This window comes from Erithacus rubecula (assembly GCF_903797595.1).
Source record: "Erithacus rubecula genome assembly, chromosome: 2".
NCBI lineage: Eukaryota > Metazoa > Chordata > Aves > Passeriformes > Muscicapidae > Erithacus > Erithacus rubecula.
In genome coordinates this window covers 59,891,778-60,035,956 of record NC_136685.1, presented here as the reverse complement: position 1 = coordinate 60,035,956, position 144,179 = coordinate 59,891,778, and the positions used below count along the sequence as shown (strand labels likewise).

Below are 144,179 nucleotides of genomic sequence, written 5' to 3'. Positions count from 1 at the left end.
AAAAAAAAAAAAATGAAGCACACTTTTGCAGTTATAAATAAAGTATCTGAGGAAAGGGTAATAGTTTGTACTGACTTACAAAGATGTTCCATTGCAAAGCTAACAAGAGAAAAAAGTTAATCTACTATATAAGACAATTGATTGCAATTCCTCCTTATACTTCAAAAGAAGGTCAGACTACACACAGTATTTAAATGTAATGTCATGTATTACTTCAGATAAAGATGAAATGTCTAACATGAATAAAACAGATTTTGCTCTTATGGGCAGTAAGGAGCTATCAGATAGTGTCACTGTAAAAATTCAATGCATAAGAAAAATACTTCATTCAATTTAAACAGACCATAATACAGTGGTTAGATTTCCTTTTCTATTGCCTCAAAGCAAAACACTGTCATTTTTTATCCATATGTCTCCTCTCATTTAGGCCAAGCTACTACATGTAAAGTAACTCTAATTTCACTGGCTGTGTTGTGTTAGCAAGGAAGTTTGACAGCAATTGTAAGCCCTTGTTAAACTCAACATGCATCTCGTATTCTTCACACCTTATCCAGTCTGTCAACTCTTCAGCATTATTTTTTCCTTTGACTTCTTAACTGAAGCTCCAACTGTTGCAGGAGGTTGTCAAAACACAAAATTACTGATCTGTAAGAAGCTTTGCTTTTGCTTTACTATGATTTTTATCTGGATTGGTCTGGAATTGCCTTCTCATCTCTGGGGTTTATAATTTCAAAAACTTAGTACTAAACTACAATATAGCTGGTATGGATTTGTCAGTGAATACTGTGGTTAGCAGCAGTTCCTCAACAGCTCAATGCATCAAAATAAAATAATGTCTTGTCAAGAATAATTGGCCCTGTGATTTGCCCTAACACAGAAGAAAATTGAAACCAGAGAAAGTGTTTTCTTCCTCTCCCTAGAAATAAAACAACATAATTGTGTTTGTTGCCACAGTGCTGCTGAAATGTCTACTTCTCCACTGAACTCATTCTAGGGTCCAAGAACATTCAATCAGTGAAAAAAAAATAATAAAAGAAGAACATCAGACTATTTTGATAGTCTTAAAATAAGAGACACTGTGCCTAAAGATTGAAAGAATTTTTTTTACAACTTGTACCCACCTTTGGCAGGCATATAGGATTGTAAAGTTAGAATCCTTAAAAAACAATATTTCTCAGCTTCATCAAGCCTAGAATTATGCAGTTGAGTCATCTTATTTTAGGAGATCCAACAAAAACTTCAGAACTCTGAGCAAAGATGTCAGCTCTCCCATTCACTAATAAATTTGCGAGGAAAGAGAAAAATCTCTATAACCATTCAACTACAGTTTTCTCCTAAATCTTTCATGCATGTATCTGTGCAAAGGTGGAAAAGAGAGGATAATGAAACAGTCACCAGAGAATGGAGAAGTGCTTTTTCATCTTTTCAAGAGAGTTGTTTCCTTACATTACTGCACCACCATCTTAATGGTCTAATGTCATTATTGAAGTGATAACTTATGTACACAAAAATTGCCAATGGATTCGCACATAAAGAAAGAATTAAAAATTTAGAAAGGCCAGAACTGGGGGGCGTTGAAAAAAATTATGGTCTTATGTGAGTGTTTTGTTGCTTGTAAGGTCATTAGAACTGCTCTTCCTAAGATACATTTTGGATCAGAACAAGATGTACTTGAAGAAATCCAGATTATACCTTTTAAGTGATTCTTAACCATTATCACTTTAGGAACTCAAAAACTGTTCACATTCATGTGCACAATAGTCAGTGCCCACCCACAAACATGAAACACCTTTATGAAACACCTCATCTGATAATTCAATTAATTTTTCTGACTAATCTAAAGGTTTATAATCTTCCAAACATAAATGTCTCTTATATTCTTAAGTATGTTTGCACAATTCGGGATTCAGGGGATTTTATTTGACTTTGAGCAGAGAATTTGTCTTTTGTAACTGTCAGTACAGCTGGATTTCCAATTCTGGGTGCAAAAACTAAACTCTCAATGCCCAAATTATCTTTCAGGCCAAATGTGTTGACTTAACACCACTGCTCAAAAAAGCCCAGTGCAGTGTCTGTCTGCAGGTCAGGACTCTGTCTAATCACCCTTCCCTGCCAGAGACAGACCACTCACACTCTTGATCCTCATACTCTTCAGATATAGGGATTTTAAAAGGTTTTGTACTTCATCAAATCATAGCTGTCTTGAGTCATTAATGACAAAATGAAACAACAATTTAGTTCACTCTGATAATCTCAAAATGTGAGTTGCCTGGATGGATTAGTGACATGCTTTGTTATGTTGCAGTAACATGATGTCATCATTATTTTAGCTTAAAGTGCTGCAACTTCTGGTCATTTTAAGTGTGCTGAATAACTGACATACAGAATAATGTGATCATTTAAAGCAGCTCATATGTTTGCTTCAGATTCTTAATGAAGTAGACCACTTGAAACATTTTGCCAGCTATATATGGACGAGAAAATAATACAAATGAAAAAGTGGACTAATTCATGATGGGTTGCTGTTTATGAAAAGAGCAAACTGAGCAAAACAGTGTGTTTCATGTTTAGCAAAATTGCAAAACTGTTTCTGTGTATTTAAATAATGTTTTTTGAAATCTTTTAATGGCAAACATTAAACAACAAAATCGAATTCAGTCTCCAGAGCATCTGCCAAAATGACCATATAATTTCCCACAACTGTGCAAATGTATTTTGCTGCATGATTAAATCTCAGATCCACCTAATGGAGGTTATTCAAATTTATTATTTCTTCAGCCTATACCTTTTCTAAGAGGAAATATATTAAAAGTTTGGAAATTTGAGTTCTTGTTATGTCTCATCTTACTTATTTTCCTAGTATGATCTTCCTATTATTAAACTGAATTTTAAACAAAAGGCAAATTGAAAAAGGAACCTATGTGTCATTTCAAAGTTAAAAGCAATTTTAGAATCATTTTAATAAGAAGTGTTTTAAATTTTCTTCAAGACAACTGCAATACATTTCATTGCAGTGTGTGCAAAGAGTTTCTAATAAAGTAACAAAATTTTGCTTCTAATTTCTCCACTTTCACCCATTCCCAAGGGAACTTTCAAAGACTTGTTACTTGACAAGGACACCTAAGAAAATAATGTTCCTTAGAATGAGACAGCACCACTGCTTAGTCACCTGAAAATTAATTAGTGTACCCACGCAGAAGACACCTCTGATTTGCAGCTCTGGCTTTTCTAGGCTTAAATTCCACCATCCCAAAGGAAATGCATGGGCAGAGAAAAGGAAACCTCTAGTATTTGTGACTGATGGGGGTTTATTATTCTCTAGATATAAACACAGTTTTTGTGCTGGAGAAATGGGAGAACAGGTCTGATCATATGCATATGAGAAAAACAGTATACATGGCATATTTTCCCAAATCTAAATCTTACAAGATTTTTTTCTTCAAGTTTCAATAATAAAGTGATTTAAAATATTTCTGGATTAAAAAATCCATTTAGCTTGAAAATTACCAATTAATGAAAAACTTGCTAAGATTTTAGTATTTTTGTCTCATGCTACTTAACATCACAGCCATCAGGCTGTGTGGGCACATTAAACAATGTGGCATCTGGAGTTGTGGACACAAAAATGCTTTACATTGATGTCAGGGTTTGCCTTGATTAGCTTTTGTCTAAAACAGATCTCTCTGCTCATGTGCATTTGCTTTTTCTCCCAAGATCTGACTGAATGAATCAAATCATTACTCACTGAATCTGTCAGATTGACTTGGCACAGACACCCACCAAAACCATTCTCAGGGTAGAGATGCACAAGATGTCAAGAAAGCACAAGTGGAAAAACAGACACATCATGTGGAAGGACCCTTAGCTAGTAATTTCAAAAACAGAAATTAGGACTCAGAGGAATAGTAGACATGTTTCAGGAACTCAGCTTCTGTTTAGTAATCAGATTAAATTGCATTTGGAAGCAGACCCACTCTTAACTATGTGCAGCATGTAGGCAGGGTTCCTCTGTCAAAGCTGATTAAAACAATGACTTTCAAACAAAATCACATATAATGGAGCAATTTCATATGAAAATGAAAGCAAGAACTGTGTCAGTAATATTCCTACAATCACGATTCAGAGGATAATATTTATGAAAATGTTGCATACATAGGCTGCATGGCTCAAAATGGAACCAAGTTGAGACATCAAAATAAAAACTAAAAGCAGAATACCAGGTGATGTAAACTGGCATGTGCAGCCATGAAGTCATAAGAATTAATATTTCAACCACTCTGAGTAACATAAATATCTAAAGTACGTACTAACAAGTTTAAAGTTTTTGAACTTTAAAATCAGAAATGTTAAACTTTTTGGATATAGTTGTGGCTATGTAGCTGTAGATAATTTTTCTAAGGAAAAGTTGTGATTATAAATAAGCATTGTCTTAATCATGTCATTTAGTACGAAGCATGATTTTTTGATCAAGTTCCCCTATTGCACAAAGTAATATTAGTACTTTCCTAATGCACTTCAGCTTTGTGTCAATAAAATGTTAGAGGTGATGATACAAACAGATTATGTGAAAACTGGAGGTTAATAAACTGAGACTATTACAGATAGAATTCTGAAAATAGCTTTGTTACACACTTAAAAGAAGATGTCAGAAAGTAATACTGAATTACCACTCAAAAGAAAAGGTAGGGTACTCAATACATGGCATTACTGGATCCATAATACTGCACAGTACAATAAACCAGTATTCATGGGCAATTACTAGTCTGAGTAGCAATGGACATATTCCCCAAAGAAAAAAAACTATCCTGGTCTGTAAAGAACCACCAAAGAAACTGTGATAATGCAAAGATTCATCCACAGAAGAATTTTCCAAGAGAAACCCTCAGCATCAAAAATGTTCCAGGTTACGTTACTACCAGAAGATCCCTGGGGTTAGTGGGAACATAACCTCTTCATTGTCCTCAAAGCACAAACATCAAAAGAAAACAGCACACAAAAGGGAAAGGATGAATTAAGAGAAAAAGAGTGGAGGTAGAAATTTAAAATAGTCAGGTAAAAACAAAGAGGGCTGAATCTGATGCAATTTTCTTATTCTTGTTTGCATTTCCTTTGTAGCTGATACTCAGTGAAAGCTTTTATAGAATGCTATTTTCTGAATTTCGAAGCCATGTGTTGGTACTTTTTTTGTCTGTGTCAAGGAATGGCTAAAATAAAATCAGTATGTTTAAATTTAATTAATTGTTCCTTGTTCTTTTCTCAGAGGTAACTCCAACTATTGTAAAGATAATATAGAGTCCTAGCTTTTTCTAGGAAAAGTTTTTGCAAGTCAAGCTAACATTACAAAAGATATTATTGCTCCTCTTAAGAAAGTGAAAAAGTTTGATTTGGTTTTACCTGATTTTTATAGAAATCCAAACTTTCTCACCTTGCTAAGCTGTATACAGTAAGCAAGGGAAGTTATACCATCACTTGATCCCACTTTGGTTTACCAGGCAATGCAGGTAGAATTTGAGATGAAGCTATATATTGCCAATGCTGTCCTTCTAGAGGCATTAATTTGGAATTTTTTCTTGTAATCTTATTGAAAACTGCTTTAAAAAAAAAAAAAAAAAAAGGGAAAAAAAAAAAAGAGGGAAAGTTTTCTGTACCTGATGAAGAAAGAATGAACATACAACTGCATGAAGATCACTTAAAAGGTATGTTTTCTTTAAGGCCATATCATCATCAATAGCTAGAGAAAACCAAGGCAGCAAAATACTTCTCATGAGGATAATTTCAACCACATCAGTGGCTCAAGAGAGGCTTCCTTTAAACAAGTATAATTCCAGCATTGTCCTCCATATATGAAGCCTTTCTCTGGAAACACATACTTCTACCTTATATAAATTCAGAGAAGCCTTTATTATACACACTTTATTATGAAAGAACAAAACAAATAAAGAAAAGACAAAGTTGTCAATGCCAAGAGAATCCAAATTAGAAATTTGGAGGAAAAAACAAATATAAGAAAGGTATTTCACAGATGTCAAGAATCTGTCCTACATAGTACTTATTTTAATAATGAAAGTAATTTTTTTCCTATCCTTCCCAACACTAAATTTTGTTTATTACATTTTATAATCCTGACATTTCCTTAGAACAAACAGGGCATTTGTTAACTCAAGAAAAATCAAAAACCATGGAACAGCTTGATAGTAACTAAGAATTCATCTACGGAGAGATTTGGCAATAGGGCAGCTGGAAAGCAAGAGAGTCAATATACAGTCAAAAGAACACGAGTTGCTTTTTGTTTTGCAGTTCACCTCACAGAATTCTAGAGGGCAACTTAAAATGGAGTTGCTGGGATGCAGAGATCCAAAACAGTAAGATTTAATAGAAGATTTATCCCGTCCATCTCTAACCTTTTACATTGCAATTTTCTTTCGTAAAATGGGAATGAGGACATTGCATCCTGTCTTTTCTCTTGCTTTTCCATCCACTTCTTCTCTTTGGAGTACATGCTCTTTAGAGCAAGGGTTGTCTTCTATTGTCATTCATTATTGTCATTGTCTTCTATTGTCACTTATGACACCCAGCATACCTGGTGGCTGGTTTGGGTGCTGTGATTTTAGCATTACTGCTGAAAACAGGTGTACTGAACTGCAAGATAATGTCCCTATATTTTAAAATTATCTACATGCTACATAAGGATATTTAGTACACATGCAGATATGCAGTGAATATTATTTTACAGCTTATATTCCACATAAAGTATTTTTTCCTAGAGCATCTGGCACAGCAGAAGAAAAAAAAACATGGACAAGCTTTCCAGCTTACTAACTCTTCTTCAGTTCCAAAACAGGAGTACTGAAAAGCACAAGGAGTTTCTCAGTTGAGTTTCATTTAATCAGGTGTTGAGAGAGATCCTGTCTCAGGAGCCCCAGGTTCATAGAACCTGGAGGTTTTGTGTGTGAAGCCCTTCTCTCCCATTACTAGAGCAGGTTCTGCAGTTCCTTTTCTATTATTTCCTTTTTTTCCCCTTTCCCCCCTCTCTTTTATTAGAAATACAGCTCTTATGCCTTCCCTTGAACATTTTCTAATAATTTTACAAAGCTGTACTTTGGGTCTCATTCCTCATTGCTCCCCTTGAAAAAAAGAAAATTGAGTCATAAATGGGACACAAGCACCTGGTTTCGCTGAGAGAATGCAAATTTTAGATAACTGCCACTAATTTCACATGTCCTAAAATGCAACCCTTATCAGATTCATCAAGGTGCAAACAGACAGGAGGGAATAGCTTTATTTTGAGAGGAACAGGAAGAACCTGGAGTGTGTTTGATCCTGAATAAAGCAAAAGTAGCTATTGGGATCATTCAAATTAAGCACCGGATTTAGATCTTGATGTTCAAATCTCAGCCACAGAAACTTTTCTGAGAGCTTTCATGGAAAGCTGCTTGTATCACTTGCAACTATGCTGTTAGGGCAGCTTTTCTGCTTGTCAGAAGACAGAAACAGCTCAAAAAAACAAATAAAAGCTGTCAAATCTGTGTTTGAAAGACACAAATAGAAGTCATCAATTGTTTCGTTCTTTGTTTGCTTCCAAGAGGGCAAACATCCAATACAAGCCTGGGATAAGGAGAGATTAGTTGGCAGAAAAAGGCAATGAGAGGAAACTGAAAAGGAGAATGTTCAGAGGAAAAGGAATTTGCAACCCTAAAGGAGATATTCTTCAGAGCTGAAATTAATGCAAGATTCCTAAACCTCAGCAGGCCTTTACTGTCTGCATATATTTATTAAACCCAGTAAGAAAAGGCACAGTTCATTTCCCTCAGAGGTCTGGGCTCACATCTGCTGAGCAGTAAAGACAAAATCCAAAGATTCTTACTCCCAGTCTGGAGCTGCTAAATAATTAGAACATCCTTACTAGCCAGCATGCCCTCAAAAGTTATAGATAGAACCTAATTTATATTTCTGACTGTAAAAATGTTTATTTAAATAGATACCATTAGCTGGGATTTTTTTTCTTTCAATGTGGGTTAGAAACCTAATCAAACACACTGTAAATGGCATATTCTCTTTACATACTCTTGCAGTTGTTCCATGATTTGCTGTTCAAAATGCTCCAAATTTCTAAAAGGCTACAGGCACTAGATCTCTGAGACCAGCCTTTGTGAAAAAGTTTTGAAATACTTAGTATTTTCAAATATACTATCTGCTTTTCCCACTCATATTTTTTGCATTCATAGACTGTAAATACCAAGGAACTCTTGCTGCTTTTACCTGTTTCTTCCAAAGCTTTTGTGTGTGGGTTTGACACCTAAAGTTAGATTATAGGTGAAGGAAAAAAGATGTAATTCCTTTTCTGAGGACACAGATCTTTTCAGCGAGTTTCCCTTCTCAGGAATACAAGAGCTGTTTTCACTGTAGAAATTACTGACTTATCCCCTTCAAGTGGCAAGTATCAACTGGAAACAATTACCTTTGGAAAGAGGAAATTTTCAATTTTGGGATGAGTGAGCACCATCTGTAATTTCATGCCTTCAGGCTGCCTTAACTAAAAAGTTCAATAAATTAAAGCCAGGAAAAGGAAAGAGGGGGCAAAAAACCCAAACCAAGAAAAAAAAAAAGAACCCCCAAAACTTTATTTCCAGCCAAATGAGTCTTTTAGCCTTTCGTTTGCACACAGACATTATGCTTGTGGAATGGTTGTAAGTTGTGCTCTTTTTTTTAGTATTTTCTGAGTTTGTTTGAGGTGACAGTGCCACAGCATTGTGAGGATGAAGTGCAGATGTCATCATTCTGAAGTCTAGGGCAGATGATGGATGATCCTCAACACTGTTTATAAACAGCAAACACAGAGCCAGCATAACAGCCTGGCTTGTCTTGCATTTTAAAAATATTTTAAAATTACAACAAATATTGGTTCATTCAGAAGAGAGCTAAAAATGCCATTTTAAAAAAGTATCATTTTATATAAAAAAAACCCAGCCCCAAATATTCACACAGAAATATTTCTCTTTCACACAAAGAAAAGATTTATTTTTGATCTTCATACAAAGCATTTCAGCAACTGGCCAACTGCAAAACCCATCACTTCTGTTAGGACAAATAACTGAAAATAGGCTCTTATTGGAATCTTACCCTAACTCTAGAGTATAAACATTGTTGGTCTGCAAAGAGGCCCTGGCAATATCACAAGAACTGTTTTCTGAGATGGTTTTCAATCCCACTGTTTAGGACAGGAGTGGAATTACCATTTTCATACACAAAGCATGGTTTTGAAGTGTTTTAACACTTCACATCAGCAGAGTTGAAACAATTTTTATTTTCTTTTAAAATAAGTGCAAAGAAGTTAGCTGAATTGTATGCAGTAAGGCAAAGGGTTTTTTAATATATTATATTATTGTGTTATACCTTAAAATTGCCAACCTTATTCAGGCCTTATTTCCACCTTAGAATTGCTGGTTTTATTCAGGTATCAGTGGTATTTTTCCTCATCTATAGTTTGCTTGGTTGTTCTAAGAACTTTTATAATTTCTGGATGTCTTATATACCCTGTTCACCCTCTACTTTCTCCAAATGCAATTCTCAGCTAAGGAACTGCATGAAATTGGTTGACATCAAGGTTTTGATGCTGCATCCAAGCATTGTTTATCTGATCATGCATGAAATTCAACTTGTTTGGATGGGGTTTTTTTTGTTTTATTTTTTGAGGGATTCTGGGATATTTTTAATTTGTTGTGGTGTTTTTTCTGTGGAATTGATCATATTATATCACTCCCAAGGTTTTTTTGTAGCACAGACACAAAGTAGAGTTCCCAGCCCTCAGATATTCAAGGGTGGGTAGGGTGAAACAGCAGGAGGCAAACACAGAAGTGATGTGATCCAAGGGCTGCACAGCCCTGTTCCTTCCTAGGGAAGGGGAAGACCTTGATCCACAATTAGGTACAGAGTCCTTGTAACTTGACAAATAAAACAAGATAAAGAGCTAGGCAGGATTTCTCTCTTCCTTTTGTTTGCATGCCATTGCAGGGCCTGATATATTCCATTTTCTGCTAGTTTTCCCTGTTCTTTGCCTCATCCTATTATCATCACCCTTGAACTTAATGGTGTTCATCCTATAACAGCAGTGCCTCTAAAGGAATAACTCTGCACATCAAGACACGATTTGCTCTTTTGCTGACATCAAAAAGCCTCTTACAGAAGGCAGGAAGAAGTTCTTAAAACAAATACGGAAAGATTATGTGTCTGAATGAAAGGAAACATTCTGAAATTTTCATAAGTTTAGTACACATTTTAATCAGGTTTGGGTGTATAGTAGCTTACTTAATGCAAGAAAATCATCAAAATATTTTTTTAAGTTCTATCCTGCTTACTTTCAGTGAGAAGTGCTTTCTAAACTTGCAAGTCAACTGTGAAAGAATATACTGCTATCATCTGGATAATGCCTTGGGATTCAGCTGCTAAACTCCCTCTGTCTCCACAGCAAGTCTCCCAAAACCCCAACAATGCCCTTTGGGTCCTTCCCAAGAACCCCTTACTCTGTTCCCAGGAATTATTTGGGGTAGTATAGAATAAACTCCAGGTCCTGGCCATGAGCTCTCGAGGCTAATGCAAAAATTAAACCTCTCCTGGCTGGAAACAGGACTCCCTGTTTTATAATTCTGCATTTTTACACCATCCTAAGAGTTTGGAACTGTTCCAAACCCTGTGCCTCCCTCTGAGCCACTCTGTCACCATGCCCTTCCTCATCCATGAAAAGGGGAGACAATAAACTGGACAAAGTTCTGGGCTGAGATTAGGGCAGGGAGATTACCTGTTACCATCACAGGCAAAACAACATGGGAAAATGAAATTTATTGCCAAATAAATTTGTTAAGAATTGTGATGGTAGGGGTTGGATGTACTTCTGATGCCAGTCTAATTAATGATTGAACTGCCTGTTTACAGGCCCTTGTGGGAAATTGCGATGGTGCTGCCTTAATTCTACTGAAATGAGGAAACCTCACAAATCTTATGAGTTTTAAAGGTTAAAAATTATTTACTCAGTGTGTAGGTAGGCCTCAGCAGTGTTCCTGGTCTCTAGCCTTCAAGTACTTATTAGTCCTTAAGTGTTATGATACAGGCACTATTGTCTTATGAGAGAGTTTTGCATAGAGGATTATTTGCATGCAAAATCATAACCAATATTTGCTTTCGTTTCAGTTTTGCTTTCAAATAATTTATATGGTGATGCATTTTCACTGTTCTACTTCATTAATAGCAAAAAAGGAAGATGGCTAAAAAAAAAATCCTATCTCTGCCTAGAAAATAAGTACATAATACAAACTGTTGACAAAGACTGCACAGAAATCCACAGCCTCATTTTTTCCAGTGTAATCACACTTAAGATGCATCTTGTGTTCTCTTGCCTGCAGTGAGATTTGAGTGGATTGGTGATGAATGATATTAAGAAAAATTTTGTGAAGTTCAGACTCACCCTGTAACACGAAAGATATCAAATGCACTTAGTAAGATGACAGCAATAGTGTCTTTTCAGACATACTCGAATAAAACAATCTTCCAATTTTCAAATATGAGGGATCTACAAGTGATTTAAACAAAACCTATTTCCTATGTATATGTATAAAAATATGTGTATGCACATAGAGGGTATGAGAATGTAAGCTTCTAATAAATATTTTACACATTTTGAGCTATAATATTTGAGAGAACATTTTTATTCATAAAAAAAATTTTATTACTAAAAAAAAGGAATAAATTGTCTAATAGATAGGCTATTGGGGTTTTATAGCTGTTTATTTTGTTTTCAGGACAGGAAACCTAGCTTTGATCTAGGATGACATTCAAGCTTGCCTCCAGGCTTCCTGCACCATGCCCTTAATCAGCCATAACTCAGGGCAGTGCCATCACTTTACATAAAAGCAGGGAAAGGGTAAGATTTTCACACTAACGTTGTTAGGAATTTTACAGGTTGACTTCTCAATGAAGATGCTGTCACTTTTCATAGCTTACCTCTTCCAAATACCCATTAGATGTGAGTGGGTCCAGCAGGCCCAGCTGCAGTGTACCAGAACAAAGGCTTGTGAGATTTAACAGTCCCTCAGCTTTTACAACTGCTGGATGATAAACTGCCCAAAAACATCCGTCTGGTCCCTGCACTTGTGTTAACAGAGTTTTGATAGATGTTTTATGATCTAAAAGATAATCCCAGTTTGGAATACAGTAACTTGGGAAATATTTTATTCGTAGAGGAATGACGTTTGCAGACTCATGAAAGTCATAGATCTGGGATTGCTCATGTATCCTGATTTCACTGCCACTGATGAGCCTGATGTCTCACTGCTGCAGTAGGGTAAGTGCCTCCTGAGAAAACAGTAACACCAGTGCTCACACATGTAGGCAAGATTAATGGCTTCTGTGCATCAGTCAGGTAACACAGCTAGGCTTTAGTTTAAAAGTGGGTGGCAACCTTATTTCTGTTCATGTTTCTCATTTACCTGTGGTTACCAGAGTCTTTTTTAGTTTAGATTTGGAAGTGGGGTAACTTCCCCAGTATGCATTGAAAAATATCCAAGATACACAGAACTAAGAACAATATTAACTTACAGTTCAAATGCATTTTAAGGTACTAGAAGATTTTCATCCAGCTCTTGATGGTGGTGTGACTGACTTCAAACCACACACCTGGCAGGAATGTTTAGTCCAGGGCACCACACTAAACTTACTCAGAGGATAAACTTGCAAAAACTATTCAACTATTCTGCTTTGGTATAAGGGCACAAACACTGCTATGATACACTGATCTGTTCCCTCTGTGCCCAATTACTTGCTCATAAATGGATAGCAGGGGACAAACTCCTTCAAGAAATCTTGGTTGCCTACTGCTCACAATATAAATAATAATTTAAAGTATTGGTAGAAATATCTGCTGCCATCACACCTTGGATTCATGAGCTGAAAGCTGGTGGCCATGACATATTCTATGGGAGAAAGCATCTCTCCACTTCCTGGAAAGAAGTGAAATTGGAGCAGAAAGGCCTTGTAGTTTTTCTGGCAAAATATATTGGTGACAAATGTGACCCGGAGTTTTAACCAGCCTGGGTACTGACAGAAAGCTAGATATGGCAGCTGAGAAATTACACTTAAGGTATTCATTCACTAGCACTGGGCCTTCTAAGTAAATATGTATGACCTTAAAGGAATGATGTGAAACATGTGATTATGGACTAGCACTGGGGGCCATAAAAATTATTATCTAGTACAGCAGATGTTTAAGTGAAAGAAATAGGAAATCTCATCCTGGAATAGCCCGCCCAAAGGGAAAATTTCTTTTCTTCTCTTAATAATTTCTGCTAAAGTGTTATGCCTAAAACTAAAGGAGTATCATTACTTTATAATTCCACATTCTTTACACCAGATTGTGTGCTTAGGTGCATATAGAACTGTTAGAGTCATTTATGCAGACTAAAGAGCTGATCACAGGAATGTATGTTGACAATGGATTCCAGAAATAATTCATATACTGTGCAAAAATCAGATGTTCTATGTTCTGGAACACAGATAAAGGCATACTGAGCTCCTTCTTGTACCTCAAAAGAAGCAGAAAGTGCACAGCTAGAAGTGCTTCTCTCTATTTCAGTGTTCACTTCAAAAATCCAAGTAATTACTCTGTCCTGGAAAAGGAACTGATGTGATGGCTGCCAAGACACTTTCTCAAGATACACTTGGTCATCAGGTTTCACTCTTATTCTGGCACCCACAGGATATTACAACAATTATTGATTTATACTGGGAAAAAGTCTTCTGGTTTTGTCACGCTGTAGGATTCAGCGGCTAATCCCTAGGATATAAAATGTACTTGTATTTTTCTTTATTGCTAATCCTACTGTGAAACATAGGTTAGGTTAGTCTGTACCTGCAGTTTGTGCTCTCCAGTGTTCTAAAATAGTTTTAATACCAATTAATCCACACTTTTAAGAAAAATTTAAAATATTCAGAGAGGTTTTAATGAATTTTTAACTCAGCGATCTTCAAATATTTTGTTATCTTTGTGTAACTACAGGAGGGACATGAGAAATCTTCCTGTGACTAGAAATAGTGAGGAAATCATTGAACATTTTCCCCAAATATACGAATAATACATGCAAATCTAATGGAAGTCAAATTTGAGAGGAAAAATCCCAAATCCTTGTGACTGCCTTTAAATTAGATTAAGAAATTTTCCAGTGCTTGATAAGAGACATTTTAAACAGTTCAACTAAAACAACAAGGAATGTAGGTAAAAAACAGGAAAAAGCATTAATGAAGTATATAACTATCAGTAATAGCCTATAATTTATGTATCTATGTGTGTGTCTGTGCATACATGCATCATACATATACAGGATATATATATAATAAATTATATATTTTATATATATGTAATTTATATATATAATTTTTAGATATATATAAATTGCTACTATTTTAGGAAATTGCTACAAAGTTCATTTCTAGGCACAAAGAACCTAGCTTTGATACTACGTGTCAATGAGCTTTGCTTATTATTTTACTTGGAAGTTACTTCCCATTGCCTTTTAATATTCTATTGTAAAATTGCTGACTTTTTGTATCAGTTCATCCAAAGGGGAAAGGTTAACAATGAGGAGTGAGACACTTTGCTCCACGTGACAGGTAGCTGTTAGTAAGTTGTAATTCAACTCAAAGAGATAATTTTTATTCTGTGACATGCTCCTATGACTTATATATTTCTTCTTTGGTTAATAAGTGTTGTCTTGCACATCCTGAAAAAGTCCGTGGGTTCAGACTGTGGGTTCAGCATTTTAATCTTTCCAGCTGCCTATTCTGAATTTTGGATTACACTGTATACTTTTAATCTTGGTAAGGTGCTTTTGACCACAAGTTGGAAAAATGTAGTAGAGAAAACGCAATAACTGGAAACAGTAACAAAGGTTTTTTGCAAAATTCCCTTTACTTACAGAAACTCAAGGTCATTCAAACATACTTTTTTGTCCCAAAGCCTTTAAATATTTTGTCCCAGCTCTTTGGCAGTGCATAAGTACTGCTTATTAGATACTTTATGTGATTAATTATTCTTAAGATAAATTAGAAGTAAAATTTATTTTAAGATCGAATTAAGTAAATTTAATTAGATTAATTAAATAGTTATCGAAATAACAGGTGAAAACTGAATTCAAGACTTTTTATAATACATACTATGAGTATTATTCAATTTTTGTATAAACTATATTTTAAGTTACTACTTTAATTTTATTTAGAAATTGATTAATTTTAAATGGACTCCCTATAAAAAATTTCTTAAGGCTGAAAATTAGTTTCATTTTCACCCATGGTATTTTACTATTTCTTCCTTGAAAATTATTGTCTGGGTTAAAACCTAGCACTGTTACCTAGTGTAGCAGATTTCAAAATTCAGTGTCCTAAATTATCTGCTGTAGCAAATATGTAGAATGGAACCAAAAAACCCCAAAAATACAAAAAAAAGTAATTACAATAAATAATTTCAAATTATTTTTCAAATTATCAAATAAGTTTTCAGATTACATTCTAGAATGGATTCTTTAAAAATTAAGTTTGTTTGATCACTCTTTCTCATTTAACCAATTGATTTTCCTGAGAGTTTCTAAATGCTAAACTTTGTTAGTCATTATGCAAATGTAATGACTCACAGGATTTGTTTAGTCCTCCTTTTTGGGGAGAACAAAATATCTTCAGGACTTGTAATTATTGAGAAATATCAGCAATTGCAATTCACTTCTAAAGCAATATAATCAAATGTCTGCTTACTTTGTAATTATGGTAGCAATCTCTAGGTGCTTTGTTTTATTCATTCAATTCCACCATATTTTAGTGTATGTTTTATTAAAAGACAAAATAATTACTTGCTTTTTCAATAATGAAACATTTTTAATGAATCATTTCAAAATTCATAAAACAAGAAACTCTAAATTTTAATTGCTATTTTTCTTTTTGAGTGCAGTTACAAAGGGAAAATTCTACAAAAGCAGAGAACACGTTCTTCATTGTTGCAACCATCCATTCCTTACAGATATACCAACTTGCATATTCAGAAATGAAATTGCTGGGAAGCATGTCCAAAACATCTTAGAATCTTTCTGGGGTTTGGTTTGGTTTGGGTCTTTTTAAGAGTAGTTTTAATTAACATTTGTTATGAAGTTGCTGACACTGCAGTTTATTGTAATTCTTTCACACCACACTGTAGGTGAGACCATTTGTGTGCCACAGTAGAGAGTGAACCAAATTCTTTACTCAAGAGTTCAGCTGCATGTGTCCCTTACAGAGACTCTGGGGTCCAGCATGCATTCCTCCTGGTATATTTTCATTCTGTGTTTACATTCAGCATGTTTGACCTACTGAGGGACAAGGCCAGGTATCTTTTTATCACTTGATCTCTGATTTTTAGATATGAACAGTGTCTATAAAGAAATCCTTTTGGTCTACATTCTCATGGAGCTATGAGAAGGAAAAGAAAAGCATAAATGAAAAGAGCTGAGATGCTTCAAGTAACTTCAATAATTTATGAGAGAAAAGAAAGCTACATTTTTTGAGTCTAGACACAGCAGGAAGTTTTTTCAGATCCAGATAAGAGGAAAAATAGATTTCATGGCTTTGTACATAAAACTGATTTCATGAGAATTTGTTTTTAACAATGTTCCATTTAAATGGATTTCCAGTTGCTTATTCTTTTTCATATGCAACTCACAATAGCCCTTGAAGCTTGTTGAAAAGCTTCAGAAGTGTGCAGAGGTAATCTTCTCAATGGGAGTTAAGAGAGACACCTAAGCTCAAATATTTGTTAAATTGGAGATGCCTCTGAAAATCTATAAAGCAGTTTCCCTCCCCTTAATGCTAGACATATATCTGTGTGCACACACACATCCTGAATCTCTATGCTTGTGAGTGCATCACTGTTTGACCTATAACTAACATGAATATATTCTATTTTTAAATTAATAAAAACAGGGAAAATGCCTTTATTAAATGGTATCACAAGTGGGTAAAGTTTGTCACATAAAATTACAGAATCTAAAGGTTCTAAAAATGTGTTGTTCTCATCAGAATTATATTACCTGTTCTGAATAGAAAACAACCACATAAATAACACAGCCATATGTTATGACTAGGAAGGGAACTAATGAATATGTACTGATCATGAATTTGAAAAAATCTTAAATCAGGGCTTAAAAAGTGAATTATTATCTATATATTTTATAAATGAGCATAGCTTAACTGTTTATAAATGTTGTGGATTTGTTTAAACAATACTTAGTGCATTTTACTTCTAATAAAAGATCCACAGAATTCTTCTGAACAGGTAGCTTACCAACTGTACAAAACCTGAGAGAGAAGCATCCTCCTTAGCCAACAGGATAACAATGCTTGTGAAACACGTGATGGTGACCCACTTTTTCACACGAGGAAAGGCACCTTAGCTGTGAAGCTCCCAACCCATGGAACTTGCAGGATATGAACCTTGCTTTGGATGTGACAGTGTAATAGACAAAAGATTTTTTTTTTTTTAGAGTACATGTGCCACAGCTCTGACTACACATTATCACAGCATGCTGATCTCATCTCTTAGAGGTTTTTTCACTGCCTCACTGCTTTTCTCTGCCTTCTTCTTTTGGTTCATCCCAACACTTATTTCCACTAGAATAAAATCCATCTTCTAGTTATTCTCAGCTCAATATCACTAACTATTGTCAGAAGATGTACAAAACACTGCTTTTAGGTCAAGTTTTTTCAAAAATATATCCTCAGCCTTAAATCTTCCAGGGCAATCCACCGCCCACATGACATCATTGCTTGCACTACAGGTCATTTTTATCTGCATCCCATGGAAGGGACCCACACTGGAACAGAGTCACTGTCCAGGAGTCCTACCCCAGGAGAGGATGGAATGGCATAAACAATACATGACAAATTGTTTGCATTCCCCCTTCCCCATTGCCCTGCACTGGAGGGGAAGAGGAGGAGAGAAAATAGGGAATGAAGTAAAGTCTAGAAAGAAGGGAGATGTGGATAAAAGGTGTTGTTTAGATTTGGATTTATTTCTCACTATCCTACTCTGATTTGATTTGCAATAAGTTAAATCAAGCTTTCCTCAAGTTGAGTCTGTTGTGCCTGTGATGGTAACTGGGGAGGGATCTCTCCCTGCTCATATCTTGACCAACGAGTTGTTGTGTTTCCTCTCCCCCATGCAGTTGAGGAGGAGAGTGGTAGCACTGCTTTGATGGGCAGATGGCATCCAGCCAGGGTCAATGCAGCACAATCTAAAATCATTAGTATATTTATATAAGTCCTCTCTTCTTCAAAGTGCAACATCTTAACTAACTACAGGAATATTCATGCAAATTTGTCTATTAAATGGGGTTAGAGTCCCTTGGGATGGATTGATGATTCAATGCTCTCTACTTTTTGTATTCAGTGATCGTATTTACTGTTTTCTTCCCCCTTTGTACAAGTCCTCCCTCTTCTCCTTTCTCACCATATTTTCTGTTTTACAGTCTCATGCTTCTTCTGTTCATATTTCTCTTATGTTTCTCCTTATGTTCTACAATTCTTGCCAGCTGTTATTTTTAAAATTTTATTCCCTTACTTTAGAACATCAGCATTCTGAGGGGAGGTAAAGCTGAAAATATATTGTTTTGCTCCTGAGTGCTGTGGCATTAGAAAAGAATTATGAAGGTCTTCTCATTTATGCTATCAGGGAAGTTCTTGAATATTTTGGTACTTCCCCATTTGATTAAGAAAGCAACATTTTAATATATTTTTTCTCTTTCTTTGCAGTTAGATTACTCTTCCTGCCCACTTTTTCTTTATTTTCTTTCTAAGGAAAGAGAATCTTATTTCCCAACTCTTTTTATATCTCCAGTTTTCCTTCTCTGGTCTTAAAAGAAAATTGGAAGTGTAAGATGAACATCTCTCATCCATATCAAAGACCAGCAGTTACACCCTGTACCTAACAATGAAGTTATCTCACAACATATATTATAGAAGAACATTCGTCCTGCTTTAATCTGCATTGCAATAATTTCATTCTTAAAAAAAAAAATTAGTTTTTCTCATTTATTTCTTATTGTTTAGCTTTTTGACATGAAACTAATTAGTGTAAAAATATTTCATTAGAAATATATCTGCCTGTCATTTAAATTGATGTGTACAGGGACATGGTATTTAAAAATAATCCTGTGCTTTGTTCCACACAGTGATCTGATGCCTCATTAGAGTGAGCTGCTCTCTGTGCCTCTGGGAATTCTCTGCAGTCTCATTATGCCAAACTAGGATCCATGAGGCTAAGATGAGGAGGACCCTGACATGCTAGTCCCATTCTACTAGCAGAGAAGAATGCAGCCTTTTCACCAAATATCTCACAGGGTTAAGAGAAGGCCCTGATGAAAATTAAGAAAGAAAAACAACACTGAAAGATTAAGTATTTACAGTATTTAGAGCCTCTTACAGGAATGAGAGATCAAGTTCAGTGCCTGCTGTTCAGACTGGAGAGGTTCAGAACACAGTGCTGAACTTCTCTTGAGAAAAAAAGTCTGCATGGAAAAGAAATGCATGTTTGAGGTTTTTTCACTCATCATCTGCATGAACTGAAAGGGAGATTTATGGGAGAAAAAGTCCTTCACATAAGGTACTGCTCTAATTGGACCTGTGCTGAGCAGGAGGAAGGACTGGATGGCCTCTGAGGGTCCCTTAAAACCCTTCACACCATCCTGTGAACCTATACAAGTGCTGTGTTCTCTGACCAGAAGCTGAAAATATTTACTGGAAACACAGCCTTGTCTATAGTGACATGATTTGTATTGCAATGTTCCTGGTATGCACCTGGTCTGAAGCCATTTATCATCATTATGTTTTCAAATTACCTACTCAGCAGAGTTGGCCTGTGAAGCCAGACTTGCACACCACTAACACTGTGAACCCTGCCTGTCACACAAACTATTTACCTTAGGAATGACTATCTAAAAGGGAAAGCCCTTTTAGATACAGCAAAGCTTCTGTATTAGAAAATTAAATACCTTGTGTTTCACCTCTATTCAGATTAGATGTACATGTAGTCATGCACACTAACTGCAAGTTATATTAAGTTTAGTTCCTTCTCCATATGAGATTCAAAAATTACCAATTTCAACATGCCAAACTTTGCTGTAAAGCTCATCCTTTACATTACAGGTAGATATTCTCCCACTGCAAAGACTGAGACTAACTTGTGTAGAATACTGTCATTCTCTTTTCATACAAGTTTTTGACGTCTGAGCATAATGTCTGCTAGAGATCTACTGGAGGATATTAGCTGCTGTTGGTTTAGATCCTTCCCAAACAGATGTTATTTCTTCATCTTTTTTTCTTTTTCCCAATCAATATTTTTCTGGGTTTTTTTCCTAATTTAGTCGATAGTATCTATAAAGCATTTACTCAGTCTTCAAGCTATCAGATTCAGAACCTGTTTTTACCTCTTCTCTGAAATTCTTTTGGACTTAGTGACAGTGATGTTTTACTTCACATTCAGCAGTGGCTTTAGCTTTAAAAATTATTATAGAAAGATAAAGTGAGTGAAATTGTGCTGCCAGAGGTCTGGAGTGTAACTAAATCTTTCAATCTTAATTGACTATTTTACGGTCATAAGAAATACTGCAATGGGTGAGGAAACAGAATGGTGAAAAAATAAGATTTATCTATAAAATTAAATAGCTGTCCATAGTTTAACCCTATGCTATATATTATGTAGGGAAGCAACGAAGCATGCTGTGTTTAAATATATATTTTGTAAGAAAAAGCTCTGTGGAATGCTGGCATTTCAGAGATAGGGAAAAAATGATTGAAGATCCCTGTCTTAGACAGCTTGATTGGCACACAAGAGACACCAGTGTTCTTGCTCTGTGGAGATGGTTAAAGTTCCACTCCCAGATGTTTTATTCATGACAGGACAGCCGAGCACAAGGGCAGAGATAATGATCAATATTTCTGACATTGGAAGGCATTATATGTTAAATAGAGGCACAATTCCTCACAGATCCCCGCTCACACTTATGGGCAAATCCCAGTGTAAGTTTTACAGATGTTTTCCATTAATGCTAGCACAGAGGAGCACAGATCAGTTTGCCACGCTTGTCTCATTTATTTGGCAGCAAGAAGCTCCTGTGATAAAAGCATCATAACGTTTTCCCTCATGTCTGAGCAATTGCCCAGGATACTTTGTGCAAAACCCCATCTGACAAGACAGCCCTCTCACTGCTTTCTCCAAATGAGAAGACATATATCAGAGCACAATAGCTAGATCTAGCTACGACAACGAGGCATTCTGCAAGGAAAAAACATACATCAGGAGTTGCTGAATATATTAGCATCATGAGACTGTTAGCAATTATATACAGCACTGTAGGTATCAAACAAATGCAACATTTAGTTAATAGGAGTGAGGCAGCACATTAAAATACCGTGGATATCATCTTGTGATAAACATGTTCTGCTTTCCAAGAGCTGCATGGAATTTTAATTAGGCAGCTACTAACACAGTGGGATCATGTGGTGAGGAGACATTTGACAGTCTTTGGGAAGAGGCAAGAATGTTATTAAGTACATTTTTTTACCATGATCATTCTCTCTTTACTGCATCTATTGGGAAGAGAGTGAAGAAATTTTTTACTAACACAGAAAAGAACTCAAGGAATTTGCTAGTCAAGATTATAATGTCATTTTTGGAAAAGTGTTGGGTCTGGAAAGTACTTTGTGGGAACTGATTAAACTCAAAGTCTTCATACTGGGATTACTACAGGTTTGCAACCCTTCCTTTGGACTACTAATTGATAAAATCATATAATTCATTATACAATTATGTTATATCATATTGTGCAATTTTATATTACATTATACATTTCTGGTCTGGCATAAAGGAGTAGCTTTTTTCAGGCTCATAAATGCAGATGAAGTCTTGTGAGACCTGCCAGGCTTTGGTTATAGGCATTCTACTACCACATGGAACATGGAAAAAATGCAACACTTTCACACTTGCAGTATTACAACTTAACAGTAGAACTACATAGGCAAAATACCCTTGCAGATGGATTAATTTGAGGCAGTTTGAATCAATGATATCTTTAAACAAGATAAAACAGCAACTGGATATTAGTGCTGATTCCATAGAGCTGCGACATTTGCTTCAGGAGAAACAAGCTGCCATCAGTCTTGGTTAAGCTACATTACAGGCATTTGCACCATCTTGAAATCACACAACAATTACTCTGTGTCTGGAGCACCCATAATCCAATATCCATTTATTATGTTCTACAAGTAAAACTGAGAAATACATGCAAGCCTCCCCCAGAAAGTCATCCAAGGGACAGACTAAAACATTTTTACAGATACTCCTAGCAAAAACTACAGTGCCTCAATGCCCTAGAAGGGTATTGAAAAGTAGAATACAATATGCAGTGTCCACTCACAAACTTCCTCAAAATAAGCATTGGGAACACTTTAGCTCACTTCCAGGTATTCAGAATCTTATGAATAAGAAAAAGGATTTGTTTCACACTGAATTTATTCAGAACTCTTATACTGCTATGTACATTACCATCACAAACTTTGAAGAATGTTTATCTTAAGCTATTTCATCTCTGCATCTCTGTTCATTTTCAAATTATACAGAGATGATCCAAGTGTAGAGTACAGAAGTACATAACCAGAGTAATATAAGCTATGCAGTGTAAACAACCATTTCCAGATAATACACTTTTCCTTTCCTTCACAGACACAAAACTTCTGCATAAAACATTAAGCACTTTTAAATTATTGCTGTTCTCCTCTGCATAGTTCTAAATCTGAAGAACTGGCTTTCAAGGAGACTGACTGAAATACCTCAGTTTAATCAAAGCTCAAGAAAGCAATTTGTGTTAAGTTCCTTTTCCCATTTTTTGTTCTTCACACTCGCTTATTGCATTTTATTTCAGATTAGATTTTAATGCTTTTGGCAATACACCTTACAAAGCCCAGGAAATGGAAAGTGCTGGAAATAAACCAGCTACAGCTGTGGAATGAGTTTCCTGAGAATTTAGAACATGGAAGGATATGCTGCAAGATCCTGATTTCTATGGAAAATCTCAATGTTCCATTACTTTAAAAACTTTTAGTCAACTTCTCCAGCAGTGAAACATCTAAAATAAACAAACAAAATATAATATTCCTCTGCAGTACCAATCCTCTCAATGCTGCAAAAATTATCAAAATTAAATTCTTTGTGACCAAACCTATTTGACCCAATTGATCTAATCTGAGTCACAGCAAGCTCCATGCTCTCCTCCCTGCCAAGGACACTTCCTTCATTTGTAACAGACATTTGTATCTAAAATAATGCCAAAAAAAACTTTAAAAAGAGATAACTTTGCTTAACCTTTACTCTAAGTCAAGAGTAACACATAATGCAGAAACATAACTCTAGCTAGGAAAATACACAAAAGAACTCTGCTCCTGCATGGTGTGCTCTGGGTCTAATTTGAGATTGCCAGGCTGCTTGCCTCAAGAAGATTTGCTCAGATGAGATACCAGTCTGGCACTGAAATCCAAAACTTCTACCCTCCCACCCGAAAGAGAAAGGTGTAAAACTTATGGGGAATGCAGCTTACCATGTGCCCACCCACACATGGACACATGCTGCCAAAGGAAGGCATTAAGCAGGGATAACACACCTGATACTTCCTTTTCTCACAATGTGACCCAGGAGAAAATCAGGCTTGGTATGCTTTGAGGAAGAAACTCTCCAAAGTTGATACCCTTGATGTTTCAGGATGAAAGTGCTCACTCCTTATCCAGGGAGAATTAAAACAATAATTTTTAATCTGCTATATTTTTCTTACAGACTTGGAAAATAAAGCAGGAATTAAAAATAAGACAAGTTTAACAACAGGACAACCTTTTCAAGTATAAGATGCCTTTTGTGTACACCACAAAACAAAAATATTATAAACTGTTTCAGACCAGTACTATGAATATACAGGCAAACTTTGACTTTTTATAAACCTATAGTGCACTGCAGATTTACTGCTTCAAAGGAGAAAAGAGACTGGGTACCTGAATAAGGAATGAATATCAAAATTCCATTAAATAGAATAGTGTGAACTGTGCAACTAATATTTTTTATTTTTACTTGAAAAGAAGCAAGGAAATATTTTATTACATATTAATGTCAAAATGCTTTTTGTTATACTGATTATTTAAGGAAGGCTTTAATCACCAGTGTAGATGGTAGTGAAATAATGTACACCCAGGAAAGCCCAGACAGTTTGCCCAGATAACAAAGTGTTGGCCAAGGAGATGATTATTTTGCTGATGCTTTTTTCAGTAAAGTTTGGACTAGTGTTCAAGTTCCCATACTCCCCAGCACTCCCCAGAAAAATGCACACCAAACTATGACTGCTGCCATCCACAGGGGGCTTGGTCAGGGGGTGAGCGCTGCTGTATGGGGCTCTACTGAGAAAACCCAGATCCAGCTCTTGGGGCAGCTGAACCTGGAACAGCCAATATTTCTGAGCTCTTCTCATGCATCAGGCAGTTGGTCTGCAGGCATGTTATTGTCAGGACAATATACCTGTAAAAAGATAAAGAATTCAAATTATTTCACAGAGAACTAAAGAGAAAGTAAATAATGAGTATCAGCCAACACAGTCTTATGGAAAAAAGATCTTGTCAAATAAATGTGATATCCTTGGAGGGGATTTCATTTACAGCACATACAGACATAATAGAGATAGACACAATACAGGTAGAACCAAGGCATTCATCTGAGTGCTGCACAACAGTCTGACACAGCATCCATGAAGCATAAGTTTAATAGATTTGAATATATACAAGCAATAATGATAAAATGTCATTCTCAGGGGGAAATAATCATAAAACAGATGTATTTCTAGCATTTACAGTACTATAATAGACTGAAAGCTCTCAGTACCTCAGTGATGAGAAGCACACAGATGACACAGAGCTGACAAACTGGTAACTACTGATAAGGAGAGAGATCAGAGAGACTGCTCTGAACTGTTTGTCAAATGAAATTTGCCTAAGTACATTTCAGTATAGCAAATGCAAAGTAATAGATCTGTGGGAATAACAATATTCTGTGTGCTAAACAGCACCATATTGTTAGAATGTTTTCATAATTTCAGAAGTGTAGAAGAGGTGAGACAATGCTGAGAACAGAATTTTTAAGAAATTAATGAAGGACTGCAAAAAAGTACTTACATCTTTAAAATGGATGATGAAATTATCTATTTACAGAGTATATGTTTCTTTACAGGTAGAAACTATCAGTCATCAAACAGCTCTTTAATCTTTTGAAGAAAAGCATAATAAAACCAGTTGAAGAGAAGAAATTGAAAGTAAAAAATTAGGCATTATATTCCATTGCAGTGATTAAACAACAAAAATCAATTACCAAGAGTTATACTGCTGCTTCTGACTCTTGTTATACTTAGCTAAGACTGCCTGTCCTTTAACAAAAAAGTTCTAGCTAAATATAGTGGGGTCTCAGCATGGGGGTGACTTTGAAGGAGTCAGTCTCATTCACAAAGCAGCAGTTCAGTTGTACCTTCTGCAATAAATGTTGAGCATCTTAAGGTTTTAATTCAGGTAATTCTGCACCACATTGTTTCTTTTTTTTCCCTTTCAGTGTGAAATTTTGCTTTTTTTGTGGTAGATCTCTACTTTCATCCAATTGACATGGCATACAGTGGAGCCTTCTCTTCAATAATGTTTGATTTAGTTTAGCTTAGGTTTTAATGCCTAGTCTGATGCTGAAGCCTCCATCAAGTAATCCATTTTGTTTTCTGTTGAAACAAGAAGTGGTCCTTGAAAACATCTGCACTGAAACATTTGTCTTTCCCAGGACAACCTGGTAATCTTTTGTACTCTATGTTAAATGTTGGTGAGCACTTGTTAAAACCTATCCATGCATTTCTCCTTTTGAGTTGAATTCTTTAGCCAGACCATTATAAGACTAGTAACCCATTGTTATAAGCTCCAGCACTAGTTCATTTTGATCTGTTCCAGTGGGTTTAATAGTATCTGTTATCCTTTCACTGTTCACTCTGACTGCTGCTTGTAGGTCTGGGAGACCTCACCCTCAAAAATGTACAAATAGGTCATGATGTTGAACTGTTCCCTTTTAAAGCCAGAGAGTGAATAAAGTGCCAGATGCCACTCACACACTAAATTTTCCCATCACTCTGCAGTGTTGATCTTAAAAAGATTTCTTGCCTTCTTGCACATAGGTGCAAGCAGAACAATTTCTCATGGTCATCAAAAGATCTGCAAACAGCAAATAGCCTTCAAGTCTTTCAGATAGCAAAAGAAATATGGTATTTTGGTTTATTTTATTTTATTTTATTTTATTTTATTTTATTTTATTTTATTTTATTTTATTTTATTTTTCTAAATGTCCCCAGATGAGATAATTTCCATCTTAAAGCATCTTCCTTGTGAGGAAAGTGGAAGGACAGGTACTGATTTCTTGTCTCTGGTGACAGTGATGGGATACAAGGGAATGGAATGAAGCTGTGTCAGGGGACATTTAGGCTAGTTATAAGGAAAAGATTTGGCACCCAGAAGGTAGTTTGTCCCTGAAACAATGTCTCTAGGGAAGTGGTCACAGCACCAAGACTGAAGGAGCAATTGAACAATGCTCTCAAGCACATGGTGATTTTTGGGTGATTCTCAGGGCTGTCCTGTGCAGGGCCAGGGGTTGGACTTTAGGGAACCTTCAGGGAACTGCTTCCCACTCAGGAGAGTCTATGATTCCCTGATTTTGATATGGTTGTAGCAGCTGTGAAGCATCCACTCCACAATGGCAGGAGTGTCATCCACACTGCAATCTTGCTGACACCACGCAGCCAGCCCAGTGCAATTGGGAGAGGAGCACATGGACACACAGGTGTGAATCCAGGAAACCATCAATCTGCACTGGTCTTCCACTGTGCCTTAAAAACTTCTGATACTGAAGAAGAGGAGCTCACACATTTTAGCTTTCTGCTGTGGCAGAACAACTTAGAATTTTGGTACGGTAATGAAGTTGGTGTCTGGGGGTCTCTGCATCTCAGTGCATTGAACATTAGAGTAGCAACAGCTTCAGTAATTCTGGCAATTCACATGCAGTATTTATATTTCAGTGTGCACATTTTGTAATACTTCATGTGTGCACTGTGTGCTTCTGCTGGAATTTTGTGAACAGTATTTGATTTCACCACCTCATTGAAAAACAGCCATTAAATGGCTATGCTATAAAACACAGCAGAGAAATCCAGCTCTAGTATTGTATGCATATTCCAAAGGGCACAGTTTAACTTGTCAGGTATCTTTATTTACATAGTTCCTTGCCTATATGGTGAACCAAGGTGAAGGGAAAAATGTGAAATAGAAAATATAGAAATATAGGGGATTTTTTTGGACATTCAGAGGACAAAAGATTACTATCACACAAATTGGCCTTTTAAAATTTTATTAACCAGCTCAAATAGCAAAGGATATTTATTTTGCCTTACCTTTCATCATACAAATCCTTCTTTACTAAAATTATATACTTTAGTGCTTTTATCTCAAAGCTTTTGCTTTTCCTGTATATGTATGAACCACCCCAAAATTGTCACATTCTTTTATGAAAGTAAAATAAATATTTTTACTTCAGAGTGGGTTTTTTTTTGGTTTTTTTCTTTTTGCTATGGAACTATTTTCATTGAATTATATTTTAAATGAGCAAAGATAGAAAGATTTCCTGTACTAGCTAATTAAAAGTAACAATTTTAAAAGCTGAATTGATATAAAACAAGAACAAAACTTAAATTTCAGGCTCATAATAGCTTAATTAATTAGCTATTTATTAATCAGCAATGTTGTTACTCAAGAAAAAAAATAAGGAACTTATTAGAATAAATGTACATAGAATGAACTGAAAGCTAACAGTGTCTTCACCAATGTCTTGTGGCATATTATTTATGTCATGTTTATAATGTCCTAGGTTTATTGGAGCAGTATTTTATGCAACCATTGCAACCTGCAAAGACTCAAATATTGATGTTCTGCAATGAAATATCACCTTCCATTTTCTGCCCATGGTTTAGACAGACATATGCCTGTGAAGCTCAGAGAATTGAAAGCTAACGTGGAAAAGTGCTGAAGGGTTTGCCTTACTGTACCTTTTTAAGTTCCAAAGTCATCATCTTGACATCAAAAATTCTGGCTGTGTTTTTTTAGTCAAAACCTAAGCAGATGTTGCTTGCTGTACGATGGCCAAGGATTATATGTTCAGTATATTCCCAGGAAGACACTCGTCAGAGGCAGTTAACAATTAAGTAGAAGTGGAACTTCTTAATCAGATGTTGGACAAATAGAAAATCTGTTGGGAATGAGATGTTGGACCATGTATTTGTTTGCAGTTCATTTTTGAAGTAAATTGTTATATGAATGTAAAATTTACTTAACATCTATTTTTAAAAAATAAGATAGCTAAATGTAGAAAAATCCAATCAGTTTAAAACTACAAAAGGTAGCTATTTCATTAAGTTTTCTGGGTCACTCTGGAAATTCTGAGCTTCACTTGTAATAAAATGAAAGTAAGTGAACTATCAGCAGTTGTATCTGTGTTAATTAAAATATTAGAGCAAGATTGTGTAATTGTGATGACGTGCAAATGAGTCATTCTCTCTGCCTAAAATCTAGACAAGTTAAGGAACTGAAAAATGAAAAGGGTTAGCAATTCTCACGGAGTGTTATATGGATTATTATGCTGTGATTCCTTCAGAGATTTGAATAAATGATGAAGGAAAACAACAAATTGGCTCTGCTTGGAATCACACAGACATATACAAGAGATTTGACTTTTCATACACCCAGTAAATGGAGATGCTGGTGTAGATATCCACTTCAGTAACACCCAAACTATCATGGTCTGAGTACAGTATAAATATATTTGTGAAGTACATGTTATACTGTGATTATTAATCTGCAAGTACATAGCCTATAGCCTGAAGCATACGCATTTCCATAGTGCTGTTCCATGCTACACATTGAGAGGCAAATTTATTTCCTGAGCTGATTTCTACCTGAGAAAATGTGTATCTTCATCGTGATGTATTTCAAGCCATCTTCATAATTCCTGTTCTCTCTTCCAGAAATACCTTTTTGTTTTGCCAGAAACCTGAGCTGATCTGTGCAGCCCTGTGCATTTACGTATTTCATTTCTTGCTCCAGCAGGAGGGATAAAACTGCTTTACGACCTAAGGATGCCCCATGTACTTCTGTCCTAAAAGTAAATTGAACAGGAAGCAGGAGAGGGGCAGGAGGTACACAGCCATTTAAAACTGAAGTCAGTGTTAGCAGTGAACCCAGAATCAAGAGTTCTCATTCTTAGACAGTTACGTGGATCCAAATAATGGAATCATATGTATGGAGAGACTGGATGGCTGGATTTCTAATGTTGTGGAACCACTTCAGCTCTCACTGAATTCACATTCCAAGGAAAGTTTTAAATTAGCTTTTGCTAGAACTAGCACAGAAATTTAATCTTACCTAACAATATCTTACAAAACCTCAAGATGATCTATGCAATCTTGTGTATATTAGGGCACAGTTTTCAATTATATCTTCCCACTTCATTTTTTTCCTTGAGAGTCTTGGCTCATTCAGTAAATACAGTAAAAACTTCTGGAAACCAAAAGCTTTTCCAGTATTAGAAAATCTGGAAAGGAATTATGACAGAGGAAAGAATGTTGGGTATGATCTTTGACACCCACAATATTAATTCTGAAAATTGTACTCACTCAGTTAGAACAGGGTCCTGTACTAAAGGTATTATTGCCATTCAGAATTAGAAATTGCAATATAAAATTTGGGTTCTTTACAAAAGCAAGGCCAGACCAGGCAGAAATATCTTACTACCTTAATATTAATGTAAAAAAATAAATGTCTTATTTGCATTTACTTTTAATGGAAGTAAAATTTCCATCTTAGTTCCATTTAAAATGGAAGCATCTTAAATCCATATGTGTAAGGGGGATCTTAGTAAAGTTCACAGATCTGCTGCTCATTGAACTAGGATCAATTTTTCTAAAATGCATTTCTACCGGCAAAGACAAAATATATATTGTTGCAAGTTATGGAACTAACTCAGGCATACTGAATTGCCAAAGAACCTCTGAAACATTATCAGAAAAATACTACTTTTGTCTCTAGAAAGGTGCCAGGATAAAAACAGATCTGCCACCATAAGCAGCCATCTTTTAAAAGAAAATGAATCCTCAGTGGATTCCATTTTGGAAAAAAGAGAGACTGATACATTGCCCTGTACACTGAAAGGTACAGAATGAGTTTTATAGTGGTGTCTCAGCTGCCTTTAAATTCTAAATGGTGAGAAGGAGTAAACATTATATTCTTATGTCTGAATACCAGGCAAAACATATGACATAAAAGGCCTTAGGAGCTGAAAATGGTCCCTCAGAGAAAGAACTCATAGGGGAGATTTGGTGACATAATGATAAAAGACATTGGGGGAAAATAGAGATCTTTTTGTTGTTTCATAAAAACAGAATGCATCTCCTTCTCTCCCACAGTGCAAGTGAGCCTTTAATTCTGGAGAGGTGTGACAAGAAATCTGCCACACCTTGGCACAGCACTGGGATGCTCTGGCTCTTCTCTGACAGTGTTACAAAGCTGCCTTTCTTTCACCCAGAGAAGTCTGAGCAGCCAGCTGACAGTGCCAGTCTGAACCTGTGCAGGGAGACAAAGCCAGAGCAGTCTCTGCAGTCTCAGTGTGGCTCTGCACTTGGAGATGGTTGGTGCTGCAACTCTGCAGTGTCACCTACCTCTGCAACAACTCTGTGCCATTCATGACTGAACCACCAGGCACTGCATCTTCTCCATGTATTTCATGGCCAGCACCAAAACAGATCAGTCCAAACAACTGACCTTTGGTTGATGCCACTGGTTAAAAGTCATTTCACAAAAGGCTGCCATGGTTGTTTTGGTGCAGGATAGAATCTCTTCATTACAGACAAAAATTGCTACAGATGTTAAATCTCTGGTTTTTGACAAAGCAATTCTGCTAAAAAATTTTGCAAGTGTAACCCAGAAGAAGAAATTTAGTCTTTATAGCTTGTAATAACAGTTGTGGTACAACTAAAAACAAGTTAATAGAAGCTGTCAGGCAGGAGTGCCATGTGTGGCTGGAAAGCCAAGAGGTTTGGAATAGCTCCACTTTTCTCTAGCAGCAATTTGAACCAAAATTTTCTCCTTTAATCTATTTTGGCAATCTAAGTAAGCTTACACATTAAGCAACAATGAATGTTTAAACTGTTTTCAGGATTGTTTTAGTTCGGTTTGGTTTTTTTGTAGAAATCAATAAGCATTGGCCTCTTGGAGAGGAGAAAAAGTGGGAGGAAGAAAGCTTCTACAAATAGTACTATAATGAAAGCTGCTAATGACTGAGATCCAAGGACTATCTGTATGAGGATTAGACATGCAACCCAATGAACACATCAGAACTTTGCTTTTCACTCAGGAGATGGAGCAGTTAGTGCTCCTTAAAATAATAAGGAAGACAAATGAGCAGATCTCTGCAGTGAGTCTGCATGGTATTCCAGAGGTTAGCCATGTAGCTTTATGGATTTGCCAAGCTGCAAATGTGGAAGGATAGATAGAGTGAACAGAGGGAGATGGAGATGAAGGAGACAGAAAGTCTGGAGCAGCAGCTGAAGGTCAGAAAAACTCCAGAGGAAATTAGGCTGTCTAGAGCTGCCAGGTCAGAATCTCCTTCAAGTGTCCTGTGTTTCCATGCTGATGATCTGACTGAAGGTCAGAATTAAAATGTTAACACTATGCTCATGAGGAGGTAGGTGCCAAATAGCTGTTCTGTGGCAAGCCAAGCCAGAAAAAAATCTTTACTGAAGTTTGTGCCAGTCATATGTGCTAATGTGTGAATGACTGGAGAGTCTAGACTTGAGACCAAGATGAAATATGTGCTAAGTGATAAACCTGGAGTTTCCTGGGCACATAATTGAAAAATCTGATGGGTTTCCAACTGCTAGCTTTAATGACTGTGAATTCGTTGTACATTTGTGGGAAACAACAACAAAAATAGAACAAGTCCCAGATAGTTCCCAGAAGCAGCTGTGCAATAATCTTTCTGGTGAAAGGACTGAGTTACACCTAAAAACATTTGAAGATTTTGCCTTTCTATCCAAAATGAAGGTGGACTGCCTTGGAAACTAAACACTTCCTGGTGTTTTGCAATGTAAACTCATTGACTAACACAAATCTTCTGTTATCTTCAGTGGCATGAAGATTGGTGGGTTTGCAAGTCTCACTATATTCAGTTACCATATTTTGCAGCACTATTTTGGATAATTAGAATTTAGTGTCCTGTTTTGTAAAGCAATTTTAGAAGCATTGCAGCTGCACTTTACTGATTATCCATTTTATAATCCCTACAGAAAAAGTCTTGTCATTACCTTTTTCACATGAAGATTTGCACTTTTTCTTGTTTGTTTTCCTGCTGTTTATTAGTCTTTCAGACATTTAAGTTTCTTGTATAACTGACTTTCCTCTTCTCAGGTACCAACATAACTTCCCAACCTCTTATTTTAATAGAACTTCCCTATAATCATGTCAGATTTAAAAATCTATTTTTCCAGTACTCACACAGTCTCTATCTCCCTATGATAGTTCCTACTGTGGACACATTTCAGCTACAAAGACAGAAATCTCCTTCATATTCCTGGTACTTAAACCATTTGATCATTCTTTAGCACCTTCACTGTTTGTTTAGTAACATGAGGTAACTGAATCTCACCTAAATCTCTGAGAATAGCTAGCCAGTATCTAATTAAATAGGAACCTTGAAAAATTTATTGTAAGAATGTTAGGGGGAAAAAGTGATAAAAAGGTAAAAAAGAAAATACTAGTTAGCCCCCTGGTCTGCATACACCTGCCCCCCACCCCTCAAAAAAAAAAATAGTCTGTGAAGCAGAGACCAGGATTCAAGGATATCATATAGCAAGTAGAAAATAAAAGAAAACATTTTGGAAAATGCAAACAAGAGTAAGAACATAAAGAACAGGACTGAAGGTTATTACCAGTGTCAGAATCAGGCAGATTTATGTGAGGAACCATAGGCCTTTTACCAGAGGAAGGACAGGAAGGAAGTATTTCTGCCAGGGACAAGAACACCAATTTCTGAAAAGCAATGAAGAATTCACTCTTTGCAATAAATTTCAAGAGTAATTCTCTTCCAAGGCCCCTATTTAATTAGAATAAGGGTGACAATTCCCAGACAGAATTCAGAGGATATTCAGTGATATCATTAGATTAACCCTTCAAGGAAGTGCTGAGAGAAGTACAAACCAGGATTTTCATGCCCTCCTGACAATGTAACTGGATGACAATTGCTATTCTCAAACTACTCTGTGCAGGAGACATTTAAACCATCATTCCCTTTGTGTGATCTTTATACATAATAATGCTGGCAAAAATGAATCCAGCTTCTACTGAGTGCTAATTTGCACTGTGAAGAATGCAGTTTTATTTTCTCTCCTTAATGTAATATCCCCCTCTTCCTCAGATAGCAGTCTCTCCAGAAGTCAAATTACATTCATTTTTTACTAATTACATTTTAAAGTTTGGCACCCTAGTATGACCATTATAAATATTATTTTATTGGCTCTTAACTCTGCCAAAAACAACAAGTATCAGTTCCTGTAAAGTGCGACATGAACTACTAATTAAGACTCAGATGTTCATCTTTAGTTTCCCATTTTGAAGCTAGTAGAACATGCTAATTGTAACACAGCAGGTAAATAATAATCTGAAACTCTATTTCATAGCAATTACAAAGAAGCCAAGAAAAATGTGCAAGTTAAAAACTGATTTAAAAAGCATAGTGTGCTTAATGACTGCTTACACTTATTACAAAACTTGACTGCTCTAATAGTCAAACATTTATACAAGTGGTGCAACAGAAGAGTGCATTTTGATGAGAAGGCATGGAGATCTGTAGTGATACTGCATCTCCCAGCTCCACATATACAGGACAGGATAAGCAAATGTCATCCTTGGTGCAGAAGATGGAAGTACCTTGCTCCTGCTAGTCACTGCTCCCTGGTGCTATGTGAGCACAAGTGTGACAAGAACTGACAGGGGCCAATCCTTCTCACAGGTGTGACCAACCTGATGACATGACAGTTCTAGAAATGTGCTAGGAAATACAAGATGGCTCAATATTTCCACCTATTGGAGTTCTAACAGCTTTGTGGCAAAGTACTGCATTGAGTGTGACTTTGATGTGGAGTAGCACTGCTTGCCACTGGCTCCAGTAAATTCAGTAAGGAGAGCATTCAGAAACAGCTCTGTCCTTCTTAAGACCGAGTATTAAAGTTCACTTTTTAATTACTTATAAACTGAACTTTTTCAGGCTTTGGGTTGTTTGTTTGTTTTTCACCTTGCCATCACACTTTTGCCCAAGCTCAAGAGATGTTTTAAGGGAAGGAGACGCAGCTGGGTAACCAAAATAAGCTGAACAACCTTTTATTACAAAGCAACCTTGAACATGAACTTACATCCTTACAAGATAAGCTGGTATCACTACAGATGAGAATATTTGTAATTCACCATTACAGAACACTATTTCCTGCAGCAAAAGAGGCAGATCTGTAGCATGCAAACATTCCTTCAGCTTCATTAAAAAAGTGGTAAAGCAGTAGAAACATTAAATACAAACACACACACACACACACACACACACACACACAAAGAAATTTTTCATAAGAGGCCTTATGTGAACTAAGTATCAGCTTTTTCTGAAGGACTACATTTTGATTGACCTGGATTTTCTGTGCTATCTTATGATTGTTTACGATACATTTATTGAGTCTTTCCTGTATCTACCAAATTTTCATAATTCCCACTACATTTTATGATGCCTTTGGTGAACATAAATTTCAGTGGATAGAGGTTCCAGGCATGATAAGAAAAATACCTCAGTGTTAGAACTTCTTTCAATATATAGAGGGGTGGCTAAGGCCTTACAGGACCAGGAGTGAAATGTTCAGAAAGATGTGACCAAGGAGTTTAAAGCTCTTTGGGAGGGGTCACCTCCAGATACACAAGTTAAGAGCAACATCTCTGACATTCCCCATGCATGAAATATCATTCAATGGCATTTAGAAAACTTACATTTCTTTTGTGGTTTCTGAACTTTGAAACTGGAGTTAGAGCAGATTTTGAAGGAGTTTCTTTGAATTTTAGTGTTACTTTTGAAAATGTTACTCAGTTGTTCCCTTTTTATTCTTCTCTACAAAGTCAGTGTTTACATATTTTCCCTAATTATCTATATTTACATGTGCTATTGAATTCCTCTGAAAGAGATTCTCAGTTTTCCTTGGGATATGGATCTTCCATGGACAGCTCCTCTGAGCCCATATCCTCAATATGCCTCCTGCCTCATAATACCCAGCAAAACAAAACTTCCCTTGTGTACTCATTATTTTTTCTCTGCTAACAGATACAAAGTGAAAGGTAATTTCTTTCTGCTTCTTGAAAAGGTTTTGTGGTAAATCAAGAGCTGTGATTCACATAACTACAATGCAGAGAAGTACACAAACTAGTCACAGTCACACAGGATTTTCAGCATTATCAAAGGCTGTTGACAAGATTGAACTGAAAACAAGACACGCTGACCTCATTCTCAATGGCTTGACACATTTTCCCATGTGTAGTCATTTAAAATCCAACCAGAACCCTTTCCAAGTCTGCTCAGTGTCATCCAGTGCTTTGCACATTGGTGCACTTCATTTAGGATTCCTGACTAAATTTATCTCCCATTCCCACCACTTTTCAGAAAATCAGCTCCTTGCACCTCTATATAGAAACTGGGAATGTGTAAATGGAAATATATTAAATTATCCCCATTTCCCCTTTGTTTTGGAATAGTATTGGTAGTAAGATGCAAGTGTAAGTCAGTGTTACAGCTTTCCCCAGATTGTGTTGCCCTCAGTGTAGTAAGATGTATGAAAATCAGATGCTATTGGTTAAATTGGTTTCTACCCCAGTGAAATTAGAAAAATGTAACAAATCTGTGTCATAAATTTAAAAAATACTCTTAAAATTCATATAATTCATTCAATGGAATTCTGAAAATAGCATGAAAAACGAAAGACAGGACTTGCACAAATGCAACAGGGGAGGGAAAATGGAAGAGAAGCAAAAAATAAAAATGGGCAGTGTTTTTCCCCTCTCCCCTGCAAATGGTAGAGCAACTGAAGGAAGCAACAGAGCCTGAAAATCACAGAGCAAGCATATAAAAAATGGAAACAGACAGAGGAAATTAATAATTTCCTGTAGAACAGAACAAGCTTTTCAAGATAAACAATACGCTTACAAATGAAAACAACAAAAGGAGAAAAAAGTTTCTAGAGAACATTCTTTTTAAAATGCTAATCAGCCCAGATTACATGTACGTTCTGAAAGAAACCTTTTTAAAAAAAAGCTTTGCAATTGGGCTAAATTTATTTTGGGTTTTTTTATTCAATCAAGTAGATCTGAAATGTATAAAAAAAATTTAGCCCTGAACATAAAGTGATGGCTTTTCATGTGGATTCCAGGAATAGACAGCTACTATGCTCCTTGCATAAAATTATGTGTGCTTCTTTATGATAGTTGTGTTGCTAGCATTAAACAGCAAGTTAAGGATACATTATATTAAATTATCTAGGACATTATTAACACATGAATAAAACATGTTTTGGGTAATGTGAAGTAATACTTTAGGTCTTTGAGAGTCCCTAACATTTAATGGAGAAGAAAATACACTTCAAGGAGCAAAACACAGCATGGGCCAGCATACAGTGCTATCACTCTGCTCACATGGGCCATACTGATTTGCTTCCAGTGAGGATTTGGAATGAAACACCCCCCCTTTCCCACTGACAGTCACCAAGTAAAGGAGATGCAGATATGATTTAGGGACACCAAGTGATGTGGTGCAAGACAGCTGAGCTGTGGCCCTAAGGTCTCCTGCAGTTTGTGAGCAACTCCAGGACAGCTAACACTCCCGGGCACAGTCACACAAATGCAATGTGGTTTTGATGTGTAAAGATTGCCAAGCAGTTCAAATTCCCAGCTTTGGGAGCAGCTGAGCCAAGCACAGGCTGCATCTGTTATTAGTGGCTGTTGAGATGTCCAAAGGATTCTCCAAGCATATGCTGCAGACCTCATGAGGAACACACATCTTACACATATGCATTTGATTTTAGGGTCACAGTAAATGGCCAGCACTGGGTAATAGACAGAGAGTCAGGTCAGTGATGCAAGGCTCCAAGCAGAAAATCTGTTTAGCCTTCAGATTTTAATTCTCTTGCACTGCTGGAAAACATACACAAGTAGCTTCAAGCTTGTTATTAGAGAACTAAGCAGTCAGTATCAGCTAAAATCTCTATTTTTCCTTCTAGCTAGGACTAGAGATAAGACTGCAGCACATAGGAAGATAAGCGTAGAGTTTCTTTTTCTATATTGCTGTACTTCAGTACTTCTCAATGTTAACTCATTTTGATGATCACTAGAAGTTTTTAAAACAGCTGCAAATTAATTTCCTGGCCAGAGGAAAATGGCACATAATTTATATAGCCTGTAGAGCCTCCTACTTGTTATGCTTGACAAGGAAGACATGATGAGTTTCTTTTGCTTCATTTCCCCTACTATTTTGACATGAAAATTAGGGGAGGATGTGATGTGATTGCAATGCACATGTGAGAAAAGGACAGGAGGCACTGAAATTTTCCTACTTAATTACAAATCATAGGCTTATGTAATACTGAATTTTTGTCTACTGTGGATTTTTTTTTTCATTAAAAATAATTTGTTTAAAATTATATTCTTCATAGAAATGAAGAATATATAGGCAATTTTCTGTTTGCTTAAGATTAAGGGATGTCATCTATTGCTTATACTGATTACACTGTAATTACACTGATCTCTCATCTTCAAAGTATGTGTTTGCCCTAAACTCATCCTGTCAGGAGTCCTTTATTCCTAACAAAAAGTAGAAGATGATTATAGGACCAAACAAACTGTCCCAAAGAATTTTTTTGATTTTCAGCTAGACCACTAGCAAGTACCAGCAGCTGTCTGAATTTACTTCATGCAGAAAGGAGTTCAAACCTGTAGAATACTTTATCCACTAAAGGTTTTTATTGATGCAGCTGCAAAAAAATTCTTGATTTTTGCATTATTTATTTAATATTCAGCTCTGTGGGTGTATGGACAACATCAGTGGTGTAAGTCATTGGAAGTCAGTGAGATACTTTGGGGGTTCATTAACATAACAATTCTGTTTAGCTTAATTATGTAGTGGATAGATGACACAAAGACTTTGCACAAACACAGCAATGTGGAGGGATTACAAATATTTGTCTTACTAATTAAACCACCCATTTGGCCTCTTTGTTACAATCTTGATTTTATAAACTCACCATGCATGTCATTCCATGAGTCATAGAGTAGTTAAATTTCATCTCCTACTGGAGAATTCACCAGGATTCTCCTGTGTGTTTGGGTGTTTGTTTTGTTTGCTGAAAATGCTCTGAATCAGTGGAAATCAATCAAAATTAAAAGCAAGTAAAACACTGGGAGTTTGATTCAAAGGTCATTAAAATCAGTAGGAAGTTTTAATGTCATAGTTTAAGGCATCACAAGAGTAATGCAGGTGACACCAGGCTGGGTGGGAGTGCTGATCTGCTGGAGGGCAGGAAGGCTCTGCAGAGGGATCTGGACAGGCTGGATTAGCATGGCAAGGCCAAGAGTATGAGGTTCAACAAGACAGTGTTGGTCATTAGCCTCGAGTGACAATAACTCCATGCAGCACTTGAAGCACAGTGGCTGAAAAGCTGCCTGGCAGAAAAGGACCTGAGGATACTGGTCAGCAGCTAAACACGATCCAGTGTGTGCCCAGGTGGCCAAGAGGCCAATGGCACCCTGACCTGTAACAAAACAGTGCAGCCAGCAGGGCCAGGGCAGAGATTTTCCCCCTGTACTTGGCACTAGTGGGAACACAACTATGTGTCCAGATCCAGGCTCTTCACTAAAAGACATTGAGGTGATGGAGCAACTCCAGAGAAGGACAACAGAACTGGTGAAGGGTCTAGAGCCAGTCCCATGAGAAGAGCCTGAGGGAGCTGGGACTGCTCAGCCTGGAGACAAGGAGGCTCAGGGGAGACCTTACCACTCTACAGCTCCCTGAAGGCAGTCTGCAGCCAGGCAGGGATCAGCCTCTTCTCAGCCTCAAGCTATGAACCACCAGAGGAGGTTCAGGTTGGGCACCAGGCAGGATTTTTTCACTGAAAGGGTGGTTGAGAATTGGAACAAGCTGCCCAGGGTAGATATGGAGTGAACATCCCCAGAAACGTTGAAGCAGCAATTGGACACAGCACTCAGTGCTGTTTCAGTTGGCATGGTGGTGTTTGTTCAAAGGCTGGACTCTGTGACATTTGAGGTCTTTTCCAGCCCTAATGAGTCATTTCCTGTATGATTCTGTGATAAATACAAAAGGGTTTTATAACTTCATTTTAATGGCAAAAAAAAAAAAAGTTTTATAGAACTGTATTTATAGTTCCACATTATATTCCTGTGTAATAGTCCTTGAGCATGAAAAAAATTAAAACTCTTTTTTCTCTTTGAATAATTTTGGTGAGATGAATACTCTTCAAGAAAAATTAGAGTTCATATTATTTTCCTTACAAAAAGTGAATGCACACCACTCAGATAGAAACCTGATAAAAGCAGAGGATGCCATAAGAGGGGTCCATAATTAAGGCATGACCTGTTACTACAATTGCCAAGGATGAATGACTCTTTGCACACAAGCACAAAATTATTTTAATTTTGTTTTTATTTTCAGTCTTACTGTCTCTATACTTTTTAGGCACTAAAAAGATTAGGCACTAGTGAAAATGAGTGCTATGAATGCACCAGAAAACCCAATTCTCTGGAGTGAGGAAGTTGTATCACTATCTCACAGCACTAGGACAGATGTTAGACCTCACTGACAGAAAAATGCTATAGGAAAATTAGCACCACGAAAGTTACCTTTTACCAAAAGGGATACTTTTTTTTTCCCAAGCATATTATATTTGCACTCCTCAGTAAATACATTTTTTGATACACAAAAGAATTTGAAGAGGTCATGGAGTGGCTGTGACTATGTATTTTACACCTTTTGTAGAAACAGCATTTTCATTGGTGAATCTGAAAAAAGTTAGGAAAGGACAGAATTAGAAGGAAAGCAGTCAATAGGTAGCATAAAAATAATCAGGGTCTCATGCTTTGTCCACAGTATTATATATGGTTATATACATGTATTTGTATGCTACATGTATATTATATTTTACACCTAATGACTCACCTCTGTAAAAAAATCCCTACTTGTGGGGATTTTATAGTGTTGGGAAGACCTTTATAGTTTCAAAACAGGTATGCGTATTTTCTTTCCCAAATGAGGAACATTTTGGCCTAGTTTCAGGCAATTTTTATTATCATTATAACTAGTAATTAGTATCTTGGCACATAAGCAGGAATTAAACCAGTGTGCAGTGAAATTTAAAACTGCCAAGACTGAAGTAGGAAACAGTAGGCAGATTACTGGCATCAAAATGTTTCAAAATTAAGAACACTTAGAGTAATTTCAACTATTTCCAAGAGGCTAAAACTCTAGTATCTGAATCCAAAATAACAACTTTCCTCTGAACCTTAATGCCTTGGCTTCAGAGAGCTTTCATTAATTAAAATGCACACAAAATAAACAGGGTGGAAATAAAGGAAATTTTAACAATATTTCAATATTCCAAATCTTTGCTGTGTGCCTGTATGTTTTGCTCATGAGTCTCTATGCTAAATTTTTACCAGCAGCAGCTTTTTGCTATAAGAAGAGCACCACAGACAAGAAGACAGTGAACCAGGTAACAGAGTGAGCCATGTCCATCTGTCTGTCTCAGGAGACTGTGTCGCCTGTATCAACTGGGGACAAATGAAGCCAAATATAGCTACCCAATGTTACTGTCTGCCAAAACCCAGCACAATTTGGCTAATTCTTTCCTCCTGATATAATTATCTGTTAAGCTGAAGAGTTACCATATTCATTATAATTCTGAACATCTCCTCAATCTATATTAATTATATGGATAATATTATTTAAAACACAGAGCTCACGGAGTCACATCACCAGTCAAGGAAGCACATTAGCCTCAGGCTAATTGCTCAAGTAAATTGTTGGGCTTCTGTACGTACAACTTAGATCATAATTCTGTTCACAATATAAATAATCACTAACTTTGCCTAAGTTGTCCTTCAGTATAAGTTCCTATTCATGCATAAAAGAGTGAATTTTCTCCCAAGTGAATTAAAAAATAAAAATAAAACAGATTTTATTTATCTTCAGGTATCTGTAATTACAAAGTAATTTGCTGAGCAGTGTCTGTGCTTGTTTATCATGAAATGGAGACATGGTAAGAATTAAAAAAGAAACCAGTATGGACACAGATTTAATGGGATCTTGCTTTATGAACCTTTCTAAATCCAAGCAGCAAATGCGTCCTATTGCCTAAGACACAATAAATGGTGAGTGATAAGCCAATTGCAGTGCAAAAATCACAAAGCAAATTATATCAGTTATAATTGATAGAACAATAAACACAGAAAATTGCAGATACATTTAGTTGATTTTGTTGACAATCAACCAAAACCACTAAGTACACGAATTTTAGCCTTGCAGAGAAGATTAATCTAGATTTTTTTTTTTCAAAGCAGACTGAGAGCATTTTCCTCTGGACAAGAAAAAAAACCAGCTGATATATCTGGATACACTAGGAAATCATATAGCACATGGATATAAGTGGCCATCATTCTTGGAACAGTAATTAAAAAAACAAACCCAAAAAACAACAAACTGGTTTGGCAATAATTACTGCCATTCAAGATGAGGCAATTAGAACCTCAGTAAAAAATTTCATATTGTTTAAGACATCACAACTAAGTCAAGCTGGCTTATAAAGGGGGTCAGGGGTTAAGAGAAATGCATTGTGTCTGCTTTAAAATAAACCAGGCTCTGTGGAGGGAAGCATGGGACTGCAGAATAGAAACATTAACTAGCAGATTCACTGAAATCAAATCAGATTTAATTCAGGATACATCTTCAGTGCAAAGATGTGTTAGAAACAAGATGTATAGCTACTTCCACCAGCAAACTGTTTTAGTCTAAAAACTCATCTTGTCACCAGTCACAAATTAAAATGGTTTCTGCCTTCTTAGACTGCACAATGCAACCCTAAACCTACCTCCCCAAACATAACAGGTAATCTGCACAAATATCTTCTCTGCTCAGAAGAATTACGCTTTTCTGTGGGAAATGACAGAGCCTGGTGCTGTCTCTGCTTGCACTTCACATTCCCTGGGCTAATTGATCCTCCAGCACAGGAGGCATGTTCTGATCTGTTCTTGAAAACACATTCAGGTTCCTTTGAAGTCTCTAGTAGTGCTTCTGCTGACTTCAAACAGCTTGGAAATAGCTCTGTTGTGGGTATACAGGAAGAAAAATAAGGTAAGCTAGGAAAATTAGCTTGGAAAAAAATACTGTTGGTATTGATCTAAAAAAATATACATGACACAGCAGGTGATAACAAGGCATTCTCACGTAAAAGCTGCATTGAAAACGATTGATTTTATATCCACAGGGATTTAGGAGGAAAGTTTCAGCAAGATTATCAAGATTTCAAGTGGTACATTGCTGAAGGTAATGCTTCAACACAGTTCACTGCTGAGGTAACATTTCCCAGGTGAGTTTCATGGCAGCAGACCCCTCAGACTATTGCTACCAGTACTCAACCCACGCAGGCTGAGAGCCTGGAAGCTGTGTGCACCCAGGAGTGCCTCTGAACTAGCACACCCTGCCTCCAGACAGCACCTCCTGCTGTGGATGTCACCTCCCACACCTGCCAGGCACTGCTGCTGCCCCGTGTGAGCTTGTGTCCAATGATAAATTAGGGACACCCTGCCTTGGTCTCCATTTGTACCACAAGCATGCTTTCAGGCATCTGGAGCATTAATAATCCATGGTATCTGCTGCTTCTGAAGATATTAAATTAATCAAGAGGTTTCATCACAACTGCACAAACGTTCCAGGTATCTCTGGCTGCTCCCAATCTGCTCAGATTTGCCCACTGCAAAATGAATTCCCTATAAAAAGTCTTCAATAACTAAAAAAATTAGGTAATCTTTTGCATGAAGAAGCATTTGCTTGACTAGGACAGTCTTCTAATCCTAGGCTGCTGTTTTGATAATCAGAAACTTAGAATTCTGCAACTGTGCTTTTAAAAATATTTTTTTAAAAGCATAAGGGAATACAGACTAACTCAATCATGCAAATATTTTGCTTACCAAGTCACAGTCACCATTCCAGTGCTATTAGCAAAATCCTGATGTCAACTACAGTGCTGTTCTGACTGTCCATCTGCTCAGGCTTTGCATTTTGGAGCAGAAATTAGTGGGGTGTTTTACTACTGTCCAGATTATATAGCTGGAAAACATTTATATACATTTTTGTATATAGAAGCAGCCTTGCTCCATGTCTTTCAATATGCTTTATGAATTGAACAATTAAACTGGCAAGGGCTATTGGTAATTCAGACATAAATCCATTTTGCTAAGTATTACCTCCATCAAGCTTTCTTATCCTTCTAAGATAAATCCTTCTCAGTTGGTAAGCTGACTGTTAGGAAATGACCATGAGAGTTTTTGGAGGAAGAGAGGGAAGAAGAGAGAAGTGCATTGCAGGAGATGTACAAAAACCTATTTCCCCTTTTCACCACTCCTTATTTACAAACACACACACCCTTTAGATCTCTTCCATGTATTGCTACTGAATACAAAGCACACTGGCTTAAAAAGGTTGATTTGGAAATGCTTATGGATAAATCTGAACGCTAGGAAGAACTAGCCATTTCTTTGACTTCTAATGTATTTTGAATTTCTCTCAGTTATTTCCATATTAACCTCAGTAATTTGAATTCAGCCAACATGTATGCCCAGAAATAATTCAAACTTAATTTGAAGATCTCAAGAATAAGTGTGATAACAAAAATACTGTTCTTGTTAATATTTACTGCTTATCTTGGTGGTTCAGATAATTGAGTAATCATGGCTTTTGTAAAAATGTACTTAATTTTTCTCTTCTAAATTACACAGTTTTAAGTCCAGAACATTTACTTTCATTACATTTTTTTTTTTTTTTTTTACTGAACTGGAAAAGTCCTAAAATACCTACCATTTTCTCTTCCTGAAGATACCTTTACAACTGAATCACACTGCCTCTCTTACTTCCCTTACATATACTAGAGAAGAGTGAAGCCTTCAATTCTTTGGAATAAAGCTGTATTTTACAGATCATTCCTCACTTCTAGTCTTAGACCCACCCTATGTGGAAATTCTCACAATCCTAAAAATGTAGATAGCCATGGGATTCAGTATGTTCCTTCCATAGGAAAAAAAAAGCCATTTACAGAGGTAAAGCCATGTATTTGCTAATTCTCTCCCTCTATAAACAAGGATAACACTAGACACTTTGTCTAATGTGCACACTGGCTTTTTTTTATAAATCTGGTTCTTGGTTAATGAGGAGTTTATTGAGTCATGCTGCACTGGAAACCACTCCTTGAAAATCTCCAATGGAAATTCCCACACTAAGTTCTTCAGTCACCTGCTGTTTCTTAATAATTACAAGGTTTGAGAGCTTCAGGTCAGTTCTCATCTAATTATCATGTGCATAAATGCCAGATTTTAATCTGAAGGTCATAAAGTACAAATCAAACTGCTTACTCAAAGGCTTTGTGTCTTACAGAGCCTTTATCAACCAAAGTCATTATCTCAATTCAAATTGATGCTATATACTGTAAAATAGATATGCTCTGGGTGGATTTTTTAGCTTCTGGGATTTTTTTTTTCTGTTGTTCTTTTTCCACATAGCAAACTACAGTGGCTGCTATTGAATCCAGTCTGAACTTTTCTGTTACTATTCCCAAGCAGACTGTGACTCTCCAAGCAAAATAATGTCCAGTCTGCAGGAGAAGTAAAACAGCATTTGATGCTGGTGTCATGACAGGCCATCTACAGAAAAAGATCAGGATTGTTAATCAGTGTAATATATGCAGTAGCATCCAGCAGAGTAGATTATCTTTCTAATTCACTGAATCTCCAGGAACTGGAAGCTATCACCAAACACCCTACACACTGCACAAAGACTTGCATTTCACAAGGCACTCTTCCAGTTACTAGAATTTGTCAATAGAAATGCAACCCAGAGGTTTTAAATTTACTTATCTGTGACTTCTATACCTGATTTTGTATGAGCTCTGAATGCAAATGCAAAATTTGAATGATGATCACATCTTTGCTTGCAAACTTCGAACATTATTGATTTTTCTCTTTAATTTTTGTCTCAGTTGTATCAGCCAACAACTGCTATTGAATGTATATGCTTGCTTATGTTGCTATGGTTCCCTTTGCTGTGCAGAGCAAAACCCTGTGAAATTAATTTGCATTTTGCTCAGAGAAATTTATCTTTTGGTTCTTCTCACCAGGAGATCATTCTTTGTGATATTTCAGTCTCTTGATGAGAATATTGTCTTAAAATTGCAGAGAATCAGGCTTTTCATGAGGTGATAACGAAAATTATACATAGGTATTCTTAAAGCAAATACTATTTTTCATCAAAATACTGTGTTGAAATGTCACTAAAATTATTTTATCAGGATAAAACAAGAGGAATCAAACTAAACACAGGACCCTGTTCCTTATATTTTGTTATAAAGAAATGAGAAGGACACCTCAAACTTTTTTTTTTCTTCACATATAGAAATAGGAAGAAATTAACTATGGTATTGAAATAGGTGCAAGAAAGTAAAGAAAATTGAAACTACTTTTATGTTCATAACTCTCTCCCAAAGGCCAGTCATATATCAAAACCATCTAACACTTTAAATTTTAACCCCAGAATTGAGCAAAAAATAGAACTAGGCTATTGCTTCTATATAACTTTTGTAAGCCAAGATTTTGTGTTGCTGTGGGATATACTTAATAGTGATATAATCTAACTAAAGTGCTGAGATCATGGATTAGGAAATAAAGTTCACAAAATATCTACATCTCCTGAATTGATGGGATTTTTGAATTTTTGAAAAAAAATGTATTGCAACTGAAAAGTGATGCAGTGGGTTGGCAAGTTACTGAAAATGCAGGGGTGTGATTTTGTTACTGCATCAGTCTAGAATGAAAAGGCTGCCCCCCAGAAATCTAAATTATGCTCACTGCCAGGAACTATGTGAATATGCAAAGGCACCTGAATATCGTGAGGTGAGATGACTTGCTCCTCTTAGTTAGCAGGCAAACAGCTGACAAAATCTGGAACTGGAGCCCTCAGGACACTGTAGGCTTTCTGCTCATGTAGCCACATATATGGGAGTGCTGTTGCTAGTGTAATTTAGGGAAAAATAAATGCTTTTTGAAGTAGAAAGGACTTTGGAATGATAGGAGCCCACATTCATTACATTGCTTTCCCCTCATCCTTCCTCTCCTGGGGCTAGGGAAGCAAGAAATGGGTATTCACAAGGTAAAGTGGTAGCACTTCTGGTGGCTTTGGAATTATTTTCCAATGCTAGGCTTAGACTCATAACAGCTGCAAGCCCTACAGTATCAGAAAACATTGCTACAGTGTTCATGACTAATACAAATTTTCTTCTCAGAAAGAAATCTCAGAGCACATTATGAGCTGAACTTTGCCTAAGCGTAACTAAGAGCAAACATCCTCTTTAGCTTAATCCTGCTGTTATAAATGAGAAACAAAATCTTGATATTTAACAAAATTTAGATTGGTTTATTTTATATGGATAGAGCAAGCAGTGCACTGGGGAAGACAGGAGGGGTCACCGCCCACTCCACGCTTCCATTAAACTTGGTTTGCAGTTCCCTTTTTATAGTATGGTTTTCCTTGTAGTAATCATTAATTGTTATTGTTTTGTTGTAGTAATTCTGCAAGGTAAGCAGTGGTGGTCAAAGAAATTTCCCAAGTTCCATGGGACAGCTCTCCAGACAATTGGTCATGTAACCATCTGGTCTTGGTAGATAAAAACAGGCAAAGTAGAAAGCCTGATCTTTAGCAGCCAGGAAAGGCAGGAATCTGATTCTGCAAACTCTTTCAGGTTGTAATTGATTACACAAAGACAGGAAACCTCATTCTGCAAAAAAACTTTCAGATTGTGGAAAACACTTTATTTTTTTCTTTTACAAACTGGTATACAATATTCAATGTACAAAATTCCTAACAGGGGGATTTAAACAGAATGGCTTTAATCATGTATTTCCCTTTATCTACGTGCATGTTCTTTTTTTTGTTGTAAGTATTCTGGTTTATAAAAACTGCAAAACTTCTATGACTAACACGAATCATTCATCAATTATCACACTGCCATGAGCCACAGCTGCCCCTGGGAAATGTTGGACTCTACTGGGAAGTAAGCAAAGCCAAAGCCTGCAGTGAGATAGAGGGTTAACTAGGAGAAGCTGCTAACTATAAGAAAAGGTGTCAAAGGAAGCCTGCAGTGAGCCAGAGCTGACTCTGGGAAATGCTGCTATCTACTGGGAAGTTTTCTAATGGAATTCCTGCGGTGAGCTATAGCTGACTCTGGGAAATGCTGCTATCTACTAGGAAGTTTCCCAAGGGGAAGCCTGCAGTGAGCTACAGCTGTCCCTGGAAAATGCTGCTATCTACTGGGAAGTTTCCCAAGGGGAAACCTGCAGTGAGCCAGAGCTGTCCCTGGGAAATGCTGCTATCTACTGAGAAGTTTCCCAAGGGCAATCCTCAAAGTGAGTGAGTGCTGTCCCTGGGAAAAGCTGGGAGCTACCAAGAAATTTCCCAACAGGAAGCCAACAGTAAGGAAGAGCTGACTCCAAAGAATGAAAGAAACCAGGAAGACTCCTAAGGAGAAGCCTGCAGTGAGCAAGAGCTGACTCTGGGAAATTCTGCTATCTACTGGCAAGTTTCCTAGGGAGAATCCTACAGTGAGCCACAGCTGCCCCTGGAAAATGAGATGCAATCTATTGGCAAGTTTCATAAGGCAAAGCCTGCACTGAGGCACAGCTGCCCCTGGAAAATGTTGGACTCTACTGGGAAGTATCCAAAGCCAAAACCTGCAGTGAGACACACATTTAACCGGGAGAAGCTGGTAACTACAAGGAAGGGTCCCAAAGGGAAGCCTGCAGTGAGTCACAGCTATCCCTAGGAAATGCTGCTATCTACTGAGAAGTTTCCAAAGGGCAATCCTCAAAGTGAGTGAGTGCTGTCCCTGGAAAAGCTAGGAGCTACCAAGAAGTTTCCCAATGGGAAGCCTGCACTAAGGAAGAGCTGACTCCAAAGAAGAAACCAGGAAGAGTCCTAAGGAGAAGCCTGCAGTGAGCAAGAGCTGACTCTGAGAAATTCTGCTATCTACTGGCAAGTTTCCTAGGGGAAATCCTGCCATTAGCCAGAGCTGTCCCTGGGAAATGCTGCTATCTATTGGGAAGTTTCCTAGGGGGAAGCCCGCAGCGAGCCACAGCTGCCCCTGGAAAATGAGATGCTATCTATTGGGAAGTATCATAAGGCGAAGCCTGCATTGAGGCACAGCTGCCCCTAGCAAAGACTGGTATCTACTGGGAAGTTTCCTAAAGGAAAGCCTGCAGTGAGCCAGACCTGTCCCTGGAATATGTTGGAATCTACTGGAAGTATCCAAAGGCAAAGCCTGCAGTGAGACACACATTTAACCAGGAGAAGCTGGTTACTGCAAGGAAGGGTCCCAAAGGGAAGCCTGCAGTGAGCCAGAGCTATCCCTAGGAAATGCTGCTATCTACTGGAAGTTTCCCAAGGGCAATCCTCAAAGTGATTGAGTGCTGTCCCTGGGTAAAGCTGGGAGCTACCAAGAAGTTTCCCAACAGGAAGCCAACAGTAAGGAAGAACTGACTCCAAAGAATGAAAGAAACCAGGAAGAGTCCTTCCAGTGGAATGACAGCAGAAACCAGGAAAGGAAGTGTTGTAAGGAGAAGCCTGCAGTGAGCCACAGCTGACCCTGGAGATGCTGCTAGCTGCTGGGATATTTCCCAAGGGGAAGCCTGTAGTGAGCCAGAGCTGATCCCAAGGCATGACAATAGGTATTTAGAACTATCCCTATGGGAAGCCTGCAGTGAGCTAGACAGGACCCCTGGACATGCTTGTAGCTGCTGGGAAGTTTCCCAAGAGGAAGCCTGTGATACCAAAATAACGAGAAAAAGAACTAATGTAGATATAGCAATAGCAGTAGTTATGCTAAGGCTTAGAAAGCAGCAGTTCACAAGCAGGCCCTAGGAAACAGGCCTGGGAAACAGGCCTGGGAATGTACTAAGAACTACAAACTAATAACTAAAGGATCTAGTTGAGCATGCAGAACACAATGAAATAATAAACTATAAAGGTTAATGTGTAATCAATGATAAAGGGTTCTGGTGGTGGGAAGACAAGCAAGGGGGATTAAAGGGTGGTAGCCTACAGTTTTGAGTAGACAAGCATGTAGAATTTATGACTTTTAGGAATAATATCTACAAGATTTATGTAGCTGTATTGTCTTGAAGAATGTGTACTTCTGTATGTAGACCACTTTGTAAAAGGATATAAAAACCTGATGAAAAAGGGGAACTGTGGGCTCTGACTTTGGACGCTAGTCCTCAGACCCCAGGGCCCTCAATAAAGCACCGCACTAAACAACCTAGTTGTTTCTTGTCTCTCTGTCGGGCAACACCTGCACAGTTGCTTTCAGGAGCAGTCCAACTGGGATGAACGCATTGACCAAGAGCTCTCCCAAGAAGTTGGTAGCTACCATGAACTCTCTGATTGGGATGAATGCAACAAGGAAGAGGTATCCCACAGAGAAGTCAGTAGCCACCAAGAACTGTCTGATTGGGAAGAATGCATTGGCCAAGAGTTTTCTAAAGAGGAAGACTCCACTGGCCAGGAGCTGCATAAAGGCAATGGTAACCAACCATTCATGCAGTCTAGCTGGGAAAATGACAGTGACAAAGAGCTCATGCAGGACAACTGGGAATATGTGAGGCTCCACAGCATAGGGCCAAGGTCTTGCTGCCAGAGAAGAATAAGTGGGACAAGTTAGTGTCCTCAAGCTGCGCAAAGAAGACAGAGAGCAAAGACTGTGAGGTTTTGCAGGAGACGGAACTCCCAGTGCCTGTCACTTGTCACTTGGGAGTCTTGAGTTGAGTGCCAGGCATGTGAGTCGTGCCCCCATCAGTCAGTCTGTGCCTCACCCTCCCCTCCCAAGCCCCCAGAGGACATGCAGCTTCTCCCACCTCCAAGGAGCTGGTGCCAGAGGTAGGGTCAGAGAGCCTGGTTCCTGCCCTGCAGAGCTGCCCCAGGCCCTCAGCCAGCAGCCAGCTTCCCCTCGGAACAACCTTCCCGCCTCAGGCAGCCACTGTGCAGCCTCTACTGCTGCCCCTTCCTGGCACAGCCGAAAATCAGTGTCCTGCAGGGCCAGGCTGGGCCCCACAGAGGGTAGCTGGCCCACAGCCTGTCCAGAGTCCTGAGGGAGCCACATGGGCTGCCTTTACCTGGACATGTCCTTGCCTCTTCAGCTATCACCAGCTGCTTTGGATCACCCCAAGTGGGTCTCCTCCAGACCTAGGGTTGCTATGGCCAGCCCCAAACCAGCACCCATAGGTTGGTGGGTCACCAATGAACCATGGAGAGTCATGAGAGAGGAAAGAGACCCTGAGAGTCACACAGCCCCCGCCCACCCCCCCCACCCCCCCAACCCTGGCACCACCAGCATCACCCCTAAACCACCCAGAGGGATCTTGGACACTGCCAGAGGCAGTGACTCCAACACCTCCCCAAGCCATTTATTTCAATGCCTGACCACTCCAACAGGAGAAAATTGTTTCTGGTATTTAATCAGAACTTCTCCTGGTGCAATCTAAGACCACTTGCTGTGGAGGCCCATACGCTTGACAGGGCTCTGTCCATAACCTTGCCCTGGAGGGATGTCCCTTGAATGGAATGTCCCTTAAATGGGCAGTGATTAGCTTATTTGAACCCTTCTGAAAGGATGCTCCTTAGCTTGGCACATCTCTTACCATGCTGAGCTATCCCTAAAGGTTCCAGTGATTCCACCATGCTCTACTACTCATGCTCAGAGTGCCTCAGTCCCTCTGTCAATGTCACTGACAAAGACGTCAAACAGCACCAGCCCCAACACTGACTCCTGAGGATGCCTTTGAACACTGCTGTCCAATTGGACATCAAACTACTGACCACAAACCTTTGTGTGCAACCATTCAGCCAATTCCTTATTCACCAAGTAGTCCATCCATCAAATCCATCTCTCCAGTTTAGAGGAAAGGACATCATGCTGACAAACACTTGCCAGAAACCCAAGCAAATGATATCAGTTACTCTTCCCTTATCCACCAACACCGTTACCCACTTTGTTCTCTCAGTCTGTCTTTTCCTTTTGTCACTTGGGTGGTGTAGCTGGAGCATTCGCCAGTGAACAGAGGCAAAATAGTCACTGAGTGTATCAGCCTTCTTCATAGACGAGGCCATCAGTTCTCCCACTTCCTTCCAGAGAAGTCCAACATGTTCCCTGGTCTCCCTTTCATCTCCAACATATTCCTTCTGATGCATTTTATTTACAGCCTGTTAAAAGGCAGAAGGTGGGAAACTGATTTAGAGGCAGTGAATGTTTCAGAAAGCACAGCTCTCGCATTGAGTCACATTACCAAGCATATGATGAAGCTCAGAGACTGCCACACCAGTAACCATTACATCTCCAGATGCCCGTTCTTCCGGAAGTATCTAATTAAGCCTGAGCTTTCTGAGGCAAGCCTGTGAATGTGACACAGATCTTGCACTATTTCACTACTGCCACCCAGCCCTCTGACTGCACAAGTCCTCCTGAACAACAATTGTGTGCCCAAAGCAGCAGCCACCCACCACTTGTCCTGAAGTAAGGAAATTTAATGAGGCACTTGCTACCCGCTCTCCTCAAAGAGCAGGTAGTGTCAGTTTAGAAACTTTTTCAGAGAAAACAGCTTTTTAAAAAACAGGGTTTAACTCTCTCGAGAGGTATCATAATATTTCTAAAGAATGTGAAAGGGAAATAAAATAATTCTGTAGGGAATTTTCTTCATTATCACGCCACCCGGACAAGTGAGCATACAATGAGTAAAGGTCCACACATATTGATTTTAGAGCTGGGGACTTGTGTAGCTGAAACAATCTCTGTTTTCAGTTATTCCAACAAAACTACCAGTAAACAAAATGAAAGTAATTGTAGGAAATTGCAAACTAAAACGGTAATTTAGGTTGTGAAATGTTTCTTTTCATTCAAAGTAGAGGGCTTTCAAAAGCATGAGTTACTGTGGGCATTTGGCAGCGTTGTCTTCACCTGGCACTTCCCAAATCACCATCCGTCCCTCTTTCAGGACCATGATCTAACCCGGCTTTGTTGAACGGTTATTTTTAAACCCGAGGAGCTCCTGCTCGGGGCATGCTGATTTGGAAGGCCAGGACCGGGCTCTGAAGGACGGCGAGCCCCGCACGGCGCTGAGGAACCGAGCCGGGCCAACCCAGAGCAACCACGGCTCCAGCCCGGCATGTTCCTGCGCCGGTCAGGGGGAGCCGAGCCCCGGGAATGCGAGCACCGGGCAGAGCGCCCCGAGAGCCCCCGAGGGAAACGGCCCGGCACTCCCGTCTCCAGAGTGCTGCCGAGGGCACCGAGGGACAGCGCATGGAGCAGCGCCCAACGCCGCCTTCCCGCCGCGCACGGAGCCTGCACGGGGAGCAGGGGGGCGGCCGCAGCGGCCTCTCCTGCAGCCTGGCTCCCTCTCCTGCAGCCTGGCTCCCTCTCCTGCCCCTGGTTATCGCCCTCTCCTGCCCCTGGCTCCCTCTCCCGCCCCGGCGTCCCAGAGGGGCCGTGTCTGTGCCCGCCGTGCCCTTGCTCTCTGCCACCCTTTGCCCTCAGCGAGGAGCTGGACGGCTCTGTGGGGACAATTCAGTGGTTCCCCTCTGCCCCAGGCAAGGACTGCGTTGGTTCTGTATTTATGCCAGCGGCACTTGGAAAAGGCACCAAGAACGTGTCCGCGGCAGCCGGGCTTCTTGTTTTCTGCTGGCTGCTTGTCTGGACCTCAGAAACCAAAGCAGTGGACGGTGGATGTCCCCGTAAGAAAACTGCTCAGCAGGGATGGCTCTGGGGCCAGCAGCGCCAAGGGACTGAGTGCTGCTCACACTGCAGCTGCTCATGGAAGGCAAATGGGCGTCACCGGGAGGGCCGAGAATCAGACCCATCTTATCTGTTCCCACTTGGCAAAACATTGCTCAGAGTAATCCTAATGAAACCTTAATTAGTGTCAATACTGGAGTTGCCAATACTACAATAGAAAAATTATTTCTAATGTGGTACGTTTAATGCTTGATAAGAGAGTGGCTGTGGAATTGACGTACTTTGTTCCACCTTACATAGTTTTCCATCTCTGACTGTTTTACCATCATTAGTGGAAGGGACTAGAACTGCTAACATTTCTTGCTGGCTGGCATGCTCCCCTTTGCAGCTCTTAACATTTCGTAGGTTTGCCCTTTGGTAAATCGTGTATCTTAGTTTGTTGACTCTGTGATACCAGAAAATACTGAAACTAGGAGGGAGGTATGTAGTAAACCTCAGGTAGTAATTTCATCCTTTTTATAAACCAATATTGGTGTTTATTAACTACACACAGATATATCAGGTTATGGTATTTCATCAGGCCCATTGCAGATGACATTGAAAGAACAAAGAGAACTCTGCCTAGCAGAAGGCTTGGTTTCCAATTTTCTCCAAGCTTGCTGGAACATATAAATCATAGAATATGCTGAGTCAGAAAGGACTCATAATGTGTTTGTTCAGTGGTGGACTTGATTGAAGCATATTTTGTGGAATGAAAACTGCTTTGTTTGGAAAACTTATAACTGAGTTCTTTCTCGTTCATTTAAGGCTAACTACTTGTCTAAATGTACAAAAGCTCCAGTAAATACGCAAATTAGTTGGAACGAAGTTCTTGATGGAGTTGCTTGGCTAACATTTGGAGTAGAAATATGCTGTACAATTAAAAAACATAAAGAGGAATGAGCCTTTTCCTATTTTATTTATTTTACTAGAACAATTATCAGGAAGAGGTACTGTACTGTTTTTTTCACACTCCAACAAACATTTTATTTAACATTTTTATGATGAGAAATAAATCCCCGTGATTCAAGTGACTATTGTGACCAGGGAAAAAAAAGGTGTCATGCAAAGTTAGACAATGGCAGCAACTATGAAAACTTATTTTTCCATTAATTAGGCAGTATTTTTTGAGTGGGATTTCATAGAGTATCTTAGTGTAAATTTTTTTTCAGTCTCAATGATCATCTAAGTTTTCCTTACACCCTATATTAATTTTGTGAGCTCACTTTCATTTTCTGTTTTTAATTTTTACATTTTTACGTTTCTCAGCATGCCAATCAGAAAAATACAGCTGAAAACAAAGGTGAAAGTACTTCTTTTGCCCAAAACTCATAAACTGCTGTGAGTGGTATGAAAGGCAGTTATACCCACTAAATACCTACAACACAGTATTTAACCTAATGTTTCTAGTTACACCTTCTGTAGACTAACACTTAATTATTTATAATAACATTATCAAAACCTATAAGTCTTTACTACTAAATCTGGCCCTTTATCTCGCGAGAGGCAAGAGCAGGCAAGGAGAAACACCCCTCTGTTATGGTGAGCAGTGCCTCCCATTGACCTTTTCAGCCTCATGTTAATCCCTTGAGTCCTATTGGTTTAGTTGTTCCACCCCTGCTCCTCCTGTTCACCTTATGTGTGCTTCCTAGAATGTTCTTCCCTCTCCTGATCCCGATTAGTCCTGGCTTGCTGCAGTGCTCCACCCCTGTTATCCCATTGGTTTCCCTGCTGGCTGCCCCTCCTCTGCACCACTTTCCCCTGTTCCCCTTGGACCCTCTGATCCCCCCTTCTTCCCTGTGTTGAGCCATGTGCCCTCAACCTGTCTTTGTTCCTGAACCCTCTTTGGGACCTCAGATTTCCATACGAAGACCCATCTTTTGCCTTTTCCAAGTTTTCAGCCAGTTTTTATTTAAGCGAGCATGCTCTGGGCTCTGAAAGCACAGGTTGCTCACAGAGGAGCCCATTGAAGCACACTGCATCAAGATGTCCTTAGGCATGAATGCTGATAAATCATGGTACAACAGGCTACCAACAGCTGCAACAAAAGGTTTCCTAATGACTATCATATAGGTCTTTTCAATATAGTCCTTAAAAACTGTATTTTTCATGTTTTGTTAGCTTTCAAGGGTAAAGTTTTAATGAATGTTGGTGCAGAATTCTAATACCAGTAACATTAAATTAAGTAAAAATATGATTTAAAAGAAAAACCATAAAGATTTAAGTTATAAAAACATATGTTAATATAGAATCATAAATCAGTGTATTAAAGGTGGGTCAAGGAATTGTGTTACACAACAATAGATTAGAACATTGTTTTGTACAAGCAGATGATAAATATGAATAGTTGGTTGATACACCATACAAAACAACAAAACTTGCAACAAATTCCCAGGAAAGCTTAAGTATTTGGAAATAAGTTGGTTTAAAATGAAATTGTGACACTGGAAGGGAGTACAGAGCAAGAAGGATGGGTGAGACAGGTGAGATCAACCCTCTTTTTTTCTTTAGCCATGCGTTGCATGTGTCTGCACAAGATGCCTACATTAGGACTGTGATTTTCACTTTGTGTGCTGGTGACCTGAACAAATAGTTGAGCCCAATTTTTCTTTTTGATCTTTCTTTAACTTTCTCAAATTATCCCCCAGAGCTATTAATGAGATAACTCATTAACAATATAGAAATTTTGAAAGTTAACAAAATTCTTTAAACGTGTTTATGCAAAACATCCTTTCTTGTGATTTAATCTTGTGCTTGAATTCCTGTGAAATTATACAAAATTATTACCTGTGAAAAAACTATGACTACATAAAATAGGTTTTTAAAATTGATTTTATTTTTCTTTCACTATGATGATTCTGTATTTTTTTTTCTCTATTCTCTTTCTACCATTCTGTCCCTTCCTTTTTTTTTTTTTTTTTCATTCACTCTTGGCTACAGTAATTGTAATAATAGTAACTCATGCTCTCAAAACCCACATGGTGTCCCTGTAATGAATCAGGAGATTAGGAAAGTGTTTGCAGCAACCTGTTTTGAACCTAAAATAATCTACCTCCTGGAGAGCTGTTCTGTCACATGTTGGCAATGCACAGAAAGAAATGAAATGCATAGAACTATTGTATTAATACCTGAAAAATAAAGCAGAGAAAGGAATTAGACCAGTATTTACAGTGCCTGTGATTAGGAGTGGCTTTCTTCCCAGTCAAAGAAATCAAATGCCTTTAATATTATTAACAACTAATACTGTGTTGAAAAGGCAGTAGATTTTGTTAACTCGTCAAAGTGGATCTGCGTATTCAGATCTGCATGAAAGATAATTTCATTTATATTCATCCTCTCTTTTCTATAACTGCGTATCCATTCGTTTAGCTCTTTCTTATCACATTACTGAAAATGAGTTCACTCATGTTTCTGTCTTAATTTGCAAGCAATTCTGTAAGAAAAGAATGTTTAAACTCTCTTTTCAAGTTCAGGTTCCTTGGTCCTTGAAAAAGGCATTTCCATGGTGTGGCATCTGAAATAGAGCAGCTAATCCCAGTGAAGGAAGAGCATCCTTGTAGCTCTCATATGAATTAGCAGACTGTGGTAAAAAATGGTCAGGAACCAAGCACATACCCTGATCTGGTGTCCTGGTAAGAGATACTGACATTTCATCTCTGCTGTTCCATGCTATTCAGTGACCGTCATTAACAGGTTCTGCCCTGGGGCACAACTGAGTGTCCAACATAAAAAATAAATAAATTAATAAAATAGCTAGAGTAAAACAGAGCAAGAAAATGTGGATTTCTGTTTCTAAAAGATGAAGTCCATCTTCCATGGAGGCAGAAAGTTCTCCTTGCAATATCATCAGTATGCCTCTGGGATAAGTGTACACTGCGCTTCTGTGCCAGACTGCTTCCTGCGCTGCAACTGGCAGTGCCAGGGACATTACCTAGAGCAGCTTTAAACTAGATTTTCATTTGAAGCAGCTTTCTCTTAGTTTGTAATGCCTCAAAAAATGATCTGACATCTAAGAGACCCTGCAACACCCTGTCCAAAGATTATTGGCTGGCAATTAGCTAATTGTCTGGCAGGTGGATTTTAGGCAGACATATGTAGAAGAACAACCAATTTGTTCTGCAAATAATAAAAAGCTTGCAGTGATAGTGAGCAGCTGCCAATGAACTAGCATCTGGATTTTCCAGTAGACACACAAGGCTTCTATCCAATTCATTGTTTGAGCCTGCCTCTTCAAAAGATTGTCTCAGAAGTACTTTCTCTGCCTATGTCATGGAAGCTGTAGAGAAAATACCTGGATGTTCCCTGAAGGATGAATCCTGGAGGATTTGGGCTGACTGGCTTTCATTGACTGTGTACTGAGAGATGACAGTATCCACCATCCCCTGCTACAATCAACATATTACATCACTTTTAGAAAATTAAGTTATCAGGTGATTTGTGCACAGTGTGCAGGTTTCCTCCCTTGCCAGTTTCTACTAGGGGATGAAGACTCAGAGAGTGCTGCATGTGTCAGGCAGCATCACCTAGAAATAAGCAACTTTCCTCCTTGCTTCCCAGCTAGATCTTTTTCACAGGAAACAATATACAGTAAATTGAAAACAGATCAAGCTGATACAGCAGCTACCAGAAGTCCCACAGGTGCTGCAGAATTTTATGATGGAGTCATTATCTATTAGTGCAGCTGTCTTCCTTGAAGCTATGAGAGCCTCTGCATGGCCAAAAGATGTATGTGACAGCAGCCTACTGACACACTCACCAGGTAGCTCCTGCTTCCCATAACCCAACTTCCTGCTTCCAAGGTCACTGCTGCCTGTTCTGTGTCTTCAGGCTAACCAATCCTTAGTCATTGGTTGGTTTCATCTGCCTATCCCAGCCTTTCCTGTGTGTCCTCTCACACACCCGTGACTGTAGGACAGCCTCTTGGCATCTCCCTGTTCTGCACAGCTGGTCTATCTTTCGACACCTACTTCACTCTAAGTAATGCTGGCAAGCAAATTAATCATTCTTTCTTTCCTCTCCCATTCACTTTTGTCATTTACTCAAGCCAAGCTGGTCACAAGCAGATTGCTGTCTTTTTTCTAGCAGGTCTAGCTGTCTTTTTTCTTTTTTCAGATTTAGGATCTACAGTTCAGTACAATGTGTGGAAACTGATTGTGGTCCACACTCTGCTAGGATTATTGGCTTCCCTGACAGGTTTAATGGAATACATGCTTTATAAATGCAAAACCAAAGGGTGGAAGGTAAGATGGGAGCATATCCCATGCATGTTAATCAGAAATCTAATTGGAGAATTTTCAGACTTAAATTCATTGTGAATCCCCAGAGAAGGTGGTAGGTTGGAAGACTACACTACTGAAAAGCATTTAGGTGTTGAAACTCACTGCATAGGTTTCAACTCCTTGTCTACTTACCACATTAGTGCCCATTGTGACGCTTTCCTAATTTTTAAAATCCCAAAAATGGCATTCAGGGAATGCTTCCTCTTAAAGATGACCATTATGTCTGTCTTAGTTGCAGTCACTTCAGTCATGAGTGATGAACTAAACCACTGCTACTTTTGGTCATCACGTTGCTGCTGACACATCAAAAGAGCACCATCAGAGAATATTACTGTTTTTGTGGGGTTGACTCTTCATTTCTTCCTCCCAAGAAAAATCTTTTCATTGTTTATATTGATGAAAAATCATGAGCATTACAAAAGAGTTGGCTTTAGGTAAACAGCTAGAGGATTAATTATTTGAGAGAAACATATATTTGGACACCTTTTTGGTCACTTCTGAGTACATTAATACTTTGGAAATTCTGCATCAAAATAGATTAATTTTCTGCAGAGCCAGAATATCTTCCAAAAACAAGTAAAAAGCAACAATTCTACTTAAAAGTACTACATCAAAAACTTCTAAAAAATTAGGTTTGAGGTTGATTATGAAATACTGTTCTGGGGAAGTGAACTGGCAAAAAGTTTGAGAGGCCAGTTTTTAGGGATTAAGTAACTTCAAATCCCATTCAACTGTGTCGACTAAAAGTTTAATCCTTGGTGGATAGCTATCAAAATGTGAAACTCTTGGAAAAAAAACCTTAATTTGAAAAGCTACCACAGTATGAATTAATCAGCCCTTTCTTGAGAGTCATTACAGATATGCCAAAAGCTGAATGAGCATGAAGTCTGGGAACAAGGAAACTGCTGACAGTTTTTGTAAATACAAGATCCACCTGAGAAAAAATATTTATTATATGTTCTGGCTAATGAATATTGTACTTAGAGGAGAGGACTAAGGCTAATATATGCAAACTAGGGACTAGGCTTCTCATTTTCCCCCTTCTTTTTTTTAAAAAAAAACACTTTTCTGGGTATTATTCTTTCCCTTTTTAACAGCTGAATAGAATAGTTTTATAGATAGAGAATGACAAATCAAGCAACACACTTTTTGTCCATTTATCAAAGATACTTTTCAAGTGAAAGTTAAGGCATATTTCATAGCCACATTTTTCTGTTCTAAGATTTCATTTATCATGCCAAGAAAGGGGGGGGGAAAGAAAATATTTCATGAGTTAATGCTTATATGATTTAATGGTACATCTACTTGTCAGCTCAGTGCAGGAGACAGTAAGTCTAAGTTTATAAAATGTTCTTACAGAAATAAACCGTAAGATGGGTAAAATTCAGGCTCTCAAACCTCACAGTGTTATTTCCTGAATGGTAGATCACTGAGAGTCATACACAAAAAGTAACCAATTTATTTGTCAGCATTTAGAGAAATGTGTAAGAGTTATGTAAGAGATTTTTTTTTTTAGGCAAATATTTGCCTAACGTTATACTCAGACTTCAGAAATAGATAACATGACATTATTTTTATTAGCACAACTTTCACTCTGCTAATGCTTAGAACACCAAGAAAGAGTGGGAACCTTCAAAGGTGCTTCATGTACACGTATTTACAGGACAAATAGATAAGCTGGTGAAAGAAAAGGAAATAACATGGATGACAGTTATCTTAAAACACATCATTCATAGGAGAAGACTGCACCCTTCCAGCGCTATTTAAGATCTTTGTAAGCAGCAAGGACAGTGGGATTGAGTGCACCCTTAGCAAGTTTGGCAACACCAAGCTACATGATGTAGTCAACATGCTGGAGGCAAAGGATGCAATCCAGAGGGACTTTGAGAGGCTTGTCAGGTGGACCTGTGTACACCTCATGAAGTTCAACAAGGGCAAGTGCAAGTTCCTGTATCTGGGTAATGGCAACCCCGACACCTGTACAGACTTGGAGATGAACTGGTCGAGAGCAGTGTTCACTTGCAGCTCAGAAAGTCGCCCAGATCCTGGGCTGCATCAAAAGCAGCATGGCCAGCAGGTCAAGGGAAGAGATGTTGCCCTCTGCTCTTGTGGAATTCCACCAGGAGTACTGTGTCCACCTCTGGAGGCCCAACTTAAAAAAAATGTTAACCTCCTGTATTGAGTCCGGAGGAGAGCCACAAGGTTGACCAGCAGGCTGGAGCAGTTCTCCTACAAAAAAAAAAAAAAAAAAAAGAAAGAGTTGGAGTTATTCAATCTGGAGAGTTAAGACTCTGGAGAAAATTTATAGCAATTTTCCAGTATTAAAGGGGTTCTACAAGAGAGCTGGAGAGGGACTTTTCACAAGGGCATGTAGTGACAAGACAAGAGGAGAATCGACTTAAACTGAAGTAGGATAGGTTTAGATTAGCTATTTGGGAGAAATTATTTCCTATGAAGGTGGTGAGGTACTGGAAGAAGTTGCTCAGAGAGGTTGCGTACTCCCCATACGTGGAGTTCAAGACCAGGTTGGACCTTGTTTTGAGCAACCTGGTCTACTGAGAGGTTCCCTGCCCTTGGAAGGGTTGGAACTAGATGATCTGTAAGGTTTCTTTCAACCCATTCTACAGTTCTGTGAGATTATCGTGTCTGTGTTCATCATACTGGACAAGTGGAACGTCTCAGCAGTGACATGCACTGTAAGACATCTAAAACTAACGCAGACTGGATGTGAGACTGAAAGTGAAGAATACAAGCACTCAGAGCGAACACAGAACTATTTTAAATTAACGATTCCAGTTAGATTTATTGCTGATCATAATTTCATAATCAGGTCAATACACTTAGCATTAATTCTTACCAGTATTTTGTGTGTGTGTGTGTGTGTGTGTGTGTGTGTGTGTGTGTTAAGGGAGTGTTTGGACTCTTGTCACAGGCCATGATTCTGTTCTGCTGAACTGTGCCCAGAGACAGAGCCTGTGACTGTCAGGTGTACATGTAAAGGATTTAGTGGAGGTGTGGTGTATCCATCAGCAGTTTCCAATCTGTGCATAAGATAAGCTATAGACAATATTTAGGGAGTGTAAGGTCTACTCAGCCTAACCACCCAGCCCCAGGAGGGACCAGAGCACCAGCACATTGCTGCCTTCATATCTTGCATGCCTGAGAGCCCTGAGCACAGGCTGTCCTCATGTCAGACTACTCAGCTGGTGTCCGTGATGGGACATGCACTGTGCTTGCCAATTCTCCAAAGGCTGGTTTTGTGCAGCAAGGTCAGGCTGGCTCAGTCAGCACAAAAGGCACATTCATGCACTGAGAGCCTGATGCTTCTCAATCTTCTTTGGTGCCACAATAGTTTGAGAATTTTTCCAGATATGATCTGCCCTTGAAATTTCCTTTATCTGCTCTCAGTAAAATAACAGTGTCCTATTTCAGTAAGGCTTTTAAAACAAATATAGGACCTCTTCAGTCAATACAGGGTGCTGGGATTTACTTTTAAAAGTAAATAATAGCATTTTAAGATCCTTTTGCCTCCCTTCTCAGCTACTTTCCTCTCTCTATGTCATACTTCTAATAAAATGCTCATCCAGATCACAGTAAGGGTCCTATTACAAAGATCTACTGTTCTTTTTTTTAAAAAAATCACTAAAAAGAGAAGTTTCCTTTTTACTAAAATCCCTTCTGAGTGGTAAGTTTTCAAGACCAGCCTTAACATTATTGTATTTTTTCTTCCTGAAGACATACCAGTGCAGTAAGAATGTCTTGTATTTTTAGATATTTTCCAACTTTCAGGTTTTAGTGAATGTCCTACCTATATCTCATCTTCATATCAACACAAGACTCTGGTGCTTTCTACATCCTCTAGTCCATCACACATAGTAGGCTGTAGGCAGTTTCAGGAATTTTCCTTCCTAAAATGTAAACATCTTGAAGTTAGTTCTGCATGGCCTGTGAAGTCTCATATATTACCTCTTAAGACTTGAAGGTTGGTCTCAGATGCCTTCTTTCCCCATCCATGAAACTATAATTTTATGAGGACCATTAATTTTTCAAATTTGTGTTCTGTCTTCAATTCCCACTGCAGTGAAAGTAAGTTTGTCCTGTTATTTGCATCATGGAATTTTTTCCAGAAAGAACAACACTAACTTTGCCACTGGAATGGCAAAAGAGGAAAAGCCTGGGGGTGTAAAAAAGACTGAGAATATCATATTAATCTTTTTAAAAGCATTTTTATCGTGACATTAATGTATGAAAGATTCATTTCTGGCTTTGGGGTTTTTCTTTCTCTTATAGAGTTGAAAAACTTACCAAATTTAAATAGGAAGAGAAAAATATAGTTCTCTTAACTGCTACAGCACAAACTGCAGCACATGAAATTGTCCAGATGTTTCTCATGGTCAGAAATGATCAGAATGCCTGACAGAATAGAAAGTCTTTGTGTGTGCATTGCATTGCAATACACAGTTAGAAATGCCTGCTGAAAGGAAGCAGAAGGATCTCCATCTCTGTCCAAAATCCCCAATGATGTATTGCTAGATTCTTCCTGTTTGTTCATGGCACCCTTTACCCAATCATCTTCCTAGTAAAAGGACTCCCCTACCAGGAAGATATGCAGATACAGCATCAACTTGTTCTAGTTCCCCATAATCTAAGAAAATATAATGGGATCCCTGAAGTATGCTTCCACTTGGACTCTTAAGTCCAGAATGAAATCAAATCAGTTTTTCAGAGTAATGTCTCCTATTTCGAGGAACTTTAGGGGCTTCTTCTCTGGTACCTACCCATTGTCTTCTTTCATTATTTCCTCACCCCGTGACAGAATTCCTCCTTCTGGGTGAGCATGCCACTGTAGCACCCTCATAAGAGCACGTGTAATGCCCAGCTTGTTGGGCTTGCTGAACAGCTATTGAACTGCACAGGAAAGGCTGCAGGACTGACTGAACAAACACTTACCCAGACATGGAAGGAAGCATTTTTTTGGCTTATTAGTGAAGCATGCACTATGGTAGTGGTACAGTGTTCTCTGAGATACTCAACCACTTCTGCTTTCAGCACTGGTCTTACAGAGGTTATGCCTTTCTGTCATGGTAGAACACCATGATTAACACATTGTGGGATTGTGGGATTCTTGTTAACGTGTCTTCAAAAGCAAGAAGGATTTTTCACCTTTTCTCCAACAGTTCTGATCATTACAGCAAGAAAGGACTGTGTACAGAAAACAAAGTGAGCTCATTTATGACTGCCCAGCAAACACCTTTCTTTTAATGGACTATATAAATGTCCAGGCATTCAGGCTGTTCATAACTCTGGATGAGGGCATAGACATGCACAGAGCAACACACTCTGTAGAAGGTGAATTGCACATCTATGTTAGGTGGAGTGGGTTGCAAATAAAATGAGCACCAATCCTGGAAGACATGTCTAGACTACATTTAGATGAATAATTACAGCCAGATGAAGCACTCTATTAATTTTTACATTAACTTTGTTATGTTAAATTAACATGATTAATATTTAATATCTTAATTGATATTACAGAAGACTGATAGTGATCTGGGTTTTTGGGGTTTTGTCAAGGGCATTTTCATGGTGAGTCTGGTGCTGTTATCCATTTCCACTTCTGACCAATGCCATAAGTCAACACCCTCCCTGAAGGGTGCAGAAAACCACAGCAGTCCTATGGGAGTGTCTACTCAGCAGGATTAGGTATGTGATTTATTCTGGTTCTCTGTATTTATGGATTGTGACAATTTTGTATCTTTTCAAACATATTTGTCACTTGGCAAAAAATTAAAAACAGATGCATTACAAAGTGAATATTTTCCCATGGATTACAGCCCCACAGTATTTTCTGCTCACTTATCAGACATTATTTGCTGCATTTTTGAAAACACAAGAGAATGTAGAAGTCACGGAATTGACATTTTCTCCTATTCTTTATCAGTACTGCACACAGCCATTGATCCAACAGGATTACATGAAAGACAGCTACAAAAAAAAAGTTTTTAATCTGTCTGACATATCTGAAGGATGTACACCAGGACTATGCCTGCTGTGTATATTCTTGCTTCAGTAAGAAGAGGAACTGCTTTTGCATTGAAATGTTCTCTTGGTTCTGCCATTGTGCAAAATCTGGGGAAACACTGAAGTGCTCTGATATGCCATGGCTTCACTTGTTCAGTGCCTGATATTAGACTGTGTCAGAAAATATCTTTATTTTTATGATGGAATGAGCATTTTTGCTTTCTGCCTTTCAGTCAAATTACTGCGTAGTGCTTGTTCATATCAATATTTTTCACATTAAATAAAAACAACACGTAATGTTGTTAAATATAAAGGTAATTCTCTAGTAAAAATTCTCAGTATACATGACAGATTCTTTAAAACTTGACCTTTTATACATATCACTTCTTCATGGGGACTATCAAGCAGTTCCCTATATTTAAGATTTATATCAGAGCATTTGAACTGGGTAGTTTGGGTTCACAGAATCACAAAATAGTCTTAGTTAGAAGGGACTCACAAAGATCTCAAGTCCAGCTCTTAAGTGAATGGTCCATATGGGGATCAGACCCACAACCATCACATTGTTAGCAGCATGCTCTGACCGACTGAACTAAATGGAAATGTTGTTCTCAAAACCACAAAATCTCAGTCATAAAGTAAAAAAATCTGATTTTTCTCTGCTTTTTTGCTTGGATTGAAGAAGTACTGTAATTTTTCTTAGAAGATTTATAACTTGTTTTTTTACACAAACTGTGACATTTTCAAGAAAAATTGTGAATATTTTTGCATGATTTTTTTCTTGAGAATAATTTTCATTTTTAAGACAATCTTAGTGGAAATGTAAACGTAGGACACTTTGGTTTTTAGTTGTTCTTTGTTGGTTTTGTGCTTCTGTGGGAATTATAGAAGCTAAATGAGATGAATAAATGGATTTTTAACAGGCTTATTACAATGAACACTTGCCAACATGTTCTCAGCTTGAAAAATAAAGCTCTTAAGATTTAATTTTTAGCTGCCTTTCTCCAAAAGTAAAATTTAATTAGAACCCAATTATACTGAAATTGAGGTAACTGCTGAGGTAGTGCAATGGATACTCAGTCCCATATGGGCTGATTTATAATCCACAAGCACTTTGAAGAACTACCTTATTGATTTCTCTATATTTATATGCATTTCCTAATAATATAAATTATAATTGCATGGCTGCTTTGAATGTAATTGAGCAAAATTTAAAAATAAAGTTATATAAGAATGTCTATTGAATATCTATTTTGCTGTATATTTACAATGGCTTTACACTGCTAAGAATAAACATGCATAAATTGATGTTTTCTTTCAGGGCCTGAGAGTTTATTTTGGAAAGATAAAGAGGAGAGTAAGAAAATCTTTCAGAAACACCACTATCACCTTAATTCCTTCACACAAAAAAACCTAAAAAACTTTCCTAGAAAATACAAAATAAGGTTTCCTATTTTGTACTCACACCAATGTAAGCCCAAAATAATATTTCTAAACTCATTATTTCTAATTATTCCAGACTTGAGGTTTTAACAAATATCTCTAAGCTGTATGCAAATCCATTAAAATAAAATTTATTTTAAAATTCCCAACAGCAACAAAATAACACAGAGATCCAAACTATATTTTACCTCCACCTTTTTCTTCGAGGGAATTCCTGATGCTTTTAAGGGATTTTATCAGATTTCTAATTAATTACATGACTAGAACTTAGAGCAGAAAGCATCTTCATGCTCCCTCTCCATAAGTCTTGACATAAGGTACTAGATAATGGAGGATCAGAAGAGTCAAAAAAAGTAAAGAAAGAGAGTCCTGAACAAATGCCCCTTCTTGACTCATGCTCTATTAATTTTTGGTCAAATTTTGAGTCACAAAATGCTGCCATTCCTTATGTTTTAATGTTACAGGAATGTTAACAATTAAGTGTAATTATTTACCTCCCTGATTAGCATTTCCTACAAGGTAATTTGATGTGGACTTAGGTTAGTTTGTTAAGGTCAAGCTATTTTCTCCAAAAATCATTTCTTGTTTTCAAAGTGGTTTCTGTAAGATAATAATCTATATTTTAAGAACCATTTTCTGGATGATCAATACGACTACAAGGTTTGTCAGGTTAGCTAAATGGCAGTAAGGTAACAGTACTAAGTTTTGTGTTATGACCTAAAAATCCTTAGGTTTTTTTTTCTTTTTGTAATGGAAAGCTCCTCTGACTTTCTCTCATTCTCTTACATACAAGAAGCTCAAAATTATATTTATTGTATCTGTTTTCCCCAGTTACATGTCTGATTGCAGATCTAATGTGTCATGGGAATTGCCAACAGCTCTGCTTGTTGGCAGCTGAATGTCACTGAATGTTGGTACATAACTGGTACATCACCACGTAACTTCTCAGATCACAGCTGGCATCTACATTGCAAGCAACTGCCACAGAAAGCTGGTAAGTGTTCCTAAAGAGGAGGAAAGACTCTACAACCCACCATGTAAATAATAATTGATCTGCAGCTCATAGAATTGCTAAGGTTGGAAAAGACCACCATGTTCACCACCAAACCATATCCTGGAATGCTGTAGCCACTTCCAGGTATGGTGACTCCACCACTTCCCTGGGAAGTCTGTTTTAATACTTTACAACCCTTCTGTGATTTTTTTCGTAATATCCAATGTAAACCCTTCGTGGCACAACTTGAGGTCATTTCTTCTCATGCTGTCACATGTTACCAGGCAGAAGAGACCAACACCCACCTGGCTACAACCTCCTTTCACCTATCTTTGGAGATTGGTAAGGTCCTCCTTGAGGATCTCCTTGTCCTTTGCTCCAGGCTAAACAGCCCCAGTTCTCTCAGCTACTTCTCATAAGATATGTGCTCTGGGCCCTTCACCAGCTCTGCTGCCCTTCCCTGGACCTTGTTCCATCATCTTAAAGTCTTCAATTCACTGCTTGATTACATACTGTTAAAAACTATCAAAAACTCCTTAGCAATGTGCTCCAGTTTTTTTCAGCCCAATTCAGGCTGCTGCTGTCATAAAATAATCATAAAACATCTTTAAAGAGGTATTTGGAAGTTGGTTAAATTCCTAGCATGTTCTTGCCCATTTGGGAGTCTCACAGGGTGTGATCATCAGCATGCTGGTTCTCCCATGCATATTGTGTAAAAGGATCATTTCCTCCTCTCTGCACGTACTCTCTCTTCTCTATTGCACTTGTGGGCAAAAGAGTCAAACTGGGAGTTTGCATCTGCTCAGGTTTTAATAATATTATTCAGACATACATCTTGATTAGTTGATTTTCTGGTCAGCTGCTGCTAAATCCTTTTCAGGTATAAGCTGATTTGAAGCTTTGATGTTTAATTGAAATGCATTTTTGAGCCTGTTGTTAGTACTGGTCAGTAGGCTGGAAAATGCAGCCTGACTTCTTGTGATATGAAGTGCTAGACTGATGCACTTTTTTTCAATAAAGGCTAAACCCACAAAACCTCTCTTCTCTGTAAACAGCACACAGAGCATTCAAGAAAAACGTAGTAAAAGATAATTTTTAAAGTAGCAAAGCAAAGATCTCCAAAATAAATGAATACTGCATTTGCAGTGATCCTTACTATGTTTATCTCCTTCTCCCTGCAGTGCATAATGAGAAGTCCTGTGTAATAGTTTGTAGTCCTAGAAGTCATGATATCAATTATGTCTCACTCAAAAGTTAAAATAGACACACCACTGATTTTAGCCTTTTCTTCTTTGCCTGTGCTCTGGTCTGCAGCTGAGCCAGACTGCTAGAACATATATAATAAAAGCATATATAATAAAATCATGGAAGAGACCTTAAAGATCAGCTAGTTCCAATCACCCTGCCATGGAGAGGGACACTTTTCACTAAACCAGTTTGCACAGAGCTCCATCCAGCCTGGTCTTGAACAGTTCCAGGGATGGGGCATCCACAACCTCTCTGGGAAACCTTTTCTGGTGCCTCAGCCCTTTCTTTCAGTTTGATCCCATTTTTCTTTGTCCTGACACTATATGATCTTGTAAATAGTCTCTCTCCATCTTTCTTACAGGCTGTCTTTTTGCCTTTTACTCCTGGGACTTTACCTAACTATGACTTTTCAAACATCTTAGGAAACAAGAACTCTTCCTGTTATTTTTGTGTCCCTTGCCAAGTTCAGTTACAGCTTCACCTTTGCCTTCTTCATCCCCTCCCTACACAACCAAGCTTCATCTCTACACTATTCACAGGTTACCTGTTGCTACTTACAGTATCTATGTATGTGCTTCTTTCCCTGTAGTTTGATAAGCAGTTCCCAACTCAGCCATGCTGTTCCCTTACCTTCCTTGCCCTATTTCTTACTCCTGGGGATTGCTAACTATTACACTCCATAGAAGACATCCTTAAAAATATACCAGGTCTGTTCCACCCAGCCCATTGTCTCTGAGGGCAGTATCCCATGGGTCTCACTGACTATCTCCTTGAAAAGCTGAAATTCTGCTTTCCTAAAGTTCAGGGCTCTAACCTTACTCCTTACTTCACCCATATTCCTAAAGGCAGCAAGCTCCATCACTGTGGCCCAGACTGCCCCCAGTCATGATGTCCCCAGCTAGCTCACTTGCACTGGTTACCAGCAGATTCAGTAGCACATCACCTCTGGTAGGACTGTTATCTGGCTCAAGAGGTTATAGTGATGTCCATATCACTCCTGGGGCACAAAGGTGGTTTAGAATTCTCAGTCCTTCATTGTGTGGGTATCTAGTCCATGTGTTTTATTCGATGTATCTGCATGAAAGTGGTAATAGTGAAATGTGTTGACCACATCAGCTTTTGCCATCAGAGGAAAAGACAGAAACTGTGTATACATAGGAGAGGCTGGTGCACAGTAAAAGTTGTCATGTTTGCCATTGCTGGCATTCTCTTCTACAGATAGATACCTTCTCTGCTGCTGACAGCTCCATTCTCCACAGCTGCAGAGTCAGATTGGAGAAGCTGCTCTAGATTCACATGCCCACCTAAAGCTATGCTGTAGTTTTCTGAAATGTGTGCTGTTACAGAGGTTAAGTAAGAGCAGAGCTCTCAGACAGGCAAAGCTGATGGGGGCTCAGCAACATTTAGTTGCAGACATTGGGATAAAGTAAGTAGAGTACTTTGTCTTGAGATCATCTACCCTTAGTTCTGAGTAAAGCTCCAGACTTTCACATCCCATAAAATGCATCCAAACTATAGTTTGGCTTTTCTAATCTTCTCCCTACATAACCTTACAATATTTTTATAGTCCTCACAACTTACCTGACCCTCCTTCCAGAGATGATAGATTCTCTTTTTTCCCTAAATTCTAGCCTAAGTTCTCTGTTTAATCAGGCTGGTATTTTTCCCTAATGACTTGTCTTTCTACAGATGGGGGCAGCCTGGCCTATCTAGCCTTTCTAAACTCCTTTACACTTCAGAACTGACTACCAAGGGACTCTGTCAGTCAGTGTCCTAAACAGGCCAAAGTCTGCTCATTGGAAGTCCAAGGTGTAAGTTCTGCTGGTACCCCTCCTTATTTCACCCATTACTGAAACTCTAACATTTTCTGGCCACTATGCCCGAGATAACAATTATCTACCAAATCACCCACCAGTCCTTCTGTGTTCACAAACAATAGGTCTAGCCGGACACTTTCTCTGGTAGGCTCATTTCCCTAATAGGAAATTGTCTTCCACACACTCCTGGAACTCCTTTTGTTGTTTCCTCTTTGCTGTGTTGTGTTTCTAGAAGACATCTGGCAAGCTAAAGTCACCCATGAATACAAGGGTCAGCAACCATAAGATTTCAGCCAGCTGCATGTAGAATGCTTCTGTTCATCCTGGTTGGGTGGAATAAAACAGACTCCCACCACCATGATGTCCACCCTGCTGACCTTTCTCCTGATCTTTGCCCACAGGTACATGCAGTTCCACCCCACCAGCTCTCCTGCTTTACTTGTGTCTTCTAAAGGGCTTAGAGGTATCCACTGCAGCACTCCAGTCATGAGAGTCATCCCACCATGTTTCCATGATAGCAAATACAAAATTTTTCTGTTATACAATGGCTTCCAGCTCTTTGTGCTTGCTGACCATGCTGTGTGCATTGGTGTAGATGCACTTCAGCTGGGCTAATGGTTTCATCCTCATTACAAGCCTGCTACCCCTAGGCTGATCTCTAGTAGCCTGGTCTTATCCCTTTCCTCCTTTGATCATGGTTTAAGATCTCTTGATCAGCCCTGCTAATTCCTGGGCCATAGTTTCTGTGAATCTGTCTTGACTAAAAAATATCTATGGGGCAGGTGTGTCATAAACATTTGTCCTGCATTTTAAGTGAAGTGGCTTTGTTGAAGATAATTACTACATCACAGTGTAATGCTAAATGAGATATCTCAGGTCAGTTGAGATTTTAACCATACTGACATTTCAGGATTCAGCAGTGTATGTAATATTTCTGGTATTGACAGGGTGGATGAGAAGATGCTATCAGACTTATGTTGTTCTACCTCTGTTTTCCAAAAAAATAAATGTCTTACACTGAGCAAATAGTAATTGCCTCTATTCTCTCATTTTTCAAAGACTAATCATTGCAAAAAATATTTTTGAAAGAAACTGTCTCCAAACTCAGGAGAGAAAGATAGAAAAGAACAGATGTTTCTGAAATAAGAAAATTTTTGTAACAGAAAAAGAAACATGGTATTTTAACAAATATTTTGGCATAGAACTCAGTGTAGTGTATGAAAAGATGACGTGATCTTATTTACAGAATTCTTTTGTTTCTTTGACTACAGTTAGAATACTTCATAAAATGCATTCTACAAACATTTTAATTGTTAGCAAGCAGAGTTGTCTGAGAACAGCTTTATACATACAGCTTATATACAATGTGTACAGAAGCACAGTAACAGACACTTTGAAAATGTGCACATTGGGCTAGCAACACACTTAGTAAAGCTCCAGACAGATTAACTAACTCCCCCACGCCGTGATACAAGAAATGAAAGGAGCTATAGACAATTTAGTTTACTTATTTGAAACAGATTTTGAATATTAGGTCTGGGAAATAATGCAACAAAACTATGCTGATTTCCTGACAAGGAGTTATAGTCTACCTTGAAACACCTTCCCCTCACAAGAAAAAGGAACAGACTGTAGTTTTCCATTCTGCCAGAAAGCAGGCTCATGCTGTCCATATCACACACAGCAATTTAAGACATTGAGTGAAGAGCATAAATCAAACAGAAGCATCAAATCTACTACAAATTAGATTGTTATTTTTCCGGTAGGGCACCTGTATCATCTGGTAATGTCTACATTGGAAAAATTCATTTAGGAAATAAAAACCACAATGGACTTAGTTCTATGAAAGCAGGGAATCACAAAAACCCCAGCAGAAATAAACAGAAAACCTGATCACAATAAGCTTAACCACCTTATGCTGATAAGCATCACAAATTCACAAAAGAAGATTTTAAGCTTTAGTACTTTGCAGGTGTAAAATATTTGTGAGTGAAAAGGACTCAGGACTGATCAGAAGAGCAGAATCCAAAACTTTGTCAGGCATCCGGGAGGAATTAGTGATATAAAATTAAAAAGTATTTCTGAGAACATGTGGGCTCACACAAAACTAAGTCATGAAGAAAGAGAAGAGGCAAAATGGAGAAAAAGGAGGAGTTAGGCAGTTATGCATTGTGTTCTGGTTCCAGCTAGAAAAGGGTTCATTTCTGCAGTAGGCAGGAGGGACATGACCACAACCCCGAGGTTCCTCTTACCACCTCGTGCCAAAGCAGGGGACAGGGCAGGATTGGATTCTTTCCAGTCGGGCTGATGGTGAAGTGAGTGGTGCAAGTAGCGCCAAGTTCCCTGTGGTGAGTGCTTCATGTGAATCCTTCACTTCTTGTTATTAATTTTAATAACCTTCTGATACTAATATTGTTATTGCTAGTGTTTGTTACTTATTTCATTGCTGTTTCTAGCAAATTGTTATCATCTCAACCCTTGATATGTACGTTTTGTGCCTCCAATTTCTCCTCTCCATCCCACTGGAGGGGGAAGGAGAGAGGGAAGTGTGGAGCAAGACAGTGGCACATGGTTTGGAGTGTTTCAATGGGAACACTAAATTAGGAAATTCCGTTCCTAAACTGTGACAAAATGACAATTTTCTAAACCGTCCTGCATAGATATACGAGTCCATATTAATCAGCTCCTTTGTATAAAGCCTTCTAGGGAGCCAGTGAAGCCACAGGGCAATGCAACCAGCTAGGGTAGGCCAATATGGAGCCAGTCTAAACTGAGCTTAGTAAGTTTTCTCATTTGAATGGTGCACACAACTTTAACTACATTTCATCCTCCTATAGGTCTCACCAGCTGGACCATGCTGGATAACATTATCTCTTACTTTTCCTATTGAGTGATTACAACTGACAATTTTTTCCCAGATAATTAGCTAGAACACTTACAGTTTACATCAATCTAACTTCTCACTGCTTTAAAAATTGGGATGGGAATATAACACTTCTTGAAGAAAACGGAATTGAGGAAGAAATTTTGACATTCAGGTAGTTCACAAACAGAACTAAATAAGTATATTACTATAGACAAATGGAACAATAAACTGATACACTGCATTAGCCTTTCTGGTTTTGAAATTATAAGACTAGCAAGTAATTCCAAAATCCAATCTAAACTTCTAGTGTACTCTCTAGTATTCACCTTGAAGAAGTAACTGCAGAAGTACAGGATACAGTGACAGAGACAGATCTGTGCTGGAGCAGTTCCACCCAATTGTGAAGAAAAACATACTTGAAATTACATTTGGCTCATGAAATGGCCATAAAAAACTACTTCCAAAAGGTGCCTTTGCCTGCTGTTACTGCCCCTTTTAAGAAGGACACTGTGAGCACCTTCTCTGGAGCTCAGTCACAAAAGCTAACCTCTCACCTGGCTTGGGAATGGATTCTGTGCCACTGTATAAGAGGGGATGCAGCTCTGACACCCCCTTCAATATGAACAGCCTTGTGTAAGTAGCAGCAATAGGCTTCAGTCATTGTGTCTATTTGACTAACTGTGCTGGTTAAAGAGAAAATGAATTAAAAATAAAAGTTTAATTGAATCCAAAGCTAGCACACCACAGAGCTAAAATCATGCAAAATCTATTAAAGCAAAGCATAAGCCTGGATCAACATTGTTAAAAGTACATTTTTTCAGATCAGAAAATCTATACTTTTTAAAGCAATGTTATATCAGATACACTGCTTTCCTTTATGTTAAACATACATCAGCATCTCCTTTAAAGTACAATATGATGCCAGTCAGTTTTGTTTTCTCAATAAAACATATTCTTCACTTCTATCTAAGAGTCAGACAGTGTGAAATAACCTCAGATTGGCCAGAATTTAACAAATCCTCTCTTCTGAGGACTAAGAATGAGAGCCAAAAGTGAGTTACAGGCTGCAAAGGAAAAGTTCAGATTTGTTTCACAGTCAAAAATCACACTCATTAGATCATAATGATATTTCTTGTTTCAAGTTGTGCCCATTCAGTTGTGTCATAGTAGTTACTGTGTTCCTGGTATTGCTTTTCAGGGAAGTCATTTGAATGGCAGAAGAGTTGCACAAGTAGCTGGCAGATCTCTCTTTCTGAGCTTTCTTCCTGCAGCGAAGCTGGTTGTTAAAATGTCTTCTAAAACTCTCACTGAGAAAATACAGTGCAAATGGGTTGACACAAGAGTTGCAGAAGCTTAGCACTCGGGCCACTAAGGTAACAATCATATGTCCCATTGATGGATCAATCTTATTGTAATGAAAAGATCTATACATGTATAGCACGTGGTTAGGAAACCAGCAGATAGCAAAGAAGCCAACAAAAACTAAAACAATTTTTGCCAGACGCTTCCGAGTTTCCATCTAAAAAGATGAAGAGAACCCAAATGAACAACAACGAATACAACTATTCCACAAAACAGACTTAGTTAAAATAGGTAGCATTTTGCTCTATATTAGCTTCAACAATTGTCATGAGTAAGGCCAGCAAAATAGTTTCCTTCAGGGCCTGAACTACTTTTGCTATCTCATTTTTCCTTTTCCTCTTTCAGTTTCAGTGAACTTTCTTAGCTGTTTGTAGTTACAGAAGGTCGCTCTTTCTATATGATACACACAGCAAGAGTGATTCATGACCCAAGGAAACGCTGGCTTTTAGCTGTAAGCATGCACCAAAGGATGTGATGAAACGTAGCCTTTTCTGACAAGATCTCAGTGCTTGGCTCGAAACTTAAGTTTTAGTTAGAAAGCTGTTTAGGAACTGTTGGCTTCAAAATCTAGAGACAGAGGTAGATATTACTAGTGGTACTTATATCCCTTTGATTTTCACTGAGGGTCTCAGCCTCCACCTCTCTCACAGGGAAACCAACAAAATTACATTACACCATCTGAAGCATCTTAAATCCAGGGTAAGGTGAAAGGTTCCATTATTTGCAATAACGTCACAAAATGTACTTTTATTGCAGTGCTAAGGCATAACAGATTACATTGTAGATGAGAGTAGCTGAAAAGATGGCAGGATATGGGCCTACACAGTGGTTCCAAACTGAGAGAGGAAGATAACCTGCCCAGGTAGAAGGCACCAATGAGAGGCAGAAAGTTTCCCCATATTCCTCCAAAAAGATTTATTATGTGTATCAGGCATGAAATTTTTGCAGAGGAAGGAAATTTTTCTACTCTGCTCAATTTTCTGGGAATAAAATAAAACAATCAAGTGAATTTATTTTAATACTTTTTCAAAATCTGTTAAATTAATATTTAAATAGCTTTCTTGGGTCTATCTAAACAAAAAACAGTGGGGAAAAAAAAAAAAAAAAAGATGGGAAAACTCTAACATTCAAATTTGGTAGTATTTGCAGTCAGACAGATTCCAAGAGCAGACCAAAAGGTGCAGAAATATAGCATGGATATTACACTTGGCTTAAAGAAACATGAGCTGATAGCAATAGTCTGAATTTATTTCTTCTTGCTGGGACATAAGTACACCGCAATTTTCTATTCTTCTGAGCCTGATAGATTAACAAAGAAAAAAAAAACAACAAAGTAGAATGAAAAAAAAGTGTTCTTACTTTGAAAATACATGTGAATTCAGAAATGAGGTATAAATTAAATATTGTTTCCATCCAGAGGGTTCAGCCAAAAGGCTCTCTATATTTCACAGGAAAATAAAATAAAACATGAAGTGCTAATATGTATGCACTTTTGACAAGAAACAGACTAGAGCAGAAATGAAGTGCTCAAAAAAGATGTAAAAGAATGTAGTCTTTCTAATGGAACGTATACATGTAAAGAGACTTCTTTTAGTATGAAAGCAGTTTTCTAAATTACTGTCAGAGAAAACCATTCAGAATTGTTTAAATGGGCATCAGTATTTTTCTCTAATAGTACTAATGCTTTTGCAAAGTAGTTGAGGCACTTTCACTGCAAAAACTGTTGTTTGTACATATGTGTGTCTCTGGTAATGTTACTATCTTATTGCATCCTGTGCCCTACAGGAAGACTGGCTTTGTCCAGCATTTTCGAATGGTTTGTATCAAAGATATACAGAATCTGTACCAAGTGTTTTATATCATCTCTAACAGAAAGGATATTAAGAAAGTGCAATTTCAGTATTGTATCTGAGAAAGTAAAAAAAAAAAAAAAGAGTTAATGCTTTATATTCACATTTCCAGCACTCCTTCATCTGAGAAGAATCTTAGATCGCCTAAGTTAAGTTTTCATTGCCTATGTCAGTTTTCTCATTTCCAAGAACAAATAAAAAGGGACAATTCTCAAAACATTCATATAATTTCTTTCCTAAAATGACTGCCCACGGAGACAGGTGAAGCCACCATCATTAGCTACAAAAACATTGTTCCTCAGTAAGAATACAAATAATGGTTTCAGTAACAGCATACAAACATATATACCAATCTCATTTGCTGTTAGGAATGTGCATTCTTGGCAGTGAATTTATAATTTTCCTTGTTCATATTCATTTACATACTGGGCTTAATATTGAGTAATTGTGAAAACAAGGAAAATTTTGAGATAATCCTTGGCTTATTTCTTGTGGAAACTGATCTAATCCTCTGCAAAATCCAACAAGTTGGATGATAAAATAACGTGACTTTCTGAGTGTATACAGCACACAACATTTTACCAGGATGTAAAAATCAAATTGCTTACCTGTCTTTTGGAATGCTCACTGTGTTCCCCAGGGATGTTGTGAGCACTTTTTATTAAACTCTTTGCAATATGATAGTAGTAGATACTGATAATTACAAGAGGGATAAGGAAATACACAAGGAAAAGCAGCACAGAATGGATCTTTGGGTGCATGTCATCTGTCATGGGGTATGGTATGCACGCTGTGAAAGTGGCATTATCTGTGTCATTGATGTGAGCCAGTTCAGAGAACACTGCTTCAGGAACTGCTAGGAGCATGGAGATTACCCAGATGGCAGTGGCTTTAAGGCAAGTCCATAGCACTGCACTGGAGGTCTGGATGTCCATGGGATTTACAATTGCTTTGTACCTGAAATTGATCAAAACGCAGATGCAAATTAAAAGGTATTCAAATTTGATACGCAATGCACATACTTATTTAATATCTTTAATTAAAATAATGTCATGTTTTTTTCTTATTTGAAATTTCAAGGAGCTTGTAATCTTTATTTAACTTGCATTCTCTAAATCTCTACCTTTTTTGTATACACATATCAGAGGAGGTGGAAGGAGCCCTGTATACAACCTGTGACTGGAGGTGCCCATTCTGTGCCAGTGTGGTGAATGTGAAGAATCAGCCATGGCTCTGCCCTTTGCTTCTCCAGATATCCCCAGCAAATCTCCAAATGTGCATCCTACCTCCATACTCCATGTGTACCAGCACATGCACACTTAGTGTTTCCTTCCTCCTTTCCTCAGCTCCTGAAGCCCAGGGCTCTCTCTTGCTGCCACCACAACTTTCCCACTCTAGGACACTACCAGCCTCCCTCAGAGGAATATATGCATCTTCATAAAGTCAGGCATATATGATTCCCAATGGCCTGTCCAGCAATTATTAAGCTCTTACATACAGTAAACACTTCCACATCAATAGCTGGAAGCTTCTGCTCTACACTGCATTTTGGAAAACTGTCTCATAATGTACAATTGCATGTAAACCTTTGTGGAACTGATAATTTCATAGCCCCTGCAATGGAAACAGGAAGAATTGCAAAGAATGAAAATATCACTCTAGACAAAGAAGTAGACTTAGGTCAGGAATTCTTTTTTTTAAAAAAATCATTGCAGTAGGTGATACGAACTCAAACCTTCCACAAGAAAACATACACATTGTAAGGATAAATATAATTTGAGAAAAATATTTCAAGGATACCTTATGTTCCACTTAGATTTTTCATTTTTTAAATGGCAGTAAATTATGCTTTAATGTTTTTATTAAAAACTAAACAAAGGTTGAACAAAACATTTCATTTTGTCTAAGCTGTGGCAATATGGAAGGTCACAGGGTTTTTTTTAACTTCATTAATATTTTTGTTTCTATTTTCAATTCAATTTGGGATGGCTGTGACTTTTTCTGAAAGAGCAGAAGTTTGGAGAAATTGAAAAAATAATTCTTCTTTAATATTCAAAGAAAATTTTGACAGAACAAGGGGAGTCAGGAGAGATTCATACTTCAGATACATAACTTTGTTCTTCTTCGTGTGTTTGTATTCAGTGGAGAAGTGCTTTCAAAGAGTGATTCAGATATTAGGTATATTAAATCACCCTCTTAGGGGGCTTGTGTTTCTTCTCTGTTGCTACACAATAAGCTTAGATTAAGGAGAACAGTAAATTAGATGTCTCTGCTTTGTGATAAAATTCCATATGCATGCATGTAGATAGATATACATGTGTAGGTGTATAAATACATATGGGTATGAGCAAGTGTCTAAATACTTACCAAGGATTAGTTTACATTAAAATATAATGTGATTGCTGAAGGGAATGCAGGTAAATGGAGCTGTGATCCCAAATACCCTGTAGGGCTAATTTGCAGGTCCTGACAGGTAGTTCATATCCCCTTAACACCTTAAGCAGACGTTTGCAACTGGCTATGCCATGGAAACATCTGGAGCAGAGCACTGTCATGGTACCCAAGGAAACTTTTCCTTCAGAGAATATGTGAGTCAAAATGTGCCCTGGGGTCCTCTCTTAGGTTGTGATAAATTGTTTGATCATTGAATGATTAAATATAATGGCTATTAATGTTCATATCCTCTCTAAATTCAGGGAGAGGATTTATTGTATTTTCAGCCCTATCATGGCACAGGAAACAAAACTCAGCCCAGTGTCTCTGTTAATTTATATTTACCATTTCTGCTAAAATGCAGTGAGAAACTCCCTGGACACCAAGGTGTAAAGAAAGCCTTTATACTGCCATAGGAAGGACAGAAATTTCTGCACAAAGCATGAATACTCCCCAGCACAAACTGTGGCCTTATTATTCAATAATTGCTTCCTATTGCTGTCTGCCTTTATTTCATTACATAAAGACAGACCCTCTGTTTTTTAGGTGATGTCAAGTCCTTACATCTGCTCATTTTGTAAAACATTTGCATTCTTAGGGAAGAGCAGGTTTGGGGATTTTGGGGTAGGGGGAGGACATTGGATAAAAATAATGTTTCATAGTACAGATTTTTTTGCCTCTCCTTCTCCATTTCATTGCTTCAAAATATTTTGACCACAGTCCTATGATCTAAGTAAATGACCATGTCACAAATAATTGTTTTAGCAGCAAATTGGCCTTGTTAATCTCTAAATGGAAGACTTTTTCAAAAGTTTTTACTTTAGCAGAAGATGCAACATATATTTGTACTTAGGCATATATTGCTGTTTCAGCAGATGGAGTAAGTTATGGCTCAGGGAAAAGTACACTAAGTGGAAAGGCATTGGAGCAGAATGCCCTTTAGCACAAAACAGCAGATTTTAGTGAAAAAAAACCAAAAACCAACACCTTCTTTTATTCTACTTGCTACTTTATTGACTGCAAGGTGGCACTCTTCCTAGGACTCAGCCCTTCACAGTACCCAGTGTCAACGAAAATAAAAATATTCTGTGTTTTACAAAACCTGTCATCTTGTTCAAATCTTTAAAAAGCGATAGAGTGAAAAGAAACAGGTTGCAGATAAAATGAAATGTAAACTGAGTGTAATGAGAAGTGTTCCCAAAGTGAAAACCCAATCTCTTCCTTTGTATAAAATCAGTGTAAGGCTAAAACATACCACCAACCATTTAAAGTACAAAGATCATATTTTCCATCAATAAAAACAATGTCAGTAAATTAGACTACTGGTGCAAATTAGTCAAAATTAGTAAGTAAATTCATCTCTTTTTTTTACTTCACTGATGCAAAACCAGCAAATTATAGGTTGCCATGAAGTTCAGGAAATAATTATAAATATGTATTTTGTTTTAATTAAAAGCCTTAATATAAATTCCATCTTCCTGTATCCTCTATTATTATCACTGCTGACAAAGGAACCCCAGCTTGGGAAACCCTTCTCTTTGAAGCTATGTTTTCTGCCAACAGACACAAGCACAAAGCTCACTCTCCTTCAGCAGATTGGTTTTTCTGTATAGGGTTTTTTTCCCATTTTAAAGCAATTTCCTCCCTTCTACACAATCCCAAAATAAATTAGTGAAAATAATGTCCTCTTTCTCCAGAGGTATAACATTCTGCTACTTTCTAAACTCCAATATACTTTATCTACTTCTCTTGACCCTTGTTTTCAAAGACTTTCTAAAGGTATTTCTCAGCTCCAAATTAGAATGGAAAGCTCTACTCCTTTTTCTGCTGCATCCACAATGCTGTTTCCCTCCCACACACTTGCTTTCAAAAGAAGGTGCTCCTTTACTAGACCTCCACTTCCTTTGCTCCTTCCTTTGCTTTCCTACCTCTTTTTCTAGAGTACTTTGTTATGATGACCTTAAAAAAAAAAAAATACTAAAATGAAAACCCCAAAACAACTAGTCAATACTTAGGCAGCCACTGGAAAATAGTGTTCCGTTCTAACTAGATTAGCCTCAATATCTCCTTGCCCTTTTGATTCTGTGTGGTCTCTTGTCCTTTATTAAAAGCCCTTCAGGTCAAGGACTTTCTTCTTGTTGCTGTTTATATAATACCTACCACAAATAGGAGCCTAATTTATCACCTAATTTCCTACACGACATCACAATGAAAATAAATATAATACTGAAGTGTCAGAAGCCAAGCAAAGACACAATTCAGGCAGGGATGCTTCACATTGCTTTGCTTTAATTTTCATTTTTATTCTGGAGCTAGAGAGGTTGGTATTATTTGCCTCATTATAAATAAGCTTTTTTAAATGATGTTGCTGTGCCATTGTACTGCATTTCCTGCAAACTAGAATAATTTATCAAAACTATTAATATGTTAATCTTTTATTGTGTCCCTGCATGGTGCTTTCAAACACAAAAATTTTAACAGCATAAAAGCTTATAAATATATTCTGAAAAGGAAACCTGGTTGCATAATCAGTATTTGTTACAGTATTCATATCATGTCCAGCTGCAGCCCACTCTATTACAGTAAAATAAATTTTTTGACGGGACCAAAGCCCTTTTCCTTGTATAGGCAGTTCAATTGGCCCAACTCCAGTTGCATCATGAGGAGGAGAACAATTTATATGAAAACATTGTGGGATCATTCTATCATTTGATTTGAGATTTGCATTTTTTAATTTTATTCTTTGAAGTTCCTGCAATGTGAATTTATCTTTCTTTTTTTTTTCAGGTAATATCAATATTTCCTGTTCTTATCTCTTCAGAGCAGAGAATTGCACTCAGGAGTGAGCATCTCTAAAGTCTGATAGTGAATATAATAAAGAACATTTGAAATGCAGACTAAAAGACCATGTGTAAACACACTTAATGTCAATGACATGTGTTCTGTGTTTCTCAGGGGAAAATCTTAAGATTTTCCTAAGTGGAAAAAGTTTTCCACTCTGTAAAAATACACTCTGTTGAGCCAAAAACTATCAACAACTCTTCGACACTTGTTGATGATTTCTCCACCCTGAAAAAAATCAAACCAGAAGTTTCCCAGGATGGTGGAGGTTTTTTTTTTTCTGCAGGAAATGTATTACCTGTCCTTTCCACCCAGTATTTCAGAGGAGAAATTTTCTCTTTCCTTTTCATTTTTTTCCTTCTCTTTCTACTTCTGCTACTAGCTATTCACCTCACATTAGCTAACTATTCTATAGATTAAAGAAGCTATTTAACTACATGCTTCTTACAAGCTCATGCAAATCTTGCAATGCCAGCTCATTGCCTGCAGTCTGGACTTGTAGTTCTACTTATCTAAAGCCATTCATTTATATCTGCAATAGTTAAAAGTACCATAAGTAATTTGTTCAATTCTGCTCCTGAAACCAATGTTGGTAAATTGTTTCACCAGCTGCTATTCAGAAAAGTTCATATATGTCAGTATTTCCAGTAAATTTATATTTAAGTTTGACAATTCAAGTCGGGGAGGGGAGGGGAGGGGAGGGGAGGGGAGGGGAGGGGAGGGGAGGGGAGGGGAGGGGAGGGGAGGGGAGGGAGAGGAGAGAGAGGAGAGGAGGGAGAGGAGAGGAGAGGAGAGGAGAGGAGAGGAGAGGAGAGGAGAGGAGAGGAGAGGAGAGGAGAGGAGAGGAGAGGAGAGGAGAGGAGAGGAGAGGAGAGGAGAGGAGAGGAGAGGGAGGAGAGGAGAGGAGAGGAGAGGAGAGGAGAGGAGAGGAGAGGAGAGGAGAGGAGAGGAGAGGAGAGGAGAGGAGAGGAGATGGAGAGGAGAGGAGAGGAGAGGAGAGGAGAGGAGAGGAGAGGAGAGGAGAGGAGAGGAGAGGAGAGGAGAGGAGAGGAGAGGAGAGGAGAGGAGAGGAGAGGAGAGGAGAGGAGAGGAGAGGAATAAGGAACCAAATCTAATAAAGATGTTTAAGGATGTTTGCTCATCTATATGAGCAAACTAAACAGTGCCATAGTTTATTTTTAGGCCTGGAGATGAAGTGGCATTGGCTGGACATCCATGAATATTTAATCTCTTTAATAGCCCAGTATAAGACCACCACATCCAAATAAATTAGGCAGATTACACTTCTGCTAGTAATGGCCCCTGGACTTGTTTTTAATCCTGAATCATGCCTAAAAATTGTTTAGAGAATACTGATTGACCCAGATCAAAACCACATCATGGACCTCTCTGAAACCAGTCTGACAAGTGTCAGACTGCCAGTCCTCAGTCCCATGCTCTGGTTCTGTTGAATATGGGTTTGTGTGGATAGATAGATAGATAGATAGATAGATAGATAGATAGATAGATAGATAGATAGATAGATAGATAGATATACACAGACATATGTATAGAAAAACCACACTTTTGGGTACCTGGAAGCATCATCCAGAAGCTTCACACAATGGCTGGTCCCTCCCAACCCACTGTGCCCATTCTTTCTTGTCTTTTAAAATAAGCAAGCAGGGTTATTTCCTCTGCTGTGTGTGCCAGGAGCTCCCTGGATTGCACCTAAATTTCAGTTACAATCCTGAAACTAAGCACAGCCAAGTTGAGGAGTCTGATCTCAAAGTTATGTTTAAATAATAGTTGGGGCACACCAAAGTCACCAGCCTACACGAAACTGCCGTGGCAAAGGCAGCTCTGGCATGTGCCTCTCCAGAAACAAAATGGGGCCATTCACGCAGCCGTGGTGTCTAGGAGCCATTGCCCAGGCCTGCTAGACAGTGGCTCAAAATTTAAATTTCACCTATGAGGAGAAAACTTTATTCTTAGCTTGCTGAATCACACAAATAAATGGATATACTATTTAACAGGGGAAATAGAAGGAAGCTTAGCATGTGTATTCTCTTGACTTCTATCACCTTTCTGGACTATTTGTCTCACTCCAAAGTTAATCTGGAATTCTGGTTTTTGGGTTCAGCTCAGGAGGGGTGGAGAGGATGAGGGGAAAGTCAGTACCTAGGCTAGAAATTAGGCCTTACAATGTGCAGCCTGGACAAGCTTAGGTACTGTTCAGCTTTGTCCCCTAGTTCTCTGCTCTCCTTTCAAAAAACTTAGAAAACCACAATTAACCTACTTTCAGGTTTAATTCTTTCAGGGTTTATAGTCTCAATCCTGAAGGGTCAAAGGACTTTGAGAAAAGAGAAATCCATTTGTCCAAATGAATTTGATCCAAATCCCATTGATACCCCAACCTCCAGGTTGATGAGACAGAGTTGCTTGTCTGCATATTTAAGCAAAAATATCTATATATACTTGAATGAAAATGATCTCATAAAATCATCACTGCTGGATCAGGAGGTCAATAAAAAAATCAATTACAGAGACTAAAGTGTCTGAAAGAAGAAAACCCAAGCACAAAATAGGTTTAGTGCCAGTTTACCTTTATAAAATTTTTGCTGTTACAAAACAATTTCTCCCATTTCATTGATGAATTCAGTTACAATCCAGGCCATGGCAGATAACATACTGTTGTGGAGACCATTACATGGTCAGATGATTTTTAGAAATTTTGCAAGCCAGGAAGAATTAAATAACCAAAGCACTACTAATATATCTAGAACAGACTTCGATTTTCCCATTTGAGAATCTAGACTCAACATTTCTGAATCTAAAAATCAGCCAATTCATTTATTTGCTCCAGTATTGTAATCTAAAATCTCTACTCTCTCTCTTTTAAATGCATTTCCAGTTCAATTTTATTTGCAGCTTCTGATTTTGTCTGCCCTGAAATCAGTGTAGATAGAAAAAAGAAAACAAGTACACACTATGGTAAAAAAATTAAAAAAAAAAAAAAAAAAAAAAGAATATAAAGACATTATAGAGGGAAAAGTTAATACAACAATCCTTAAAGTACATTTAATGAAACAAACTTGGAGCCAAAACACAAGCATGAAACTATTTTTTAAAAAATAATATGAAAAGCAGTTGGAAAAAATATGAAACAATATTTGCAGTAATCATGTGAAAAAAGAAAACAAAATTATATGAGATATAATGACAATATATCAGAATAACCCATTTCTCTTATGTTTGTACACATACCACAATTTTATTTGATACATGCTCATACAAAACTGGAAATACACAAATCTACATGCAGCAGATGCAATTATGAAAAGCTTGTGGACTGTTTGTCTCATGGTTATTTTCTCTGATCTGAAAAGTTGTGTGAACTTAATGCCAAAATATGCTTCTCTTCAATGGACACCAAAGTAGGTTTCCTCTTATTTCTACAAAGTTAATGAACTTGTAAGAACTTACTTGCTGTTTGTAATTATACTGTCAAACTACACTGAATCTCAGCATGGATTAAAAGTTGCTAGTGGAACATGGAACCTAGGGATTGTGACTGAATATGCTTTGTTTCATTAATACATATAAAAACCTATAAATTAAGTTAGCACCAGAAATACATATATGTCTGGTTCTTCAGCAGAACTCAAATACACAAACTCTTCTGTAATTAAGCAATTTAAAATGAGGATTCAAGTAAATTATCCCTTTTCAGGAAGACACTGAAGAGTTCAATCACACTGCACACATATACAGAGATGCATTATTTATTCATTAACAAATTTATCATGTGAATTTATCTTTTCCCTACACAAAGCATTGGTAGAGCATACTTGATCTTTGACAGCATTTCTGAGGATCTGCTAAATGTAGACTTGAGAATTTCAATACTCCAATTCATATTAACCCATTTGAGTGTAATAGATAATGGAATCATGGATAACCACATTATGCTGAGGGGCGAACAGATAAAATTATATATAATGATATATAAATGGTGATATGTATGCTTGTTAAGAATTGGGCTGGATCTGCTGTTTAGCAGCTGTTTTGTCTGTCACAGACACAGGCTTTCCCTGAATAGCTCAAAGAGGCAGGGAACAGGAAGGATGCTTTAGAAGCTGCTTCTCCCAGTTTGGGTTGCAGGCTACAAAACGCAATCCGACACCGGCATTTGCAATAGTTAAAATGAAGCGGCTTCTGCCAGCACGACACAGGCACTGCATTGATCACTGCCTGCCAGAAACACCGCAGCCATCGCTCACTTCATCCTCAGTCTCAGCTCTTTCTGTGGGGGCTGCAGAGCACACACACGACACGCACAAAGGCAGGAGTTTAATAGATGCATGTGCCTCTATGAAGTTTGAGAAACAGTTGCCTGACTTGGCAGGAAAATGTTATTTGCTGAGAAATCTTTTTCAGCTGTGCAAAGTCAGTCACAAGAGGAACTTCTCCAACAGCAGATTTTAATTGCCTGTCTTGGACAATATAACTCTAGAATAGTTAATTCCTTAATTTACTCCACATATAAAATTATTTCTGCATTGTTGGGGAGGCGGTCGTTCTGCCATCTCTCTTTTTTTCTGGAATAATTTACATCATATTCCTTTTATCTGCATTAGTTGGAAAATTATTGGGTGGGGACAGGTGAGGACAGGCTTTATTTTTTAATTTGACAAAGATTTTCTGACAAGCTTTATTTTGAGAGTCAAGTTTGCATATATGAACTAAAAAGCAAGTTGAAAAACTGTGACAGACAAAGCTTGCCAAACCTCTCTTACATTTCTTTTGCATTGCCTGTTATCACATAATTATGACCATACTGCTACAGCCTACAGTGAGAGAAACATCTGGACTATCGTTTATTTTAATGTACTTCAGTAATTCATTCACTCAATACATTTACCTCAAGTGTTAGAGTTTCTAAAATATATACTTATAGAATCTCATAGTTCCACTTAGTCCATATATTTTTGTTTTCCCATCTACAGCTAAGGCACTGTTTTTCACTTATACAGATAAGCTTCCATTTTGTCTTTGATTATTTTTATTTATTCTTTGATTATAAGTAATTTTCAAGATGTCATTTAATACTACTTTCCTCATAAGGACTCCTTAGTCTCTGACTATCAGCTATTAGAGCTCAAAAGGAAATCATGTCCACTGTCCTGCTTCACCTGCTCAGCTACATGTAAGAAGAAATGAGGATTTTATATTTTTGCAATCACTGTATGTCAGCCTGAATCAGCATCTGCCATAATAAAAGAAGAAACTAAAAATAAATTCTGAGAAAAGTAGGAAGTTTTCATTAAGGTGATATTACTAATGAAAAACCCAAGTAAGTTACTAGGGCAGCTTTTCACACTTCAGAACATTTCCAAAGTTCCCAAAAAAAAGAAGGTAATAGACCAGCAAATTGAGCCAAAACAGATTTTGCTATCAGATGTCATCAGAAGTCAGCACAAAGTGCAAACTGGCAAAAAAAATTTTGATTTTTTTAATACTGATTGCAGTTTTGCAAATCTAAAAACAATAAATTAAAAAAATAGAAGGAACAAGTAGTTTAGCTAGGAAAATCCACAGAATACATTTTAAGCATCTCAGACACTATATATAGTTATATAAATATGAATTTAGATTTTCAAACTTGTACCTGTTAATCAAGTATTTGTCTCAAAGGTATCTTTATGTCACATTACTAAGGAAGAAAGCAAATACAATGTTATTCCAATTGTAGTAGGGCAAGTTTAGCTTTGCTGTCTCCGTTAGAGTGGAGCAGAACTGCATTAAAGCTAACACATTTAAATCTTTCATTAGAAACAAAATTCAGTGTAGGAAAAGAAACAGAATTAAATTTAATCCTATTTTTACGTATCACTTAAAAAATGAAGCATAAGTGACAGCTAAAGAGAAAAGGAAAAACTCTGTGGGACAAACCTAAAGCTGTGTGAAGGAGCTGCTGTTTATTCCTCCAAAGGCTATTCACTCCAGATGTCTTGGCATTTTGTGGGTATCGCACTACAATGCAGTAATGCCAGAGGTGCACATTGTAGCACTCAGTCTAAATTCACTGCCCCCTGAGCTGTCCACCCTAAGGTTAAAATGCCATCCAGACCTCTAGGTCTGAAAAGCATCCTGGAAACACCTCTCCATACCTCCCCACTTATGTTCTTATGTTCCCCTAGGTTCCTTTGCACAAAACACCAAGATAGATGCCTCACCCTGGGAAAAAGATGAGGGGCCCTATGGGCCCAGTTTGCCTTCTGAGCTAAATGTATGGACATCATGGACATAGACTGGAAAAACACTTTGTGCAGCAGTGAGCAAGATCATTGGATATTTACAGTCAAGTTAATCCCTGGCTTCTGCTCTTTTTGCAGTGAGGAGATGCTGGCACACGTTTTCTTCATGTGTGCCCTGCTGCAGTCCCTCTGGCAAACACTTTTCACTTCTTCATTTTTATCCTCCTTATCAAAGACCACACCAAGTCCTGAGACTCTCATCAACATCCATTAGGCCTTGCCAAAACTACAGTCTGTGGACCCTGGAGAAACAAGCTCAGCAAGCCCCCATTTTTCAATTCTTGTCCCACCACATCTTTAGGAAGTGCATCCCCAGCTCCGGGCACTTTCAGGGTGTGCTGAGTGCTATTGGGAGTGTTCTGTCCTACATTCCCCTTAGTTCCCCCTTTTTATATTTTTTGGTACATTTTTGTCTTTCTGATTTTTCATCCACTCTATTAAGTTCTCTTTCTGTTATCCACCCTCTCTTTTTCCTTTGGTTTTTTAAACAAGAGAAATATTAAAGTTTGTAGAGGTGGTCTGGTTTCTACACAATAAAGCAAACTCATGAGGGGCAGGATTGCTGACCCTACATATCATCTCTGCTGCCACCATCCCCACCTTCACCAGTGACCTCCCACCCCTCTCTGCCCCAACACCTGTGGGGCTGCAGCAGGGCACTGCTCCCCACACCTGGCAGCCAGGAGCTCAGGGTGGGAAGAACCAGCCGCTAGTCCTGTGATGGCAATGGGCAACCTCAGACAGATAGGCTGCTAAATTCCATTTGCATGGAAGGGAAGTCTGGAAAGTATTGTTAAAAATTACATTTGTACACATCCACAAAAATCCCCAAATTAAAACTCAAATAATACCAGATAATGAAGCTTCTGAATAAAAGGTGCATGTTTGTCACTCTGAAGCATTACTGATGCTGAGAAAGACTTCTGTGACAAAAAAAAAACCTGTATGAAATAAAGCAACTTTAGAAAATATATATATATATGCAATTATATATTACTACTTTTACAAAGTAGTATACTCTTGAAGTAGTATACTATTATACTTTTATAAAGTAGCAGCTCTTCTAGTAGTACTAACAGTACTACTTTTTCTTCCTTCAGTTTGTTGACAACAATCATTCAGTTTCTAGCTTCTGTAGCTACTCCTGGTAAATTTATCAGACAAGGAAATTGTCATGCAGAATTTCCACATAAACAATAAGTGTTTTTTAGACTGTGGAGACCAAGACAACCTCTGTTATCCTAATTTACACAGGCATGCTCCAAAGAGTCCTAAATATTCCTAGATCTGTTCTTTAGTGTAATCCATGTCTGGCATTCTGTACAGTCTCGTGGTCATAAGGAGCAAAAAGCAGGAAGGGCTTTAATTATCCTATATTAAAATGTACTTTGAACACTATCTGTGAAAGAAAGGGCCACTTAGAAGACATTGTGTACCAGACCAAATAGGCACTGGATTATAATGGAGACTTTTGGTGACATCACTGCTTACAAGGTGCTAACATCATACCCTAGATTCACTTGTCAGAAGAAAACACTGCCCAGCCAGGTTCAGCCCCTCAGCACCTCTTGGGTGCAGGATGCTGCCAACACTTCTGATGTGCCAGCATAACCACCCACAACTGATCTAGTTTTGGCATTAGAATCTGGCTACAGATTAGTGTCACAGAAACCCCTCCAGACCAGTGCCTCCCCTCCAGTTCAACACTGGAGTTGTACAAAGACCATAGATTTGACTCCAACACAGACACCACTGAAAGTTCAGCCAGCTTCACTCAGCAGTCTCCTGGGCTCTAGGAGACTGGTCTCTGGAGTCAGTGAAAGATCTTCTGACAGGAAAATAAGTAACCTAAAATAAAACTACAAAGGTTAAAGAAACATTGTAAATTCCTAGTATAACCATTTCTGACATTGGCATATACTGTGGAGTTCAAAATGCTGGAGAAATGTATTTATTATGAGTTTATTTGGTCTCAACATACAAATTGTAACTGTTTTTTTAGTATGTGTAATTCTAGATTCATTAAGCATAAACAGACTCAATATTATAAATTCTTGACTCTTTACTGACATAAAAAAGTACATAAAATTATCTAGAAAATCAAACAATGAATGCTCCAAAGCTATATAAAAAGCAAATGAATGAATCCTTAAACATTAGATCATCAGCATTCCCTCACATTACATTTCTCTAGAAATATGATCTTCAATAACTTCTTCCCTTTTCAAATACGATGTACACCACAAGATATTACAGACTGGAAATAGAGGGTTTCCTCGGATCTGTAAGGACAGATTTTGAAATATCATTTAACTGAGGCAATCAGAGAGTTACAGGTGTTCACTTTAAGGTATGTTTTGCAAGCTCTTCTTCAAAACCATAATCCATTTTCACAAGTTGTAGTCTTTATGAACAAATATGTTAGGTCCTGATTCAAATAGAACTGAAATTAATGTTCACTGAATACTACCCTCAAGTGAAAGCAAGCAATTGACTGAATTAGCTAATAAAAAAAAAAAAAATTCAGTTGTAGTCTATTAAAGAAAATAAAGGATTAAAAGTTTTAAAGAAACATTAAGTGTGAAGACATATTTCTAAATCCAACTCTTCACATCATGGACCAATATAATGCAGTAGCTTAGTTCAAAACCCAACAAAAGAAAATGGGAGAATTTCTATGGAGAAGGAATTAAATATTTTCATTTCTGGCCAAAAATTTTTGCTTAGATAAAAATATAAAGGTATTTTCATATAATTTAAGTTTGCAATTACATTGCAAGATTTTGTCTTTCAGAGCCTGAAGCATAGTCCTATAGCCACTCAGTTGCTATAAATTCCTTAAGCACCCATTTACAGTAATTGAGAAGAAACACTGAGGATCCAGCTCTTTGTTTCTTCCTATTTTGAAAGTACTGGAGATAAAAGTGTTACTTTCTACTTTGTTTGGGGGTATTTTCTTTTTTATTTCTTTTCTAAAAGTTCAGAAGTTAAGAACCGTTTGAACAAAAGTTTAAGATTGACAATTAAAACAGCAGTTTGGTATCCCTGAATTCCCAGAAGCTAAACTAGTTCTGGCAGTCACCCCTCTGGTAACCTGCTCTTCTGCTAAGGCACAGGGAAACATACATGCACACATGTGGACACCTCTGAAGAAAAAAATAAATTGTTTAAAAATGCATCTGTCCCTAACTTGTTTTAAGTCACTCACTGCTTGTTGACATAATAGTGTGACTGTGGCAAGGGTCATATCTGTAATCTAAAACCTTAATCTAATGAATAAAATTTCAGTGTTTGGACTGTTACAGAACCATCCCAGAGGTGCAGAAGACAGGGCTAAAGTCACTCCTTGCAGATGACACCCTGGAAGCTGGGGGCCAGGCACAGCCATTTTCAGATACCCTTTAATTTCACTTAATACCACTTGCCGTCAGTCAGTGAGGGAAGAAGCATGGGCACCTCCCAGGTTGGAATGAGAGGATTGCAAACCAGGAATACCTTATCTCGAGAGGTGCTTTACCTTTCATCCAGCCTTAGCCCAAGTTGCAGAGAGCTGGAGTGGCAGCCCAGCTTTCCTACCTGTCAGCACTGAGGGCGGTGAGGGTGAAGACAGAGACACCAACGGAGGTCAGCTGGATGACAGGGATGAGCTTGCAGCCCACTTCCCCGAAGAGCCACTCTTCAGAGAAATACCGGGAGGCGTCCACAGGCACACAGGTCACTAGCAGGAGCAGGTCACCAGCAGCGAGACTGGAGATGAAGATGTTGGGCACACTTCTCATGGCACTGTTGGAAATGAAGATCTTCATGAGGGTGATGTTGCCCAGCAAGCCGACAGTGATGATGAGCAGGTAAAGGGAAGGGATCACGCAGCGGATGATGAAGATGGCCGTGCCTCTCCCCGGGGACAGCAGGGCTGTGTCGGGCACCAGGCGGATGCTCCCATTCTCCCCGAGGGGCACTGCTGGGAGCTCGGGCGGGAGCTCTGGCTCCATCCCCCAGCTCCGCGTGGGCTGGAGGTCTCCAGTGCGAAATGCAGCGGGAGCCACAGAAAAGCTTCACCTCTCTGCAAGTCAATTAACTTTCTCCTCCTTCTCTACCTTTTTTCCTACTCCTTCTTTGCCGAGTTTTCTCCCTTAAGAAATGCAGAGGAATGGCCGCTGGCGCAGTGGCCGAGGAGAGAAACACAAACTCCCGAGGCTCTTCAGACAAGCCTCTCCCGGTGGGCAGGAGATCCTGAGCCTGGGAGCAGAGAGCGCCGTCGGGACAGCCGCCACCTGCCCGCGTCCCCGGGAGCGCCCTCGGCGCGCCGCTGCTGCGGCGGAGGAGGAATAGGAGGAGGAGGAGGCGGCGCGGTCCGGCCGCCCCGCGGAGCCGCCAGCGCTGTCCAGCGGCGCCGGTGCTGTCGGTGATGCGGGTGCTGCCGGTGATGCGGGTGCTGCCGGTGATGCGGGTGCTGCCCGGTCCGTGGCGCCGGGGGCGAGGCGCAGAGCGAGCCCGCTCCTCGCTCGGCAGCTCCGGTTTATACCTGGCAGCGGGAGGGGCCGCCCCGCCCCGCCCTGCTCCTCCCCTGCCGGCGCCCGTGCCCTCGCCCCAGCCCCGCGCCGCCGAGCTGGATCTTGGGCGAAGCGAGAGGCGGATCCCGGAGCCGCCGCTGTCCCGCGGGGTCCCAGCCCCTGAGCGCCGTGGGGACGATGAGGTGAGCGGGACGGGAGGGGAGAGGGAAGCCTGTCTCCGCCGCTGCCCACAGCCCCCGCCAGGCTGTGCCCGGAGAACCGGAGAGCTGTCCCACACGTCGGGCAGAACGCGGCATCGCCTCCGGGAACTCGTCTGTCAGCATCTCACTCAGGTGAAACCGCAGTGCTTTGAAACGCAGAGAGGCGGGAAGCGAGGGGCGTGAGAATGAAGAGATTTTATTCCTGACATCCAGCTGTGGGTTCTGTATAGATCTTACTCAAATATGTCAGCTGTGTTTAAAGTTTTAAGGTTTCATTTGTGAAGCTGCATTTCACAGTGATCTCGATTATGGTAAGGGGGACATGTGATGTGTTTTATCAATGACTTACTCTGCAAATGGTACAACACAGTGGAGAATGAATTTTGTTTGCCTCTTTGAAGAGTAGAATTTGTCCCTGATGTTTCTTGCTTTTCAGTGAGGTAATGTCTTTTACTTCGAGTGTCTGCACATGCATAGACTTTCCAAACAGCTCCATCTATTTCCAGCAGAAGACATTGATGTAGGTAGCTGTGTAAATAGGCTGGAAGACAGGCAGACTGATTGGACTAAAGTTTCCAAGATAACATGTTAAGGTAGAAGAATAACAGCATTTGCCATAACATGCTCTGCAGACTGATTCCTTTATTCTTTTTCTCAAAAGAGAGGATTAATGAGCTTGTAGAGAGCTAGCATGCTCGTATTACTACAGCAGTAGTAATAATGACCACTGAAATATCACAAACAAAGCATGTCATGTGTGCATGGCCTGTCTGGTGTAGAAATCAAATCAGTGATTTCTTCTTAAATAAACTATTACTAAGATTATTTTTAGAAAGAATTAATGTTTATTAAAAGTTAAAACTCTATATCTATTCATTGATTGTTGTGACTCTTCTCACATCCTTGAATATATAAATGTGTTAGAGTTGGGTAAATTACTGATTCATGTAAGGCTGAGTAATTTGTTTGAACCCAACCAGTGCTAGGCTCAGAAAGGATCAGGCTAGAATCAGAATCCTCACAGAGCTCCTCTGGAGGTGATTCTTGTTACTGATCAAGTGTCCTCCACATGGTTTTAGATTCAACAATGCTTCTTCTGAGGCAGCCTTACTAAAGGGTTACGTATTTACATAAATTGTTGTGATCATCTACTTCATTGAGCATACATAGAATTTTCCAAAATCAACACTAGTCATGTTTCTTTTAACACTCCAAAACACTCTTTTTGGTTCCCACTGGCTGGATCCAATGTAAATCTTTCACACTGGGAGTATGGTCCTTTTGGTAATTTCTTTGAAAATGAATTTATATATTAAAGGACAAGATGCTTCCTATTGGGAAAATAATTTAACATGTATTTAATATTGATTTTCTTGGGACAAGAGGAAGTTAAATCTTTATGCATGAATATCAACAAAAGAAAACTTTAAAAATTTATATTGATATAAACTTATTGCATTTTGCATGGAGAGAGGTGAGACTCCTTGCTTTTTGTTGCATAACACCACCACTCCTACTTCTGCCATCCAGAAGAATTTCTTCTATCCCAGTGAATTTTATCTGTCCTTTAGTCCACAGGATGGAACTCCTAAGGTTGAAGAATTAGAAACATTTTCAGTGGAAATTTATATTCCTGATTTCTATCAGTACTTGATTTTATCTAGTCCATATATTTTAGAACTCTAACATCAAGAAAATAAACTTTGAAGAAAGTCAGTGTCTCCAGTCAGGGAAAAAAAAGAAAGTTAGATTGTGCTTCTAATATTGTTCAACAGATTCCTATGTAAAATGAATGGAATACACTCAACCAGTATGGATATAATTTCCTGCAAAGGTAAAAAGGCATGTGTACAGAAGATTCACAGATCCTGACATAAACCAGCTGGAATTCAGATCTCCATATACAAACTGTTCATAATTCTCCTTTCAAACAAGCGTCTACCCATGTCTTAGATGTTATTTCAGATTACAGCCCAAGACAATTTCACTGTGCAGTTCTGATACAGTACTTGGCACAAGAGTAAGGCAGTGACTGTTACAGGTGCATCTTCCCAGTGGGAAAGAAACTGCACAGGCACAATCAGCTACTACAGCTGGAGTGCACCAGGACAGAAACCACAACATGAAACATGAGAGGCAAATCCACTTCATCAGTAATTCCCAAATGTAGGGGTTCAGAACCAGTTCTTGTAGGAATGAGGAACTCCACACATCTCACAAACGCCCTCTACCGAGATGTGGGTCTGACAGGAAAAAACACTCCTCACACGTTTATGCAGCTCAAGACACTTGATAATTCCAGGGGTAATTCCAGATTTGCACATCACAATGTGTAGTCCTATGAGGAGCCAAGCATATCTGCCAGCAAAACTACCTGCAGCAAGTAGCCTTTAATTAACTACATGTACCTGCACATTAAATGAAAAGTGGGTTCCAATGGAGCCCTGGAAGTGATGTTTGAAGGCCTCATCTTCAGTCAAATTTTAAAAATTTAAAAACAAAGCAACAACTAAGGAACAAATATTACCTGATTTTAAACACTGAGCATTAGGAACCAAACCTTCAAAAATTTTTGTTAAACCACACATTAAACCAGTAGATACAGCTGGAAAATGTGGGCATGCATTGTAGCAGACAGTGACTTCTTCCAGGCAGGCAAATGTACAATAACCTAAAGTAACTCATGTTTTTACTTCTTGTTACTTCAGTAGAGGCTTTCTTATTTTGATGGAGGGAACTCTGCAAACCAAAGTGGAAATTCAGTCTAGACTGGAAAGCTGGCAGAAATGGCTTTCTCCAATATTCATGGAAGTTCTCTTTTGGGAAACAAAACTTTATCTTGTTGATACCAATTCAATTTTTTGTATAATTTTTGTGGTGCTGGTTTTATTCATGGTGCGAGAATAACAGGTGCCATTACATTTAACTACATTAATAAAGCAATGAATTGGGTGCTTAATGTGAAAAAAGCAGGTCATCCCTCTAAGCAGAAGGCCATCCCTCTAAGCACAACTGTAGCTTTATGCATGCATTTAGATTCCATTTGTTTTACTGTGTTCATTCAGTAGGACTTCAACTCAATAAAAGGTCAAAGAGCACACTGCTGAGCTGTAAACTGGAGTCAAAATCCAGGCTTCAGACTCACTTAGAAACAAATCAACATCTTCCATCCCATTTGTCCATGATAGACAACTAAGAGACAGCTGCTCTTACAGATTCAAAACAAATAATGATTTTCTGTCAAGGAAGTCCCAAGGAATGACTTGAGTTCCCTACACAGACTACACTCAAAAGGGCTGCACAATGCCAACTTACTCTACTTCCATCTCAAGTTATCCTCCTAATGTGGTGTTACAAAGCACATTATTGGACACACATGACAAAAGAAAAACATTGCTATTAGTTCCTCCTAGTGCGAAGATAATGGGATTCCTGTGCTTGAGCTCACATGACACTGGAACCACTTCAAAGAAAGTGACAATTTTATTGTGGTGCCATTCATCACACTCAGTGGGGTTTTACTGCAGACACCCATGGGGTTTGTATTGGGTTTATCTGACAACCTCTCCAGATCTTTTGTTTTTTTTTTATTTCAATGCAGCTATATTCCTTATGTGTTCCTAGCAAAAATCAGAGCATTGCCAACTAAGTCTTCTTTTAGCACCTTTATCACAGAACAGAGATTCACATTTCCATATTGTTACTGAGGTTGATTGTTAATCAACCTAACAATCCAGTCAGGTAAGGAACCACATGATTCTCACTTAAAAATAAAAAGGCACAAAGTAGCATTTGTATAGTGCAGATTTTTACCTAAAATATGCTCTGAAATTTTGCTTCTCTCTATAGTGGAATCAAATGCTGACCAAACTTCATGGATTCATGTTCATCAGTTAATGTGCAAATAATCACTATTATACCAAGCATAATAAAAAGCTTTAAAAGATCTATCACCACTTAGAAACTAGGAGTTGCTGAGTTTTTCTATTGTGTTTTTAAACATTTCTATTTAAAGAGATCCTAATAAATACAAATACAACTATTTTTGAGATACAATCAACAGCAGATTTTCAAAAGGCAAGTCACATTTTAAAATACTTAAATTATTGAAATATTACTGATATTAAACATGCTGAACTAATTTAGTAATTTTGTAGTATTGTAGGAGCACTAGAATTGCATTTGGATGATAATTAAGCTCCATATGTATTGAAAAATAATTCACTGTTACCAAAATCACTGTGTTTTGGTGAAGGTAAGTCACCACACTGAGATGCACAGTATTTATTGCAGATCATACACCACTGTGAGACATTATTGCTTTTAGTTCATTTGACATACACAAACCTCAGCATTCTCTCTATGCAGCAGAGCAGCAGATTGCATTAAAAACATTTGGAAACCCAGTCTGAGTGCTAGCGATACTGCACCTTTTACAGTACTCCAGGAGACAGACATTCAATTAACTGCCTGAACTAGGAGCTGTAGTAAATAACATGCACTTACTGGAGCACTTTTCACCTTCCTTGTAATTTACCTACTTCAGTAGATGCAGGGCGGGTTCCCTTTACAAAGGGTGTTCTAATGTCTTTCAACCATGTCATATCCATACATAAAATGAACACCAATTCCCATCACTTCCCTTCTTCTGCCTATGTTTCCGTGCCTGTGAGCATACATGATGGAAGCAACAATGCTTTTTGATACATCAGCTTGAAGTTATGCTGCAGCCAGTTATGAGGGAGGCTCTCTTTTGAGTTTAGAGGCACAAGAGTAACTGTCCCTCTCTGGATTTGGTGACCTGATTTAACTTCCCTGTGCATGCCAAACAAACTACTGCATACCAGTGAGCGGATGACAAATTAGCATTTCCCCTTTACTGGCTTCCCATCTCCATCCCTCCACTCCTCATAAAACTGCCACTGGGTTCACACCACTGAGCTGAAGTACTTCCCTGCAGCAGTTTACCAGCAGGAGTGTCTGGCGCATGCACGGACTCACATGCACAGCTCTTCTGGACCAGCTTCAACTCCACACACTGAGTACACTGGCAAATTATTAGTAGCAATTATTGCCATTAAGTTATTTGTAGCATTTTTGAAGTGGGTAATATTATTTATTTCAATTTCTGTTTCTTTGAGTTCAGAATTGTGGATCTTCACCTTCTAAGTCCTGCTGCATCCTTCTTTACTGGACTTAGTTAAAAAGTTGGTAAGCTCTAGGTGCTCCGCTAGCCGGGTCCCGGCTGTTCCCGCCGGCGGCAGCCCCGGGAGCGCAGCGCCGGAGCCTCAGCCGGGACAGGGAAGGGACCGGGGCGGGCAGCGGCTCCGGGGCCGGGCGGGGGTGATGGTCGGTAGAGCGGGAACCGCGGGCGGCGGTGGAAGGGCGGCGTGGGCAGCGGGACTGGGACAGGGAAAGGGACAGGGGCTGGGATAGGGACAGGGGCTGAGGCAGAGGCAGGGACAGGAGCAGGGTCAGGGGCTGGGACAGGGGCAGGGACAGAGGCAGAGGCAGGGGTAGAGGCAGAGACAGGAGCAGGGACAGCGACAGAGGCAGGGACAGCGGCAGGGGCAGAGGTAAGGACAGGGGCAGAAGCAGGGACAGGGACAGAGACGGTGCAGGGACAGGGGCAGGGGCAGAGGAAGGGACAGGGACAGGGGCAGGGGCAGGGGCAGAGACGGTGCAGGGACAGGGGCAGGGGCAGAGGAAGGGACAGGGACAGGGGCAGGGGCAGGGGCAAAGGTAAGGACAGGGGCAGAGGAAGGGACAGGGACAGGGACAGGGGCAGGGGCAGGGGCAGGGGCAAAGGTAAGGACAGGGGCAGGGGCAGAGGAAGGGACAGGGGCAGGGGCAGGGGCAGAGGGAGGGACAGGGACACGGGCAGGGGGAGGGATGGGGTAGGGGCACGGGCAGGGACAAGGGCACGGGCAGGGGCAGAGGGAGGGACAGGGGCAGGGACAGGAACAGGGGCTGAGGCAGAGGCAGGGGCAGGGACAGGGACAGAGGGAGGGACAGGGACAGGGGCATGGGCAGGGGCAGGGGCATGGGCAGGGGCAGGGGCAGGAGCAGGGGCAGGGACAGGGGCAGGAGCAGGGACAGGGGCATCAGTAGGGGCAGCCGGCGGTGGCGGCAGGCGCTGCTGACGGTGCTGCTCGGGGATTATCGGCGGGCGCCGGCCGGCCCCGCTTTTGCTGCACCCGCTGCCGGCCCGAGCGCGGGGCCCGCCCGGGGACAGAGGGCGGAGCGAGCCGGGGCCAGGGCCGGGGCCGGGGTCGGGGCCAGGGCCAGGGCGAGCTCCGGCACCTTCTCAGCCATGTCCCCCAACTACATCCGGAGCTTCTCGGAGGGATGTGTGAGTACGCGGGGCGCGCCCCCCTGGCCCCGACCGGAGGGGGTCCGGCCCCAAACCGCGCGGGGGCTCAGCGACAATTGCCCCTTTGGGCAAACTGAAATTTAATTTGCGGGAATAAGTATGGTTCTAAGCATGGTTAGGTTTGAGAGTGGCACGGCAGTCCGTGCTTTGCCGTCACCTGACATCATGTGAATGAATCAGTACAACAGCAAAACGAATAGACTTTGGGTCGAAGCGCTCAGCTCCGTCTGGCGCCTTCTGCAGTAGTGGAATACAGATAAAGGCAGTGAAACAAATGAACTGGCAAGTGCTAGACAAATTAACGTTTATATAAAGTTAGTAGGAACAATAAAGTGTTGTAAGACATTATTTTGTTGGTGAGCTACTGCACCCTTCATAGGCAAACTGTCTCTTTTAAAACAAGTAGAATAAAATAAATACTTTGGATAATGAAAAAGAACAAGTAGACCTCCAACAATAACACTGTTAATTTTTGTTTTTTATTTTGAATGAACCCTCTGATTTGCAGCTCAGGCCGCCAACAGTAATTGGACAATTCCACACTCTTTTTTTTGGCTCAATTCGAATGTTTTTCCTTGGTGTTTTGGGCTTTGCTGTTTATGGAAATGAGGCCTTGCATTTCAGCTGTGACCCAGACAAGAGAGAGGTTAATCTTTTCTGTTACAACCAGTTCAGACCAATAACTCCACAGGTAATTATATTTTTTCTGTTATTTTTTTCACGGTAAAAATCTAATGTAAAGAATGTAAATTACAAAAGTTAAAGCATGATTGTTCCTATAAGTGCTAACTGACCAGGCTACTAGCTTTTTTTCATTAATATTTTCCTTTTTATATCCCTTAGTCTGTGATTAAATATGCTTCCTGTCCTTCAAAATAATCCTGTTTCAACTAAATTTTTCAAATCAAAACATAAGTGCTTTTTACCTTTATTGTCACCTAAGTTTTTATACATTATTTGGTATATATATTAAAAACAGACTTGCAAAATGTTTCAATATGCATGTGTTTTAGATGTTCCAAAGCAGTTGTAAATGATCTGATAGCTACATTTCTGCTACATTTTAGGTATTCTGGGCTTTACAGCTGGTGATTGTACTGGTGCCTGGAGCTTTTTTTCACCTTTACGCTGCTTGTAAAAGCATCAAACAGGAAGATATTCTCCAAAAGTCATCCTACACTGGTTTTTATATCTTCTCTGTTTTCTTAAGAATCGTCCTTGAAGTTGTGGCTTTTTGGCTTCAGATTCAGCTCTTTGGTTTCCAAGTGAACGCAATCTACATGTGTGATGTGGGGGCACTTGAAAAAAAGTTTAACATTACCCGGTGCATGGTGCCAGAGCACTTTGAAAAGACAATCTTTCTTATTGCAATGTACACATTTACTGTGATTACAGTGATCTTGTGTGTTGCTGAAATTTTTGAGATCTCATGTAGAAGGCTAGGTTTCTTAAAAACTCAGTGATGCTAACCACTCGCACTCATTTACTGCTCTGTCCACCTGCAGTTTTGTAACAATGATTTCAAAACACAGCAGGAAAACATCTCTTGTCCTCTATGCAGTGCTGCAGAGGAGAACCACACTCATGATTACTGAGGCAGAATAGTCCCTTGACATAAACTCCTCATCTAAAAACCTGCACACTATGACAATACGGTTTTGTTTTGTTTTTTTTTTTTTTGTCAAGGTCAAAGGCACTAAGATGTCCAAGAGCAATATATTTTAAGGACCTGCCACCTATGATAGTTCTGCCTCCAGAGGAGTGTCTGTGTGCGAGGAGAGGTTACTTATAAACATACTTCCATTCACAGCTTCTCTGAACACATGCCATCAGAGTTAATAAGGTCTCTGCTCTTCCAGGAAAAAATATTGCAAATTTCTTACATTTTCTTATGGCCTGACAACTGAGCAATAACCGTAGATACTCTCTGGGCACCAGAAAGCATTTGAGCATCTTCCCAAGAAGTGCCACTGAGATGCAACCTGCATTTCAGCCCCCAGGGGCAGCGACTCCTGTTAGGCTGTGGTGACCACATATCCATGGATACCAGCTTACTTTGCAGAGGCTCAGCTTCTGTCACCTGCTGGCTCAGAATCTCCTTTTGAAAGTGAAACAGTAGCATGGTATTCTTTGTGCTGACAGCAACACCTCATTATGTTTTGGCTTACCACGAAAAAGATTTTTACCAATTTAGCATAATCACATTTTGAAGGAGAAGTGCTTTTTAACAATTTTGCATAAGCAGCTTAAAAGTATCAAAATAAAATCTTGGAGAAAAGCCTTTCCAAGGCCCAATCATGATTTGATTTCAATTTGTTTTGCTTGTGTGTGACTGGAGAATTGGGCCCACAGAATTTTCTGCTGTTTGTGTCACATCCAACTTTTTCTTGCTCTGACTAAAGCTGCTAGAACAACAGTGAAAAAAGAACTCTGTATATTAAAATTATTCTATGCAGCAAGTGCATTTGGTTAGATTAGGTCTCAAACTTTTTATAGACATCAGATGTTTTTGTGTGCAACAGCTTCTTCTTAAGAGCTAATAAACATACTAAATTTGGAAGTGATTTCCTTGTGCTGAAGTGAGATAAAGGAAATAAAACAGATTTAAGAATCAGAAAGAAAGGAGGAGGTAGTTTCCTGTATAAAATATCTACAATAAGCAATAATAACAATCAGCCATTTTCCATTTGTTTTTAAACATAAAAAGCTGAGATCTTGATAGCAGAATTTGGTAATTTCAGAAATATTTAGGAAATTCTGGAAAAATCTTAACAAATGTTCTACCACCAAGTGTTAGTGAATAAGTCCCAAACACAGTTTAATTATCATAGGCTTTTAATTCTCACCCACAAAAGTAAACCTAAAAAATGGAATAGCAAGTTATAAGTGTCTTGGATTTGAATGAAAACAAAGTGGGCTACAACTAGATCTGTGATTTTTTTAATTTGCTGATAAAGAACAAAGCAATATATTTCAATACATTTGCTATATTAAAGTATTAATATGATTTTTCCCTATGCAAATAAGTTATATGTTGTCTTAAATAAATGTCCATTCAAGGCAATCAGATTTATGCAATATTAAACTAGTTATTTGACATCTGCAAGCATTGCAAGTGAAATAAAAAACACTGTGCTAACTTCTTGTTTGCATAATAGGCCACATTCTTAGGTTGAAATGTTTAATTTTTCACTGTATATGTCAATATCCATGTGAAATTATTCTTTCCAATTGAAACTTGTAATCTCAGGTGATTTTTTTTTATTTATAAAAACATACAGTATATAGAATTATTTAGAAAAAGAATTTACTTTCATGTGTTAGGTACAGTTGTTACCAATGGTACACAAATCCCACTTCTTCAGTTATTTGTATAATAATAAAATAACTTAAGCATAACCTTGTCAGTATTTTCCCTGGTGCTTAAAATGACACTGCTTGCTGTTCTGTAAATTTCCAAACACTTTAGAAGGGTCAGAAGAGTGCCAAAACCCCCAAGCTCTCAGGACTTCTTTAAGTTCTTGTTACCATCAAAAGCCTTGAAGAGCAAGTACTGGCATTGGACTGCCTGAGGATCCCTGGAGTGCTTTAGGAGCTGGGTCACTCGCCACCATGGCCTTTCTCTTTGCAGTCAAATTCTGGAACATATTAAAAATTATCCTTCTTCCAAATCAGATACACCACCATTTTTTTTCCCTGCATTTCCTGTGCAATTGAAATTGTCAAATTCCCCAGTCTTTCATTTCGAACAAAAAAAAAAAAAAAAAAAAAAAAAAAAACCCAAAAAAAACAAAAACAAAAAAAACCCCAAAAACCAAAAATTGCATTGCTGCCTTTTAGTGCAAATATTTTTCTGTGCCTGATTCTGCCATTAGTTTCTGGAACACATTGATGGAGATATGTCCATGTAAAGAAATAATTTCCCCATGGATGTCAACACTTCTTTTTCCTATATTTGCCATTTGTTTTCCTGGTGCTCATTTTATTCTCAAGTGTCTTCTAAACTTTTTTTTTTGCTTAGTCTTCCAAATTCTCACTGCTTTCATCCTCATTTACATTGTTTTCTATCAGCTTCCTTCCACCCTTACTCCCTCAGAGATTGATATGCCTTCATGCATTTCTAAGCGTTGAGCTGATTTTTGCTCAAATGCTTAGCAAGTATTTGAGATGATCATGAAGGCTTTCTTTTCTTTTCTTTTCTTTTCTTTTCTTTTCTTTTCTTTTCTTTTCTTTTCTTTTCTTTTCTTTTCTTTTCTTTTCTTTTCTTTTCTTTTCTTTTCTTTTCTTTTCTTTTTTCTTTTCTTTTTTCTTTTCGCCATTAAGAAAGGAATTATATAATACAATTGGAGATTCTTTGATTCAATTTTATTTCTTTACACAGCAAACATGAAGTCCTGTCTCCCAGAACACTGAGGAAGCATTTTGGCTTACATCAGGTTCACACTGTGCTCAGTGAAAAAGTCAAGTGCTTCTTTGACTTTTTCATTGTTTTGACTCTAGCTACCTAATTTTCACAGACAGCACTCAAAGCAATTCCCAGCTCATGTGTTTGCAGTCAGTTTTGTCTCTAGTTCCAACAGTTGTGACATGATTGCATTTTCATTAAAGGTAGAGCTGCTCTGGGCCAGCCAGCTACTAGTATAGCACCACAGCATCCCAGTCCTGTAACCACTCCTTGCTCTGTTCCTCTCATGGATTCTGTTCAGACATAATTTCCCCTCTGTTCCATTTTTGGCACACTCCCACATCAGAAGTGAGACAATGCAGCCTCCTCTCCTACCCTGTGCCTCCCTCCAACACACACCTTTCTTTATGCCCTGGAGCACTGGCATTCTCTTCCTTTACAAACAGACACTCTGGGATCAAGAAGAGGTTTAGCAAAAGGCCGACATAAAAGAAATATTAAAATAGTTTTAACTATGCCATCAGAATGAGGTAATAGACACTAAAATAATTTACATTGCAGTAACTTGTGAGATCCATTTGAAACCATTTTGCATCAACATTTCACATTTTGCTGTTCTTATCCCCTCTCTGCAAAAACCAGAAATCCCTGGCAGTTTGTCTGAGAAAAAGCTGTCTGGGAAGTGATGATCCTACGAGATGTATGTTCAAGGGCTGACAGAGTTTCTGACAGCAGCCTAGTCCTATTAGCCAGGCCATGGTAATATTGTAAAATGTGGAATATGTTAAATTTTCTTAAGCAAGGATTTTCTTTGATGTTTAATCTTTGAATACTTTCAAGCTTAATCAACGACAAGGGAGATTTAATCCATGAAAACAGACAGTAGCTAACAAGCAAGCTCTAACTGATGTCCAAGTGTTAGAAAAGCAAATCACTTGGTAGTAGAATTGCCTAGTTTACCAGGTTTACACTGTTTCATTGTTTACCAGGTTTAGAGCTTGACATTCTTCACCGATCTCAGACTCTGGGGAAGGTTGACAAAGATTGGGAAGGAGGATGCCCACTGACAGTTGTCACAAGGAATGCAGAATTTACAGGCCACAGGGCCATTTGGCAGAACACACAAAACATGAAAAAAGCAATAAGGCAACTCAAGAACTGCACTGCAATCAGCTCTGCCTGGGTAAGAGGTAATTCTGGCAGGGGGAGATCCAGAGCACCAGCATGGACCAGTGACCCAAGAAACCCAGTGACTCAAATAAGACTAAACATGCTCACCAATTAGCACAAGAAGCAAGAGAACCATTAGCTAACAGAAGACAAAAAACTAATTAATAAGAGAACTATGTAGCCTCTAGCTTTTGTTTGCTAAAATGTGTAAAGTATTGATAGTTGGGGTGCTTGATTTATGGAACACCCCAAACACCCAGGCTCACACAACTCTGAAATGAATAATCAATGTCTCTCTCGAGTGTGTATTTACTGGCTTGTTGCACACCAGGTAATTAACAAATCCGATTTTTGCAGACACCAGTTTTTGGGGATGAAGGGCAGAGACCCAGCAGCAAAGGCACAGCTCAGGGCCTCACGGACCTTGGCAACCCTTGGCACAGCCCACGCAGAAGTTTCAGTCTGAGAAGGGATTTCACCTGCAGGTGCCTCCACAGGCCAGGTCAGCACACTCCCGGGGCTGGCCTGCCACACGAAGGGAGGCACAGGGATGGGGATGCCGTCACTGCCCGGCCCTGGGCGGCCGCGGCCAGGCTGCCGTTCCACCGCTGCGCCAGGGAGTACCCTGACCGCCCCGAGGTCCCCAGCCCTTCCTCTCGGCTGCTGTGGGACGCGTTTCAAGCACTAAGGGCCACGCAGGCGGCGTTCGAGGCCGGTCCCCATTGACAGACGGACGGACAGCTCCGCCCGCCCCCTCCTGGCCAGCAGGGGGCGCTCCCCGCGCCCCGCCGCCCGCCCGCCCGCCCACGGCGCGCGAGCCGGAAGCGGAAGCGGCGCGCGCCAGCCCCGGGAGCGAGAGCCGCCCGCCGTCCGCCGCCTTCGCCATGGCGGCCCCGGCGCTGCCCCCGCTGCCGCCGCAGCTCAAGAGCATCCAGCACCATCTGCGGACCGCGCAGGAGCTGGACAAGCGCGAGCCCGTGGTGGCGTACTACTGTGAGTGAGGAGGCGGCCGCGGCGCCGCCCCGCCGGGCCCGGGCCGGCGCCCTGCACGGCGCAGAGCGCTCCTCCCCTGCCCGCCGGGGGATGCGCGGGCCGGGGGCAGCCCCACCTCTGGGCGGGGCGGGGGTCGCGGTGCGCCTCGCCCGCTCCGTGCGTGCGGAGTTAAAGCCCCGCGGTGCGCCATCCCGCAGCCCGGCCGCTGCTTGTGCGCCGCCCTGTAAGGTGGTCCCGATGGGACAGTCCGAGAAGAACGGCAACAATAACCTTTTCAGAGTTTCTGTTCTCCTGCAAAGACCTCCCTTCTGTCATGTGTAGCCCTGAATAAGTATTTTGACTTTGAGAATATTTAGTGCCGATAGAAGCTTTCAGTGTCATTTCTTTGAGGCTTTGTCAATTTCTCGGGGTTCTCAAAGGGAATGAGCGGTTTGCTCTTTTTCTGCTTCTTTCACTGAAATGAACACAGCAAAACCTTACTGTAAAGCTTGCAAATTAATATGTAGGTTTTTCAATCTGATGTGGCTTCTAAGCTGAAGGTTATCATCGTGGACTGTGAGCCTTTCTAAAAGATTTTGCGTAGTGGATTAAGAAATACAAGCTTGCTGTTAGTTTTAAGTTCCTGTTACAGTTAAGCCACAAATGCAAAGAGGGTAAGAGTACAGCTCACCAGAAAAGTATGTTTATGTTGTTGACAACCTATCCTCAACGGGAAGGAAGATGGGTAATCATAGTGTTGGTATTTTTATTGAGATATGAGGTCATTTGAGAGGTTTGCTTGGCTTTTCTTCAAGAAGAACGGAATAACGTAGAACTGGTAGTTTTTCTTCACAAGGTGATCTTCATTTAGAAGACTGAATTCATGAAATTCAGGTTTCAGATAGCTCTGAAAAAACTGAGTGTCATCTGAGTGAGAGAAGAATAATTTTACCTTTTCTGTGTCTCAGAGGAATAGTGTGCTAATATGGAAAAGTGCAGCCAGGAAGGTGAGGTAGCCACATATCAGAACACTGGATGATCTCAGTAATAGTCACTCTTTATTTACTAGAAGAGCACGGGGCAAGTGACACTGTGTGGCAAGAAGCACCAGCTTGGTCCAGTTGCACTGGGGGGGGTTTTGTTTTTCTTTATTTCTTTGGATTTTTCTGTCAGATGTGACACCATGTCTGACTACACAAGAAAAAGACATATACATTAGTGTAGGTAATAAAATACAAGTCTGTTTTAAAACAGAAATGTTTTAGTGTATGATCTCTCTTTATCTTTGGCATTCTGATACTTAAGTCTTAGTGTAGAGGAAAAAAATCCTGTGTTGGATAATTACCATTTTCCCTAAAGTCATTTGCCTTGTCTGTTCTAAGTAGTTTGAAAATTTTATTTTTTCATTTGAGTACTTCAGCACATCTGATTCATTACTGAGTATAGCAAAGACTATTCTAAAGGTATCTGTTTCATTACAGTATTACATAAAGTAAAAAGCACTGACATCTCTTTTTCAAGTTAAGTGTTGCTGAGATCCTTTGTTTTTTTTAAATATAGAAAGGAGAAGAATTTGTTTTCACCAGTCTTCCACTGATGACACTTATTTATGGTGGATGAGTTTGTTTGGATTGAGGAAAATGCAAAAATGCAGTGCTCCTGCTCCATAGTTGTTTTTTTTTTTCTTTGTTTAGTTATGGCTTTGAAACAAAAGTAAGGTTTATGAACCATTAATTTTTAACATCATGGGTTTGGAAAAACTCCATGGAATCCCAAAGTATTAATTATTAATATTGTTAGTATTAAAAAAAAAGTACTGTATATACTCCTAGCATGCTATGAATAATAAAAGCTTTACAAAAGGAAGTGTAGAGCAAGGAATACAAAAACATTTCAGGGTTCCTTTTGGATAATGTTTTGAAAGCAGTGCGGATTTATGTAGGGTTGAAGCAACACCTCTCATTAGATGCTTCACTGAAAAAAGTGAGCATCTCTTTGTGGAGCCTTTGAAATGGGTTTCAGAGGAGCTCTGTACATTTTATATAGTATTGTGTGGAAGGAGCAGATTGAGGGAAACTCATGTGTTCTAGATTGTGTGGCATTCTCTGTGCTGGTTCTTCTCCACCAGCCTCATCTGCAGGCAGATGCCTGGCAGCCTGTGGTCCCAGGGCAGGGGGCTGGTGAGGCACAGCAGAGTGCACCCTGTGTTGGAAAGGCCATGTTCCATCACAAAGCTGCTTACACAGCCACTCTGGGAAGGGGATCATTGGTTAGCTAGTGGATGTGACTATCAGTCCGAGCAGTGATGTGTTTATAGCTTTGGAGTGTTGCTGTAAGTGGTTCAAGCCCAGAAAAAAGCTTCAGGCATAATATTATTAGTGTTGCCATGGTACAGTAGTTTGCACTATGGGCATATATATGCTAGGTTTTGTTTTGTGTTAATTTTAGTTAAGTTGCACTTTTATATGTCTAATAATAAGAGCTGTGACACAGATTGAGTATTGGAAGCAAATGAACTGTGGCAAGATGTGTTTGCAACATAAAATATTGCTTTCTATAGCTTAGCAATAAAATTTTCAGAGAAACTACTTACTGCTCTTGTTAATGTTTTTGTCTCTCATCATAGGTGCTGTAGGTGTACCCTAAAATGGGAATTTATATGGCAGTTACATTATTTATTTGCATACACCAATTTTTTTCTTGTGTTGTAGTGTAATTTGAGCATTAAGCTAGCATAAAGCGCTAATGCCACCTAAAGAAAATGCTGTAGTCCTTCTCTGGCCTCTCATTCCCAACCCTAGAGTGCTTTAGAAGCAAATGTAGATGTAATTGTATGATGAGACAATAATAAGCTATTTTTCAGCCAGGCCAATTCACTGCTGCTTAAACATCTGTGTTCCCACACAGACAAAGAAAAGGAACAGGACACAGTGGCTTGGGGCAAAGACAGGGCTCCTGCTTTTGGTATTGCTGGCATATGTTGATTTACAGAAACTGTAATTTAATTACCATTAATCTCTTTTACACAATATAAATAGCTAAAGTCGGGATTATTTGTCTTTTTCAACTGCCACATAATTTTTTTTCCTCATGAAAAATAAAATGTTGAACATTGATACTCTTGTATGCTGTAACACAACACTTTTTGTTGTGAGTCTTCCACATTGCAAAAATTAAAAAACTGGTTCATTGCAGGTAATCCTGTGTAATCCTTACAGAATCTCCATTCTTAACCTCTTTTTTTAGGTATTCAATTCACAGCAGAATATGATCAGTAGTTTTATATCTTGTGTGTATACTGTTATCTTTTTAGCTCTATCTATTGTTGGTACATGGACATAATTGATGGAAGTAATGAAAATATATATTTTTTTTTGCTGACAGTGTGCATCATAAATTCACGTGGCTGTAACATTTCTTCTATCCAGAACACAGACTGTAGAGAAATAAAGAAACCGGGGTTTTTTTTTTATTTGTTTGGGGTTTTTTTGTTGTTGTTGTTTTGTTTTGGTTTGCTTTTTGTTTTTGTTTTTGTTTTTTAGTGGGACATGATCTCACAAAATAATTCTCCTTTTAAAGAAATTAGACACTTAATGTAAGTGTCCAGCACTCTGGTAATCTACCACCTTATTTTAAAATGCTTTCCTCCCCATATGATACTTTTTTCACTTTTGTATTATTGGTTAATCATTATCATTAAGTATGTAGCTATTTCAGGTTCAGTAAAGGTCTACTTATTCAGCAGGTATAATGGAATGCCTGAAGACTGTACTACATTGGTTGCCTAGCAAAAGGCAAATATGTAATTGGTAGTCAATAAAATAACTTTCTATGTTAAAAACTTACTTGAGTCTAACTGTTTGACTACTTTGAGATGTTATTTTGCAGACACAAGGAGGCAGGCTCTGATAAAAAAATCTCTGGCCTGTAGTAACTGAAGAAATCTTATTTCCAACTATGGCATAAGCAGTTGGACTGATGACTTATTTAAAAAAAAATTCCAAGGTTTGAGAAGTAGCTGTATCTTCCAAAAACTTCAGGTTTAGAGTTAAAAGCAAGATTTTCTTTAATGGCAGTTGTTTTCGTGTTCCAGTTGCATTGTTAATCTCTTTGCAAAGATAACTGCACATTGATTTTCAAATTCAAAAGTATTGAGAAAATGCCAGTGAGTTGCCAGAAAAGGACTGATGTTTCGTGATCAATGTTTGGATAGTCAATGAATTCATATGAGAAATTATGATTCTAGTGACTTCCAAAAAGCTAAGTGTGATGAATTTTGCTTTTACTAAACATCAGAAAACAATCTTGTAAGATCAGAAGATATGATCTGTTTAAGAGAAACATGAAAAAAAATCTTCAATTTTTACTTCTTGGGATGGAAAACAATCAGAGAAATGCTTCCAAAGGATCATAGTCTTGTATTAACATTTGTGGTTTTGTGAGATCAAGTGGGAGAGAAAAGCAGAAGAGACGACTTTTATTCCACTAACCAGTTGACAACCTCTTGAACCAAAGTCATTCAGCTTCTAGCAGAAATATCCACCTGTTAAATGTGACTGGCTTGTCACTTTCAAGTGTAGTCAGACACCTGTGAAACAAGCTTCTCTCTGCATAAAAAATATAAGAGCTTTTTAGTATTATTACTACAAAAAAAAAAAAAAGATGCTGAAGTTCATGGCCTTTTTTGGAATTTGGGTAATATAGTTACTGTGCAATTTTACAACTGAAATGCCATTAGTTTTTTACCAATTCTTATCCTTTACCAATCTAATGAGTCCTTAATAGGAAGGATGAATAATGGTAAAATATTTTAATTGAACTTTTAAAGTTTTTTATTGTATCTTGATGCATTCTGAATTATTAATTTAGAAGATGCATGTAATTGAGAAGTTTTAGTAAAATTAAAAGTAAGCGGTATTTGCTGTATTTGGAGAGATTCAGCACGTACTTAGTGACTTCATTTATACTGGGACATTGTGGAATTGAAATGCATTAAAAAATGTACTTGTGGAATTCCATATCTAATATCAAATCTGTGAGCTTTCCAGTTTGAATATTCATCTTTTGTACTAGTTTTATATAGTCCATTTGTAAAAGTACATTTTCCATAGCCTCACATTGCTGGTAGGAGAAAACTATTCTGGGGGCTACTAATACAACAAATGTTTTATTAGAGATTGAATACAGAAGAATATTCTTTACTCAGGGTAAGTTAATTTGTTTGGTCGGATATTTAAGTAAATGCCAATTTTGTAATGTACAGTGAGACTTGTTTTGATTCTGCTATAAGATAAAATTTTTTCTCAATTTATATTTTTCCCTTTGCTTTCTATTTTTTTTCTTTCTTCAGTTGTATGTTTGCTCTGTTGATTTCAAAGATTTGTATCGGGGGAAGACTATGCTCTTGAAACTTTGTCTGTAGAGACAGAAAAACTAAAAAAGTAGTAGGAATAACAAAGATATTTGTATAAACCCCATGATCCTCAAAGCAGACTGTGGGTAGTGGCAAAAATTAAGATGATACTAACTGTTGTGTAGTATTTTGGGCACTTGCTTTGATTTCATAGATAATATTTTAAAATAATCTGTTCTGACACAGATAGGAATGAGAATATATAGAACAAGTGTACTTCAGAGATTGAAACCTTGAGTTACATGTATTTTATAAAACTCCTAAATTTCACTCGTATGGTGTAAATATACTAAGATGCATTTTTTTCACCATATAATTCACCATTTTTAGTATATATTTATTCAACTTGAGCCTCTCAACTGTCTTTTCCTGCCTGAGGTTTGCTGCTACTTTTGAGGTTGGAGAGCTTTGTACATCACCTTGTGCAATGCCCTGCTCAGAGCATAGTCACTAGGGCAGGTTGGTCAGAACTGTGTCCAGGCAGTTTTTGAACATCTCCAGGGATGGCAACTCCAGACAGTAGAAGATTTTTCTTACGTTTAAATGGGATTTCTTGTATTTCATTTTGAGCCCATTGCCTCTTGTCCTGTCACTGGACACCACCGAGAAGGGTCTGGCTTTGTCTTCACTCCCCACTGCCCCCCTCCTCTTGTCAGTTATTTACACAGTGATAAGACCCTCTGATCCTTTGCTTTTCGCTGCTTAAACAATCCGAACTGTCTGCCTCTGCTGGTGTGACAAATGTCCCTAGCCTTTCATCAGCTTTGTGGCCCTTCCCATGTGTCCAGCTGGGAGCTCAGGGCTGCAGGTGTGGCACACCAGTGCTGAGTAGAAGGGTGATCACTTGCCTCAACCTGCCGGCAACACTTCTCTTAATTCAGCTGTGGATGCTGATAGACAATAAGGTCACTTTGGAAACTTTTCTCATGGTCATCTAGGGTGCTTTAGTTCACTGCACTGAGTAGTTTAAAGACATTAAATAGGCTTCTTCCAGTTTAAACTAAAAAGAGAGTGTTTCAGTTTTTTACTCTAATTACTGAAAGCTGTTTCATCCTCATGACTTGACCACAACTAATCCAGAGTAGCTGCCTTCTCTTTTTGCATTCTAGAAATCTCAATTGCTATAAATCCTATGTTTTGATTGGAAATATTTTTTTATTTAACTGTAGAGAGAAGCTTTTAAAAATACAGGTAGTCTAAATATTGTAGGAAAGCTTAGAGACTTATGAATTTTACATATAACTTACTGAAATTTAACAAGATTAAAAGAAGTCCTTAAATCAGACTGAAGTGTGGTAGTGAATCTCATTTCCTGAGATTCGTAAGAGGTTATTTGTTTCATCATCTAACCTTAATAGTTACCTGTCGTGTTTGTCGTTGGAAATTTTGTTTAGCCTATTTAGCTTGTCTATAAGTTGCTATTACTGTTATTATTATTATTAGTGAATTGTAAGGGGACTTACTCTAGTTTCAGGAGTTTTAAGAGGCAATTGAGATAATTTAGACTTAATAAAAATTGTCTAGTATGTAACATACTATACTGTTATTCAATAATTTTCTTCAGTAAGATTTAGAATACTATAAAAGAATCTGAGAGGACAAGATGGTCATGGTGCTATCCTCTTTTGAGTTTCTTAATTACATTTTTTGTAGTCTTAATTTCCCCCACTTTTGCATTATTTTTTTTCCTTAGATATTTCCCTAAGTTAATTTTACTTGAAATAAGTATTTGAAAATAATTTGGTTTCTCTGGAATGTTTTAGATTTTCAGTTGATGCTGCCAGCCTAATGTCTTGTCTTTTGCCAGTTTCCTTCGGCATCATGTAATGAAGAGACAGTGTAAGGCCTTCCAAGTTTGTTTGTCAGTATGTTAAATCTATGTTTAAAAGTCTTTGAATTCAGACAGCTTGGATTTAGCCATGTAGAAATACATTTATGATTGAAATCTGACACATTAATGTTTATGAGAGAAAGAATAATTCATTTTTATATGGAAATGTTTCCAGTAGTTTTGGATTTGAGTAGAATCCAATTTAATGTCCTTGTGCCCTTTGCTTCCCACATTTGTATTCCAGCTGTTGGCTTCCTATACCAAGCATTTAACAAACATTTTTTTGTCAATGGTTTTACAAAGGGATGTAGAATATGAATGAGTAATAAATTACGGCCTGGTAGAGCTTTCATCCCTTCATCAGAATCAAAATATTGCTAAAATTTATTGCAATTTTATTTGTTACTGTTTCATGTCAGTTTGTTACTATCAAATGTCAAAAATATTTCAGTGGCTAATAATTTATTTTCTGTGCTAGACAATTAAACATGCATGGGGAAAAAGAAGAATACTCTTTTGATCCCGTTAGACCAGGAAAAAAGAAAGATGATAGAACAGAATTTCGAAGATAGAGAATCAACCTATTGTGCATGCTTGCTGGCTGGAACTTTTGTTCTCCAGTATTTTTCACTTGGCACAAAGTTAGTTTGAAATGGGAGTGAGGGGAGTTTCAGTTGTTATCCAAACATTAATCTGGAGTAACTTACTATGTATGAGGAATGAATGTCTGGCACATACTAGAGACAAAATACTTGCTCTGAAATTGTGCTCTGTATTAGCAGAGGAAAAATAACATGGTATTACGTGACAAAAATAAAGGCAGAGACATTTCTGTAAAGCTCACTGTATAATTCCAGCCAGCACACCCACACTTAGTATTTACTGAACAAAGATTAAGGGCAGCAAATCAAGATGTATATTTTGTAGTTGTCTTGGCAAAACATTTTTGTGAGAATGATTACTTGCCAAGTCTTTATGAATTTGAAGATAAATGTCCTGTCTACGAACTGAGAGCAAACTCTTAGTTAATAATTGGCAAAACAGTTGTGTCTTTGTGTGTAAAATTACAAGTGACTTTAGCTCTACTTCTGATGTTATTAATATTTAAACATCAGCTCTCTGTAGCCTTCACCTCCTTAGTACTTTACTTTCTGCGTATACTATATACTTTATTGGCCACATAAAAGTCCTTTTTGCTACTTGGTTTGAGTAGAGGGAGGCAGAAAATAGTTGTATCTACTCTAAAACTGAGTGCATAAAACAAAAAGTAGGAATAATTTAATTCACCTATTTGTTTCCAGATGTTCCAGATCTCAATCATAATTAGTGAAGAGAGATAAGAGATGCAGGTCACTTAATTACAAGATAGATTTAGGCTTTAAAACTTGAAAATTTTTGCAGCTACAGTGTATGGGTTTAGTTGTCTTTTACATCAGTATTTTCAGAAGCTTGGCTGTTCAAAGATAATTTTTTTTAAATCAGAAGTTCTTAAACAAATGCCTTCTGTAAGTCAGATTCTTTAGTTTTAAGTGTGTCATTAGGGACATGCAATTTAAACATTTTGTTCAATGTGTAGAAAAGTTCTGAAGAGGAAACCAATGTGATTTTGATGTAAATTGGTCTTTCAAGTGTGGTATTCTGTAAGGTGAAACAATGCATTTGTAATACAAAGCACTACAAGGATTTCTTTTATGGCACCTGTACTGTTTGGGAGATTACGTTCCTCTTTTTAGAAATTGAACCTCCTGCTTAAAACAAAAGTTTTGTGACTTAGCAAGTATAGTAATAATACTATTCATTGCTTTTGCAATATTACAGGAACCAGAACAGAAATATTTAATGGAATGTAAATAATTTGTTTTCTTTTAGATGTGGTGAAAGGGGGCAACTGAACTCATGTCACTGTTGACTTTCTTAGTGGAGATTTTGGAGGCAGTAAACTTTTGACCTCTTGCTTACAAGTTATTTGCTACTGAGGTTACCTGTCAACATAAACATGGAGGACAGTTCTTTGACCATTAATTGCCAGTTTAAATTTTGTCTGATGATATTAACACAAGAAAGGAAATTAATTAACACGTTTTGCTGTTGCTGCAGAAAATTTAGTAACGAAGTGCATTTTCCCATTTGCTGCAAGCTAGGCAGGAAAAGGAAATTAATAAATTTCCTTCACTAGGTGAAAACATATTTTCAGTTATAATCATGTATCTTCACAATAAGTAATAACTGTACAATCAAGCACACATAAAAGATATGCAAGGAGCACTGTAACTGGCAAAGGTAGTAGTATCAAAACCAGCACAGTCTTACAGATAGCCTTCTTGTAGAATACTTGGGGCATTTCAAAATTAGAGCAGAGAGGGTAACAGAAGACGCAGATGTGGAAGAACTTGCGTTTGGAAAGAAATATTTTTCCTTAGAAATATGATATAGTAATACTCAAAAATGGAAAAAATATAACTAGTGTAACTAGTGGATGCTTTTTCCTGTTTTCAGAAGTAAGACAAAGGATTGCTTACTGCTTTTAGATTCACTCCCATAATGCTCTTCATACAGATAGTTTTAAAAGCAATATTTTAAAACATTAAAAGGTTATTATATTTCTTTCAGTATTGTCTTTAAAGATGAATACCAGATTATTAACTCCTCTTCCTCTAATTTGTTTCTGTCCTTAGAAATATCTAGTTCTTTCAGTTTTTCAACTATTTCACCTTCTGTTTGCTTGGTAAGTTTAATGATAGAGGTTTTCAATCCTAAAACCCTACTTGTGACTAGAGCAGCACTGAGTAAAGCGCTAAATGTACCTCAACATCCTTCACAATGTTCTGTGTATCACTGATGCGATTCAGGCTGATAGAGTGTACTTTTCTTCTGTTTCTTCAGTTATCAACTGAAACTGATGTTTGCAGAGATTTTGACTGTTTTGCATTTCCTGACCTGAAGGTTGCCTCGTCTTTCATTGCAATCAAGTTTTATCAGTGTTTTCTCAACAGAATCTGAGCCAAGACGTTTTGGCACTAAATGCTGCTAGGTAGTGATGCTCTGTCAATAGTTGTTTTCACAGATATTGTGCTCTTTCTTGATCACCACTTTCTTGAGAAAAATGGAATAGCTTTTGCCTTTATCTGAACCACTGCATCGTCAGAAGCCTGTCTCTGGACAGGATAGTCCTTCTTTCAAACATAAATATGTATGTGAAGAAGTGAGCATGCAAAAATTCCTGACTTCAAAAGCTTTTAAAGATCATGATAGACTCTCTTGTTAGGATAACTTAAGTGTGCTTTGACCTTTTGCTAGTTAATATGATCTTTCAGGAAATCTTAACAATTTCTGTAAGCAGTGATACAAATTTGGACTTGATGACTGCATGTGGTAACTGTGTACTGTGATAACTTGAGTGGTACAGAGATGTAATTGTTGTGACAGGTAGAGCACATTTAATCTTATCTCAGGTGGCATTAATAGCCTGTCTCAAGGATGTCTCTTCCTAGCATCTTAGAGTTGCTGCTGCCAGAGCACCTTCATGTTTTTTGAGTCTGTGCTTTGGATAATAGTATTTAGATTTTTAATAACCCAGGAGCTGTGGGTCCCTTGGTCCCAGAATCTTTTGTTAGGAGGAAGGTGTTGGTGTGGAAGATTGCTTGATGTCACCCACTGTGTAAAGTTGTATATGGAGTAGAAAAACATTTTTGTTTCTGTAACTATTGTTCTCTGACATGTGATTTCTGTGTGTTCAGGAGTTGTTCTGCATTTGTTCACTGGAGTGCCTGAAGGAGTCTTGAAGTCTTTCTCAGCCTCTGAAATCCTAAGAGGGGAAAGGGCTAGTTTTTCAGGGCTTTATACAAAGCATACAGATGTCTCAGTCCTGTAAATATACCTCTTGGATAATAATGAAGGAATTATCTGGCTTTCATAATTTAAATGGATGTATTTGCAGTAAGAGTGAAAAACCCTGCATAAAGGTAACACACGATTAACAGTTAAAACATAGATTATCTTTTAATTTTTAAACTGATCAAGGCTAAAGATATTCGCAAGATCCATTTATATGGAAACAGAGTTATTTCTATGTAAATGAGATGCATTTCTATGTATCTGGAGATACAAGTAAGGTAAATCTGTATCCTGTAATTGCCAAATGTATTTTGAATTTGTCACTCTAATGCATTTCAGTCTAAATTTAATTTATTTGTCTCTGAAAATATCTGATCTTGGCATCCATCAAAAATAAATAAATTATGTGAATGGCTCATAGGTTTAGCAATCTTATGTTAATTCTTAAGTTATATATTGTTAAATTATACCATGAAATGGGTTCAGGGGAGCTTACAATCAACTATGTAGTTAAAAATCAGTTTATTTGAAGACTGTCAATTACATCACATACCATATGAGGATGATATTTTAAATGATGGTTGCTTTTAATATTAATGCCTTAGATACAATTATTTGTGTCTTGGTGTTTGAATTTCTTTGAAATCTGATTTCAACTTTACATGTGCTAGTTTCATAATACTTAACATTGACATATCAGCATACTGAAGATAAATTAGGTGGGGTTGAGAGTACCTGTCAGTAATTAGCTTAATAGTAATGTTGTCGCTTGATGAAACCCACATAGCAATTCTTCCATTTGTCATGGTTAAGTATTGTAGTTGTTCTTAGTCTTTATTAATTCCTTTAGTTTTGTTCAGGACTTTCACGTGGTTGTTCTTTCTTGAAAACTTAAATGCAAAGATGCTAGATCCTTCTAGACATTGCAATAGTAAAAATTGAGAGGCATTGGAGGGTAGAAGTGTTTTATTTTGCAGGGAGAGTGTCTTTAAATGGTTGAGCAGCCCAACAGCTTTAACATTCAAAAATAAATGAGCTTTGCAGTCCCAAATAAGGAATATGGGCTTAGTCTGGATTTGAATACTCAGTTGTATATGAAATAGGAAATACTACTTTAAAAATCCAGAAAAATTACTTAAATTATGGTGCTCACCAGCAGAATCTGAGTAAGTTTTATACGAAGATACTTAATTTTATTAGACGATTTGCTAATAGATGGAAAAGGCAGACAAGCTTTTGTGTATGTTTATAATATAATACTAATTGAGTATATAAGTAATGTTTTCTTCTGCAGCAAGCATCAGGGTAAATGCAATGTGATAAAAAATCCGTTATATTCATGTTTACTGAGGTAATTTGAAGGGAAAAGATTCTCTCTAGTGTATGAAGAGATGCTTGGGAGGAGCAAGATGCTAAAGCTGTGAGGCGAGTTAGGATTGCTTGCCTTCAAGAAGGACATGGGGTATTCCATAATAGCTACCTCATGATAATATTTGGTGGAGTTACAACTTTTGGTTCTTAAACTCTGCGTTTGAAAGTGTTTTGTAGGACTCCCTTGAGAGTCAGAAGTGGGAGTTAGAGGAATGGGGTTTTTTTGTGGGAGATGTTCTGCATTTAATTACTGAATTTTTCTGGCTATTTTCCCTTGTCAGTGTTTGTTAATCCTAGTAAATAATACTTGTTTGGATTTGCCCACAGTTTGATTAAGCCTATAAAGTTCTGCCATGTGCAAATCTAAAACTCACAGATTTTTGGTAGTAAGAAGATAATTTTTATTCAGAAGATGTTAATCATTCCTTTTCAAGATCTTAGTAAGAACTGGCAACTCTACTTGCAGGGCAAGTTTGATAAAGTCTGTCTTGTCTGATTTAAAGAATCAGGTTTGTGTCTTGAATGTTTTCATGCTATGTGTGCTTGTACATGGGGATAGTAGGTGCTTAATACTATTTGTTCCAGTGTTGTAAGGCTAACTGGCTCCTGCTACATAAAGTTCCACTTATATCCATACACTCTCTAAAATCAATTTGAAGTTCCTATTTGTGTGAATTGCAAATGCATGTGATAGTAGTTTATAAAAGCATTTGATATTGCATAGTAGTGATACAAACATCAGTTTAAAATGAGTAGGAATAGTCATTGGGGAAAAACAAAACATAAATCTTCCAAAAATATCTCCTAGTATCTCTGCAAGTCCAGACCTTACATTTCACTGCCACTGCTCACTAGTACTGAAGTCAGTCTGGTTAAAATATTGAGTTTATCTTTCAGGTGTGTGGGGGGCATTGCTTTGTTTGCTTATGGGTTTTGCCTTAGATAATCACTTTCAGTATTTTTGTTTTGTGTCATTCCTAGGTCGTTTGTATGCAATGCAGACAGGGATGAAGATTGATAGCAAAAGCCCAGAATGCCGTAAATTTTTATCCAAACTTATGGATCAGTTGGAAGCTGTAAGTAGAATTTATTTCTTTCCTCAAAAATGATCATGATATTAACATAATTTTTATTTTAATTTCTGCACATACTGTCCCTTCTCTGCAGCTGTTCTGCATGCAACATACTGCATGAATTTCAGTTGTATGTAATAAGTTGCAGAAGGATTGGAAGGAGATAAAGCTGTATGTGTGTATGCATGCACAAATGTAATTGAAATTTTGCTGTAAGATTTTGTGTAAACAGCATAAATTACGTGTTCTCATAACAAATCTTAATTCATTATGAAGTTAATGCAAGTGTTTTAGAAGATTTTTTTATTAGTTTGCCATTGATTCCTGAAAGTCTGTACAGTTATTTTCACTGCTGTAGGACTTAATAGCCTTGGATGCTTTTGAAATCTCTAACCTAAACTGTTGTATCCAGAGAGTTTTTTTAAATATTCTTTAAAAGATAAAGATACTTCTGCTTGTATCCTTTGTTAGAAATTGAAGATTTTATTTTATACATTCTTGTAAGCATGGTCTAATCTGTGCAGTTAAGGGATAGGTATGCCACACTCAATTGACCTGATACTATTAACAAGCCTTACATAGAAGAGAGTTAAACAAAGAAAGGTAAAGTTGTGGTACAGATGATCAGTTTAAGTTCCAGGAGCTGTTTGTGTTCATACTGTGTAGTTTTTACTATTCTCAAAGGAAGAAATTTGTTGATTTTAAGATCTAAGTGCTCCTTTGGAAGCAGAAAGTAATGTTGGAAAATAAAGCAGCAGTTCTTTTTTTATTCAGTATTGATGATTCCATCCTAAGTCTAGCAATGCCTGAAGAGTTTGTGTGAAACTAGTACCACAGCCTTCAGTTATGAAAAATGGATCACTCACCCACGGAAGTGTTCAAGGCCAGGTTGGATAGGTCCTGAGCAGTCTCATCAGTGAATGGCATCCCTGCTCACAGCAGGGGACTTGGAACTAGATTACCCTTAAGGTCCTTTCCAATCCAAACCATTCTGTGGTTCTTCAGAGAAAATGTGAAACACAAACTGTTCATCTTTCTTTTTTTATAAATTGTGCTTCTTGCTTTTTTTATCACTGCTTTTCTGTAATGGAAAATTCAGTGTACAGTGATTTCTTGGTGTGTTATTTCATCAAATTTTGACTTCTATATTAGGATTGGGTTTTGTGTTCAAAGGGAGAGAGAGGTAGCAGGAGAGGCAAGATTAAAACTCAAAAGGATTTTGCTTTTCGTTTCCTAAGAATTGTTTGAATTTGCTGGATTACTTTTGGTACTGCAATAGTTTATCTGTAGAGTTCAGTCACGCCTTCTATTTCAAAATTGAAAAGACTAAAAAAGCAGCAAAAATCCAAAGTTTTGCCTTCTGCTGGTAAGAAGATTGTCTGTGTGACAATTGATGCACAGATATTGAAGATTCTTCTATGTATCTGGGTGGTGGAAGGATGGATAGAGCACTCCGGGTCAAGTCGAGTTTTGGGGCTAGGAAGTTTGAGTTTATGGAAGAGTTGGAGCCTGCTTTAATTTGGGAGCTGCTGTTTCCAGTCTGCCCCTAACCACCAGGGGGCGCAGAGAGGTGCGGTTAAATTTTTTGTAAGCTTAAACCTAAGTGCTTTGGGTTTTATTTTGAAATTTTGTATCAGCGTTTAAAACACTGGTGCTGTGGTATTGAATCACAGGTTGTGTAAAGGATAATTTCAGCAGTAAGCAACTTGGTTAACTTCAATACTTTTGGAAGCATATGTAACAGTGGTAGTTACGTGTTTGAAATGATTGAGCATCAGATCGAGTTCAGTAATCAGTTTTTTTTCTGAGCATGAGACATACAGATGGGTTAGGGAAATATATATGTATACAAAGAGTTTTCTTCCCGAGTTAGCTTCAGTGTTTGAGTGTTTCATTTGGACAAATTAATTTTGGTACTTTCAGAAAAAAATGACACTTTGTAAAACAAGTACTTCTTGAAAACCACATAGAGTAGTTTGATGAAAGTCTTTAAAATTCTATTTCAAAAGCTTATATTTAACTACTGAAATCAAGTAACTTTTCTGGCAACATTCTGTGTCTTAGAAAGTTGGCAGCAATCTAAAAAATATGGAAATCTGCCTGCATGATTACATTTTCTTTGCACGCACAGTAAAAAATAACTGCCATTCAAAGATTGTTTTTGAATCTTTTGGCAAAATAAAGGCTGCAGGTTAGTATCATGCAGTGTTCCTGTTTTTGTTCTCTAAGGATAACCTGAGATTTCCTTATGTGCAAACAGTAAGCCTATTCAGAAGCTGTAAATCCACCTGTTGTAACTGTTAGAGGGTTGTTTGCTTTACTGATTTTTATTAGGAAACCTGAGGATTCTTGTACTCTAACATCTTTGAAAAGAGTTCTTTGAATTGAAATACACTGCTTGCACTGAAAATTCCAGTAGATTCATAGGTAACTAGACCTGTCGAGGTAGGGCTCTGCTACTTTGAAAGATGTAATGAACTGGAGTGAAATAACCTTACAGGAGGGAAGATACATGATTACTCTGAGCTACTACACCTTTACAAAGTATGCATTACTTTACCCGTTGAACTGTGTTGAATCCTGACACAGGCTTCAGAGTGCTGGGTCTTTCAGATACTAAGGGGAAAAATATCTATTGCTGTTCCTTCACAGCACTGTAGTTGTATTTAATTTTAATTTTGGGGGAGAGGATGTTGGTGGTTTTTATAAGCATTTTGTCACAAAATATTCAGAGCTACTTATTTGTAACTTTTCTCTCTCCAAAAGAATGTGTTTTCTCTTTCACAAGCTGCTTTTAGCATTTGTCATGTAAAACAAAGTCTAAGTTGTTTCTTTTTGAATTGTACTTGCCTTTGTTTAAATCAGCAGGTTCTTTTTGTGTTTGCAGAACTGCTAAGGTCTAATGAAGTAATTAATGTATTTTTCCAACATTTTTCAGATGAAAAAGCAATTTGGTGATAATGAAGCAATTACTCAGGAAATTGTTGGTTCTGCTCATGTGGAGAATTATGCCTTGAAAATGTTTTTGTATGCAGACAATGAAGACAGAGCTGGGCAATTTCATAAGTAGGTGAAAATCTTTGTTTTTCTTATCTGAAGATGCTGGTCAGGGAATGTGAATATCCACACCCTCTTTAATTTGACTGGAAACAAGAATTGGGCTTTATTGCATTCTTTTCTCTTCTGGAAAACTCAATTTATTACTACTTTTAGGTCTCTAACTTCACACATTGACTGGTATCCTCCTCATGTTCCTTAGGGAGTTGCTTACCTACTGGCAAGCCTTCTAAAACCACAGATTAATACTGTGCTTTATTTTATCAAGCATGTTACAGTTTCTTTGACCAGTGATAGTAAAATAGTTTTGATGGTCCATTATGTGATTTGGTTTACAGCAATTACTATGGCATGTTCATGTATTTTTCTAAGCTAATACAGGATTTCTGATGTCCTACACAAAACGTTCCAAACTAGAAACCAAGTGGAAAACACATAACCATTTTAAAAAGTACTGAACATTTTCTGCATTGTAGTTAGGAGACTAATTAATATTGCTAAATTTAAATGTTGTGAAGCAGCTTCTGTGACATCAGATTACAAGAAAAATAAAAATGATGTTTGGCTTGAAATAAGCCAGTATGGTCTAAGATTACAACTCCTATAATGTGATTCTGAGAGACTGACATTATCATTAGCAAAATGCTTTCTTTTCTGCAGAAACATGATAAAGTCCTTTTATACTGCAAGTCTCCTGATAGATGTTCTAACAGTATTTGGAGAGCTCACTGAAGAGGTAAGTGTCAGGCGTATGAGTGTGTTATCTCATTGCTTTTCCAAGCACAGACATTGCTTTTCTAAGTCATGAGCATGAATTTCAAAGAACATAGGTTCTATAGTGTAGCCAAATACTTGTTGGTAAGCCATAAAGAATCATGCTAAGTATTTCAAATACTAGACATCTGTTAGAAGATGCTTCATGACAAGTATCAGTTAGAAATTCAAAGTTTGATTTTTTACCAAGGGACACAGAGCATTACATTGAGCAAGTGGGAATGATTATAGGGGAAAAATGATGCAAGGTTTCTAGCTTTGTCCACCTTCACTTTTTTCCATGTCCTACTTGAAATTCACAGGCTTGACATCCTTTATGTAAATCCCCAATCTGTTAAGTGTACCTAAAGTGCAGTCATACTTGCTCAGTTTAAATTGCAGTTTTTGTGGCTACTTTCATTTGTAAATATTGGAAAGAAGGTAAAAGCATGGTCTTGATAGTGGTGCACTTCTTGAATACTATAGGATGTAAGTGCAGATACTAAAGATAGGTCTTACCCAAGAGAAATGCTTGGTGAAGAGTTCTTGCAAGGTTCTCCCTCTTCTGTAGCCTGAGACTCTACAAATCCAAAATTTTCATCTTACTGAGAGGCACAAGTAAGTTTACTCTGTGTTCTGTTGAAACTGTCTGCTCTGCACCCTGACATCCTCTACTAGATCCAGTAATAACATTTTCTAGAGCCAGAGAGTGAATGTACATTTGCACATTGAATTGGACTGAAAAAGACCAGTCTTAGTCTGTAGGAATCCAGTGCACAGGGCAGTGCACTCATCAATTGAGTCCTCAAGAGTACCTGAAGCAATCCTGCTTTGAAGATGGAAGAAATTGTTACAAATGTCAGTGCAGAATGCTAGCAGTTGTACATTTTCTACTGTGTTTTGGGGTTTTTTATTGTTGTTGCTGAAAGGACAGAAATTCTTTGTAATTGGAAAGAATTCTCATTATGTTTAATTGGTGAACGGTAAAAGAGAGTGTACAAGAGATACAGAAAATATTTGCTCCTCTATATAGCATCATTACATTTCAACAGTTTCCTTATCCATTCTTATGTAAAGGAATTATGGGAGAAGTGTGACTTAATTGTCTTAGACTTATGCAGTAGTTTTTGTCAGCCTGAAATACACTTAGCCTGACACCTGGTTATGGAGTATGACATCTATATTCAGACCTGCTGCCTGTATTTTCTGTAGGTAATTGAAATTGCCTTCATATGTATGGACTGTCAGCTATTAAAAGGCTTTTAAATCAACAGCAGAAAGCACAGAAGGCAGGTACTTTGACACCTAGAATCAGAAAATGAGTGTTGAGCATTAAAATGTATGTTTTTAAATGGCAAGTGATTGATTAATGGGTAGTATGAATGGATTGTGTCACAGATGAAGAGTGCTCCATTTTAGCGCTAGGCAAAAGGATTTTTGGGAAGATGTGTTTTACAAGACGCAGCTTAGATCAGAGCAGTAGGAAGCACTGTGATAGCAACATTGTTTCCATTTACCTCAGTAGTAATATTAATTCAATAGGGCAGCCTTGGGAAAAGGGACAGCAGTGCATGTTAAAAACAAACCAAAACCAACAGCACTTCATTTCCAGAATGGTAAGCTTTGCCGTCAGGATGCAGGACAGACATCAAACACACTGTTCCCTTCTCATCTCTCCATTCAGCATCTTGGGTGTAGGGATTGGGGTGCTTGGCCCATCCTTAAATATAGTCTTCTCAGCTGTGTCCTGAGGTGGGTGCACTGGAGATGGTTTTATCCAGTGTAGGGTAGCCCTGACCTCTCCTCACAGACACCACTCCTGCCAAGCTGAGCTGCCAGCATCTGGGGTGCATGCCTGATGCAACAGCATCTTCACACTTTGTCAACAAATAATTGCCATACTAGAATAGAAGAGAGGTGTACAGGCTCTTAAATATTGCATAATGATCTTTCCTAAAAGTAGCATACTTTTAGGTATGCATTTTCTGCATTTTGTGACTTCTATATGATTGTTATGAGGGAATTTAATCTGTAACACTGACTGACCAGAAGTGATTATTAAAACAAAGCATGAAGCCATGTTTTCCAATTCTGCTTTTCCTTTTTGAGGTAGAGTGAATGCATTTTCATAAGTGTATCATCAGAACAGGCTTTGTTTCTTGTTTTCAAGAGATATTCAAGAGAGCATCTTATTTTCAAAAATGAAGACCAGATCTTTTGGATTGCATGAGCGTCCTGGGTGATATAATATATTAAATATGAGCAGGAGAGGTTACTAGAGATACCTTTTGTATTGTGTCTCTCTACCCTGTTCTAGATGATAGTGCTATAGGCTTTGTGAAGTACAGTATTGAATTTCAGTTTATTAATTTCTTAGAAACTTTAGATTTAATTTAGATTTAATTAAATTTAATTAATTATTGTATAAATAGAAAAATAATTTTTAAAATGTTGGTGTTGGTGTGAAGCATGCTATCCCAATCTACATTCTTCATTTGGGCGAATTGTCCCACTCATCCTTCCATGTTTCTCATCTGTTTATATTCAGCCTTGTTTTTTGATTTATATTACCTCATAGCTGTCAGAATTGATTGTTTCCCATACAACTTTTGACAAAGTGGTTGATTTGCATAATCAGATTACTATTTCTTGCATCAATTGAAAGCTCTTCCTGGATTAAACACTGTTGTAACAGTCCCAGGAGATACAAAGTAGCCAATCTTCCTTTCATGTTTTGACGTGTTTAAAGCTGTACCTAGGAACTGTAAAGTATATATTTAAAAACAAAATGGAAAATCTTAATGTCATAGAATATTACAAACAAATCACATTAATCTGCAGTTACATTAGCCTTACTGTATTCATGCTTTTAAAATTTTAAGTTTTAAAATAATTAGGATTTCATATTTTTGATCAGCAGCAGTAGCGTTTTAAGTTTCAAGTAAATAATCATCTAAGTTTATGGAGATAGGAAGCTTTCTTCATTATTTCACGTCAGTAATTACTGCAGAATGCTATGCCTTTCATAGATGTTCTTGGTATAATTTATTTCCTTTTCCTGATACACTGTGCTAATTGAGGATCTCCACATTTCCGTTTCATGCTGAGATCTTGTTAAAGCTGCTATTTTAATTATTTTTTTAAATTCACCTATTAGTTTTACGCATGCTCTTTATCTTTAAAAGGGTGTCAAATGGCAGCAGAGAAAGTGGGAAAGATGTTTGTGTTTCTGTTCTGAAAGGATGAATTCACAGAAGTGAGTGGTAAAAATGGCTGGCCTTTTCCCTCCCCCAGAATGCCCAGCACAGGAAGTACGCCCGGTGGAAGGCAGCATATATTCACAACTGCCTGAAGAATGGAGAGACTCCTCAGCCTGGCCCCATTGGAATGGAAGGAGAGAGTTTTGGTACGTGGTTCCCTTTTCTTTTTAAGAGAACAGGAGGCTGTGCCAAGGTGAAGGGCTGGTATGCACAGTTCTTCAGGGAGCACACTTCAGAATCCCAGCTTAATGTTCCATTCACAATGGGCTGCCTTCTGTTTCTTCTTTTCAGCTTCTCCTGCTGTTATTTTTATTGGACCTTACTGTGTGATTGACTTATTTAATAAAATAATTTTTTCTTTGTAGTGGAGATTGTTATTTTGAATACAGCTACTCTCTAAGAAGGCATTGTCAGCTTCGGGCCAGAGCTATACATTTCTTTAACAGTAACCACAGTCCTTCTTAATCCATTCTGTAAAGTTGATCCCTTTTCCAGTTTGTCCTCTCTCAGAAGTTAAGTAGGAGTTAAAAATTTGATTTCAGGTGAATTCAACTTCAAAGCAAAGACCTGCTTGTGAGATTAACTCCTTTCTCTCCATGTAATAATATCAGTTTCTAAACAGGTTATGGCCTATTCTTACTGAGTTGGATTTTCTGCCTCTTTCTCACTCGTCCTCCTTTTCCCCTGTGTTTTCAGTTGCTCCCTCTGACTACCTGAGCTCTCTGTACAGGATTCCTTGAGGTTCCCAGTTTAACCATTAAGGTGATGATTTCCAAGGACATCCACTTAACCAAACTGAATGTGTATCAGAACAAGTTGTTTTGCTTTAGATAGTGATCAGTTTCATTGGTTTTGGTTGTGACCAGTTTCTTTGCTTTTTTCCACAATGCAGATAGAATTTCAAAGGTTGCTAACAAAATAAGATGTCATTGGAATGTATATTTTCACTATGCAGACTGAAAAAGATTAATTCTACATGATGACAGCCTCTGAATGTCACTCTTCACATATCTAGTGGAACAACTGAGACCTTAAAATAATTTGTAATTTTCTTCTTAGCTGGCATGTGAGACTTTGTGGCTTGTCAATTAAGTTGATGCTGATTTATCTCTTAAGTTTGGGTTCAGTAAAACAAATTTCTCCAAATAAAAAGTCCATAACCAAATCTACAGTGCAAATGGGAAGGATCTAGCTTGTAGAGTGGGGCTTGTATCTAAGCTGTAGAGCCACCTTTTAGGGGTGGCTAAAAGTTTTGTGAACATATGTATTAATATAGATGACCAGTGTATTTATACTTTTGCACACATATGAAATATAGATGTATATACACATAAAAGTAATTATTTGTTCGTTTGCATTAATTCGTGTTTAGGGTCTATACTGAATCTTGAGTGGATTTTGAAATCTGAACTTGTAATTTACTTCTAGTAAGTTACAAGTAGGCTTGTAATTTTCTACTCATTACTTCTGTTTTAAACATGTCAGAACATTAAAAAACTGGTCTCTCTTCTGGTTTTCAGTTTTTTCATCATGCAATCTCACATTTTGACGCATCTCCACATTGTAATTTATATGTCCTGGACACTGTTACATTTAAAAAAAAAGGGATATTATCATGATTTGTTTTTAAGGCAAATGTGTACCAAACATCTATTTCAGTTTATTATTAGCTTTATAGTGTGTAAGAGCTTGGGTGCCAAATAAAATTTATTTGCAGTTTCCTGGATAAAATACCATTTATATATTAGTACTCCAGAAACACTGCAACATAAGTAAATTCAAATATTTGTGAACAAATACCAAGTATGATAGTTATATTTCCAAGCTACTTGTTTATTCTTGTTATTATGTTTTCCCAACCTAAAGGCACCCTACAGACTTAAACACTGGAATGGATATCTTACCCACTGAAATGTGCTCCAGTCTAGGCACAGCTATATTTGTTGTGAAGCATTAGCAAACTAATTTCTTGTTCAGCATACAATCTTTTCCAAGACAGTTTCCTTAGCTGTCCATACAGCTGTAGCAAGAGATATTTATGATGCAACTGCAAACATCACCTCCTCTGTCAAATTACACGAGATCGATGATTTAATGGAGAATGCAACACGTGAGATAAAAATCTCTTATTATATTGAATGTAATGAATAGCTCAGTTAAATTTTCAGTTTTAAATGAGTGCTCTTTTAGTGGTCTGGCTCATAGTGTGGTAAAGCTGACCTGAGTATGTGAAGCAAATTATGAATTTTAAACAACTGCAAAAATAGAATTTCTAAGTAAACATTACAAAGCTTTTGCTAAAGAGTTGCATGTGTGCAACTTGTAGAAGCTAATTGTTTCTCAAAAGCACCAAATAGGCTGTTTCTTCATTTTATTAATGTGCAGAGGTAACTAACCCGCTCAAGGCTACAAAAGAAACTGTTGTAGGAAGGAAAGCAGAATTCAGGCTTTCCTCAAATCCTTGGTATTCCTTGCAGTTTATTACAGGTGGTAATGGGACTTGATGAAGACTTTTGCTTCATTACCAGGTTATGTCTACATGCATCTTAAAAGGGGACACAAATGCTGAGTGAATCAAAATTTTAACATACTTTTTGATAGGGAACCTGCAAGATCTGTAACTTGGCAATACATTTTTTCTTTGGTTTGTTGTTGAATTTTATTTCATATAGAGAAATTATTTCTCACACTCCTAATTTTCTGAGAAATTAAATGAAAAATACATGTTGATGTTTATCTTTTACAGTTAACTCCATAGTGTAGGTGTCCATAATGTTTCACATAATCAAGACAAAAAATTTTATGCAAATTAATTTTTATTAGAAGAATCAGTACAAAAGAGCTTCAGTTCCTATTTGTGCATCATAAGAAGAAAAGCAGTATTGTTTAAATGTATGACTGGACCTTCCCCATTCCTTTCTGCTTGCTCATTTTCTTCCCTAGCATGTGGAAAAAGTCTGTTTAAACAGAGTGAAACTAGGTCTCTGTAGCTTGACAAATTACCATTTTTTTCCAAAGAGGTTTTTTTTTTTTAATGTGATTCTTGAAAACCATACTGTAACTCTTGGAGATGTTTTTACAGTAACATAGGCATGCTTTACACAGTTCTGCTGTTGGATTTATGGATGCTTTTGTCAGGATGCCACCATGGAAACCTTAAAATGACATGCTTAATTTATTAATGCAGTTGGAATACAAGTCCTGGAGTACACATAAAGGTTACTTAGCATTAGCCCTAGGTCATCCAACAAGATTTTACACTAATGGAAAAAATATGGAAACATGAAAAAGGTTTCTAAATAGCTATACTATAGCCATAGTAAATACATTAAATGTAATCACCTTCACTGCAATATATATGTAGGCTACATTTCTATTCAGAGAAACTTAATGGTTCCAACTAGCAAAAAGAACAGTGTGGGAAAAGTTGCTGGATTTTTGAGTTCATTTCTCAATGTTGTGGAAGAAAAGTAGATGTTTGGTTTGTTTTTTAAAAGCAGTGTTGAAATAGAACCCTATATTACGAATCTTCTAGCAGCATCTTAAGTGAAAGACAAACAATACAGCAGAATGAGACAAAGAAAAAATATTAAATGGATAGATTATATTTCTCTGAACTCATTAAAAATAGGAGTCCAGAGAACTGGGGGAGTCTGGATCCTTTAAAATCTTTTGCAGATTTTATATTTAGTGCACTGAGCTGCTCAAATTAATTCATGATTGGTGCTTAGAAAGGGGACGTAAAATTAGAAAGGGGAATGCCATTAAGCCTTGAGAATTGTCTGTTTATATAAAGGTATCTTTGGATAGTTGGTTTTGGGGCTGGGATGATTATTTCATTAAGTCTTGCCTTCAGTAAATAAATGATTTTAAAAAACACAAACAGGTGGTCTGGATATACTGTAGCTCTGCAGAAAATTTTAAGAGTTCATGAATTCATTATGCTCAGATTCAAGCACAAAAGTTGATGAGATTTCAAGACAAGAAACTCAGCTGGAGCTGAAATGAAATGTAAAACAATTGTGTCACTGTTTCACAGCCTACTGCTGCATGAGAAAATAATTTTCTAATTTTTTAGCATTCTTTCCCATTCCCTGGAAAAGATTTTTTTTTCAATTATGTTATGGACATTCTAACCATAGAATTTAAAACCTCTGTTGACTTAAATGTTCTTTTATAGCAGCCTGAAACCCTTTTATCTGGCACTACTGTTAAAAACTATTCACAAATACTGAGAGTGGATATCTTAAAGTGTTTCTAATACTTTAATCTTTGATAAAGAATCTTTTAAATATTTGCTTTGCAGAAAGAATAGTTACAATGCTTTTATGATATTTGGCACTTTAAAAACCTAAGAAGAGTTAACTTAAATAAAACTACTTTTTATGTTTAATACAGTTTTAACATTGGCCAATTGCACAATGAACAAATCAAACAGTTGAGGTTTATCTTTTGACATATATACCTGATTAAAAAGTAGATTGCCCATTTGTGAATTTAGCTCTTGGAGGCACTGTTATTATGAGTGGTTAGCACTTCTAACTTCTTTTGGTCGTTTTTAATATTTCCAACTTTAACCCTTTGAGTTCATGTCTTCTGTGGTCGGTGTTGCCCATTACTTTACCAAGGTTCTTGTCGGTTCCTATTTAGATGCGGTTTGATGTGGAATAAAAGAATTGGCACTGTCTAGCCTTTTATGAGGAGTTTGGAAGGCAAATACAGTTTTCCATATTCTGATTCATGTATATGTTAAAATGTAAATTACTGCCCATTTGTAATAACTTGTTCAACTTCAATAGATGCAGAACATGAAAGTGTAACAAATTGTCCTAATGAGACAGCTTATATTCAGACAAGTAAGGAAATTATTCTTCAAGTTGAGCAGAAGAGATTTTTGAAAGTATGTGAATTTCTAAATCTTGATTGTATGGTATGTTGCTTTTTACCTTTCCAAATCAACCTTGTGTGGTTTGGGTTGATGTTTTATGTCACTGTGGTCATAATTTTTTAGCAATAAAAATTTGAAAGGAGGTTTTAAGGAAAACCAAGGTTTTCAAGTGTTTGTACATAATAGTTGCAGTAATTACTATTTTGTCATTTTAGCAGATGCTGAAAGGGAAGAAGCAGGGTCGTCTTCTGTCCATAGTGGAACAACTCCATCATCATCATCTACATATGAAGCTAACAACACACCAACTAGTAATTACACTGGCATACATATACCACCAGGTGCCCATGCACCAGCCAACACTCCAGCTGAAGTACCTCATAACACAGGTATGGTTAAGTGGTATGGTTCTGGTTACAGATTATATGTCCAAATCACACCAAAGAAATCCATGCCTTTATTAGGAGACAAAATTTTCCCAAATTCTAGTCCATCATATATAAAGAAGAATAACACAGTATTGTATTGAAAAGCATTTTCATAAGCTGTAATTGTAAAAGTGGCACTGGAAGTGTTTTTTAATTTTTTCTTAAAATATGTAAATCATGGTTTGGAGCACTTTTACAGAAGACATACAGACTAACAAAGTGATTGTTCCTGCAGATAGCATTTATTTGTCTTCTCTTAAATCTGTAAAATGGTGTTGCATTGCAAGATCTGTAATGTAAAGCACAATTTGAATCTTCCAGTTTATAGGTGGAATTGTATTACTTCATTTCATATGTAGCTTTCCCTGTGCAAATAGGCTGCTGATCTTCATGTGGGAGCTTATCCAGCACAGTGTTGGAATTGTTGCAACCCTATAGCAATTGTGCATGATGCACAATTCATACTGGTTTGGTTTGGTTTGGTTTGTGCCCCTTTTCCTATGCAAGTGCTTTGGCGTGATTGACTTCAGACAATATTATTAATGAAAATTTTTTCCCTGTGGCTAAACATATTGACTCCTACATCCTTATTATTATGTGTAATTTTTGGACCAAAACCAAGTTCTTAAAAATTCCAAGTTGCTTGTTTTACCTAATGGGACCTTTTTATGATAATCATAGAATATAATTATTAATTAATTATTAATAAGACTAAACATTTAAAATATCTTTATTTCAATCCTGGTGATCATTTATTGTTCAGATGCATATTCGTATTATTGAACATACAAGATATTTTTGTCACACAAGCCCTCCTTTTTTTTACTGTCTCAATTTAAAAAATGCTTCACCCTATGAAGAGTTCAGGATGCTCTTTTTTTCAGCTTTATCAAAGGGAAATCCTTCAGATAGACATTTTTGGGTCTTGGAGGGAGAGTATTTGAAAGTTATGGAGTAATGTACCTTGTTGGAATACATTAATTCTGTGCATTACATAATTTCAACTCTACCAATTGTTCAATGGAGTGATGTAATTTAGAAAAGTGATTATACCCTCTTCCTAGACAGTAGATGTTGTAGAAATTACTTTATGCTAGTCTGGTATGTTCTGGACATACTACAAAAATACAGTTTTGGATCAAAGCAAATGAGTGTGCCCAAAATGGGAATGCAGGTACAAGAATGCTTCATAGCATAAAGTGCTGTGTCTTCTTCTAGCACCATTATTTCCCTTTTAGACTTAGCTAGAGTTTTTATTCTCACTAATTGTTTTCAAAGGAATTAGGAAGGAGGTAGTTTGCAAGTGTGAGGTGACTGACACTGGACTTTAAAAGAATAATATTATAGATTGCTTCTGGTATTAGAATGTATAATTTAAGTTTCTAAAAGCTTACTCACACTTTTCTTTAGCAGATTTTCCTCAAAATTCCAGGGTAACCAGTGTCTCTTGTACATATACTGGTAAAATGGATGACTGACTGTAGATTCTTCTGTTTTATTTTATAAAATCTTCATGTTTGAAGGGAAAGCATTGAAATTATTTGTTACACAGTTTCAGAATTAGTAGGCTATCAGCTGCTTAATTTGAAAATCATCAGGTATATCTGTTCTAGTTTTTTGCTTACTTTTGAAGTCAATAGGTAAAAGCAATCCAAGGCCATTTTTTTCCATTTGTTTGCAGGAGTGACAAGTAACACCATTCAGCCTGCTCCTCAGAATATTCCTCTAGTTGATCCTTCCCTTTACAGTGCTCAGTCTGCAGGTAAGTTTGTGGCCTTTGTATCATTGTACGTGGACATGCTGTGTCCTCTGTGCCTCCCTTGCACTGAAAGAAACAGTTTGAGAAATATTGTCACTACTACCTGAATGCCATTCCAGAATTTTTAAAAGAATGGTCAACATCTAAGCATTGTGTTAAGATTTTAGTAGTTTCTGGAAGCTGTTACAATATGGTGTTGTCTGTCTGACTGTTTTGAACCAATGAGCTAGCATTGCATAAGGCTTTTTAATATTTACATTGTTGCTTCTCAGGTGAGGTTCTGATATATTTTGCAAAGTCTATATTCCTGATAGCCTTGATAAGTTGTATTTTTCGTAATCAGTACACATTCCCTTTACTTAAAATTTATTCTACAGGGTCAGCATATATGTTACTTATTAATTTCATATAATAATAAATAAAAACATTCAAGTTGTGGTTTTGTGCAGAATAATAGTGTGTGCTTCCTGTCTATAAGTAGTACCTGTGTTAAACAATTTGTAAGGTACTGCTAATGATGTTATTTTGATGTACCATTTAATCAAGGCTTTTATCCTTTAAGGTGTCATCTGTCTTTTATTTTGAAATCACTGATAGCCTATATCATATATATTTTATGTGTGCCTGCATATTTCATGCTTTGAAGTGTACACATAAGGGCAAACCTTATGGAAATGGTGGCCTGTGGAAGAGTAGTAACTGACTATAAAACTGGACTCATTCTAGATTCTAATTTGAACACTCAAGTACATTAGGACAAAGAGTTAACTGTTTTCTAAGAATTTTTATGTACATGGAAAAGAGAAAATAGTATTAAAAAAAAAAACCCACATAAATAATATCTGTTTATAATAATTAGATTTTTGTTGGTGATATAGCATGGATGTTGAGTGAAGAGAAGGTCTAAAAGTCCTGGTGCAAAATCTGTCCATGTTCTCCCCTACAATTTCTCCTCATCAGGGAGAGCTGGTAGTATATATTAGTATACAATATTATATATAATTGCTATGTTAAGTTCTAATACTAACCACAGTAAAACATTGCCAGTTATGACTACAAATTTAGATAGGTATGGTCTTGTATTTTATAATTTACAAATATTTAGTTGCTTTACTATGTTGTTGAAGAGTGTGTCTGTGTTGAAATAGCTTTACTGAAAAAGCATTTTTCCTTCAATAAAATGCTATAGTAGGAATTCGAGGTTTAACTTGTTTTTAGTCTGCTGGCATAAAGAATGCTTAAGAATATTTCCATTTTAATAAATTAGAAAGCCATTTTTATGAAAGATGTCTTAAAATTAGCAAAATTTGACATTGATAGAGACATATTAACATTTAGAATTCTCTTGAAGAGCAAAAGATACTATAGGTGCTATAGTTTACCTGGCATATTGTAATCACAGAATCACAGGATAGTGTGAAATGGAAGGGGCCCAGGAGGACTGAGTCCAGCTCTGAAGTGAATGGCCTGTACAGGGATCGAGCCACAGCCTTGGCATTATTAGCACCATGCTCTGGCCAGCTGAGCTGGCATTAATGTCACATGTGGCTGTAACTCATTTTGTTCAGAACAGCACCTCAGACCTGTAGCTGTAACACTTAAAACTTGGTGATAGTTTTCTGACTTTTGGGGACTGGTGTGGGGATTTTGGTAGCTCTTCAACTAAAATGGCTCAGAGCTTTACTTAAGCCTTGCCATAGTAAGTGCTAGTTGGAAGGCAAATTTTGTGGTGTTTGGAAGCAAAGCTTTTGTGTTTAACTAGCTTATCATGTTCTTCTAGACAGTTGTACCAGGTTTTTTGGTAACTACTCTGAAAATTTTAGTCCTTATTGTGTGTCAGTTTGAATGTTTGTTTCTGGTTATCAAAAATGTAATTTTGATTGAAGCTTAAATGTTTTAAGTTTAAGACATTCCATTATTCAATATCTGAATAGTATCAGTGCATTGCTTCCTTTTACCACCTACCTGAGATAACCTGTTTTAATACATACATAAATAAGAAGGAATTAAGTGTGTTTATGAGAATGCGTAATAAGTAATATTGTGTAATTAAGAGATTAAGACCCTTGCTAAGCACCATGATAAATCTCTTAACTTGATCTAACCTGAGTATTTGCATGCCTGCATTCCTCCTCTGCACATCTGTTGTGTCACTACAAGTTTGGGTCTTGTAACAACTCAATATGAGGGTGTGCTGCAAAAGTGCACCCAGAGAGTTGATAAAGGTCATGCAGGTCCTTGGTTTGAAAGCTTAGAAAACACACATGTAGGAGTCTCACAGGGCACTGGGGATGTGTCAGCAGAGGTACAGTGACAGTTTTGTTTGCATGTATGGAGTTAAGAAGCTTGAGAGCAATGGAAAGTGTTGTCCTTGCCTGTCACTGTCCTGTTGTGTATTCTCTTCATGGTGCTGAGCAGTCCTTTCTATGCCAACAGTGGCCTTGTTCTCCAACCCATAAGTAGATTGAGAAATGCCTGTATCAGCAGTATCTGCCTGAGCTGCAATATCTGGCCTAGATCCTTGCTGCTTATTGAGGTGTGTACTGTTCTTGTGGAGGTGAGGTTTCCTTTGAATGGGAAGGAGGCATCAGTGTTGCCCTCCATCCAGTAGATCCACAGAGCTAGCATAGGGCATGGTACCTTTGCTCCATGATTTAGACACGATGTCCGTGTCTACTAGCAAATTACACAGGCTTGCAAATATTTGGCACAGAAAATAGCTGGCACAGAACCTCTAACATCCATATTATTAAACTTTTAAACCTAAACAAGGTAGCTCGTTAAGACTGCTCATACTGAATGGTCTGTAGCTTGCTCTGACCACAAGTCAGGCCCAGGAATTGTTTGGGAAAGTGCTAGTTTACATGGGCCAAAACCATACTGGAGTCTGTTCAGCAGTTTGACACTCCAGACTGTCAAGTTTGAGACGCCTTTCTTGGCAGTGTTGAATGTGGTAGTATAGGCATAGCCAAACAGGATATTCCACATATTCCTACAAGAGTCTTTCTTGTAGTAAGATCAAATGTATATTTTAAAGATGAATTATGTATTTTCTTTGCTTCCCATAACATGGGAGAAGCCATTTGATTAATGCTGTTATGATTTTGGTGTAGAGGAGTAGAATATTTTATATAAGGAAGATTAACTTAAAGGAGTAGTGTTCTTTGATTTTTAGTTAGCATAAATCTTTCAATAGTTGTCCTGTCCTGTGGGAAAAGGTTTCAGAGTTTAACATAGATTTTTGAAAGTGTCAAAGCTTTTGTTTTTAAGCATGGGTTAATGTATCTGACAACAGAATACAGAGTTATGCAGCAACTTCGTGTACGTGTGTGTGCACTTCTCTGGTGTAGTTTTCTTAAAAAATTTATTACCTCTAGATTTTGCTAACACTAAAGGCATTCATAGTTGTGCTACACAGTTTTTATAAGGTCTTCTTATGTTGCCATATGGTCCTTTCCACAGGTGGCATGGTATAAAGAGGACGTTTGTCCATTATGGTTGTATGTATAATGTTTGATATTCTACAAACAAAGTAGAAATAATAATTTGACATTGAATATGTTTTCATCATCTTAAAAAAGAAATCCTTGAGTACTTATATTTCAAGTGATTTAATAGGGAAAAAAGAGTATCTTCTTTCAAAAACCCTTTGTTTGCTTTGCTATCACTATTGTAATGCACCAATTTGTATGATAGAAATGTTCTTAAATGAACTGCATTATATTTGGGCATCATAAAAAGGAAAAAACATCTGATGGGTAGAAAGAGATTCTAGGGAGAAGCAGATGCATTTATGTAAAATGCACATTACTTTCATTCTAAAACTGCTTTTTCCCCCAAAAATTATTTCAGCAGCTCTAGTCAAATAATTTTCACTTTGTGTTCCTCTTAAACTAAAAGAATCATGCTTGTTGTTACAGATTCCATATTCTTGTCATGTTTCAGTAATGTAACTACAGTCCTAATAATTTCAGGTTTGGTTCAGAATAAATACAGTATACCTTTCATATCTCTTGTGTTGTTGGGCTTTTTTAGAACCAAGAATCACTGGATACTTGAGGTTGGAGAGGATTTCAGGAGATGATGTGGTACAACCCCTCTGCTCAAGGGTCGTGTAAAACCAGTCACTCGGGGCCATGTCCTTTATGTCTTTCCCTGCCTGTGCACTCTCCCTGTGGTTTAATTTTCTGCACTGAAGAAGTTTGAGAAAAAGTGTCACTGCTAATTCAAAAAATAGGTTTTAAATCTCACCAGGGACAGACACCACAACCTCTCTGGACAACCTGTCCCAGAGCTTGGTCATGTTATGAGTAAAAACTGTTTCCTGATGTTCATACAGGACCCTCCTGTGTTTCAGCCTTTGGTCTTGTCACTGGGCATCACTGAAAAAAAGCCTGTCTGTGTCCTTTTAGTGTTCTTCCTTCAGGTGTTTATATTCTTGATATAAGATCCCCCTGAGCTCTCTCCTCTCTAGGCTGAACAGTCCCAGCTTTCTTGGCTGCTTCTGGTATGAGAGTTGCTCCATTCTGTTAGTAATGTCTGTGGCTCTTTGCTGGACTGTCTCCAGCATGTCTCTCTTGTGCTGAGGAGCCCAGAGCTGGACATGGCACTCCAGAAGTGGCTGGAAGGGACAGGATCACTTCCATCCACCTGCTGGCAGTGCTTTTCCTAGTGCAACACAGGATGCCATTGTCACTTCTGCCACAAGGGCAGATTGTTGACTCATGGGCAAATAGGTGTCCACCGGGACACCCAGGGCCTTTCCTCCAAAACTGCTTAACCCTTAGAATATAAAAATTGTAGTAGGTTACTAACTTTTGTGTTATACCTTTGCTACAGTCATTACTGTTAAGTTTTACATTATTTGTGAAACTTCAGGACACAGAGCTGGTTTGTTTCTATTTTGCTGTTCCATTGTGTGGTGTTGACTTCAATAGGAGCTCAGGCTACTGAGCACATCAAAAGATTAACCCTCTTACTGTATAAACTTTGGTTTATAAATTTACAATTAATATTTCTTTTCCCCTCAAGTTATGTCATAATAGCATCTGAGGTAGATTTCATAATAAATAAGGCTTTATGCCAGCAAAACATTAATAGAGTTCATACTGTAAAAATAAGATTAGACGGGTGAATTTAGGCTTGCTTCCAGTAAATTAGTTGAATACTGGACTGATGCCTTGGCCACTTTTTAAAGAATGATTTTGTAGTTTCTTTTGGCATGATAGCATAAAGCTACTTTGAGGGGAACTTGGTCTTTTTAATTTCTTAAAGATGTTCAGTAATGTGATCGCAGATTGACCCCAGCTGCTTTTAGTCTGTGACTTTATTGAGGTTACAAAATATCCAAGGTGTGTGCCTGTGTTTATGCACTCCTTCACATGGATTTGCTCACTTGTATTTTAAGAGATTTAATATGATTTCACTTATTAAGCACGAAATAATGTACATTGCAATGATAATGAGCCTACTAAGTTTTTGTCCCTCAATTATATTTATTTATTGAAAGGAAAATAAGTAGAGTTCTAGAGTATATTTTTTAAATTCATAAAATTTATATTCTGAGGGCTTACCGTTGTTTTGAAAACCACCAGGCCAGTCTAGTTATTAATATTCCCAGGTTTTCTTTTTTATTTGTTCAAAAGCTGTTCTTCAAATAGTAAGATTGGGGGAAGGAAAAGCAAATGTAATAGACATTTTTTATAAGAATAGAGATTCTTTAATAAACATTCTCACAGTATTGCTAACAAGAGTTCTATTTTGAGTGAAAGGATTCAGCTAACAGAAATTGTGCTGTAAAAATGGCTTTAAGTATATTCATGTAGTTGCTTAAAAGTAAAATCTACTTAGAGAGCTAAATCTTTTTTTAACTAAATTTTGTGTAAAATGTATGCTGCATTTAAAAGTACATTTTAATGTACTTTTAATTAAAGTACATTTAATGAAATCTATTCATTGCTTATACCATGGTGTGTGGGAAATTATTAAATATATGCATAATCTTCAGTGGTTAATATGATTATTTGTTTGTGCCCATGAAAGTCTATCATTTACAAGTTAAGTTGCTTTGAAAGAACCTGTAAAGTAAAGATTCTATAATTTGTCCATAGAGTACTGGAGTGGCATGGGATTAGCCTTAAAACTCCCAGTGAGTTTGTGGGTGGAAGGAGGTACAGTAATACTGTGCTTTATTTTACACCCACATCAGTGATACTATTCACATATAGAATCTTCTGCCAGTTAGGGCATAAGTCCCTGCTGTGCCTTCTCCAAGACTGAATGCATGGGTTTGAGTGCTACAGAATTCCTAAAGTTTTAACTTACATCAAGAAAATACTCTGATTAGTAAGTAACATTATAATATAATATATTATGGGAGTCTTTTTTGCTGATGTTCTCCAGTGTTACAAAAATGGGCACATTTCATGACATCAATCTTGTTTTGAGTCAAATTAAATTTGAAACATAAGAATTATTTGGAAAAGCAGAAACATAAAATGTGTGAAAACATACTGGTGAGAAATGCTTCTACATTCTGAAAAATTATTCCAGTTGAGAAGGAAGAGTTTCTAACTGTATTATTCCTGAAGAAAGCAGAGTAATGATGCTGTAAACACAAAAAGCACTGTCCTTTTTTCTTGCAGGTTGTAACATGATTACAGCTAACTTAATGTCATGTAAAAGCTCTTCTTTGCTGTCTTAGATAAAGGGCAGATCTTTCTCAAAGGTATTGGCTTACTTCTGAAAGGCACTGGGTCATGCAAATACCAGTGTTTAGAAAGGTCCTCACATTTTTCAGTAGTGAAGAAGCTTTATATGAATGGTAAGAAAAGAGAACAGAAGCAAATATTGTAACTTGGCCTTTGTAATACTATCACAAATATTAGCCTGCTCTTCATAGTATTACTGCAAACATAAATAAAAAATAAAAATCATAAGAAAGGAAGCTTAAGTCATATTTCCTTTGTAGTAACTTTGTAATACTTATGTTTTTGCAGGAGAAGTCCGCTTGACTCCAGAGGACTTTGCCAGAGCTCAAAAATACTGCAAATATGCTGGCAGTGCATTGCAGTATGAAGATGTGAGCACTGCTGTGCAGAATCTACAGAAGGCCCTCAAGTTACTCATTACAGGCAGAGAATGAAGCTTTTATCCAACATTTCATGTCTTTTGCCTAAAGAACTAACAATTTATTGCTGTACCTGTTAGAGAAGTGGAGTTGCACAGAAATTCTCAATCCCATCACTCATCGACACTGTTTCAGTGTCAGATTAGCAATTAATGGTACAGTAGGAATCTCTGTTTTCATTTTACCAACAGTGGAGCTTGAAACAGGAATGCAGTGGATTTATGTATGCAAAATATTGAACAAAATACTGTGAACACCACTCGAGTTAGAATTCATCTTGCAATATTTGGATTATCAGAATTGGAAAATGCTGACTATAAAAACTTGAGAATTAGGATGTTCCTTTAAAAATCTTACTCCTGTTTTATTATTGCAAACAATTATTTAACAGGTATAATAGCTTTAAAGGGGTAACTGAGATTAGTGCTTTCGTCCTGAAATGAGAGCATGTGAGAAGTCTGACAGATCCACACTGGAAAGGACTTTTCTATACATAAATTATTTCGGTATTTGTGTTATCTGAGACATAAGCCTAAGTTGAGGGAGTCTTGAGGACCTTTGTATTTCATTTGAAAATGTGCTGGAAAAAACATCTCATGATACTTCAGAGAGAGTAATTTTGATGGTGTTCCAATCTAATCCCCCAGAGGTATATGGACTACTACATGTATTATAGTATTACTATATGTAATACTACATGTATTCTTGATTATTGGTTCTTGCTCCTTCTGTATGAACACTTAAAATTTTGTATATGTATGGATAATTAAAAGAAAATACTAATATTTATGAACAATGATCCCAAAACTGGAGGCAGAGATTCTAAATAGTCTGAACTTTCAGGAAGACTTACTGAAAGAACAAAACTGTTCCATCTTTTAAAGAGGCTGGAAAAAAGCTTGTTCTTCAGCCATTAAAACACTGTAGGTATGTCTCTGATATTAGTGTCATAGAGCTTTGTATTTCCAACTAATATTTTTGCTGTCTGCTTTGTTGTGAAGACTTTTTGGACTTGGGATTTAATTAAAATATCTTGGAAACTGAATTTTGAGTCTTTATGAGGTCTACTGCTGCAATTATAGAGCTCCTGATTGTTAAAAATCCCCCCATATTTTTTAAAAGAAGGAAGGCACAGTCTTTTAACTGGCGTGACATAATAAGGAAGAACACCATAAAGCATGTCTGATATAGTAATAATTTTAATGACATTTTATCTGATCTCTCGGTCTTCTAAGCTGCCAGATCAAATCCATATTATTTATAGCTGCTCTGCTTTGGAGTGACTTATATTCAGAGTCTTATATTCAAAGCAAAAGATGAGGAAAAGAAAATCAAACATAGCATGCATTAAAGTTTACCTGGTTAAATCCTTTAAATTGTGTAGTGTCTTTGACAGCAGATTTGAAATGGGTAATATGAAACTTAAAAATGTATGCTTAAGCACTTTAGTTGACTGAGACTTAATAGCTAAAATGTGTTATTTTTTGTGCTGCTTTGTGATACAGTATAGCATGCAAATCTGGACATTGACTTGAGTTAGATTTTAATTGGGAAAATTTCGAATAAAACCATCTGGATCTTTTTGACAGTAATACTGTACATACATGAGCAGTAAGCCTGTATTTTGTACAGTGTTTCATGCAAGATAGATCTTTCACTTCAATATCTAACTGAATTACTGCAGTCTTCTACCTGTTTAATTGTTAGTTTACACTGTAGCATTTCTATAAAATAGTCAGAAGTTTCTTTCATTTCAGGATCATACTACTGTTTTTTAAAACCAGCTTCAGTCCCCAGAACTTGCAGGAAGAAATTCAGTTTCTCTATTTCTATTTATAAAATAGTAAAAAGAACTTTCGGGCTTTTGTATTGCATGCAAAAATAAGTCAGCTATGATACAATGTTGTATTGATTTGAGGCTTTTAAATTAAAGTTCTTGGGGTTGTGATTGAATAATCTGAAATGGAATACATAACTATGCTTGAAAATGAAAATTTATTTTTTAAAGTGTTTAAAATCTTTTCTGTTGGCCATGATTATATTGTACCTCTTGGTTCCTCTAGGAAACCAAGAAATCATCAGTAAAAAAGCAATAAGCAATGTAAAAGTCATAAGCAATTTGTTTGAATGATCATTTGCGCATCTATTAACTTTCTCCTGCCTAGAAAGAAATTAAAGTAAGTGTTCCTGAAGGGAATGGAGATGAAAATGCTAATGCAAAAGTTTAAGAATATCTTAGAGAAGCTAGTAAGGCATCTTTTCTGAAAATAAATTAATGTTTAGAAGATTTACTACATAAAATTTCACATAAAATGGAACACATCCTAGTACCAGCCTTCAGACCACAATACCTGGCATAGCCTTTTGAATTTATTTTGCATAAAATTATTTTGCTGTCATTATTTATTTCTTAAATTGAGAAATTTTGTAACAGTTCATAAAACCATATTTTATACCCCATCTTTGAGCTGCTGATTTTTGATGTAACAGGCTGAATATTTATAATCTAAACTGATTCCTAAAGTAAATTACAGCAAAGCATTTCCATTCCATGAAGTGCAGCCTCTGGGACAGCTTTAAATACAGCAGATAGCCCAAAAGTACAAACCAGTGTTTCAGAACAGATGAGAAAATATACATATTTGAAAATGTCAGGAGAATGTAGGCATATATAGGCTATAACTATTCCAAATAGGAATTCTTGACAAGCACTGAAATGTATGTCCCCATTGTTAAATGTGTGAGCTTCTAAGTGTTGACTGATTCATTTTACAGCCATTTAGAGTGATAAAGTATCAACACATAGCTTCTCTCAACTGCTTCCCCACACAAACAAGTACAGTATTAAATAAAGGGGAGTGCTGATTTTGTTCCATGCTGCATTTAGCAACTTTCCTTTTCAGTCTGACTGCCACCTACATCCTTGCTTGCCTTTCTCCTTTGGATTGTAAGTTCTCAGTCTTCTAAGTCTTGCTTTAGAAAGGAGAAGGAGGCATCTGTCAGATTTTTTTCAGGTATTCCATGTTCAGTTTTGCTACTTATGTAAGCTAGAATTTTAGTCCGTCTGTTCAGTGTTTGTTTCTTGAAAGACTTTGTTTTTGCAGTTCTTTGTATTTTCATTTCTTTCCAGGGAAAGCTCCGTATTATACTTGGGATTCCTACAGAAGTCTTTAAAAGGTTTATTGTGGAGGAGGTCATCCTTTATAAAACTGTGAACATTTTTTCAAATTAATTTGATTTACTAATACTAGAGGCAGTGCTCTCAAATTTTTGAAGTAATTTCAGGTGGAATATTTAATAGTGTTCTTTGTAAGTGAAGTTTCAGAAGCACAGACTTAAGTATGATCACATTCCAGAATGTGATTGTAACAGTAGTATTTCAGTCTATATGATACTGACCTATGAGAAACTAACAGGAGAGAAACTTCCTGTCTGCAGCAGGATTGGGGGGTGGAGGTGGTTTGTGTGCAGTCACATCAGTGCATATATAATATAATGCATGTAAATTCAATGGTGAGCTATAGGAATGCCTTTCAAAAAACAATTACTACTTTGTTTACAAGTATTGGGAAAATTCATATACAATATGTAGATACTGCTGACAAGTGTTGTTCTTAATGTGAGGTTTTAAATGTACCAGCGTAGGGCCAAAAGTTAGCATTTAATTGTGTGGCATTCAAAAGGAATGATCTTTGGTTTTTCTTCTTTTTCATGTCAGCTGTAAAATACAAGCCCAGTACAAAAAGAATGAGAACACAATTTCAGAGGAAGTTAAATTTACAAAAGATCAAATGTGGTTTCTGTTAGTACAAAGTCTTTGTGCTAATGTTTTGATTGAGATTGGAAAGTGCCCATGCTTATAAAGTGTAATTCTTGCGTACTTTTACAATATGTTTTGTCATGCGGTTTATGGAATTAGAGCCT

General features: G+C 37.8%; 3 protein-coding genes across 4 annotated transcripts; 2 read left to right on the top strand and 1 right to left on the bottom strand.

The window, feature by feature from the left end:
• Positions 1 to 73,739: 73,739 nt before the first annotated feature.
• On the bottom strand, positions 73,740 to 92,215 carry NMBR (neuromedin B receptor). The gene is made up of 3 exons (XM_079298673.1): positions 91,402 to 92,215; positions 76,861 to 77,209; positions 73,740 to 74,559 (listed from the first exon to the last, which is right to left on the bottom strand). Exons 1-3 carry the CDS (start codon positions 91,815 to 91,817, stop codon positions 74,158 to 74,160), a joined length of 1,167 nt encoding a protein of 388 aa, XP_079154799.1. The 5' UTR covers positions 91,818 to 92,215; the 3' UTR covers positions 73,740 to 74,157.
• A 6,565-nt stretch (positions 92,216 to 98,780) lies between these two features.
• GJE1 (gap junction protein epsilon 1) lies at positions 98,781 to 102,674 on the top strand. Its single transcript, XM_079326524.1, has 3 exons — positions 98,781 to 98,891; positions 99,421 to 99,603; positions 99,980 to 102,674. The coding sequence occupies exons 1-3, from the start codon at positions 98,853 to 98,855 to the stop codon at positions 100,373 to 100,375; spliced, it is 618 nt and encodes a 205-aa protein (XP_079182650.1). The 5' UTR covers positions 98,781 to 98,852; the 3' UTR covers positions 100,376 to 102,674.
• A 2,628-nt stretch (positions 102,675 to 105,302) lies between these two features.
• VTA1 (vesicle trafficking 1) lies at positions 105,303 to 141,300 on the top strand. Of its 2 annotated transcripts, none has more exons than XM_079298154.1 (8): positions 105,303 to 105,480; positions 118,890 to 118,984; positions 121,920 to 122,047; positions 122,699 to 122,774; positions 126,086 to 126,197; positions 131,155 to 131,328; positions 133,049 to 133,129; positions 140,125 to 141,300. In XM_079298154.1, exons 1-8 carry the CDS (start codon positions 105,372 to 105,374, stop codon positions 140,268 to 140,270), a joined length of 921 nt encoding a protein of 306 aa, XP_079154280.1. In that variant the 5' UTR covers positions 105,303 to 105,371; the 3' UTR covers positions 140,271 to 141,300. The 2 variants fall into 2 exon arrangements, with proteins under 2 accessions (XP_079154280.1, XP_079154281.1); XM_079298155.1 differs by having other exon boundaries at positions 105,304 to 105,480; positions 131,158 to 131,328.
• Positions 141,301 to 144,179: the final 2,879 nt, after the last annotated feature.

Excerpts from the sequence above, each read along its gene's own strand:
- VTA1 (XM_079298154.1), top strand. The coding sequence starts at position 105,372 with ATGGCGGCCCCGGCGCTGCCCCCGCTGCCGCCGCAGCTCAAGAGCATC. Across the intron at positions 122,048-122,698 it reads AGAGCTGGGCAATTTCATAA|AAACATGATAAAGTCCTTTT; the intron begins GTAGGTGAAAAT and ends TCTTTTCTGCAG. Across the intron at positions 126,198-131,154 it reads AATGGAAGGAGAGAGTTTTG|CAGATGCTGAAAGGGAAGAA; the intron begins GTACGTGGTTCC and ends TTGTCATTTTAG.
- GJE1 (XM_079326524.1), top strand. The coding sequence starts at position 98,853 with ATGTCCCCCAACTACATCCGGAGCTTCTCGGAGGGATGT. Across the intron at positions 98,892-99,420 it reads GGAGCTTCTCGGAGGGATGT|CTCAGGCCGCCAACAGTAAT; the intron begins GTGAGTACGCGG and ends TCTGATTTGCAG. Across the intron at positions 99,604-99,979 it reads TCAGACCAATAACTCCACAG|GTATTCTGGGCTTTACAGCT; the intron begins GTAATTATATTT and ends GCTACATTTTAG.
- NMBR (XM_079298673.1), bottom strand. The coding sequence starts at position 91,817 with ATGGAGCCAGAGCTCCCGCCCGAGCTCCCAGCAGTGCCCCTCGGGGAG. Across the intron at positions 77,210-91,401 it reads ACCGCCCTCAGTGCTGACAG|GTACAAAGCAATTGTAAATC; the intron begins GTAGGAAAGCTG and ends GATCAATTTCAG. Across the intron at positions 74,560-76,860 it reads GTGAGCATTCCAAAAGACAG|ATGGAAACTCGGAAGCGTCT; the intron begins GTAAGCAATTTG and ends TCATCTTTTTAG.